A 144179-nucleotide genomic window follows, 5' to 3' on the forward strand; every position below is an offset into this window, starting at 1 on the left:
TCACATGTAACCTACAAACTTGCACCTCAGTTTATCATATTGTCATGGAATGGTGAATTGAAAGACGCCATACGTCTACCACGGGACACGACATTTCCCTAAGAAGATGCTGTTAATGTTTCATATATCAATTAGAGGATGAAACGATCATCATGGTAATTATTTAAACCGCAAGGGATGGTGATCACTCATCAAGACTATCGCTGTCTGGTCTTAATGACATCATAGCTACCGGCCTGCACGGTACAGTGGTTAGGGATCATCTAAACATTGAATGATTACCCACACCCTCCCACCTCGCTTGTCGAAGTGGGTGTGAGTGGGTGGGGCGCGGGTCCAAAAAGAGTGTGCAAACCCATCCATTGGAATATCGAAGTTCCCCGAAAACTCCAGTAGTTAGCAAACGAAGATGAGTAGCTCAGTTTTGGGAATTAACCAAAAGCCCAGCAGGTCCAAAGTAATGTCCAATATTGTTCACAGTCCGGAAACGAGGTACCAACAAGCTTATTCGTAACAGAGATGGACATTTCGGTATTGTATCAGTTCTACCAACAAGCTTATTCGTAACAGAGATGGACATTTCGGTATTGTATCAGTTCTACCAACAAGCTTATTCGTAACAGAGATGGACATTTCGGTAGTGTATCAGTTCTACCAACAAGCTTATTCGTAACAGAGATGGACATTTCGGTATTGTATCAGTTCTACCAACAAGCTTATTCGTAACAGAGATGGACATTTCGGTATTGTATCAGTTCTACCAACAAGCTTATTCGTAACAGAGATGGACATTTCGGTATTGTATCAGTTCTTCAATATCTTCCTTACTATTGTCGACCTCAACTTAAAGCAAATATTTCGGTGCATAGGAAAGTATTTACCACTCTTTTGGGTGAGCCTAACATCATTCTTTAGTAGCTCGTAGACTAGGACACTAACTAACATTTCGGGAACCTTATCTCCTTTACGAATGCATGTTTTTACAAATATTTGCAGACTTTCATTTGTTTTGTTTATATGTCTGTAAACAGACTGATGCCCGACTAAATTACTCCAAATAACCAAAAACATTTCGACTGAGCTGTCTAACATTTATTTTTAGCTCACATTGCGTTCTAGATGCACATGACATCAAGATGGGCGTGTCTGATCATCAAGTAGAATACATTGCACGGGCGTAGAAAGGTGCCAAAAAGAGAGGGGGGGGGGGGGCACACACACAATTGAAAGTCTGCAAATATTTGTAAATGCATGTATTCATAAAGGAGATAAGGTGGCCGAAATTTTGGTTACACACACACACACACACACGCATATATATAATGTATAAATTTATACATGTATAAATATATTAAAACCATCGCTGCTGCTACAAAGTTGGTTTTGTTTTAAAAACAACACTAGAGCACATTGAGTTATTAATCATAAATCTCAAAGAAAACCCACTACTTTTTTCCATTAGATAAAACAAATAATAAATCACAGGAACCTTATAGCTAATATGTATAGTCTTTGATTATATAATCATAGTCATAGTGTAACTATAATCTAGAAATGTAGATTCAGACAGGTACTTCTGAAAAATGCACTTCCATTGGCATTTTGTCCTTAAAGTGGCAACGCAATTGATGTTACATTTTTATTTGTAATTACCGAAACTCTGTTTTGTGGGAAGAAGATACTTTTACCTCGGTTTTATAAAAAAAACTCATGTTGGCCGCCAGATATAGGACATGCAGTATTTCATCTTCTACATGGGATTCGTTCATGATACTGGTGACTATTTCAGTCAGTGGCGGATCCAGCGTGAAATCGAGCATGGGTCATAACGAGGCTGTTAAGTTTGCGATGGAGAAGGGGGTGGTTGGGGGGGGGGGGGGTAATTTTGCAGGGTTTTTTAAAAATAATGTCATAACTGGCATGGAGGAATGCAAGATATTAAGGTAGTGGGTGCAATGCTTAAAAGGGGCATCTACAGTATTCAAAAGTAAACTAACATGTTATTATCTGTACTCATCCACAGAAATATTAAGCTGACCATTGTAAACATGTTCCCAGCCAATCACCGCTCTCCCCCCCCCCCCCCCCCCCATCGTTCATATGTACCCGTCGCCCCATAACACGACTGTCGGTCCCTCTCCCAATGTGGGTACCTCCCCCCCCCCCCCCCTATAAAATACTGGCTACGCCAATACATATGCACCCCACCTCCTACTGCATCGGTCTTGATAATTAAACAAAACATAATTCAACCACTTACCTCTATTGGTATATTCACTCAACATTTGCAGGAAATATTGGGACGGAACAGCACGGCAGTTAGATGTCATCATTAGGCATTAAGATAGCATTAGATCCATGCATAGATTTTTTATATTTATACACATTTAAAATAAATATGACTATAAATGTCAAACAGCGATCTTTTCGCACATTTCTGAAGTTAAACTATCTTCAGACGAATGTACGTAGTATCGTTTTGACATCAATAAGCATATTTAAACGCCAACGCATTGTTGATGTTACGTCAAAGGTCAGGTCAGGTCATAGGGTTTAGGGTGCACATTCAGAGCAAGCTGTTGTAGCGCACGCCTCTCATGGGCGCAGGTGTAGACTTACGCCGGCTCCTTCGTCCAGGACAGGAAAAGGGTTGGGGTGGGTTGGAGAATGGATCGTCTGCGCTGGCAAGTGCAAGAGAGCATCAGCAACCCGACCAGGGTCGGTAGCGAGCGAGGGTATTTGTGATGCTGTTGAATTTTTAATGTCCCGTAGGAATGAAAGAAAGAAAGAAAGAAATGTTTTATTTAACGACGCACTCAACACATTTTATTTACGGTTATATGGCGTCAGACATATGGTTAAGGACCACACAGATTTTGAGAGGAAACCCGCTGTCGCCACTACATGGGCTACTCTTTCCGATTAGACCGGCTCGGTGGCGTCGTGGCAGGCCATCGGTCTACAGGCTGGTAGGTACTGGGTTCGGATCCCAGTCGAGGCATGGAATTTTTAATCCAGATACCGACTCCAAACCCTGAGTGAGTGCTCCGCAAGCTCAATGGGTAGGTGTAAACCACTTGCACCGACCAGTGATCCATAACTGGTTCAACAAAGGCCATGGTTTGTGTTATCCTGCCTGTGGGAAGCGCAAATAAAAGATCCCTTGCTGCCTGTCGTAAAAATAGTAGCCTATGTGGCGACAGCGGGTTTCCTCTAAAAAAATCTGTGTGGTCCTTAACCATATGTCTGACGCCATATAACCGTAAATAAAATGTGTTGAGTGCGTCGTTAAATAAAACACTTCTTTCTTTTTCTTTCTTTCCGATTAGCAGCAAGGGATCTTTTATTTGCGCTTCCCACAGGCAGGATAGCACTAACCATGGCCTTTGTTGAACCAGTTATGGATCACTGGTCGGTGCAAGTGGTTTACACCTACCCATTGAGCCTTGCAGAGCCGTAGGAATGAGTTCAAAAAATAAAACATGAATTAATTTGGCGCATGATTTGGAACGGTTCATAAAAAGTAAACTAATTTAGTTATGTTAGTAAATTTGAACTTGGTCGAATTATTTCTTTCTTTCTTTAACTTACTTTCGTGCTAATATCCAATTAAGGTTCAAGCACTCTGTCTTGGGCACACACTTCAGCTATCTGGGCTGTCTGTCTAGGACAGTGGGTTAGTTGTAAGTGGTTAGTGAGAGAGAAGTAGTGTAGTCAGTCATTAAAACTCGCTTTGGGTGGGAGCCGGTAGCGGGCTGCGAACCCTGTACCTACTAGTATTATGTCCGATGGCTTAACCACAACACCACCGAGGCAGGTGTTGGTGATCAAATTATAGCCTATTGGAACCTGGCCGTCGTGGTTGGTCTCCGATAGTTGCCCTCTAGTTTTAGCCCTTCGGAAGGCTGGATCGATTGGGTGATCGGGGTTTTTTTTCCGGTTCTGCCATTAAAAGGGCATGGCTGGTTGGTGGGAGCAACTCATGGGAGTCTTGTTGGAATGTTGACGTTTTTTATGGTAACGTCTACGGCAATTTTCGCATCTTAACGAAGCATGTCAAAATACCATTGACATGCGCACTTCCAGCACTCTTCCGCTGGATCCGCTAAAAGTAGCGCAGAACCATGTACAGTAATAATCCAATATCCGTCACCGGCAGGAGTGATGATGCAAATATATATATTAAGTACATTGTGACGGTACATGCTCTTAATTCTTTTCGCCTGTGGCGATATTAATTGTTTTAGAGGGCCGTGTGCAGTCCAATATGCACTTAGCCCAGGTGGGCACCTTGTTACATAATACCTTCACGCGACCGTGCATTCCAATATGCACTTAAGCCCAGGTGGCCAGTAGTTACGTAATACCTCCGCGAGTGCGGTTTTTACAACCGTGATTTTGGCGACTTATATTACCAATATTATTTAGACGGTCATCTGACGCAGTATACTGTAGGCTCACCGTTCTGAGATATATATATATATATATATATATATATATATATATATATATATATATATATAAAACTTATCCAATCATCCTAGAGGACCTAGGTAAACTGTAGGTTATTGTCTTTATTGTGATAGGTACCAGTATTAATTCTGTGTTACAAGGTTACTGAATGAGTAGTTAAGGGTTAATTAAAAATTAACCAGTTAGGAATAGAATTGTAATTCCTTTATTAATTAAGATCCCCTGGAAGCGTTTCTCAATTATCACACGTTATTGAACGAGTAGTAAGGGTTAATTAAAAATTAACCAGTTAGGAATAGAGTTGTAATTCCTTTATTAATTAAGTTCTCCTGGAAGCGTTTCTCAATCATCACACGTGTGGGTGTTGTGTTACGGTGAAGTGATTAGCATATTGTGTAAACTAGACACCTAGAGATTAACTAATTAAGTGATCAGTTCTGGGTTGTTATTATTTGTGTTGTTAATTAACTACTGCGGCAGTACATTTGTCAGCGTAGGTTAATACAGATTCCAAAGTGTATTGTGTTTTTGTTGTGTTTTCTAGTGGACTAAACGTGCTATAATAATATATACTTTATATAAGATCTTATCTCTGATCATACCTAGACGAGCCACAAGCGGGTATAACTGCCTGTTACAGAGAGATCTAATAGATATACAGTTAGGAGAGATATTTAGACAATCGTGTTTCATTCAGTTACGGGTATTATAGGATCCCCGTGACAGGAGTAGAAAATTGGGGCGCTCGTCCCGGATCTGAAACGGGACATGCATATTTAAAAAAGTATTGTTTGTAAATGGGGGCTTTATAAATTATTTTTACAAATTAACTAGAAGTAGCAACGTTGTTCACTAGAAAATTAATTAATTATAAGTGCGTCATATCTAAACATGGATAAGAATTTGCTGGATAGGCATACGCTCAGTGTAGTCTTGATTAAGCGAGCACGTAAGGCCGAGTTAGTAAAATCGCAAATGAGCGGGAAATTGATTTAACATCAGCTAAAACCTTAGGTGATATAAAGACAATTATTATCCAGGAAGTTTTTGGTGATAGGCCTGTTATGGAAGACAGTGAGATTGTTCCAGAGATAGAGATAAATGAGTTAAGTGTGGAACAACAATTAGCTTTTAAAAAGCTTGAATACGAAAGAGAAGAACGTGCATTAGATAGAGAGAGAGAGAGAGAGAGAGAGAGAGAGAGAGAGAGAGAGAGAGAGAGAGAGAGAGAGAGAGGGAGGGAGGGATAGAGAGAGAGGGATAGAGAGAGAGGGATAGAGAGAAAGGGAAGAGAGGGATAGAGAGAGAAAGAGAAGATAGGGATAGAGAGAAAGAAGATAGGGATAGAGAAGATAGAGAGAGGGAGAGAGAGAAAGAGAAGAGAGACATAGAGAAGAGAGAGAAAGAGAAGAGAGGGATAGAGAGAGAGAAAGAGAAGAGAGGGATAGAGAATTCCAGTTAGAAAAATTAAAAGTGGAACATGAGTTAAAGTTGAATACTGAAGAAGTTAGACGAGAGGCAGGAAATGGTTTTAACATGTCGGAGGCTTATAGATCAGTGCCTGTATTTGACGACCAGGACCAGGGGTAGATATGTTCTTCCAACTTTTTGAACGGGCCTCTAAGCAGCTAAATTGGCCGCAGTCTAAGTGGACATTGTTAGCCGTGTCTAAGTTTAAGGGGAAGGCTAGTGTAGCTTATAATTCAATGAGTGATGAGCGAGCAAGTCAGTACGACCTAGTTACGGCTGCAGTGTTGAGGGCTTATGAATTACGACCTGAGGATTATCGTTTACGGTATAGCGAGTTGAGAAAAACGCAGGGTCAGTCTTATAGTGAGTTTGTGGCTAAGAAGGCAGGATGTTTGATAAATGGGTGATTTCTCATCAGGTAGAGTCATATACCGAGTTACGGGAGTTGTTTATCTTACAGGACATTAAAAATGGATTACCAGTTAGCTTACGTATTCATTTAGAGGATCGTGATGTCAAAAAGATAGAGGAGGCAGGCATAGTGGCAGATGATTACGTGTTAATACACAAAGCTCAGGCAGTACAGGGTAGCTCTATACAACAGGGTGATAAGAAGAAATTTCAGCCAGGTTTTTCCCGGGAAAGTAACTATCGGGGAGAGTCATCTAGTTGGTCAGCTAGTCAGGCAAGGAATGCACCTGGTGGGCAAAGTAAGGATAAGCCTGCATAATCAGCCAATGCACGAACTTTTCGTCCACATTGCAGTTACTGTAAAAAGGATAACCATCTTGTCGGGGACTGTTTTAAAAGGAAACGCGATAATGCGCAAGTGGTCGGTTTAGTGAGGTCAGCTCCGTTAGCGAGAGAGTTAATGGTTAGTCCCATGGCAGAGAAAGTAAACCCGTATGTGTCCACTGGTATGGTTTGTGATGTGAAACAAGAATTGAGTCCTTAAGCAATATCAATCTATCGAGATACCTGCTGTAGTCAGTCGCTGATAACGTCAGAGTGTTTAGCTGGTATTGAGAATTCAGATACAGGACGTAGTTTGGCCTTAACCTCAGTTACTGGAGAAAAAATGGTTGTCCGGTTACATAAGGTTTTCTTGTGTTCGAAGTTTGTGACGGGACCAGTCGTTATGGGTGTTGTGAAGGACTTGCCTGTTGAAAACATAGGAGTTTTGTTGGGTAATGATTTGACTAGTCAGTGTTGTCAGCCGACTTTTAATTTTGGGTGGGTTAGAGGTATTTAATTCAAGGTAAAATCGTTACAATGAATGAATGAACGTTTAACGACACCCCAGCACAAAAATAGAGATCAGCTATTATGTGTCAAACAAAAGTAAATACAAATTTCATAGATTCAAAGAGTAATAATTTTGAACGTACTCTGAGAGATCGTTAATTATCATCAAATTCTGCAGTGACTGTTTGTATGTTATATACCTTTCAGGAGTCGAAATTGGCTGAAAATCCTGACGGATATTCGGTCCGGCAAGCTACAAATTTTGCCGGCCCGAATCAAAACCTGCCAGACTAAAAATGATTAATTCCAACTGTAAATATAAACGTAAAATACGGCACTATTTCGACCCCTGCCTTTATAGCATAGGCTTTGCCACTCAACACTTTAAATGACAGTTACCGAATCATCCCACTCTCAGCCAATGCGTGTATTGGTTCTCAATCTATTGCTCGTGTTTTGCTTTTGGTTTAGAAACATTACTGAAATATATATCAATGTCTCCATATACAAAACAGAAGGAATAGCCACTAATATTATTAATGTATGTCTATTCCAATTAGAAGCCAAGATATTGGAAGTCCTATTTCAAAGGGTTCATGGTGGCCATCTTGAATTTTAGGTATTAAAACTATAGTCATCCCTTGAAACGTAGGATTAGGCATAAGTGTATAAAAAGTTTCGAAGATGAAACAATGTTTTGTTTTGTTTTAAATTAGTGTTTGCTAGCCATATTGAATTTATTTTAAATGTTACTAAATCATTTAAAAAGTAATTCCGTTCTTATGATTAGATGCATATGAAACAAATGAATAACTATCAATATTATGAATGCACCTCAATTAGAAGCCTGGACATAACTTTTCATATTTAGTATATAATGTGGCGACCATCTTGATTTCTCAAGAATAATTAAGTAATTTGGAAATATAACTTTTTTTATTCGTATACCAAATGTAGTCACATGTGATACATAGCTACATCATTGTACTGTCTAGAGAATGTTTGGTTAAAATTGGGTCAACTGGAGCACGTGCAAAGCTGCATGTTTATTTACCGATTTGTCAAGAAAACGTGCATCCGAGCCATTGCCATGTGGTATGGACTTGAACACCATGTACCAAATCGAAGTTTTGAACAATACACGTCGAGTGCACAACATTTCATTTCAACACGACTGAAATGCAAAATGCCGCGAATGTTACAAGTTATTAGGGGTAGGGCTATTGCTTTAATTATGCAAGGGCAATCGCAACGTCGCGTCGCGTCGCCTAGCAATTTGGGGTACATGAGTCAACGATAGCTCGTTCAGTTGGGCGTCTCAGAGCCACGGGAAGATTAACTGACCGTCCCAGGAGAGGACGTCCGCGCGTTACGTTGCCACGTTAATATAGAGGCATACGTCTCGCACACCTCAGTAACCGATTTCAGACGGCTACGGAGACGGCGAGTCAGGTTGTAGGCACTCATGTTCGACCACTGTGTCCACGAACGGTTAGGAATCGGTTGCGAGAATTCATCGTAATGCCATGACGTCCCTACGTTGGTCCGCAACTTACACCCAGGCGACGTCAACGTCGATTGCACCAAATCGGTTTACCTTGGCCCACTGGAGAGGTGTGTTATTCACTGACGAGTCTTGGTTCTGATGGACGACAACGTGTCTATCGACGTCGAGGTGAGCGCTATTCAGACGCGTGCGTTAAGGAAAACAACAGATTTGGGGGAGGGTCTGTTATGGTTGTGGGGGTGGGGTTTTTTTCTTTCTTTCTTTCTTTTTTTTTGTTTTTTTGTTTTTGGGGGGGGGGGGGATTTCTCATGGCGTGAAAACACCTCTTGTGGTCATCCAGGGCAATCTTACAGCTGTAAGATATCGGGATCAGGTCATCAGGCTTTTCACTTAATCAAGCGCGTAACTTAATTAGGCCCTACGTTGCAGCAGAATAATGTGAGGCCGCACGTTGCGAGGGTTTGTCTTAACTTCCTCGACAAAAACAATGTCCCAGTGCTCGATTGGCCACCCTACAGCCCAGATTTGAAACAGGCCGAGCATTTGTGGGACGAGTTCGACAGGAGGGTCGGGAAGTGCGTCAACGTCTTAAACAACGTCGCTCAGCTCACGCTGGCCCTTCTTGAGTGGAATAACATCCTACAAAAGACCATAAACAACTTGACTAGACCTCTTTCACATTCCCATTGCGCATGTGCGCGAAGAGTACCGTCCCTTGCCGAATTGGGCGGTATCGAAGCTATATACAAATTGGGGGGCATGATCGACAGTTGTCATGAGCGTCGTGAGTAGCTTCGTAGGAGCTGTGAATCTCTAGCGACTAACGTACATATTTCGTATAAGATGTTAAAATGGCTGCGAAAAACGGTCTAATAAGGTTTACATCAGAATGGTTTAAGACCAAAAGCAGTGAAGCATTAACTTAGACGAAGTCTCTGGAGCCGCCTGTCAAGGGTATTTTAACAACGCAAAATTAAAAGAGTCATACAATAAAATTAACTTTAGTGGAATGTGTTTTTCACTTTTAACAATTAGAATTATAATTAAATACTCAAGCGGATTTCCAGTGATGTTTAATTCTCCATATATATCAGTATTTAAAATTTAATAAAATATGCCTCCTCTTCCCCCTAAAAATAACAACAAAACCCCTAACTTACATAGACCTTTATCACAGCTCTATCCCCCCCCCCCCCCCCCCCCCCCCCCCCCCCCCCCCCCCCCCCCCCACCCCACCCCCCCCCCCCCCCCCCCCCCCCCCCCCCCCCCCCCCCCCCCCCCCCCCCCCCCCCCCCCCCAATCCCCCCCCCCCCCCCCCCCCCCCCCCCCCCCCCCCCACCCCCCCCCCCCCCCCCCCCCCCCCCCCCCCCCCCCCCCCCCATAGTTTGACACCCAATAGACGATGTATTTTTCGTGCTGGGGTGTCGTTAAACATTCATTCATTCATTCATTCATTTCTATTTTCCCTGTATCGTTTCATTAAAAAAAAATAGACAATCGTACTACTAATCAATGTTACATGTCTATCCACAAATTATTTATTTATGTATTTATTTTATTTTATCAGATACATACAACATCACTTGAAATAATATCTGATATTTACGAAGTTTTAAAACATAATTATATGAGTCGTCACAGGCGAAAACCTGAACTTAGCATGACGTCAGAAGTTTCCCCATATATATGGGTTCTATTGCCAAACAATGAGATGACGCCGGTTACACTCGAGAATAATACACGAACTTTTGTTGCGAAATATACGTTAACAAGTTGCATTAAGCTGTGGTATGCATGTAAAATGGCCTGGTCACAGAGCCACGACAAGAAACCGTTTGTTTTACGAATACCAATGTATTTATAATAAATGATACATGGCATACTTCTCACATCCCACAAACAGGATAGCATACAACACGTCCTTTGATGGATCATTGGTTGGGACGGGAAATAATCAAACGGACCCACTGAGGAGGATCGAACTTTCAGCAAATGGAACCTCAAACAGACGTTCTTGTTACGTTATCCCGGTCATTTAGAGACGAGGACTTTTATATGTAAAATCCGATTTTGTTTTTCATTTGAGCGGAACTCTCAATCCCCCCCCCCCCCCCCCCCCCCCCCCCCCCCCCCCGGCTACGGGCCTGACATGGTACTTAATAGGCCTATGTTTGCTTCAAACTGACTGCGCATAATAAAGAGACCATCCTGAGTTTGCAGCTATATTATCAAGCTGTCGGCTAGTCTAATCTGTTATAAATAAAATTTACATCTTTCTAGGTTAAATAATCTTGCTTCGATTAATTATTCTATCAGATTTTCACATTCCTATTGCGTGGCCTCCCATTGTCTTTGCCCCCAAACTTGTCCACAGATCTATTTTTGCGAGATCCCGCGTGAGTTCGCGGTTTGCGTCCTCGAGTTTCCCCGCAACGGGCACATGCGCAGTGGAATGTGAGAGAGGTCTATTGTAAGAAGAGTTAGAGCAGTGACTGCAGCCCGGTGTGGGCACACACGCTATTGATTTGGATCAGGAAATATCGTTGGGTACCCACATTTCAACGTTATCCATGCAAACTCCATCTTTAATAACACAACAAAATTTGTCAAAATGTATTCAGTAATAAAGACATAACCTAAATATCCAAACAATGAAATAGCCTAATCATCAATAAAAATTTGAAATATTTACCACCAAAAAAAACCCCTGCGGTTGTTGTTTTTTTCCGTCATTATCAGCCGGCAACTTTTTTTTAATTCAGCACCCTCGGATTATACATAATCAAATGAGTTGCCCAAGACTTGTTATAACGCATATTTTAAGAAATTTGGACTAGTTATATGTGACAAGTCCAAGGCGGACCCAAGAGCCGAAGAGGCCTACATTTGCCCCCTACGTTCAATTTGGACTATTGTGAGTCACTCAGTTTTTTTAGAGCCTTGGTTCTTTTGCTAATGTTACATTTATTTCTTATTTTCTTTACATACGCTTGAAAACAAACCCAAACCCATTACCCAAATAGATGTCATATATAAATCATCTAAACCTTTTATGAAGTTCCACATGAAATTTTTGTTCTTGCGTGATTATCTTCCCTTTTCCTTAAATTCATTTGTATTCAACAGAGGGCGCTTACAAATCGACCAATGAACTTCTCCCTTACACAGAGTCGACCATCCATTGGCTGTAGAGATGCGGCGAGTTCAAAACATCTTGTTCCCTTGAAGTAAGAAACAGAAGGGAAATATATTTCATTAGCACATTTTGACATCTTAATTAATAACAAAGGTAGGCTTTTGTTACCTTACCTGTCAAAAGTAAATATGTATACTGCTATTCATTATGCTCGTAGTCCTAGGGCCTATTATTTGGGGAGTTATTCACGTATTTGGCCTGGCGGTATGATGATAGTCACATAGTGTGGGGGGTGGGATGGGGGTCGACCATGGCATGGGCGAAGTATTCAGCTGATGTTTTAGGGTAGTTGGGGATTGATGTCATGGTAAACAACAATAGTGAAATCCGCATAACATGTATTTGGCTGGTATATTAACGACACACTACCACTGTATGTGTTGTCCTGTCTACGAAAGGAAATGAAACAGAAAACCAGAGGACTGAAAGCAAGAATATTTTGAAGAAAACAATTTAAAACCTACACAACTTCACAAGTGTACCCTGACCGAATAAAAGTATTAACAGTATTTTAAAATGGAAAGAGTTCGACCTGTACCCTTCTATATCAAAGGCTCTAAAGACTAACCCTAACCGGGTAACCCATAAAAATTAAAACTAACCCTGATCGTTATTACTGCATCTACAGTTGAATATCCCTGAACATCTATGGAAATTTATCGGCTACCAATAATTACTACACGGGTGCAGAAAGTACTCACCCAGTTGCCAAATGCGAGTAAAAATTCTGACATGAGATCATGAGTTAAAAAATGCAACTACCAATGTACCATAGTATGCCTGTCCATAGGTTGATGGACTAGTAGAAAGTCGCCAGGATATTACATTTTAATTGGTTCTGGTCCGGCGGGGTAGTGAAACAATTTCCATTTCTACACCCATGATACTAGGTTATTTAGGGTTATGCTAGACAATTTCAGATAAATCTTTTCTATTTTGATTAACTAGTCTTGATCATGTAAATTGTGTTTTAAAATTTAAATTTACTGCTCATAAATGGGTTATGCAAAATTTGAGTTGAGCTAGCGATGCTCAAATGAAACTATCAATCATATATTTAGCTTGCCTAAAGCATGAAGCAAACAAATCTGCATGTAATCAAAATGATCTTAGCCCTAAAAATTTGCAATGGCAATTAGCAGTGCCGTTGCAAAAAGCTGACCATTTTTATCATTATCAGATATAAATTTGACTTTATTATTGATACTACTATTACACGATTGCTGTGACAAAGTCATATGAATTTTCAGGGCAGTGATATCTTAAATAAATATTTGAGTAAGGGTGGGTTAGGATTTTAATTTTTAATTAAATTAATTTTATACAAATTTTAAACAATTATATACAACTAACACATGGGAAAGCAGTACCAATAGCTCATGGTTTGTGGTAATTTCTGAGTAATACCAACGGCAAGTATACAGTGTTTCTGCCAGAAAGAAATTTTTGGGTATGACACAATGAAATTGAATGCAGACACAGTCAATGGGGGGTATCTCCCAGAAAGAAAATGGGTTAAATTTAGTGTTAGGATTAAGAAAATTATACAGCAATGATAACAGTAAATAATTTTGTCAAAAAGTTTGCTAAAAAAAAATGTTTAATCTGCCAAAAACATTTGGGTATAGCGCCATACCCATTTTACCCTATGGCAGAAAACCTGGTATAGCATTATTTCCAGTTTTCTGTTAATCCTAATTTTTTCTGTAAATTCATTTTTAAAATGTCAGGTAAAGGTACTTGGTGCTGATATATTAATGACCACTGAAATGTGTATAATGCAGGTGTATTTTAATACATTACAAAAGAGTGGGGAAAAGTCATGTTCTTGTGTGTTTTCAGATTCTTAGTTGAATACTTAATGTTTCAGTGGTGCAGAGGTTTGATATCTTGCTGATGTCACTGACAGAGTTTAACTTGGTGCGACTAGAAGACATCACAGCCTTCGGCATATTCTATATCTTGACAGTTTAACTTTAAGTGCTGAAGACTCCGGTTCCAGTCTTCAGACGTAAACCTTCAAAGTACTGTTTCATTTTTGTTTTGTTTTCAGCATACTAAAAATTTCCTATGTAACATATTCATTGACTAACAATATTTGAATGCAAGTTATTCTTCAGTAATTCTTAAATCACACATAGTTATTTTGATGGAAACCTAGATAAACATCAAGTGCTGAATTTACGAAGGCAGTTTTTCTTGAACACAGGTGTTTAAGCATTGTAAATGTACATTTGTAAGACATACAGGTTTTGTAAATTTGGTCCCCCAAGTATTTACATCAGTGATGATAAATTATCTGAATTTATGTTTTGCTGTGATCTAATAGTGCCTTTCCTTTTTTTTCAATTGTTCTGAACTTCTGAAAATTCTTAATGTTTTTTTTAAATTATTATTTTTAATTTTTTTCCAGTTTTCCATGGAGAAAGTTATACCAGTTAGAGTGGCACTGCGATGTCGGCCGCTGATACCGAGGGAGGTGACTGAAGGGTGTCAGCTATGTGTCCGGTTCACACCAAACGAGCCGCAGATAGTGCTCGGAGTTGACAAAGCGTTTACTTACGACTTCGTCTACTCTCAAATACACTCTCAGGTTGCGGTATATGAGGCTGTGCAGCCATTGATTGGAAGCATTATGAAAGGTATGTCCTTGTTACAAACCTACCAGTACAATAGTATCTTCACATATGGGCAGGGATTGTTCTTTTTGACAGTTGTTCTGAGGTGGGCTCGGAGGATGTGGCCAAGATGGCCATGCTTGATTCTTTAGTAAAATGCAGTCTTGTATTAACTAGCTGACTGATTTTATGGAATATATTAGCCAAACAGTACATACTGGATTTGGAAAATGAAGAAGTCATATATACATGTCATAGCTTCTATCTGAGGTGTGATGTGTTCTGGGATCATACCCCTTAGTAGCATATATACAGAGTTTTTCTAATGGAGAAGACCACATAAAAATGCAGGGCTCACCCTGTTCATTGCCAAATTAGCCCAATGGCAAATGTTTATACAAAATGTTTACAACATGTAGTAGTATTTGCAGAATTTTGTTTAACCTTATTTTCTATTTCATACTAAGACTTGTAACATAGTAGTTTTTGTGTTTGTTGTAGGCTGCAATGCTACAGTCCTGGCATACGGTCAGACTGGCAGTGGGAAGACGTACACAATGGGTGGGTGTTTTTGCGCCTGCTCTGCACAAGAGGAAGATGAAAACGAGTTGGGTGTTATTCCTCGCGTGCTGCGTGATCTCTTCTCCAGCATCGACAAGCAAGCTGAGGAAAAACTGTTCACAGTGAAGGTTTCTTACCTTGAGGTGTGTTTAGATATATGTTTTCTTTTTGTTACTTACACTATGATTAGCTATTGTTTTTGTACTGTTTGTGTTTAGATGCAGGGTACTTCTTTGATGGTGTGATAGAATCAATCACCCTCTATGGGCCCATCATGTGTTTATTCCAATCCATCCAGTCTGATACTGGTATGCCAATTGTTTTTAGGAGTGGTCTATGTAGCATTATGTTTCCACTCTTACTATGTGGACCTATCGTTTAGCAGGGTTGCAGGGCTAGCTCTGTCACTCGCCAATTGTGAATTTTTGGAACAATTGACAAATTAATGTTATAATGTAGCGAAACAAATGTCATGTAGTAATTGGTATTTTGTTTGAAAATAATAGGAATTTTAGAATTTTTTGACATAATTTAGTGAAATGTTTTGCTCACCCAGAGCTAGCCTGCAGTTGTTGTTAAGTTGGTGTTACCTTGTTTTGACCTCAGTGTTTGTTTTGTTTGACAGATCCACAATGAGGACCTGCACGATCTCCTCTGTCCTCCTGCTAAGCGTGAATCTCTCTCCATTAGAGAGGAACTTCAGGGAGCGATCAAGGTACACACGTTTGTCTACTGCTTCTGGACCGCATAATGGAGAATTCACTGTGTTACGTTAGATCAACATGATAAATTAATACCCTTAAAAGCTTAATATATGGAATTTTGTATGTGTACAATATTGTTTTAATTGTTAATTCTGTCTAAAAGTGCAGGTAAGCGACCTACTATAGGAAATAAATTATTCTGTATTTGCAGTAGATTTCTTTGTTATCATCATTATTATATATATACATGTATTACTACAGTTTAAAATGTGTAGGGTGTTTTTGAATGAAAGGTTTTTTTTGGGAGTGAGTGAGTAAAAGTTTTACACGTGCGTATATACCAAGAAGGTTTCACGCACGCCTGTCACGGGCTTAATCTCTGACTTTTGCCAGTGACTAAGTCCGGGCCAGGAGGGGGGAGGGGTACGTTTGAGGTGGGCAGAATTTGGAATAAAAAAATTTAGTGGTCGGTCAAAGACCTAAGTCCAAAAATCCTAACGACATTCTACACTTTTACACATGTCCGGACTAAGAATTTAAAACCAAAAGTTTTTGACTGCTCGGCCTAAAAGGTTTTAAGGTGATTTGAGCAATTGATCGGGCACCAAAGTAAAGTGCGTTTGACTATTTATAAAAAAAAATAAACATAAGAATTTTGAGCTGCGGCCGAAATTTTTTAAAGTCCAACTAAGCCCAAAAAAAGAAAAAGGAGGTTGGCGTCTACTTTGGCGAGCCTGAAGATTCCCAGAGTAGAGGCAGGAGATGTTGGCGTCGTAGCAAAGTACGCACTACAGCACCGTAGTTGGGGCCGCAGACCGTCCGGATCATCTTGTGGATGTTCTTGTTGTCCAACTTGGCCGGAAGTATGCCTTGGCGGTAGGTCTTGTCCCTCTGGTGCGTCACGACTACGGTGTCATGAGTTCCAAACATCTTGTTGTGGAGTTCGTATTTGCTGCTGTCCTCCAGGGATCTCCAGTCTGTGTTGAGGTGGCTGCGTCGGGTCAGTCGTGTCCCCCTGCATGTACTGGTGAAGTTGTTTATTCAGTCCGTTCACAGCGACAGTCCATTCGGACTCTTCAGGGGGAGCTACTACCGGGGGCTGGTCTCTCGGCCTTGGCTGGCCGCTTGGTCGGTGATGTTGCCTTCCTTTTTTCTCCAACGGCGGTCGATCGGGCCGATGGCGAGGCGACTGGCTGTACCGGAGATACCGGCCAGTTCTTCCTGGGCCATGTGACGGTCGGTGATGGAGGGTCGTTGGGCGTCTCACACATTGCAGTGTTGAGCTCGTCCAGTTCGGTGGCCGACGGTTCCCTTGGGGCTGGTCGCGTCGTCTCAGGTTGGACTGGGGGCGGCGTCGCAGAAGTGACCGCCACTGGCGGTTGAGTCGCCAGCTTAGATTCTCCTCTCTCTCTCCCCTCTCTCTCTCTCTCTCTCTCCTCTCTTTCCCCCCCCCCCCCCCCATGCCGCTCCTGGCGCAGGTTTCCTCTTCCTCCACTTCCGATTCCTTGTCGGTGAGATCACGTCCCCGTACACCAAGGTCACGGAAGCCCGTGACGCGATACTCACTTAGCTTTCCAAAACTGGCGAGCAGTCCCCTCAGGTTGCGGGGTAAGTCAAGAGCGCAGCTAACCACGTCTACTCTCATCGCGAGTTGAGTTGAAAGCTTTTTGTTGTGTTTTTTCAGATTCAAGGCCTGAGAGAGGTTCTAGTTACCAGTTACGAGGAAACTCTTCGTTGTTTTGCTCACGGATCAATGGGAAGAACAACAGGTGCCACGGCCATGAACAACACGTCCAGTCGATCACATGCCATCTTCACTATTCACATAGAACAGACAAGCAAGACTGATGGAATGTGTGTTCACTTATTGATTTTAACAGTATAATACACGATACCGTACTCACATGAAACAGAATTTAGAAAGATAGACATAATACAGCATTATTTTCATTTTCAGATATAAAAATACAATGTGCGAGATTTTCCATACAAATACTGACTTGCAAGGCAAACAGAATGTATGTTTTTGAATTTTAACATTCAGAATGTAACTTTCATCAGAATTTGGCAAGACTGGCAATATGTATGTTTCTTTCTAGATTTAAAGGGCTTGCACGTTCCATAGCCAAATTAGTGTCTGCATATAGCAATTTGCTAATAAAATTATGTTTAAATTAATAATTCAATTTTGAAGAAAATATTTTTTATTTATTAAATGTGATGAAAATTATGCAAACATACTTCCTACAGTAAGGCGGCAGGACTTAGCCCAGTGGTAAATCGCTTGCCTGATGAGCCCATTGGGCTATTTCTTGTTCCAGCCAGTGCACTACTACTGATGTATCAACGGCTGTGGTATGTGCTATCCTGTCTGTGGGATGGTGCATATAAAGTTCCCTTGCTACTAATGACAAAAATGTGGGCTTCCTCTCTAAGACTCAAGAGTTAACAATTGTTTGATAGCCAATGATTAACAAATCAATATGCTCTAGTGATGTCGTTAAACAAAATAACCTATCTTTTTTTCCTAACAGTAATAATCTTGCCATGGATGTGGACTGATAGCATTTAGGCCGGTTTGTCTTATTGAACAGAATTCGTTGTCACTGTCATGAATTTGTCAAGGACTATGAAGAACTTAGGTTCACATATTAAATACATTTAAATACACATGATTCAATTTGAAGAATATTTTATTCCATTTCCAGTTTGTGTAGCAGATTTATACCACTTGTTAAATATTGATTTTAAAACATAGGGAGTTAACATACAATTGTTGAGGGTTTTTTGTTTTCTTAACGGGGCATGATTTAGCTAAGTTGGTTGAGTGCTTGCGTCGCAGGATTGAATCACCTCTGTTGATTCATTCAACTGATTGGGTTTTACTTGTTCCAACCAGTGCACCATAACTGCATAAAGGCTATGGTATGTGCTTTCCTGTCTGGGAAAGTGCATATAAAATATACTATGCTACATTAGGAAGAATGTAGCGGGTTTCCTCTGATGGCTATGTGTCCGAATTATCAAATGTTTCACATCCAGTAGCAGATGATTAATTAATCAATGTGCTCCATTGGTGTCATTAAACAAAACAAACTTTACCTTTTGTTATTTTAACAGGGACATTGTGCGATCCAAGTTTCACCTAGTTGATCTTGCTGGTTCGGAAAGAGCAAAACGCACACAAGCTGAAGGAGAAAGATTCAAAGAAGGTAGAATATAAATAGTCTTGACTAACTTAATGGTGATTTGTTTTATATAGCAACAAATTTTGAAAATGATGAATACATTGGACTTAGGTTATAAGAAATTTTGGTTTAATGCTTTCGCTGAAATAAACAATTAGTGCATTACACAGGTTTTGGACTTTTGCTCACATATTTTCACTAACAAAGTTTATAAATCAATAAAATGATGTTCATATGTGAAAGGATAATTATTTTTATGGCCAAATCAAATTTGTTTTAATTAAGAGCAGTAAATGTTAAACTCTGGTGTTTGGGGGTGGGGGGGAGAACATTTTTTTTATGCATGATTTTCAATAATTTTAATAAAATTCAGATAAATTTTAATGAAAATAAAATCTTCTCCTGATATTTAACTATAACCTGGCAAACATGTTTTTGTCAGGCTTTATATTTAACGTTAGTTTATTATGGTCTTAACCTTTAAATTCTTTTGGGCTAGGTGGACAGAACAAGCTCAGTCACTGGAAATAAGCTGACTAACAAAACATGTCAGCTTCATGTAGAAACAGTCAACACACTTTTATTATACAGATATGCCTGATCATTTATAGTAGAAAGTGATCTGCCTGTTTGGAAGAAATAACAGTAAACATTGGTACAACTTGTTTACTTTAAAGAAATATTTCAGTCTGAATCCTCTCACTCTTTTTCAGAGAAGGAACAGTTTTGAAACTTGTCCCTTAACTTCTAAGACATGTGACACTTATTTCAATAAAAAACAATTTTAATTTGGCAAAAAAAAAAAAATTCTGTAATGATTTTTTCTTGGGAAATAGCTATAGGTTTTGCACTTTATAATTTTGTGGCGAAATATCTCTATCATTTCAGGGCACAATATTTCACGCGAACCGCGTGTCGGTTACGCAAAGTTAAATTTACGCGAACCACAAACTGGTTACATCATGACCTGTAAACGTTCAGAAATTAAAACTTACAAACTTCATGATTACAGGACGTTTATTCACGCAGACATACTCTAGTATTTCGATAAACGATTTAGGCTGAATTTTACCCCCGGATATCCCCGCTCGGCTATGCCCCTGTATTTTGTTTCAATACTGGGGCCGATATTCAGTTCTTTTATAATAATTATTGTTAACTTTAAAGCCGCACACCCTAGTTCCATCCAGCGAAAATAAATTATAATTTGGTTAATCTACAAACCTGTAACACACTTAGATCACGTTTTTATTAAATGGAGTGAAAAAGCAGGTTTTATATCGATAAATACCATGGGAATCCCCATGTCCCAATTGCTTGAAATAATTTTGAAAGTTAGTATTCTGATGTCACCGGTAGATGTCGCTCGAAGCACAACAATGCCTACGTCACGACAAATTTCACAGACTTGGGGTGCGTTCGTTTCACCTCTCCTGGACATGTTCCAACTGTTCTGTCCTGGTTGTATCCCCTCTCCAGATATCGTAAGACTTAGCAAAATTATTGGTTTTAAGGGTTTGTAACGTTTTGTATTGAGACACTTACTTGTCTAAACTTTGTTACTGAAAATGTTCACGAACTGTGAAGAAAAATCTCACAAATGAACAACAACAAATCGGATGTTGATTGCGCGAAATGTGCACGAGAAAACAAACCGAACCAAAATGATAACGGTCACGTGATATACCAACGTCTGTGACATTGAAATGGAAATATCCCCTCTAAAAATAGATTGGACCTCGCTTGCTTAACGTTTTTTTCTCGACAACACGTCTTGTGAAAAAATGCAAAAAATGCATTTCGTGGTTTTACAAACATCAGGATTACCAAAAAGCACTTCAGGTGAATGGAAATGTGTATTCTAAATAATAAAATGTAAGTAAAGTGCAATTTTATTTGTGAAAAATGGGGTTTAATAGCAAAAAACAACGCCGTAATGGGTAACAAATAAACGTAACTAGGGTGTGTCCCTTTAAGCATTAAAGACATTTTTTTTTGTATTTGTTTTAACTTTATGTTTCAGCTAAAAACTATGTATTTAAAATATAATTTCAATGTAATTTTGAGGTAACCGATCAGGTAACCCACCGGTTACGCAAATATAATTCACGTAACTGAACAATTGGTTACCTAGGTAAAAACCACGTGAACCGACTTCAGGTTCCCTCAGATTTCGAAATATTGTCCTCTGCATTTGCACTTTATAATTTTGTGGTGAAATATCTCTTATCACCCAGAGCTAGCCCTGATAACTTATTATGTAGAACATGGCATTTGATGTTGACACCATAATATGTTGAAAGGAAGATCAAATTAATGTTTTAAAACAGCAGCTAATACTTGAATAATAGTTCTCTTTTTCGTTTTTTAATCGAAGGTATCAATATTAACAAAGGACTTCTCGCTCTCGGAAACGTCATCAGTGCTCTAGGGGATGAGACACAAAAGCGCAGTCACATTCCCTATCGTGATTCCAAACTGACCAGACTCCTGCAAGGTACAGATAGATTGTTTATGTTTACAGACAGATATCTTGTGATTTTAAACGAGCTACTGCAAAGAAGAAATGTTCATAATTAAGTTTTAGATGAACATTAATTATATATTATTCAGATTCTAGCAAGATTGGACTAAATTATTTTATACCTTTTATATTTTTATTTTATATGTTATGTATTGGTAACTTGTACTTTTTAAAAAGAAACAAAAAACGCAGATACAGATTAACAGGGCAGCTCAAAGTCATCAGGTTACGGTTATTATTATTATTATTATTTCTATATGATTAAGACATAAATAAATTTCTACTCGACAGACCCTTACTATAATAGATTGGTTTAAAACGATTTTAGAGGAGGGTTTTCTTTTAAAGTGTCAGTTAAAAGTATTGTTCTTAAATGTCCATGTGTTCTATACTAACACCAGTGGATCAGTTTGATGTTGTTTTTTTCATTGTGATTATCTTTCAGAAAGCAATGATCCATCATTTTTAAGTGTTTTAATTGACATGTTTGTTTTAGATTCTCTTGGTGGTAACAGTGACACACTAATGATTGCGTGTGTGAGTCCAGCGGATACAAATTTGGAAGAAACACTTAACACACTGCGTTACGCTGACAGAGCGAGGAAAATAAAAAATAAACCCATTATCAATCGAGATCCACAAACTGCAGAAATAATGAGGCTGAAATCACTCGTAAGTTTTTACATTATAGAAATTTTAGTTGTTTTAGAAAAATACAGTTTGGACCATGCTGTATGGATTACAGATTGAAACTGAATTTAGTTAATACATCTATTTCATTACAGATTTGCAAAAAAAGGTAAATTTAAACTTGTTTATTAAGCTGGAATTATGTTGCATTGTAAATAGGTACAGTTTAACAATAATAAGTATGTCAGTATTTTTTTTATTACTAGTGATAATATATTGTACATATTTTTTCGTATTTTAATTTTTCCGCAGGTTCAAGAGTTGCAGGTTCAGCTTATTCAAGGAGGTGGCACGGAAGGACTGGTGGGTGGTACTGTACTGCAGGATTTGGCCAACAGGTATTTGAAAATCATAAAATGTTTACTGTATTGTGTATCTTCTTTGTTGTTCCAGCACCATAACTGATATATTAAAGCCTGTGGAATGGTGCATATAAAAGACATCTTACTACTAAGATAAATAAATCAATGTGTTCCAGTGATGTTGTTAAACATAACATATTTTTTTAATGAAGATAAAGGCAAAATGAAATGTATTTGAAATCTAATCCTGATCACGCCAGTGTGTGGATCTGGGTCAGATTGTTTGCTCAGATGACATTTTGTTTGAGTTGTCTAACTACCACAGACATAAACGTGATGGTAACCTTAACACACTTCAAGTCATTGTTAACATTGGGAGGTCAGATGGACATGAAATGATGTTGACTTATGTCCTTATGTGCTAATGGAAATCAAAGCAGATGAAGATCTTTTTACAGTGCCAACTTGTTATTGTCTTTCCTCTTGGGAATAGTTGGCTTCCTTTTGGTGCCAGCAATCATTCTCTGTCTCAGTTTCTATAGCTTTGGTCATAATTATGTTTTTACCACAGTAAGTTGGCGTCTTCTAACGTCGTCTTCTTTTTTTCAGTAATTACAACTCATCAAATGAAAAAACATGGTTAAACAAACTGAAAGCTTTAGAGGTAATGTATCTTCTTTAAGCCTTCTTAAAAAGAAGTGGTAATATTATTACTTCGTCCTTTGTTCTAATGTTTTAAATGCAGTGTGGTCAAGTTAGTATGATCTACAGTCTGGTACTTCATGATGAAAGTACTGACTTTGAAACTAGGATTATTAATTTCTAACTTAACTAATGTCATTCTAATGTTTCTTAACTTGAGTGTTTTGTTACTCAATTTGTTCCATGTTATTATAACAGTTTACACATATGAGAGGATCCCCAGGACTCCTCCATTTGTCAATGACACATTGGACTGAAATGAAAATAGACACTACATAAATTGGAAATAGAATCAGTGTTGACAGAATGAATTGCTTTGAATTTCTTCAAACAGATGGATTAAAAAGTATGTTGTTGGTGGGTGGAAGTGTTGTGGGCAGATATTGTATCCGTTTTGCTGTATGTATTTTTCAATACAACCAAGTTCTATTGCATGTTAGGTTATACTTACTGTGCTATTTTACTACAAACATTTAAAAAGACAGAATTTGCTCAATTTATATTTTAAGCAAGAATTTAAACTGCCTAATGACTATGCTTAGTACTGTTAATCCTTATTGAATGATATTTAAGATTTGGAGACGTCATTATTATTTGTGTAGATGAGAGATTGTGTAACCTTCAAGTTGTGATCTGCTGTCTGGTATTTCAGGATGAAAATATGGAGTTATCTCAAGAACTTCAGCTATCTGTGGAACAGAACACCAAAAGTTTAGAACGGGCCATTCAGCTGGAGTTAGTGCGTGACAAACTGAAAGGAAAACTTCAAGAATTTAAAACACAAACAGGGTATTGGAATATTACATTATTGTTGTCCAAAAAAATTCCAGGTGATGCATGAATTTTTCTATTTCATGCTTCACAATATGGAGAAATGTCTAAAATTAAATATATTTTACTATATATTATATCATATATATTTTGTGACTTTCACACACATTAAATGGAGTGTTTTAAATCTAGTGTTTTTGTATTGGTGTCAGAATATTTGTTGACTTAATCTACCAGATGTGATTATAGAGTATGGGGATGTTATTTTTCAGCTTGTTATCCAATTGCAGCACACTTTTCTTTCTTTTTTTTCTTTTCTGTTTTTTTTCCTAAAATAATTTTCACAAAGTAGATCACGTGTGATCTAAAATGCTGAAAATTTTACTTTATTTGAATATGCTATAGTATTCATCTTTGTAAAAATCATTTCAGCGTCTTGCATTAATGACCAAACACATTGGTGTTTACCCCTATCTTAATTATACCATGCATGTTTTGCAAACTTAAAATGTGTTTTAAATTGCTGCTTTACTTTGTTTCCTCTCAGAGTGGACTTTGAGTTGTTAAGCACAAGCATTGATCCCGAGATAAACCCCAATGTGAAAGAAGAGTTGGAAAAACTCAGGAAGTTAGCTGAAACTCTAAGGTCTCAAGTAAGTTGAACAGTGACATGATCGGTACACAGTCTAAATCGGTCTTGCTGTTGATATCAGGATGCTCTACTGGGTCCATGCTTTAATGACACAACATGCATGCAATTCGTATGGCATTGCCATGATGTTAAAATGTACATTTATAAGCTTTGGGCCAGGGTTCAAATGTGTCACCGTAGTCCTAGAGAGTTATGATAAAAAGGAAAGAAGAAAGAAAACTTGTTAATATTATAAAAAGTTGGGTTTTTTTCCTCTTTCAAAAGCAGAGATTGACAATTCAAAAAATTAGATTACGTTGATCGCAGAAAAATCGTTCAAAATCTTAATAAAGTGGCCATACCTTCAAAAAGTCGTAGAATTGTCATTGTCATTTCGAGTACAAATAAGTAGCTGTCCCCATCATAAACCAATTTATTCTCCCAAATCATCTAATACAGAGTAAATTTTTGCATGCTCCTTTTTGCTTAATGTGGCGTTCTCATTATGCGATTAGTTTCACTGACTTGTCGCATGTGATTTATCGTGAGAAATGGGACATGTTCTAATTGATTTGTTGTATAAGACTAAAGTCCTTCCAATTTAGGTGTTCTCAGTATGATTCGATTGCATGCGATAAGCCGGTGCAACTAATTCCATAATGAAAATGCCCCGTAACACAGATTTTAACTGTTACTTATTGAGAAGGTATTTGTTATAATCATAATGATAATACAGTCTTTGTTTTATACCTGCAGTTTTTCTTTACCATATTTTAACATCACTTGACTGACTAATACAAAATGCAAACACAACTATAGTTTTAATATATGTGTGTGTTTATAAGTATCATTGATTGTAGTCAACATCCTTCACTATACTACCTACAAGTCTGTTTATTGCAGTATTTTTTAACTTACAGTCTGATGATGAGAAAGATGATAATCTGTTCTATGCTGCATCTGATGACATAGAAGAGGTAAGAGTTACTTTAGATACATCATTTCACTCTTTATGAGCTGTAAAGAAGTTAGATGATAATAGCATGGCATATAACAACATAAATAAAGTAACACTGCTTCATGATGTTATGAGGCTCGGTCCACAATGTTATTTCAGCACAGACACAAAAAGGTTAAATGTTTGGAGGACATTTGGAATAAGAAAGATAACTTATTCATGGTATGATTTGATTTTGTTATTAATTTTTCTACAAACTTGTTTTCTATACACGTTAAATTACAAAGTCATCATCTCGTGTTTGACTGGTAGAATTCTGTTCCATATCTTAAATTTTTTATATGTTTTATATACTTGATCTAACAGGAGGATCGAGAGAACATTGTTTACACCCCAGACACACGTGCGATATCCAACCAGTATGTGTTACGCCAGGCTCAAATGGGACGTGAGTTGGAGGAACTTAACAGGTTGCTGGCTCGTAAGGAGGAACTGGCCAATCAGATGACTCATAATGACAGCAAGATGGACTCCATGAGAGAACAGTATGAAGTAAGCAGTACTCAAATAGATCTTTTTCTAAAAATGTTTACCTAGAGTACTTCAATATTTTAATTTTATTAAAAGATGCATTTTTGTTTAGACGTTTTTGTAACTTAAAATATTATCAATGTGTTTATTTAATCTGATTGATTTTAATTAGTTTAATACCAATAAAAACAAATGTGAATGATTTTTTTTGTCATTATTGCTAAAAGATTTCAATAAATGTGCATTTTTGTTTTCTGTAATTAAATATTTTGCTTGGTAATTTGATTTTTCTAAATATAATTACGATGATTGACATTTGATTGTTGTACGGTTGTTATGAAAATATAGACATACACATGAATTTAATCAACTGACTTATATCAAAGTTACTTGCACAGCAAACGGTGAAGGACATGGAAAGTAAAGTGGCTGAGTTACAGCATGAAAAGGAGAAGATGAGTCAGGCCCTGATAGACGCACGGACAAATTCAGCCGCTTCCAAGTAAGATTATACATGGACTTTCCACCATTTTATTGTCTAGTTGCAGGGCTCGGACGTAAGAATTTGTCAATCACAGCAATTATTTTTCTAAATTGCAAGCCATAGGATTTTAAATTTCATGGGAAACACCTTTTTGATTCTGTGCCTTGTGATCATGAGAACCCATCGGAAACTGTTTTTAAAAATAGTCCAGGTGTATTCATTTTGCATCGTTGAGCAACTTTACAAATGGCAATTTATGTGTTGTTAAATTCGAACGCTGTAGCTGATACTGACTTTTATCATGCACTGTTAGAAATCAAGTGTAACTTTCATAGTGATTTACCTACTTTTAAAAGAGTTACAGCTGTTGAATTTAGGAGATACAAAATAAATTGTTGGGCCCTGTAGGAGACATGTATTGCTTTAGCAGTACTCTCAGGATGCTTGTTATTTCAGACTTAAGAGTAATTAATATCAAACTCATTAGGGTGTCGTTAATTTAAAAAAAATTTAATATTGGTAAATCAGTGTTGCTATAACCTGTGACATTCAACAACTAATAAAACCTAGATCCATTTGACAATCTTTATAAATGATAAAGCTCATTTTTAAAATCATGTGATTATTCAAACAGTTGATTGTGCCACTTCAATACAGGATTAAAGTAGCTAGCTATATTTCTTTTTTAGATAATTTAATCTGTTAAAAAGGCAGAATCAGTATGGTTTGAACTTATTTTTGTTAAAACATAATGGGCCTATTTTACCAAAAATAACGTAAACGTGTACTTAATAATGTATACACATTATTTGTTTCTGTGTTTAAGATTTATATGAGTCTAAAATAAGTGCAATGATCATGTATAAGAACTTCAGAAAATTTCTCTTCAGAACATGGTGACTTTAATTTTTATCTTGCAAGATTTCGCATTCCACTTTATGATAATTAATCATTGCTGTTTCAATAGAGTCAGTGAACAACGACGCAAACGACTTCAGGAACTAGAAAACCAGATATCTAGTTTTAGGAAGAAAATAAACGAGCAGAACAAGATGTTGAAGATGAAAGACCAGTCTGAGAAACAGGTCTACAAGCTCAATGCAGACATTCAGGTAAAAGATGCATTATTAGTGTTCGAAATAAGCACTTGCCCGTTTGTCCTGACTAGTGAAAAGTGCTTGGACAAACAAATTTTACCTCAAGTAAAAATGTTCAATGCAGTTTCATTTTGAGCTGTTAAAAAAAAAAAAATCATCCTTGCACTTGTATGAAATAAACTATTTATTTGGCCAAGTGAAAATATTGGCTGACAGGAATAATTCTAGATGTACTTGTCCGGTGGACTAGTGTATAGTTTTACTTATTTCTATCACTGATTATTTGCAGTCATCGTGAAAATGGAATAATCCAAATGTAGTGCCCTAGTTCTGCATTTTCAAGCAAACTGATATATGATAAAGAAATCAAATCTAACTGAATTGGCCTGTGAACCATTTGCCTCATTGTTTGTGAAACTTATATAAACAGTTGTAACAGCAGACCAGTGAAGTATGAAGTTGACATGTGTTACATGAAGTCATAACTGTTAAAAATTAAGCATACTTTTATAGTCCTTTATTTCCAGTGCTATGTAATTCTAATGAATTTGTCCAAAATTTAATTTTTATTTTTATGGCAGTTTAATTTAATTAGGCATAATCCATTCAATAGTTGTAGATTTCTTTTCTTTCTCTTATTAAAATATACTTTCAATTTCATAACTACTGTTTGTTATTTTCCTGCAGTCGATGAAACAGCAGCGTGTGAAGTTGATGAAGCAGATGAAGGAGGATGCGGAACAGTTCCGCAAGTGGAAGCAGCAGAAAGACAAAGAGGTCCTACAGCTACAGCAGAAGGTTGGTGTTTTATCACACACACACAGAGACAAATCAAACACTGGAACTTGACTAGAGTTTCGGGTCAGCTTGTTTGAACATAAGCCTACACTTTATAAAATGTATTTCTTTAACCTATTTGATTCTTGACAAATAGGGTTATTGTTGCCTTTTTTACTTATTACTTTCTTTTTCGTTTTCATTTGTGAGGTTGAATGTGGGGGTGTTTTTTGTTGTTTTGGGGGTTCTCTTTCTTTCTTTTTTGTTGTGGGGGTGAGTGGGGATTTTTTTTTTTTTTTTTTTTTTCAGTACTTTAACAATAAAATTTCTATCAGTCATTCCAGAATTATCTTAAAGTAATTTTTGCTGCACTTAGATGTCCATTGTATCAATAAATACAAATTTATAACTTTAATAATATTATTGAATAACTAATTTCCTAATATGGTGATATGTTTAATTAATATGTAAAGTCATGGAAGTCAATAGTCAACATGAAACTAACAAGAAGAAAATATTTTATTTAGTTAAAAGCTGATGATTTTTCTTGTGCTTTGGACCATTATTTGTTTTATTACTAATGGTAATGTTTGGTTTATTTTTTTATACTATATGGTTATTTTGCTGTGTCATTTAGGGCAGGAAGCAGCAGTTTGAGATTCAAAAGATGCAGAAAAGTCAAGAAAAGCAACAGCTTGTGCTGAGAAGAAAGACAGAGGAGGTATTATTTACAAACTTTCATTAAGTACAAAGTCCTGACAGGCCTCACCTTGTTTATTGCCAAATTAAGCCGTTTGCTAATTTTTTTACAACATTTGCCCAATAAAATATTCTTTGAATAAGTCACTTCTTGAAACGTTTTTTCATGAAATTGGCTAAAACAAAATTCTTTCCAGTGTAAACTACCCAACTAGCGTTCTGTTACTGGTATATAAAAAATTTCAGTATGTACTGTTTGTTGAAAAGTACTTACAAAAAATTAATAGCTTCTGTGACAAGTCCTTTTGTAAATGTGGGTTTTTTTCTGACATGAGTCTCAAGAAAATAAATCCTTGTTTATTTTTCTTGAGAGAGGATCAGGCAAGTTAGGAGCTAGAGTTGATTATTTTTCTAGGCGTCTGATAAGAAATCTGACCAGGCAGTCGATTATTACAACTCCAGGCTCCGTGCTTATAAACCTTAAAGTCTAGACCTTAACATCATGGCAACGCCATTAAAATAGCATTAAAATAGCGTTAAAGTCTGGACTTTAAGTTTTATAAACACGGGCTCAGATCAGAAATATTTTCTAGCAGGACTAGCTCTGCCACTCGCCATATTAGGAACAATTGGCAAATTTTATTTTAAATTTGCAAAACAAAATGTCATGTAATAATTGAAATTTTGTGGGAAAATAATTGGGTTTTGCTTCTTCTTTTTTCTCTTTTTTTGTTGTTGATAATTTACTGGAAATTTTTTGCTCACCCAGAGCTAGCCCTGCCCTGATAATTTTAGTATATTTATATAAATTCACTGCATTTTATTTTTATTCCATGACTGCTGTTTTCCTCAGCTGATATATATATATATTATGTCACAAGAATCATGTGACATAAGGAACAGGTAGCAACGATCATCTACCAGCTGGATGACGAGACCAATTAACCAATAAAGAGGGTACTTTACATCTAGTTGCAGTGTGACTAGCCAGATTTTTTAAAAGCATTTTCTTATTGGTTGATTTCATTGAAATGCTTCCTTTTAAATACAGAAGAACCGGCCACGGTGGCATTGTGGTTAGGCCATCGGTCTACAGGCTGGTAGGTACTGGGTTCGGATCCCAGTCGAGGCATGGGATTTTTAATCCAGATACCGACTCCAAACCCTGAGTGAGTGCTCCGCAAGGCTCAATGGGTAGGTGTAAACCACTTGCACCGACCAGTGATCCATAACTGGTTCAACAAAGGCCATTGTTTGTGCGATCCTGCCTGTTGGAAGTGCAAATAAAAGATCCCTTGCTGCCTGTCATAAAAGAGTAGCCTATGTGGCGACAGCGGGTTTCCTCTCAAAAACAGTGTCAGTATGAGCATATGTTTGATGTCCAATAACTGATGATAAGATAAAAAATCAATGTGCTCTAGTGGCGTCGTTAAATAAAACAAACTTTACTTTTTAAAAACAGAAGACTTGTTTTTCTCATTGGAGATGGTAGGCCACCTACACCTAGTTACATCAAGCATGCCACTACTCATATGAATTAGCAATAACAGAAGGCATTCTTAATTTGCTTATAGGCTGCAGCAGCCAACAAACGACTAAAAGACGCACTTGCAAGACAAAGGGCTGTCATGGAAGAAAGAAGTCAGAAACTTGACAAATATGACAGCACATCTATTGGAAAAAGAGTTAGGGTAAGTACCAATATTGGTTGTACTGGGTGTTTGTTTTTTGGAGGTGGGTGTTTAAGGTAAGGAGCTGTTTATAAAATGTAGGAGGCGATGATCTGAGGTTTATCACTTATGGGTTTGTTTATGAAAAATATGGGACTATGGGTTTGTTTATGAAAAATATGGGACTATGGGTTTGTTTATGAAAAATATGGGACTATGATCTGGACTATCAGTTATGCATTACTTTGACACGGTTAGTAGTTTACTGCTTTTTATTTTTTAATTAAAAAAAAAAAAAAAGGTATATTAATAACACCGCAAACTCCTCCAATAAGCCATTATTCACCTTAAATATCCACCCACCACCTTTTTAATAGTAAACCCCTTCATGCCATTAATTCTGCTTATATTTCTGTACTAATCTGAAAATATTACACTATCATGTACAGGGGTTTCCCCAGGACTGTTAGGCGTAGCGGCCCGACACGCCTTGGTCCGTAAAGTAAGCACTTTGACGGCATGGAAGCGCCTTAAATCAATTGCCGCTACGCCTTGATTTGAAGTGCTTTAGAAAAACTATTTTCACAAATACGAGCGTGGCAGTCGACTACCTCTTGCAAACAACTTGTGTACCAGTATACCAAGCACACCTAATCACTATGACAGGTAAAACACTTCCTAACTACTTAACAATGGACCAGTCGTCTGCTCACAACTGGTGTTTAGTAATTTTACCACATCTACTGGGACCGCTAATCTGTCAGGAAGGCGCTTACGGGATTCCCGTGCTGAGCAAAGAAGATGCCCATTGACAGAATCAACTGTACCATTTAACTGAATAAACGATAGGTGAAGCACTTTTAAAAGTACAGTTAAGTTGGCAATCAATCATTTCTATCCAAACTCCCACACACTGAAAACATCCAAGGCTCGCACTGTCGGTAGCCAGATTAGCCATTGGCTAATTAAAATTTTTTTTTTTTAAATGGCTAATAAAATTTGCAAGTGGCTAAAATTTTGGCTAAACCATTTTCTATCTTCTGATGTGAACAAACGGTTACATAATCTATCCGACAGCTCAAACATAATAATACCAAATATTCAATTAGCTTAATAGCGATCTCGCAACCGGTAACGAGAAAATCCAGAATACAGCGTAGGCCTTATGATGTTTATTTTAATAATCACTGTTATTAATTTTAACCGCATGCTTTTGACATGTATGACAGCAATGTGATGGTAATTCAATGTCTGGAAGATCTGTAACTTGTTATTTTAACTTTGTAAAGTCTTTGAACCAAAGTAATAAAAACAAAGCAAAATTGCGTGTCAATTTGAATACACATGCCAGTTCAGGGCCGAAAGACATGTAGGCTATCCCCAAGAGCTGAGTTCAGCCAGATCGAGCGAAAACAAAACGTTCGCTACACTGGTTTGTGCACTTCACATTAAACCAAATGGACACGACGGACACCAATCAAATAGTTCGCGAACGTTAGGAAGAACGTTCGTTGGCTGAACCGAGGAAAGCTCTTGACGCGAATATACGTCACGCTTCAGAGTCATCTGACACCCACGTGTCAAGAGGCTTCGTTGCGGACACTGAACAATACGATTACACAGAAGTAAATCTTGGCTAAACCATTTTCTATCTTCTGATGTGAACAAACGGTTACATAATCTATCCGACAGCTCAAACATAATAATACCAAATATTCAATTAGCTTAATAGCGATCTCGCAACCGGTAACGAGAAAATCCAGAATACAGCGTAGGCCTTATGATGTTTATTTTAATAATCACTGTTATTAATTTTAACCGCATGCTTTTGACATGTATGACAGCAATATGACGGTAATTCAATGTCTGGAAGATCTGTAACTTGTTATTTTAACTTTGTAAAGTCTTTGAACCAAAGTAATAAAAACAAAGCGAAATTGCGTGTCAATTTGAATACACATGCCAGTTCAGGGCCGAAAGACATGTAGGCTATCCCCAAGAGCTGAGTTCAGCCAGATCGAGCGAAAACAAAACGTTCGCTACACTGGTTTGTGCACTTCACATTAAACCAAATGGACACGACGGACACCAATCAAATAGTTCGCGAACGTTAGGAAGAACGTTCGTTGGCTGAACCGAGGAAAGCTCTTGACGCGAATATACGTCACGCTTCAGAGTCATCTGACACCCACGTGTCAAGAGGCTTCGTTGCGGACACTGAACAATACGATTACACAGAAGTAAATCTTGATGTAAATTTGTAGAAAAACAATAGTTGTTTGCATCAATGAGTACCTAATGGCAGTTTAATTTATTTCCTTTGTCTTTGTTAATTTTGTACCTATGGTCGAGAGATCGCGATCCCGGGAAATGAACATGCATTATTTATACAAATTGCAGTTAAACGTACACTGAATTAGCTTACAATAATCATATTTGTTAGATAATGTTAGATATATATTTGTACGACATTTAATAAGTTAGCTGGATTTTAAAAAGACCGTAAATTTTAATTTTATTAACGGGTTGTTGGGGTTTTTGTGTTTTTAATAAATGGTATATACTGTGAAGTCGGCATTCTTAGCCTAGGTATTTTACAAGCAGAAATCACAACAAGCATTTAACACGACGCTGAAATCAACAGCAACAACATGGCACTAATTATGAAATTGTTGGGTGTTGGGGAATTGATGGGTTACTTTAAAAAAAGAGCAGGATTGAAGTCAAACACTTGACTGTTTTCAATCCACTACCCCACTTATTTTGGCTTGATTTGTGTTATACTGATGCTAAAAATGTAAGCACCTTAAAAAAATCCTGGGGAAAGGCCTGATGTATAACAAAACAAAATGCAAGGTTTATGATAAAATTACTAAAAATCAATGACAATAATACAGAGACTTTGTAAGAAAAAATTTTGGGGGGAGGTTATGGTGTTTTATCAGTGGTAGGGCTCACTGGATTGGTACACGGCTCTCTATAGCAGCAAACAGACTGTCGTTATAGCTCTTCAGTTTTTCACACAAAATTATGCGCTGTCGTCAGTTTGTCCACTGAAATTCTGTTGTGTGTATTAATTGAAGTATACCGGTGGTTTATGAGGGGTTTTTTCTGTTTTAAATATACTGATAGAAGGAGAAATAATAATATTACTTGTGAGTGAAGTATTAAATTGTAGAGCTGATATTAAAATGTCTTTACAGTCCTGGCTAAGTCACGAACTGGACGTGCGTGTCGGGATCAGTGAAGCAAAATATCATCTGAGCAGTCTGTTGAGTGATAGGAAACTTCTCACCAGTCAGGTGACGGCACTCAAAAGTGCTCAGAAGGTGAGTGAAATGTGGTGTTAAAAAGTGAAGTGTAGTGTTAAAAAGTGAAGTGTAGTGTTAGAAAATTAACACCAAGTGTTGTCGTAGTTTTTTTTTAGTGCACTACATGTCTAACTGGAGGGAACTATAGATTTCATCTCTGACTGTTCATCTGTCAGTCCCACATAATTTTACGGATGTTTTTTTGGGGGGTTTTACAGTGCCTTGAGATATCAAACTTAAATTTTGTGTATAGCTTTTATCATGTACTGTTGCAGATCAAGTTTAACTTCCATGACAATTTGCTAATTTTTCACAGAGTTATGGCCCTTGAAGTTAGGAAATAGAAAAAAAACATTGGCCCGGTAGGGGACATGTATTGCTTTACACTAATCTCAGAATGATTGTTTAACATTGATTTAACTCCCTAAACCAGGCCTGGTACTTATAAAACATCTAGAGGCTAGACTGAAGACTAATAGAGACTTTAATGCCATGTCAATGCCATACAAATTATAAGTATGTGATGTCATCAGAGATTTGAGTCAAGAATAAAGTTTTATAAGCACATACCCTGGCTAGCTTTAGACTTATTGGGCTTGCATCCTGGTAATGGCTCCTTCTCAAAGTTAGTTTTATAGTCTCAGTGGGAATGTGTACAGGCACTACATATTTATCTCTCACAAACAACAAAATCCTGGATAGACACACCAAGTAGCTGAGATCAGTGCCAAGGACAGCATGCTTAAAACGTAATTGGATGGGCATATGCAACGGTATATTCTGAAAAAAGGAAGATTTTACAATGGTAGCACGTATATTCTCTCGTTTTGTCTTTGCATTAGTCACCTGACATATTGTAACCAAGGAATAACAAACAATAAGGATGTCAGTAAACTGGCATCTTTTTACTTCCCCCATTCCCTGTGTGAATTTGGTCTTAATGTCTGATAATACAAGAGTTAGTTTTATGCTATTGTGTTGTACATGTCTGCAAAAAGTAATATTGTAATGCAATGTTTTTGTCACTACAGTAGCTTTATTTTATTTCGAAATTTATAATTAAAATGTTTTAAATGTCCTTTATTTCCAAAGCACTTATGTTTAACACCTGTTAATGTCAAATTTCCTTGCACTTGAGTGTGTTTTGTTTAATTACAGTAAATAGAAATAGCAATGTGTTTTTGTCCTTTCAGAATTCAATGGAAGACAAATCATTTGATGAAAAGCAACAACAGAAAGAAATTAAGACATTAGAAAATGAAATTGAACTTAGGTTGGTGTTCATGCCAGTTAAAAACCACTAGATGGTATTGTGTTTTTTATTATTTCGACAGCATTCCATATAAGTAATGTACAAAAAAGCATAATCTTTGTTATGGCTGTGTGTTTTTCTCTTTCATTCTCTATACCAGGGGTTTTGAAACCTCTGGAACTTGTATCTCCATATGAATAGATTTATTTTCTGCATACATTGTTCTCTAGCATTATTATTATTTTACGTTTTAAGTGGCATCAGTTGACAGCCATTAGTATAAATGTTACATCAAAATAATAAAAAAAAATTTGGTGTGTCATTAGTTGTATATATTTAGAAATGGTATAAACCCTATGGTAAGGTTTCTGCACAAGCTAGCTGATTCAGTTCAGTGCACACAAATGAAGTCGTCTCAATTATTAAGCACTTGTTTCAATGCTTAAGCTCTTGTTATAACATGATTGGTTAGATGAATTTTGTTTTTTGTTTAGAAATGTCCAGATTGCTGATATCCAACAGAAGATTGTTGATGCAGATCAAGGTAGATTTTGTCTTGTTTTTTAACTTTATTTTCATCCATTTCAGTCTTTTTTTTAGGGAAAACAGCTGTTTTTAGTTTAATGCTGCCTTTCCATTGGTGCTGTTTTACCCGCGCGGCTATTTCTGCTGCCAAGCGGTAAAAATCAAATGTGTTGATTTGCATTGACGTCTTTCTATTGACACGGGTGCTAACAGTGCAGCAAAAAAAGTCGATCATGTATTGATATTTTGCCAGCCGTGCAGCTCGAACCGCATGGGGAATCCATAAAATGACGTCATTTTGGGGTATTGCCCATGATTATCCATTTCCCGCACTTGTGTGTTTTATAGCGTTATTTAATTTTCAAGTTTTAGGAGTAGGCATTTTTACACATGAGCAAATTGAAATTTTAACTGACTTGGTAATCGAAAACCCGGTATTTATTACCAATCCTTAAGTGAATATAAGTACCAGATCTGAACTAACAATTGCTTTTATTTCTTTTTTAACATTATTTATTTACAGCTCATCTTCGCTTAGGCTGAAGCACATTGATTAATTAATCAATTATCGGCTATTGGATGTCAAACATTTGGTAATTTTGATCGTAGTCATCAGATGAAACCCACTACATTTTTCCTAATGCAGCAAGGGATCTTTTATATGCACTTTCCCACAGACAGGAAGGCACATACCACAGCCTTTGTCTGGTTATTGTGCACTGGTTGGAACGAGAAAAAACCCAATCAGCTGAATGGATCCACAGACGTGGTTCGATCTCGCTTGGGCTGTCATAGTCATAATACTTTGATGAACTCGGGGCTCACCCAGGATTAAAAATACCTGTAGCCTAAACAATTGCCAAATGGGATTTTTATTAGCCATAATGAAAGTGTTTTAGCCAAAATTGTTTTGTGTAGTACTGTATAGAGTTTATATATGAATATGAAAATGCATCTTTTTCAGCTAATTATGTACAAACTGGAATACATCTGAATAACAAAATTATCCCCTGATCAAAATCAAAGACAGCAATGGGGGTAGGGGCAGTTAATATATTACTTTGATTTTTCAGTGGGTGAGGGGAGATATGCAGAGTTGGAAGCCAATGCCCTCTGCAAACACACCCCAAATTCTAAGGCCTATGGCATTAATAAAAATCTGAGAGCTAATACTCTTTTTTTTTTTAACAGAGCTCATTATTTCTGTAAAATAACAATCTTTATTTTGGTTTGAACTGCTTTTAATTCTATTTTAAAGTAACCCATCTATTCCACGCCCCAACAATTTCGTAATTTGCACCATTTTGTTGAGTTCCGCGTCATGTTGTTGATTTCAGCTTGTAAAATATGTAGCCTAAGAATACTGACTTCATGTTATGACAACTATCCATTTACGTCAAAAGGTTTTGATTAAAAAGATAATGAATTCAAATTTACGGTCTTTTTAAAATCTAGCAACTTTTGAGATGTCACCTCACAGTCAACAAATTTATATAATATTTTATCTAACAAATATCATGATTATTGTAAACTAATTGTATTCAGTGTACGTTTAACAGCAATTTGTATAAATACTGCATGTTCCTTTCCCACGATCGCGAAATGCATGAGTGCGAAATTAACAAAGACAACGGAAATAAACAAACGAAACAGCAATTAAGTATTCACTGATGCGAACAACTATTTGGTGGAGGGTTTTTTTTCTCACAAATTTACATCAAGGTTTACTTGCGTGTAATCGTATTGTTTAATGGCCGCAACGATGTCTTTTGACACGTGCAACAGTCTCGGCTGACTGTCAAGCGTGACCTATATGCACACTGAAAACAGCCAACGAATGTCTTCCTAACGTTCACAAACTATGTGATTGGTTCCCGACGTGGACATTGGGTTTAACATGAACCGCGTAAAGCAGTTTAGAAGACGTTTTTGTTTTGCTTGGTCTAGCTGAACTCAGCCCGAGCCTACTTGTCTTTGGCCCTGAACTAGCATGTGTATTGAAACTGACATGCAATTTTGGTCCCTTTTTATTACTTTGGTTCAAAGACTTTACAGAGTTAAAATAACACGCTACAGATTTTGCAGATTTTCTTTCATACATGTTGCTGTTAAAATTAATAACTGATTATTAAAATAATTAATATTTGGTATTGTTATTATTATATGTTAGGTGTCGGATAGATTATGTAACTGATTGTTCACATCGGAAGATAGAAAATGGCTTAGCCAAATTTTTAGCTCAGAACTGGATGGTTGTTGGTGTAGTTTGTGGCCTTTCACATGTCTTGTGTCCTTTGCCAATAGCCACCATTCTGAAACGTATCTGTCTGCATTGATCTCGCTGAGTGGATGGCAGCGTTAGGGTGGATAATTATATCGCCTGTCAGTCAAGTTATCAGTTTCGATACTTTGGAATTGCCCGTGATTGTCCGAGTGTCATGAAGTTTTTCATTTTACTTGTTTTATGATTTTCTTGGTTGCCCATCGGGCAACTGTTTGACAAAGAATGCTTGTCCGCAACATATCTTGGGCGTGTGGACAACCAATTTGTGCACCCCTGCAATGATACGGTGGGTTGTTCCGTCCCTCTTACCCATCCCTGCCTACGGACCTGTGGTGGCAGTAAAACAAAATCGGTTCCTCGTTATTTTATGTTCCCAAAATATGTGTCGTTTTACATGTGTTAGCTCTCGAATCTAATAGTCTGTCTCATCCTCCTGTCTCTTGGTTGGATGTAGAAGAAAAGCAGGCCTAAGTGTTTTGGAATAGGCCTATAATTAAAAAAAACACTTCTTTTTGTGTCCAGTTTAGAAAACGATCGGCTCAGAAATAAATAATATATAGTAAATTACATAGTATGGGGTGGGAGCGTTCCCCGTGGGAAGGACTTGAGTAATAGTTCAAATCTCGATTTGATCAAATGTTTTTTACCTGTAGAAATTTCATTAGTAATAGATCTTCCTCATTTAACAATGACATCTTTCAATTTGTATATGGCCGCTTAATTAATGACGTCACATGGAAGAAACCATGTTATTAGAACGCCTCAATGGAAATGTGCTAGCCGCGCAGGTAGAACTGCTAGCCGTGCGGCAATAACCACACTGATGGAAAGGCAGCCTCAGGCAATTTGTTATTTTTCTTTTATTTGGGGAGAGGAACTGCGAGTGCAATGCAACTACCAGCCCGACAGTCTATCTGTCTTTTTTATTTTGTTTGACACGTGATGTTGATCACTTACTAAGTGTGATTAACAATGTTTTGTCAATATATTTATATACACCGTATACTAGTATTATAATATTGTTAATAATATATTGTTCTATAGACTGGCGGGCTACTAAATTTTAGCTGGTTTTGGCCTCGTAGGCTAGTTTAATATTTTCCATTTTTGCACCCTTGATTCTTTCATAGTAGCAGTGGTTCCTTGCAATATTCTTGACCAGTGGTTTTTAAATTGGGGTTTGGGTTAAAATGTTAAAATGAATGCAAAGATTGGCTTATTTGCAAAGCTATTTAATCATCACTGCTCTAGACAATGTGATTGATATCTGATTATTGATATGATGCTGGAATGTGGTTAAATATTCAATTCTCTTCTCTCTCTTTTTTTTTTCTCTCTTTACTGATAAAATTTATTCTCTCTTATTAAATCTTACCATTTTACTTTTCAGACAGTAAAGGCAAATCTACATGGGAAAGTTTACATACAATGACTGAGGCAAAGATTGCACTGAAGTGGCTTTTAGATCAGGTACGCAGATTGTACAATTGCAACACGTATTGACATGCCAGAAACACAGAATCTGTTCTAAATCAGTTACTGAGGTTTTTCTTTCTTTTCTTTCTTTTTTACTTCTTTTTTTTGGGGGGAGTGGGGAGGGGAGTGGCAAGGTTTTCAGTTTGTACACCACAATTGATGGTTTGTAAGGTAACAAAGGTGTGAAACTATGGAATTTTGAAATAAGCTGTAAAATGCAGAGAGATATCTGGATACAGTAATATAGTTACAGATCCAGGTAAATAAGAAATAATGTTATGTAATATAAATATTCCAAATTTGTCTTCTTTTACATCGTACATGGATGAAAATTACTTTGAACCACAAAAAAAATCTGGAAATGTTTTAAGGGTTTTTAAAAGTTGGTATTTATGATCTTTTGATCAAAGAACTAGGCCAGGAATTGTTTTTGGTTGTGCAGAAATCAGGAATTTTGAAATCATTGCTGAACATATGAAGTTATATTCTTTTTCTAGGTTAAATCTTTGTGGGTTGTTTTTTCAATGTAGGCTGTGACTGCTAAAGCAGATGTTTCAGTCACCCGATCTGAACTGAAGGAAGCCCATGAGGTAAATACAGACACCAGCCACTCGGCAGAACTACTCGAGGAAGATATAAAGACTCTTAAACAGCAGCATGAGACGGAAATAACAACCATGCAGAAAGAGCACGAAGAGAAGGTGATTCATTTTATTGTTAATATTGTTTATTGATGCCATCTTGTTCTCGAAGACATTGCCATAGATTGTGTTTTATAAAAAGGGACATTCCCATCATTCTTTTGTACCTCTTTCTGTGTGTGTCTCTCTCTCTCTCTCTCTCTCTCTCTCTCTCTCTCTCTCTCTCTCTCTCTCTCTCTCTCTCTCTCTCTCTCTCTCTCTCTCTCTCTCTCTCTCTCTCTCTCTCACACACACACACACGTAGCCCAGTGGTAAAGCACTTGCTTGATCTGTGGTTGGTCTTGGATCGATCCCCATTGGTGCACCCATTGAGCTATCTCTCATCCCAGCCAGTGCATTATGAGTGGTATATCAAAGACCGTTGTTTGTGTTGTTATGTCTGTGGGATGGTGCATATAAAAGATCCCTTGCTATTAATGGAAAAATTTAGCGGGTTTCCTCTCTAAGACTATATGTGAAAATGATTAATAAATCAATGTGCTCTAGTCTTATCATTAAACAAAACAAACTTTATCTTTCTCTCTCTCTCTCTCTCTCTCTCTCTCTCTGTCTGTCTGTCTGTCTGTCTGTCTCTCTATCTCTCTCTCTCTCATATTTTTATTTTGCTTTCGCTATCTCTCTTCCCCATCCCCTTTACATTATTCATTAATTGCTATTTATAATGTATGATTGGAAAATACTGATGTAGGTTTCTGTTTCTGTGTTTAGATTTTGTACCTGTTGTGTCAGTTAAATGCAGACAGTGAGAAGATTAACACTTCACTTGATGAAGAAGTTAAAAAGAAGCTCAAGTTCCAGGTAAGATTTATTTGCTAATTTTATAAAAAGCTGACACAACAGTATTTCATTTACCATAAACAACTAGTATATGTACTGGCATTTTTTATGCTAAAAGTTTCATGTTTAAATAAGTTTCTCGCAAACTATAAATCTTAGGTCAGTAAAAGTTGTTTTATAATTGAAACTATGGACGTTCATCACACTGCAAAGTTTTATGGTAGGCGAGACATTTAACTCTGTGGAATTTTTGGGGTGTTTTTTTATTATGATGTTGTCATCTTCATAAAATCTTTCCTTTTTACTGAAGTATATTTATACAGTTCTATTACTCTTTTTCTTTTCTTTTTCCTTTTTATTATTATATTGTTAAATCTGTTCTGTATTTATCATGTATAGGAAATGGAGATTGAAAAATTCAGCAATCTTCATGAGCAGCTGACAAAGAAAACTGAAGAAAATGAAACCCTGAAAAAGGTAGCAAAGTTTCACTGTATTTAAGTTTAATGTCTCATTTGTCAAAAGAAAATGTTTAATAAATAATATCATTGTTCATTTACCACTTTAAATTAAATAGCAACTAGTTCATTTTATGCAAGAGAAGTTTCTGATAATTTTTGTTATTAGTAAATATGACAAGAAATTTGTTTAGTGGAGGTGGGCTGAGGTAGTTTTACAGATATCAAACAGAAGTCAGTGCTACCATGACCAGCTAATATTTACACATGTACATGGCCCCGTCGGTGGGCCCATTGGGCTATTTCTCCTTCCAGCCAGTGCACCACTACTGGTATATCAAAGGCCATGGTATGTACTACCCTGTCTGTGGGATGGTGCATATAAAAAATCCCTTGCTGCTAATCGAAAAGAGTAGCCCATGAAGTGGCGACAGCGGGTTTCCTCTCATTATCTGTGTGGTCCGACACCATATAACCGTATATAAAATGTGTTGAGTGCGTCGTTAAATAAAACATTTCTACCTTTTACGTGTACATGGTGGTATTCAACAGAGTTTTTCTTTTTCATGCAGCAACTGACACGAGCAATGTATCAAGGAAAGAAGATGGCCTTGATGCCAAGTATAATGGAACCTGGCACGTCACCGTTTCTCTCCCCGGTCCCCAAGGTCAGTGGTAAACAACGTGAAACACAATTTGTAATACTACACTGTGTGTCACTGATGGAATAACTGGCCTCAGTGGCGTAGTGGTTAGGCCATCGGTCTACAGGCTGGTAGGTACTGGGTTCAGAACCCAGTCGAGGCATGGGATTTTTAATCCAGATACCGACTTCCAACCCTGAGAGTGCTCCGCAAGGCTCAGTGGGTAGGTGTAAACCACTTGCACCGACCAGTGATCCCAAGACTGGTTCAACAAAAGCCATGGTTTGTGCTATCCTGCCTGTGGGAAGCGCAAATAAAAGATCCCTTGCTGCTAATCGAAAAGAGTAGCCCATGTAGTGGCGACAGTGGGTTTCCTCTCAAAATCTGTGTGGTCCTTAACCATATGTCTGATGCCATATAACCATAAAATAAAATGTGTTGAGTGCATCGTTAAATAAAACATTTCTTTCTCTCTTTAACTGATGGAATAGAACCGTCTTGTGAAAAACTATATACTGAACAAAGAAAGAAACATGAATGTTTTAATATTTGTAATATTTTCATGATTATTGCAGGAAATGGATTGTCATAATGGGCCTAAAATATCACAAGACATTGACAAATTTAATATACCAAACTAATGTGATTCAAACTGAATGATTTTATATAACATTGAAGAAAACTTAATTCGTATTTTTTTGTTTGTTGTTGTTCAGTATATTAGGAAATAACCATGTAGAATTGGGAGGGATTTTGTGGCAGGTGTTTTTAAAGGTTTTTTTTTTTGTTTTGTTATTATAATATTATGATGAGTTGTAAAATATTAATCTGTTAAATATTTTGATAAAAAAACCTATGCTTATGCAACTGTATGGATCTTTTGGTTTTTCAGCCTACTAGAAAACCGAAGACGAAACCAAAGGAAAAGGAGGAAGTGATAACACTGGAAGAGCTGTTTGAGGACTGGGATGACGAACCGAGTGCTGGGGACAGCGACTCTGACTGGCAGCCTACTCCGAAATTTAAACGACACAAACCAAAAATAGCAAAGAGGGTAAGATATAAAGACTCTACTCCATATGTCTGTTGAAAAATAGAAGTGTTTTTAACATTTAAGTTAGACCAAATTTTTTATTTTAAATAGTTAATTTTTATTTCAGTTTTTGAGAGGTGGTAAATGTGCAGCCATATAAGAAAGAAAAAAACAATCTTTGTCAAACTAAATACATAAAATCAAAGGCTTAGAAAAATAGGAACATTCTTAGGTTGGCTTTTCTGGGAGTATATTTTAAACTATAATTGCCATTTCAGCTTCATAATTGACATTGTATGAAATATTTTAAAATGATTATGCTATTAGATTGGCTTTTAACAAATTTTATGTTTATTGTGACATGATAATGAAAACAAGATGGGAATGTATCTCAGTGGTTGAGCACCCTGCTTGGGGTGTGATGGGTCTCAAAATTTATCACCCTCTATTAGCTCATATTTCTTTCTATCTCAACCTGTGTCCAATGACTGATGTATCAAAGGTCCTGGTTTGTGCTGTTCTGCCTATAAAAGATATGTAGCATGTTTCCTCATTCTCTAGATCGAAAGTTAAAAAACCCATATGTTAGACACCAAATAGCTGTCATTTAAAATGTGCTGAAGTGAGGTTAAATATTTCTTTCTTCTTTTTTTCCTGATAGAAACATGCAGCTTGTGTTGCTCATCTTGTTACCGAATAATCTTTCAAACCTCATATCATGGTTATAAATACTTTTCTTTCTCTGCTACATAAAACTGAATTGAACATAGATGTATCTTTGGTAATACAGTTGAATCATGTTGGCTCAAACCCTGTCAGTACTCTAAAGTGTTCGATCCATCGGATAGTTCAACCTAACCATTCAGTCCATAACATGTAAGCGTAACTTGGGACATTGTTCTTGGTTCGAGCGTTGCAGTGTATTCAACTCTTCTGAGTTTGACCCGATGAGATTCTACTGTATTTGTAATAAGTATTTATTTTTGTTTTTCTTTTCAGATTTCTTCAGTGCCCAGTAGTGAAAACAGTAGCATGAACAGTACATTCTCAGTGGATGATGAAAAAGCAAATGCAGCTGCATTAAAAACTAAACAACGAAGAAGAACAAAGGTAGTGTTAAAAGAACTTGGAAATGACGTCGTTAGGAGCTCAGATGAGTTTCAGAAGCCGTTAGTGAATGAAAGAAGAAAACGCAGCAGCCAGGGAAGACCGAAGAGTGAAAGTGGCGAGTTGGAAAAGTCATCGGACAATGATTCTCAGAAAGTGAACAGCCAGGAAAAAGTTACGGAAATTGATCATAAGTCTGTGTTGAAAGGTGGCATTAAGAAACGGAGGCTTCACGACTCCAACAGATCCAGTCTTTTCTCACCACTGACTTAATTATGTATCCCAGATTGAAGGGATGTTATTACCAGCATCAATAATGAGGTGCATTCAGAATGTTGCGAGCTCAAGTTACATCTACTGGAGCAATGTAAAATATTTGCATAAACATTTTTCAATGTGGTCATTTTGTACCTCGGTACATTTGATCCAGTGCTGCTTTAAGTTTGCTATCCAGTCATGATCGAAGAGGACTCTAAAAACATCTTCAACAAAAGCAATGGAGCAAATTAGTTTTTCTCCATAATTCACCTTAAAGTTGAGATAGGTGGTGAAATAACTACGTCAACAAGAGGAATATGAGTTGTGAGTTCGGCCTCACTGTCAACCATGAGCATGATTCCCTCTTGATCATTTCATAACATTGACAAACATTTTGTCCGATCTGCTTTGTAAGCCCCATTAATCATAGTGCCTGTATGAATGTAACTGCATCTTTTTGAACTCTGTATGTCCAAAATTGAAAACCGTGATATGGTACATTCCTGTAATATCACCATTGGTTTTATTACATGAAAACTCGTTTTATATGGAACATGGATATGCTAAGGGTATTTTTAATGCCCCCAGTCCAGTTTATACAATTTTTATCCAATATATACAATTTTGATGTTAAATTAAGTCATTAGGTGTCCACACACACACACACACCCCCCCCCCCCCCCCAGCCCCCACCCTGTTTATTCTCTTGGTTTAAAACATTTAAAAAAGAAATTAAATACACAGTAGTGATACTCCTACAATGCTTACACTAAGTTGCTTGGAGTTTGCATCATAAGCTTATGAACAGTCACAAATATAAGTAATAACAGCCAAAAATATTGGATGATAACAGACATTTGATTTTAAGAGTTGGCATTTCTGCTTTTATGATACCAGTGCATCATCATTCATGTGTACACATTAATTTATTATGCCATCATCACTCTGGTCTGCATTTATCATTTTGGATTTGGACTGCAGTATCAATATAGGTGCAGCTATTGCAATAATACACAGTGTTATATTATTTGTATCCAGAGTATATGGTAGGATTGATTCCTCTCCATGGTCCCTATCAAGCTGTATCAGTCCGATCAGTACTCCACGTCTGATACACCACAGACTGGCATTGATTGGGCCAAATCTAGCCTGTCTGAAGGGACCAATTTCAATACTCCCTTACATGTCAGTTTGACTGTTCATATGTTATGCCAGGACTATAAACACCATGTCAATATCTGGTTTACTTTGGAATACTTGGGTTTCATGAAATTAAACACGTTTTTATAATTCAAGCATCTAGTGTAAATAAACTTCATCATTGGTGCACATATTTGTATTTGATTTTGAAGGCCATGGTCAATTCCAGGAATATATTTATAGTGGTCATCAGATGGGTTTTTTTAAAGCATACAGTCTTAATACTCACGCAGACAAGTTGACACATCTCGCAACATCACACTTGCACCACATATTTAAATTTAATGCACCACCAAATTTAATGCAAGTCGTACCAGCTCTGATGATTCCACATACAATTTCCAAAGTAGCTTTTTTTATGTAGTGGTTGGTCCATCAGGCTATTTCTCATTCCAGCTAGTGCACCACAACTGATATATCGAAAGTCATGGTATGTGCTATCCTGTCTGTGGGATGGTGCATGTAAAAGATCCCTTGCTACTAATGGAAAAATGTGGGTTTCCTTTCTAAGACAAGACATCAATACGTATTACCAAATGTTTGACATCCAATAGCCTTGATTTATAAATCAATGTGCTTTAGTGATGTTGTTAAACAAAATAAACTAACTTTTAATTTTATGTAGAAAATGTATATTTCTGCAACCTATATGTATATATGTGTGTATAAAAAAATTATGAATAAAAATTAATTCTGCTTTATTGTTTGTAGATTGCAGGATAAAAAGAATAGGTTAAAGCTGTAGATCATTGGTGAATGGGAAATTTAGCTCGTCAAGCCAAGCAGAGTTCCCCATTCTTGTCAGTTAAAAGTAATGAATATTGATATCTCGGTAAATTTTACTGAATAAACGTAAGAAGTGGTCGTTTTATTTATTCAATGCTTGAGAAATCCAGTAGCTATATGGAAGTCATAAATGTAAGTAAACACTACACTTCCTACAATACATATTTGTGAAAATCCTTCAAAATCTGGATTGTTATTTCACTGAATGTTTTAAGTTTTGTTACTACACATTTTGTGATCCAAAAATGGGCATTTTCTATGCTTTAAAAAATTGGTATGGACATTTTGTGACAAATCCTTTACACTTGCCAAGAATAATAATAAACTATGGTTCATGCATGTTGCCTGGTTACACAAGACCATTTGTTAGCAGATCTTTTATATACATTTTTTGGTTGATGGGATAGCACATACCACCTTTAATATGGAACTTAAAGAATAACGTGTTGGTATATGTAACTACTACTCCATAATGAGCCTAGTGGTACACTAATGGGTTGGAGCTGGTATTTGCATTTTAGGGCACGTTAAAAAGCTTTTAATTTGGATGGGTAAGACTTTTTAGTAGGATTGGGGTTAAAGGTAGAGATTTGTTTGGAGGGATTGATATCACGTTCATTGAAAGAAATGTCGTTTGACATCTATTGTGTTGGCTAATGTACATTATTTCTTTTATTGGTGAATCTGGTTTCACTTTTGAGCTTAACAATCTGCTTTAGTAATTTGACTGCTTACAAGTTTATGAAAAGCCATAGGACATAACAATTCCTTTGTAATTTCCAGTGCTTTAATTTTATTTAAAATTTCCAAACATTTCTCTTAATACTGTGGCACTGAATAAAAAAAACTGAAACTCTACATCCAAGCACTAATGTATAGTTCAATTTATTCCATTTTATGAAGATTAGGACAAGTTCTCAACAAGTAAGATAAGATGGTGCTATATATTTTGACGGTTTCAAGTTTAATCCTCCCCTCCCCCCCCCCCTTCCATACACCAAATGTCCCATTTAATACCTGTAGTTTGATCAATGGAACACAATTTTCAAATTGTATTTACATGCCTTACCATGCTTGAAATATTGAAAGATACAATTAATTTTTTTAATTTCATACTTATTAGTCAAGATGTGTGATGGTCTTATGACCATTTTTATGAAATTATTTGTGTATATATTGTAAATATAAAATGTGAACAGTCATGTTGTTGTTGTTTTTAATATAATGTATCCACTATTCACGGTTCCGGATACCTCTGCAATATTAAATATTTGTCGTTTGTTAATGGTTTTTTTTTTTTAGTCATTTATCATTAATGTGAAAGATCTGCACCACATTACAGGATCTACACCACTATGAACCAACCCACTGTCCACAACCTGTTTGAAAGTGCAAATAAAAGACCCCATAGTGCTCATCAATAAAGGGTAGTCTATGACTGCAATATAATTCATTAAAAGCAATCATTCCTTTCCTTTTTTCATAGTAGTTCTCTAATCATTAATGGCCTTGAAATCATCAATAAAAGAAAGACTGAAGTTTTATTTAGTTTATATTTTTATCAATAAAAAAACTAAGAAGATAGTATTTTTATTACTTTACAAATATACAGTTTCAACTGCACAGTCCACATAAGTAAAGTGCACTTGACTAAGACTTTCAAACACCAGTCTGTATCGGTGATTTTGCTGGTCTAGCCGAATGTAATAAACAGATGGAAACCAATTTGTGGCCAATGAAACATATTTTTTTATTAATACAGCTTTTTTAAAACAACCAGCACCAACATTAAATACATTCATCTAAGAATATCTGTATATATACAAAACGTCATGTAGTTTTTTGTTGTCAACCCAAACTGATTTTACTTTCACAATATTTTCATACTTATGAAAGAAAAAATAAATCTGTACTATAAACATTAGAACAACGAAAAACACACCAGCATGTTTGAAACAAGAAAATATATTTAATGTTTTATTTTATTTTTAAAAAGGATCCACTAGTCGGAAACATGTTACAATAGCAGAAAACGGGATAGCTCATTTCAGGTACATTAAAATCTCAAAATGTGTGTGATATAATGGTTAACTTTCGAAAAGTACTTTGACACGGTTTATAAATTTACCCATACCATAGCCGTATGTTGAATTTTGTTGAATATAAATGCTTACACTTGTATTGTAAAATGTCTAGGACTTTGTTATTACTGTAATACAATAGACACCACAAAAACGGACTAAAAACCAATGTATACTTCTGTCAATAGGTTTAGACAGCCTGTTCATATCCCACAATGTTTCAATGCATGCTAAAACCATCAGACTGCAACCATTATCTTGGCTCTTTTCCACCATGTTCAAAGCCAGTCACTTTTCTGTTTTTAATCATGTTTATTCTCAAACCATTGGACTACATTTTTCAGTATCTCGGCTGTTTTCCACCGTGTTCAAATCCAGTCACTTTTCTCTTTTTAATAATGTTGTTTATCTGCTGAAGTTCACGATCTAGTTTAGATTTCTCATCTTTAGGTCCAGTGCGCCTCGTTCGCCGCCCATCCGACATCTTAACACCATACTGGAAAGCAGCTCTGTAAATAAAAAGAAGAATAGTTATGACATTACTCCACTTGATATGTCTTAAAGTATTTAACTTTCTAGATACAAATTTTATATAAATAAAATTTAATCAATTTTTTTTGTAAATTAAAACAAATATGCAATGAATTGATCTTCTGTGCAATATAGATGAAGATTAAGAACAATTATACAGCCACATTATTGATGGCATGGTTGAAATATCAAGGTGTTGTATGCAAGGAATCAACCTCATCTGAAGATTTGTACTAAGAATAAGACTCTTAGTCCACTGTCATTTTCTGTTAACATAGTATATAAATTCAGTCCATGGTACATGGAATACCAAACTGACTAACCAGTCCAACTGTAACTAAATGTGACTTACTTGGGTAATGCTTCCTTATTGGACATGTAGTCACTGTATTCTTCTTGCGTGTCAAAATCCCAGCGTCCAATGGGACCCTTCTTGTTTCCTTGATCCATCTTGGTGTAATCGACTTCATCATCAGAATCACCAAATGCATCAAAGGACTCCATCATTCTACATGTAATAAACACATTCATTGATTATCAAAAGTGAAAAAATTAATTTGGAAAGGTATTTTAAAAAAACTTGTTTTATAAGACATACAAATCGGGATAAAATACCTGTCATATACTGTAACACTTAAAAGAGTACAAACTTTACCAGTAAAAATAAAAATTCATTCACTCTTGGGTTTTCTTTTTTAAAGATTTATAAGCAGAAAAAATTAAACTGATGCAACTGCTGCAATAAATAAAATGAAATGCACCATATTTTAATTCTCTCAAACTCTTGAAAAGCATATTCAATGTTACATCACATGATTCAGCAAAAATGATTGATTAATTTGTTCTACTATGGCACTAAGAAGTGTGGTTTTGGTTCACGTTTAAGTGTACTCGCCCAGGATAGCATTCTGCATAGCTGTCAATCTCACTCTTTGCCTTGAGCTTCTTCATTCTGTCCTCCTCCGTTTTAGCTGCTTTTCTGTCGATTAAAATAAGTTAAAAATATATAAATTATTACATGCTGGCTATTGCAAACAAATTTATATTTGTTTATTTAACTAATGTGTACCATTTTATTAATTATTTTTTCTTTAAAAATTAACTCTTTACATGAACAGTTATCTTCTGAGAACTAAATAATGGCAGTGTGATTTTGCTACATGATTTAAACATGATCTAATGATACAACCACCCAAACTACTTCAATAATCCTAAATTTGTCAACTAATAAAAAAGATGGCATATGGCCATGCAAATTATTTTTAAAAGCAATTCTGTGAAATTTTGTACAGCTTATGACTTTATAAATATTCTTATGGTTATTTTAAACATTTAAGTGTCGACAGATAAAACATACTTGATTTTCTCTTCTTCCAACTCGGCAAAATCCTGAAATAGTGGAAATACCAACAATAGTAACAATTTATTTTATTGGTTATTAAATAAAAAGACACTGAAACAAGACTTTAATAAACTAACAAAAAGTAGTCCCCATTTAAAAAACATATGTAAGGAGAGACATTAAGGACATTTCAACAACATTAATTTTTTGAAGGAAAAATGTTAAAATACAAATCCATTTGAATACAAATTGTAAATTGAAACCAGCTATACACTGGAACAGTACGATATTTAAAAAACAGAACTATGTTTAGTACTCATGTTTTGAGATTTTCTGAAATAAAAGTAGGTTTTTTTGAATGACACCACTAGAGCACATTGATTTATTAATCATCAGCTACTGGATGTCAAACATTTGGTCATGTTGACACAGTCATAGGAAACCCACTACATTTTTCCATTAATAGCAAGGGATCTTTTATATGCACCATCCCACAGACAAGATAGCACATACCACTGGCTTTGATATACCAGTCGTGTTGCACTGGCTAGAGCAAGAAATAGCCCAATAGGCCCACCGACGGGGATTGATCCTAGACCGACCGTGCATCAAGGGAGCATTTGACCACTTGGCTACGTACCACCCTGCTTCTCTGAAATGACAACCAAACACATTTAAATGTTTTCAACTTACTTTAAACTTGTCATTGATGTTCTTGACAATGTCTTTAGCTGAACCTGCTGGTTTGCTGACATCATCCTATAAAGAAAGGTCACACAACACAAATGAGTAAAATGATACCAAACAATAAGTCTTTTTACCTGTGAACATTATTATAATGAAATATAGGTCTCTACATGATACATTAATACTGCAGAGTATGCAAAATAAATTGTCCTCCTATTTTATAGGTAAAGTCATTTCTAGCTGATGTTTGTTATGTTAATATTTATTTTACATTCTAAACAGTACAAAGGTGTGTAATGCCCACTTAAAAATAAAAACTGAAATGATTTTTAAAAGCTGAAAACTCAAATAAAGGTAATATTAAAAGATGAAACTAGAGAAAAAAAAATTAAATCATGTCCCTGGGTATAATATACTGTTCAATCCCTGGGTATAATATACTGTTCAAGATGAATTAAATTCAGAAACATATTAGCCAAAATATTTTTTTTATCATAAGATTTCCCGAGTTAAGAAACTGAGAAGATTCAAGACTTACATGTCTAACTTCTTTCATTTCATGTTAAGACTATTGCTAAAACATACCTTACTTTACATATTTTCCATCACGTACACATCACATAAAACCTTTCTTCATTTCTAATCTGCCTTGATGAATCTAGCAGTTTGAAATGTGTTTAAAACGAACATAAACAAAACTCGAAAACACTTGCCTCTTCCATTGGTTTTTCAAAATACGACTTCCTCTTCTCTCTATCCCTGTCTGATCGGTCTCGATCTCTGTCCCTCTGTCTGTCTTTGTCCCTATCATCACGATGTCTATCACGACGGTCTGCTTCTCTGTCTCTAAAGTCACGTTCTCTGTAAAAATAAAAAACATTAATGAACTTCAAATAGTTAAATTAAGGTACAAAATGTTTAATGACATAATAGCATCAATTAATCAGCTATTCACCTTCAAACAAACAGTCTATATGAGAGAGGAAACCTTTTTCATTCAAGAGTTTACATTTATAATATCAGTCTATTATATGCATTCTACATGCACTAAAACGAGACAAAGTTTCATCTATGTTTGGTCCATATCTGACTTGAATACGAGAGGATACATACATGGCAGATGGCAGATAGCAAATGAGTTGGCTATATAAACACCAAAATGTGTATTAGCAGAAAAATACTGTAGACTGGGGATTACTTGACAATAGACAATATACAAACTAACATGAACACTGCAAAAAAACAAAACATAAATGCCTTCGAACACAATTTGACTGTCATACATTCAATGAATCAACAATGTACAGTATTCATGTAGAAATAACATAATTTGTATAATATGAAAGCTATTAATCCTAATTGTTTAGTAGAGCTAAGAGTACTATAACGAACATAACTAAATTTGCAAATGTTACTGCTATCAACTTTATTGGTGGTGCCCTATCATAATCATGGTACATTATGTCCAGTTAAAATTTTGTCCATTCAACTAATGTGTTATAATTGTAAATGTAATTCATCCTTTGCATCACACTATTGGAAAATGCTGATGGATGAATATTAATAAAAACGAAAAGCTTAAAGGCACAATGTTCTTAGCTACCAAAAATATGTTTCGATATCAATGTAACTGTTCCATGTCCTGAATCTCACATTTTATACCAATGGACATGTCCCTGTCTTAATTCTCACATTTTTAATAAAAATGTACCTGTCCCTTTCTCTGTCCCGATCTCTGTGGGAGTCTCTATCACGATCGCGATCTCGGTAACCGTCTCTTTCCTTCTCTCTGTCCTTTTTTTCCTTTTTGTCTTTCTGCTTGGAGAAAGATGGAATGTACTCCCCAATACCTCCATAGATGCTGAAAACACATTAATTCATATTCATTTAAAAGTACAATACTTTATTGATGAAATAAAAAAAATCACCATGTAATTGCAATGTCTCAACATGTTAAACATTTACTTGTTTGTCCTGCTAGTAATAAATACAAAAATAAAGCCAACCGAAGAATTTATATTGATTAAATAAATTTCTCAATCTGTTTTAATTTAAAAAGGACTACCAAAGGCCATAAATTTAATTGTCTTTTATAGGTAGGAGTCCTTTGTAGTTCAATTAAATTATAATATTAGACATGTAGATTTCATTACAATTATGAAACTGCTCAGACCCCAGTTTCAGAACTGCTGATGTTCGAGGCTTTCATCAATGACAGATTAATTAGAAAGCCCTTGACTGATATCATTTGATGTACCAATGCCCAAGACAGTTGAAAGTTGAAGGAAAATGTGTAAATCTTACTTGTCATCAGCTCCAGCCAGCTTTTCTTTTGCTTTATCATCATCCTTAATTTTACCTACAAATACAACACACATAATCTTGAGTGAACTGAACCTTTACTATAAAAAAAGAGATGTATTTCTAAAGAAAGTTGGCAATATTCTTAATACAGTTTTGTGTGGAATGCTATAATATGACTGTGAAATTCAAAACTATATCTGGTACCTAAAGGTTTGAAACTTGTCACAGTTCACTATGATGCTTAGATTCTCAAATCTAGTTTGTTAATTTCTGTTTTATTTTATTTGGTTTAATTTGTTTCTGTTTTTAAAATGTACACACCACAAGGTGAAATGTATTAATATTTTAATGTTTTAGCTGTATAAATTTCTTTGTTTGTAAGAAATCATAATAACTTACTGAAAGGTGAAATAGGCTTACTGTCTACTACAATATAAACTATTTAGTGTAGCACACTTCAGATTCCTATTACTCATGTCTGTGTGTCCATGTGTCACAATGTGTGTGTGTGTGTGTGTGTGTGTGTGCATGTGTGTGTTAAGCAAACTAAAAGAAGTATAAATAATATAATAACCTTTATCCTTTTTCTTCATTTTCTTTACTTCTCGCTTTCCTTGTCGGAGATATGAGAGAATCTGGGTGAGCTTGTTAATCACTATGTCATTAGTTGTCAGAGTAGTTGTAGCCTGAAACATAAATTCCATTTATTACCAGTACATTTACAAGGTTGTAAAAAAAAATTAAAATTAAAACATTCACAAAATATTAATTAGGGATGTTCTAAAATTTATTACAAGGGGTAAGGTGGAGGTAATGTAATTATTATGTTATATCTTGTGGGTTTACCACATCTTTTTCCAAGTCTCTCAAACTTGAACCTTTATGTCACCTATTTATGGATTATGCAAAAATAAATGTAGGTAACCCATTTCCTTTTACCTAACCCACTATGTCCATATAAATGATGTTCTAAATGTATAACGCTAAAAACAAATAGGTTACAAAATCAGATTTGTGTTAGCAACACGCAAATGAAATAGTCATTTTCACTATTATCAGAGCCTGTTTTCCCATATGCATCGTATAAATAAAACTTGAGTTTATCGGAACCAATGGGACTTCTTGCTTTCAACCCACAAATTATATGTATATGCATAGGCACCAAAACCTTAAAAAATTGACTTTAAACATTATGTACATCACACACGTTGAGACAATATTAATTAGTAACTTTTCTAGCATGGTTAAAAAAAACTAAACAAAAACTAGCAAATCCAAATGTGAAAATGTACAAACACTTAAATGCAATTTCTGGTCAAAAAAAAAAAAAAAAGTAAATAAAAGCATTACCTTTCAATTATAAACATGCTTAATATTTTTACTTACATTCCTAATTTTTGCTATTTTTCATGTACTGTAATAATACGTCATGAACACCGTACCTCTAAACTTGGACAGTCAGCTTTACTCCTGATAAGAGTGGTCGGAATATCTGACTCGACAAAGTCATCCTCCAAGTCAACGACATATGCCATTCTTTTTGGTAGGAATAGTTCATTTCTCTCCAGAGGTTTCACTTTCAATAAAGTGCGATATACATTTTTTGCTGAAAAACAAACCGAAAAACAAAAAATAATGCAAAGGATTTTCACAAAATTCTAGACCATTACTTTATCAGAGGTTATCTCATGTTTAATAAGGCAAATATTGGAAATGCCTAGTGAACATTTTCATTTTTAATGTCAAAAAATATGTTACTTACCCATTTTTGTCTTGAACTGGATTTTATCTTCTGGATTTTCTTCTTCTTCCCTTAAATTAAAACACTAGTTACTATTTTTTTTTTTAAACACAAGAGAAATAACTGATTTAAGACGACAGTACTACTGGTACTATATACAAAACAACTTTGCTATACAAATAATTTCTATCCTGGAATTTTGGTTTACTGGATGATCCAGCTGTGTTTGTGAAACAATTTCTAGAAAACCCATTATAGACTGTAACCTATCTGTCATTATTCTTTTTGATGTAGAAATAAAATACAATCAGATTTTTAAAATAAATCACTTGTCAGCTGAACAAATATTATGGGATGACAAAATGCATTTTGTACGATGGTGCATGAAAGTGTAATCTAATAATAAGACTGAAATAATTGTTTGAAATGTACTATAGATTCTTACTTCTTTTGAGTGACAGCTTTTTCCATAGCATCCTCATCTTCTATTTCTTTTGATGAAATTTCAGCTCGGACCTTAAAATTAAGTTCTCAGTTAATTATGAAGGTTTTTTCTGGCAACACAATGTTAATTATTTTTGATGTTCAATGATTCTCAAAACAAATTGTTTTAAAAAGCTAGCTGCCAGAAGTGTAATTTCAGATTTTAATAAATTGCAGTCTGTTAAACAATACTTTTAGAAAAATATAAATTTTCAAATAATTTTCTTTAAAAACTAGCAAATTTATACTACAATCAATTTTTTTTTTTTAATTAATTTTTTTACTCATGTTTGCAAACAGAACTATTCTCATTATTTTTAGAGATTTGGTAGCCTATGATACAGAAACCAGGAATTAAAATAACAAAGCTCTTTCAGGTATTTACCTTTTCAAGTAATGCATAATCAAGACCTTTCACCAAGTGAGTATGTTCCATATCTCCTCCCAGATACTTGGACTCTTGAATAACTTGCTTTCGACGCTCAGCATAGTTCTCTCCCCTGATGAAAAAAGAAACCTGCTTGTTTACAATCCAGTTGAATGCATGTATAATTTACTTTATCAGTGGCAAAATGTAGTTCTTATATATATATTTAAAAAAAATAAAGAATTATATTGGAATATGTAATATTCATTACATTATAAAATATTTTTCAAAATGCAAACTGAAGAAAATATCTAAAATAAATTGTTTAACTTACCGGTAAGTACATTTTATAACTATGCAACATTACAATTATTATCAATTTAAAGTAACTGTAACTGTGTAATTCAAAAGGAAAGGAATTTTTTTTCAACATAAGCACATTTGAAATACTATTTTTTGGTGAAGTACATGGCTATTTTGACATCTGGCCTCAAGAGAATATACATTCATATGCAGTCTGGATAACCTTAGCATAGCCTTTGATGTACCAGTCATGGAAAACTGCTTGGAATAGGAAAAATAAATTGACCACAAAGGGTTAACAATCCCATGAATCATTAGTCCAGACTTTCTGCCAGAAATAATTTGAGGGTATGTATTAAAAAAAAAACAGACAATAAATACTCTTACTAGTTGGTTATGTGTTTGAAATGTTTTGAAAGTGAACAATGCATTTCATGCACTTGACAAATTTTAAATTGCAGTCACTATCATCTATTTAAAAATTAAGAAAATATATATCCATTACTTTTGAAGATTTTGGGATAAGTAATTTTACCCTTGGTAACCTCTGGCAGAAACCCTAATTAAACTTCAGGCAGGCACTACACCCCACCCCCTCTGTAACTAAAGCATGGTTGCTTACGCTTTGGCATCTGGTGCAACAGCCCTATAGTCTGCCGTTGTGCTGATGATTTCCGTCTCCTCATAATCTTTGTTATGTCCTTCCCTTCGCTCTTGTGCCTGGAACATCAACAATTATGTCAGCTATAAGATCTAAACATTCTTAATAAAGATGTTGTTTCAAAAAACAACAAACGTTAACACTTTTCACATGAAAAAATATTTGACTAATTTTTTAAAAGAAGCTTTGTAATCTACTTTGACACTCTTCACTTGGAAAATTATTCATCTCAAAACCTTAATACTACTTGTGCCTACTTGTGTATTACAGTATGATTTTCATCAACAGTAGCAATAAAATTTACAACCAGGAAATTAAGTCACAAAGACACAATGGAAGAAACCATGTCTCATTTTGTCACCAAGCCATGACAAATATATACTGAACAACAAAAACATGTATATTAATTAAGGTTGTTATTTTTTTATGAAACATTATTTAGTAGTTTTTTGTGTTTATTTAAATTATCAATGTCTTGTGAACATTTTAGTCCAGTTTTGACAGTCTGTTTACTAACCTAACAGTTACTGTATCATGAAAAAGTACTTATATTAAAATACTAACATCACTTTTGTTGTTCAGTATATTAAGACTCAATTTCTCATTAAGGATAAACCATGACCACTTAAATTTTCTTGTCAATACAGGTGTGAACTGAAATAGTACTGTGCACACTTTCTTACGATTCATCTACACGGGCATTCAGTGGTTTTTCAGTTAATAATTGTATTAGCTGTAAAAATCTAGGTGATCAATTTTCACTCGAATCGCAGATGATGGATGGACTGTCAATGAGAAATTGTGTCTTAGATCCACCAAACTCGCACTTAACAATGACGGTCAACATTATCACTTATTATTTCATCAGAATTATCATACATGCTGATTTACTAATTAATCCAGAATGCTGTGTTAATATTAATCTATAAAGTGTTTACCCTGTCTCTGTATTTATCTCTAAGTTCTTTTTGCCTTTCTTCCTCAATCCGTTTAAGTTTAGCATAGTAACTGAAATAGAAATAAACATTTATTTATTTGGTTCAGAAACATTAGCGACATGGTTCAATGATACAAATTAACTGGAAACTATTACCTCAAGTATTTATCGACTTTGGAATAATATTGTGGCATTACAAATTATTAGGATGTTTTAGTAACCTTGACATCTCAAAGCACATATATAAAACTAAAAAATACTACATAATACTTCAATTAATTAATTAATCAAGCAATAGTAATAAGGACCAATGGGATCAGAGGCACAAAATATTTCTTCTCCATCATTTCTATCTTATTTTCATTTTGTTTTCACTAAGGTGTTCCCAAGGATGGGGCATTTCATCTCAGTACACAGAATTCTATAATTTAGATTACTAACCACAAAACAGCTTTACCATTAATAATAGTGAACTTTATGCCAAAATTATTACAAACGTTTTTCTCTTTATATAAAATTTTAGCAAAATTATGGCTGTTTTGATTAAAAGTGAAATCAAATTGTGTATAAAAAACTATATGGAAAAAAGTAAAAGAAATACTTATTTAATAAAGCTCATTTTAAACTATGGTTATTTGGTGTCTAAACTTATTATTTCACAGGTTACTCCTACCGAAAAACCAGTATGGAATTTCTTATATGCAGTTTGCCACAGACTGAACAATAAATATTATAGCCTTTGACGTACCAGTCATGGAGCATTTGTTGGACATGAAAAAAACTAAAAGTCCATAAAGAGAAGCTGATCGTGCAAACCATTACTCTACAACTGAGTTATATCCCGCCCCCACCCCTACAATGGAAGAAAATGGGATGAAGACTTTGTAAGTGCAAACCTGTTCTTTCAGAATTCTGCAAAACTATAATACTGAAAATATATACAACAAAGATAAGGTAACTACTGTATTACGTTTGCTGAATTACTAAGCACAAAAATAGAAATCGAACACTGTAAAATGTTTGGGTAACAAACTTCTCCCAGAGATGTTAAACACGAAAATACCTTTTCTTTTTTTGTCTTCTTGTTGCTGGATCATCATCTTCCTCCTCTGCCTTAGACTGATCGTTTCTAAAAAATACAAACAAATACAGCATGAAAGCATGGAGCTGTGCTTACTTAATCAGCAATACTGATGTAAAAACTAGAGTAAAACCAATTAACATACACTTTTTTTCTTTGGTGCTTATGCACATTATTGTGACAAGATACTGGTATAAGTAAAGAAATGCTAAAGCAAGTGTGTTCTAGCTGAAGTAAACTCAGCATTGGTTTCAGCATTTGTTCTTATAAAGGCAGTTCTCTAGTAGAATAATACATTATAGCAGTCTTTGATATACCAGTAGTGGATCACTAATAATGTGTACAGTGCCCAGTGGTTGAAATATATATGTTATTCTGCTATTCCAAAATGAATGATTTTCTAAATGAAGTAGTAAAACACATATTCAAGTGTTGTCATTAATAGTTGCAATATAATATGGAACAGCAAAACCACATGCAACTATTCTGTCTTCATGTTTGCTAGGTTTAGAGACACATTCCATCACCATATTTCTTAAACATTCAAAGTAGAAAGAATATTTATATATTTCTATCCTTATATAGATCATCTTCCCAAGTTCATCATGTCAGTAATTAGGAGCAAATTCAAATTCAGCATAATGTATGGGGGCACGTTTAATTATAGTTACCAATATTACATAGACTAGTAGATACTGTAAATACACCTTTCAATTACAAATACTGCGGTACTCTTAAAGGGAAATTATGTTCTCAGATGGAATAGTTATTTAAAATGCAATATTCCTTTTGATTACTGATTTTAAAAAGTTATTTATTTCAACCCCATATACTCTGCATTCCCATACTTAGCACTCTCACTCTTGCTTGAAATTAAAATATGGCGAATCATTGTAGAGTGACATACACAAGCTCTCTGCCAGAAAATAATTTGAGGGTACAGAATAAAAACAAAATAGATCGCAATTGCCCCTACTAGATCGTTAAGGGTTTGAAAGTGGACACTGTATTTCATGTGCTTTGACAAAATTTAAACACTAATCATCCTGCCAGAGCTTCTAGATTGTGGTAGCCCCACTCCCATCGCTAGTGATATTCAATGTTGGGCTAGTAAATAACATGCCCGATGGCTAGTGAAAAACAAAATTGTCAAATGTTGCAAGTCTATTTTGTAAATATGAATATCCTGACCCCACCCCAACCCCCAATGTTAGTGTTTTTAAGCTCTATTTCCCTCTTTAGGTGACATATCTGATTATTACTATTATTTAGTAAAATTGTATTAACTTAAAGTAAAGTAGGACTAGAAGCATCAGATGATGCCAGCAGTTATATCATTAGAAATCCCTTTAAACTGGGGGAGGGATGCATATCTTCATAGTTGTAAGTGCCACTAGCCCTCAATTTTCGATGTCTATGTAGCAGTTAAAAAAGAAAGAGAAAAAGAGGCTTGATTTAGATATTAAATTAACAGTCAAACATTCATAAAAATGTTTGTGAAGAACAAAATACAAAATTACAAATATTAATACTAAATACTTTGTTTTCAATGCTTACAATGCTGCATGAATCGTGGACTGGTATCCTCCCGATGATGATGACTTTGGTGTCATCAACATCCGTCGAAAATCTTCATTGGTGAGAGGATGGCTAAACAAAAATAATCATAATACTATTAGCAACACAAGCCAATCATCTGATTATCATTTAAAAACATAAGTGATACACAGAGAGCTCGAAAGAGGAAGTAAAGTATGGCCTGCTGTTAATTTTGTAAGATAGCGGCCAAAAAGAAATATGTCCTGCTAGTGCTAATAAAAACATATGGCCTGTTGGAAATAACACAGCACGGGGGTGATAAGAGAGTTTGAAATAATGTGCGAAACAAAACAATCTAATTAAAATTAGCTCCACAATTACATGTGGATCTAACACCAGTTGGAGCTCATGTCCACCAATCAAAACCTTACTTGCAGAATCATGCCAGTGATTTAAAAATAATTTGAAAACATTCCGAATTCTCCTGAGGGTATACGACATGTTTCGTGTGAATTACGAATGCCTTAAAACATGTTTTATTTTATAAAATAAATAATTTGTAATGTAAAACTGAAGACTAATTTAGTTAGGTTTTTTTATAAATAAATAAATAATTTTTAATGTAAAATTGAAGACTGATAACCCACTGGTTGCTGTTAGATCCACATGTAATAGTGGAGCTAATTTTAATTAGATTGGAAACAAAAGTATTTCTGAGATTATGGAATTCAAATATAACAGAATCACAAGATAAATAGCAGGTGAGTAAGGAAGCAAAAGTTTTATTTAACGACGCACTCAACACGTTATTTTTGTTTATATGGCGTCGGACATATGGTTAAGGACCACACAGATATTGCGAGGTAACCTGCTGTCGCCACTTCATGGGCTACTCTTTTCGATTAGCAGCAAGGGATTTTTTATATGCACCATCCCACAGACATGATAGTACATACAATGGCCTTTGATACACCAGTTGTGAAGCACTGGCTGGAACGAAAATAGCTGATGAGATAACCATACATACATCCATCTCTTGAAAAATAACCTGCGATATTTTGGTGGTAACAGCGGGTGAATTTCTATTTCACATGCTAGGTCTAAAAATGGACTGATTTTCACAGGCCGCTATTTCGAAAACCGATACTGCATACATACATACTTACAGTACTTTATCCTAAATACATTTTGCCATTTCAACATGTTAAAACAATATATACTTACAAAAAATATGCATGAATGCAATATATATTTATGTACATAATCTGCAATATATATATAAAAATTCAAAATGATGTAAACCAGTTGACCACTGCTCTAGTTATTAAAACAAATTACACAGGTTTATTGTTTAGAACAAAATGTACAAAATTACTGGAAGAAAAAAAATCTAGTTTGGGCTACTTACATTATGACAACCACTGACACCATTATTTTAAACATGAAAATACATTTTAAATGATTTTTGGCAAATAAAATATTGATACATATTAAAATTATACTCTACTTATATTTTCTTGCTTAGAATATGAACATCTATGTAACCAATGCATTTCTGGACATCATAATATGTTGTAGTAGTAATTGTAGTGATTCCAAATGTATTTATCCATAAAATGCTTTGCAATTAAAACATGTTAAGGTATGATAATTTTTTATAAAAAACAGGAAAAAGCAGGATGTGTTTATTTTGTTGTTGTACATGAACAGACAGAAATCTGCTTTATATTCCTAGTAACCTATTATAATTTGCACCCAGTGTACAACTGGTTGACATCTGCTTGTTATTGTATCTATTTGAAATAAGTCAATCAAAACCTGTCATCATCCTCATCGTCTGGTTTCTTGAAATGATCACTTGGTGGAAGAGGGTTAGAAAACACCTCTGGTTCACCTTCTGCAAAATAAAACACAATAGCTGAAATAAGTCATACATATAAATCACGTTTATAGATGTAGTGCGGAGCGGGGCATAACTCAGTGGTAAAGCGCTCGATTGCTGTATGGTCAGTTTAGGATCGTTCACTGTCGGTGGGTCTATTGGGTTATTTCTCGTTCCAGTCAGTGCACAAATGATATATCAAAGGCTGTGGTATGTGCTATCCTGTCTGTGGGATGGTGCACATAAAAGATCCCTTGCTACTAATGGAAAAATGTAGCAAGTTTCCTCTCTTATGACCATGTCAAAATTACCAAATGTTTGACATCCAATAGCCAATGATTAATAAATCAATGTGCTATAGTGGTGTTGTTAAACAAAATAAAATTTACCTATATAGTGAAGTGTTCTTGCTGGATGAAAATACAGGAGACACAATCTCCCATCTTTACAAAAAACATTTTAAAGTCAACTTTGTGGATAGACCGACCATTTTGACCATCAATATCTAGAACAAAAAGGTTGGTATGATGTATAAATCTACTCAACTTGAGGCGAGTTGACCAAACACTAGAGCGGGTTTACCAAATACTGGGTCAAGTTGAGCAAACATTGGGGCGAGTTAACCAAACACTGGAGCGAGTTGGTCCTTTTTGGAGGCAAGTTGACTAAACAGTTTGAGGAGAGTTGGTAGTGGTGAGTTGACCTTCTCACTCTCCATAAAGAAATAATTGGGATTTTTTTTTAATCGATTCTATTTTTAAATGCAATTTCTTTGGATAGGCATCTTTCCAACAAAGAATGCTTAGTTTTGGTTACTAGTCATTTCATACCATGGTCATTTCATACTGGTCAGTCATTTCATACCTATTTTGGTCATTTCGTACCATTGCAAAAAGACATTTTGTACCACAGTCATAGATGATTCTTATTAATTAATCTACCTTAATAGTAATTCACCTAGGTGTGGCCATTACAAAATAGTATTATATACATATATGGCGTTATTCAACAATTATGTAAGGCTTAAAAGTCTGAACCATGTTGTTAAAATTACGATAAATTACTCTCCTACTTTTTATTACCAATATATTTTTCTCACATTTTGCCAAGACAAAAATCGTGGAAAAATCATTACAATAACTCAGATTTCATACACCAAATTGTAACCATATCATCTATACTGACTTCATGGAGATCTCCTAGGACAAAAAACATGTCATTTTTTCTTGCCGTCTGACATATTACTTTTTTATGGAATACTCTTCATGAGAGGAAGCCACTGAAGTCTGTGATGTAATTAATATGATGTCATTGCATTATACCATAACCACCGCATGTGTTACAGGGGACAATATTTCGAAATCTGAGGTAACCGAAAGTCAGTTCACGTGGTTTGTACCTAGGTAACCAAATGTTCGGTTACATGAATTATATTTGGGTAACCCATTGGTTACCTGATCGGTTCCCTAAAAGTTACATTGGAATTATATTTTAAATACATAATTTTTACCTCAAACATGAAGTTAAAACTAAATACAAAAGAAAACGCTTTATAAATCAGTTTCTTTAATGTTTGCTAAAGTTAACAATATTCTAAAAGGACTAAATATCAGCCCCATTAGATACATTTGGAGGAAGATGCCCATTCCCGGTCTCGCTGAAGAATAACACGCAAGACACACAAGACTAATAATAAAAAAACACACAAAAAAAACACCAAAAAAACAAATAAAGACTACCATTTGGCACAGATAATATGTAACACTTGGTATACAGCAAATAAAAAACATATAAAAACCAACGCAAAACAACTGTCCAGTTCCTGTGAACACTTCCAGAGTCTTGATTTCGTTTGGCGGTGACCTTGCTACTTTCACTTTCTCTACACTACAGTGACGTTCCAAATGTTTGTTTTTTAAAGCCCATTATGTGATGTTAGTATTTTTCAACTTTTGTGACACTTTTGGATTCCTGTTTACATTAAAAGTGTTTTCAACATTTGTAAAATTATTGGAAATCCAATATTATGTCTATATATTCCTTTAGAGATAAAATAGCAGTCGATATTTTAGCCATCCCCAGCGGTACGTGCACATTTCTTTAAAACGTTTGGCTCAACTCTATACTGAGCATTTTAGTTTAGACTGGTCGCACCTTACAACTGTTGTTTACTGGTTTGTAGCATGCTGTGCATTTAGTATCTAAAAATCAGTCTAAAACATTTATTGGAATACTATTTGGTCTATTGGAATACTAGTAGTAAGTCTGCGTGAATAAAACTTACTGTAATCGTAAAGTTTGCAATTTTTAATTTCTGAACGTCTACAGGTCACGACATAACCAATCTGCTGTTCGCGTGAATTTAATTTTGCGTAACCAACATGCGAACAGAACGGCGGTTCACGTGAAATATTGTGCCCTGTGTTAATTATGTCATGTATCCAGTGTTCTCGCTGGGTGAAATTAAAGGAGGGTGGCCGCGTGGCATAGTTCAAAAAAAAAAAAATAATAATAAAAAAATGGGGTGGGGTGGGAGCTTGGTTACCATATTGTTGTGTTTTGGTAGACTTTGTGGAAAGACATACTCTTATTTTGCCTTCAAAAAAAGTGCAAAAACGTTTATACAAAATACAAGCAGACTCGTCTTTTAATTGAAACGAAGATGTTACCAGTCTGACAACAACGAGCAGTTCCGGTTTTGATGAACTGATCAAAGTTTTAATATTATTATTTTAATAAAGATTTCAAGATATACGAAAAACAATAAAGATGTTTGTAAAGTGATCCCCTAATGTCGGATAATTTTTTTGTTATTTTCATCTTCATCGAATGAATTGATCGCTGTGATAAAATATTATCACCAGCTAATAAAGTTTCATTTTTGAAAAAGCGGTGTATATATTATTTGGCACCCAAGATAAATGATTTTAATGACAAACACTACCACTTCCGTTGTTTTCATAAGTGGTGATATCCTACAAAATGAAAATTAACAATATTTTATAAAGAATTGCTGAATAAACAGAATGACAGAAATGACAGAAAGTAAAAATCATCAGTTACAACCAATTATATCTGCAAATATCAGATGATAGTTAGTAAAAACAAAAGACAGAAAGACCATTCTGATCACGTGACAAATTTGGCACCAAATAAGTGGATTTTTTTTCAATCGGAGATTGCCAAATCCGTAAAAAATAAAATGTCTTTATTGCTCAGATAAAATATAACTTATATTGTGTGTATTAAACATACAAATGGATACAGGTAAGGGACAAAATAGAGGGTGTTAAAAATACTGTTAAATTATGTTACGGTAACTGTTGTAAATGTTTCGTCAATTGCTTTTTTAAATGGAACAAAATGGCTGTGCCCATTATATTTAATAGCAGTCACATTTAACAATTTTATTAATTAAATATAATAATATACTTGTTAATATTAAGCTATAATGTGCATTATATATCGTTGAATATGCATACCAGTCCAAAAGACTTGCTTAAAGGGACATTCCTGAGTTTGCTGCAATTTTTAAGATGTTATCGACTAACGATTGTAATTACATATCAAATACATTTTTCTGCATACAATATTAGTGGCTGTATATTAAACGTGTTTCTCATCGTTCTAATATTTGTACTAGGTTAAATGTCATTTTATTTCCTAAAAAACATTTTTTCATACATATGAAATTATTTCAAGACAGAATCCAGTCTGGGCTTCTTACAAATATTAAGACGACCAGAAACACACTGAGTATACAGACACTGATATTACAAACAAGAAAATATATTTAAAAAGTAAGTTTAATCGTAGAAATATTTTATTAGTCGGAAACATCTTACAATGGAGCAAACTCAGGAATGTCCCGTTAAGCATTCCTTTAATTGTGTTAATTCAATACTCCAAAGACGGTAAAATATGTAAAACAATTCTCCTATTTGGTATTTAATGACTTGAAAATTCTGCAGCTTGATAGCCATAGATGATAGAGAATTAGGTGAGTTATGACAAGAGGTGGCTTGTTATCTTTGATGTCATTGTAAATTGATGTGTGCAAATCAATCTCTTCAGGAATATAGTTCACTAGGTTGTGGAAAAATTAAAGAGGGTGGCAGAAATGTATTCATGTAACGCAGATTCAATTAAAAATTGTTGGAACAGCCTTAGTTTAGGAGATGCTCAGATGGGGGGGGGGGGGGGGAATGGGGATGATCACCGATTCGCCGAGCGATTGCAGGCTAGAAGATAGAACTTTAGCCATTGAATGTGATCTCCAATGGTTAATGTGATGTCTATTGATGACATGCTCTTAACAAAAATCTTGGGAATCATATCTGCTCGTGCCACTAAAATACTCTTAACTTACTTTCTGGCATGATTGGCTTTTTATAATATTTTGCAAAAACAAATACAACAAAACAAAACTTCCGGTTTTATCAATACTACTTGTCCAACGAAGATTGCTGTTAATAAATAACGAATACAAAAATGCTTATTTGGATTCTCAATAATTTTACAGCGTGTTCCACACATAAATACATTATAATGCATACAAATAAATACACACCTAATTAATTAACATTAATGTTAAAAGTCAATGCAAGATTAATTTATACAAAATAAATGTGTGCATATATATATATATATAAAGGATTTAAACACAATTTAAGTTCAACGTGGATGGTTATTGTTAATGATGAAGTATTTTAAATACGGTACCGGTATGTGTTTCTTAATTTATAAAATTGTTACGATGTAGTGAAAAATTCATTTCATTCCCAATCATATTTGGACTAACTTTTTGTGGATAGCACTTGCAAAAGTGTTAAATATAGGTTGATTGCCGACTTTGTATTTGGTGCCATTTTAATGTAAAATGTTTTGTTTTCAAATTATTTTTGAAAGGATTATTTAATATTGTCATCAAATATATATATTCGTTACAGTTAAGATTAATGTTGATGTATTTTTGTAGTTTCAAAAGACCGCCATACCACAATATACAACCATCGCAACCGCATACCTGTGTGTGTATATAGATATATATATATATATATATATATATATATATATATATATATATATATATATATATATATATATATGTATGTATATATATATACATCAACATTAATCTATATAGTGTTACGTAACGTACTTTTTCATTACAATTTTTTTTTAAATTCTTATTACATGTATTACTAAAACAAAAATCATAAACGTTTTGTCACGGCGACAATGTACAACGTAGATATAATTATAGCTAAATGTAAATACACAATAATTATTAACAATTGAGATGAAATGCGTATCTGTGCTTTCCCAAATCGCAAAACAGCATGTTAAAATTATTTTACAGCCATAGTATGACTTGTTTGAGAATAGGATGGGCTGGTGTCTCCAAGCGTTATGTAATATTTGGGGGGTGTATGATCTAGCGTTACAGGGGGGGGGGGTGTCTATGTAACAGAATAAAAATCAACCTTCACTGAGGGGATTCGAACCATGGACTCTCAGTACAAGAATCCAACGCTCCACCAACTGAGCTAATAGGGAATTTCCCACTAGCTACTGCCAGTAGGAGCACTTTATATCTACACTACTACATCTATTTTTCACAAAAATAGCGTCACGTAATATTTGAACGGCCGCTACTAAGCACTACTCATCCGCTTAAACTTTGACCACCAAAAACTCAAATCATCACTTGTAGTGTAGATATCAGTGCGCTAAAGCGAGGTTCATTGAATCACCGATAAACACTGAAATGGACCGAATGTATAAAACGTTTAAAAAGTTAACATTTGTTTTATTTGACACCTCTAGAGCACGTTGGTTAATTAATCATCCACTTTCCCACATACAGGAAAGCACATACCACGGCCTTTGGCCAGTTGTGTGCACTGGTTCGAACGAAAAAAAAATCATTTGAATGGTTCGATCCTGCGACGCAAGCACCTCAAGCGAGCACTCAACCGACTGAGCTAAATCTCGCCCCTTGGACCGAATGTATAATACTATCAAACTTTATCTGATTATAATTACCGTGTGTTCATTGGGTTGTTTTAATAGTATATATTATTTAACAAATTAATATTTGTATCTTTCCTAAGTTTTAATGGTACCCACAATACGTGGCACAACTCATTTATAATTATTATTAAATACTGTTTATTTATAAAAAGAACTGATTTCATTTGAGTTTGAAACTTTTAGAAAACATTGCAACACAAAAATAAATTGAAAGAATGGGAATTTTTATTTGTTTAAATTGGTTTGTTCTTGGTTGTTTGGGGTTTTATTAATTTTATTATGATGATGATGATGATGATGATCATATCATATCATATATCATATCATATCATATCATATCATATCATATCATATCATATCATATCATATCATATCATATCATATCATATCATATCATATCATATCATATCATATCATATCATCATATGAGATGAGATGAGATGAGATGAGATATATGATATATGATTTGATTTGATTTGATTTGATTTCATTTTAATCCTACTAATTTCTTTTACTAATTGGTATTTTAAAAATTCTGTCCATTTTCATCCCCCACCCAACCCCACCCCACCCCCATCCCAAATCAGGCGTGTTATCTATCTATCTATCTAATTTCTTTTTGACCGCCCGATCTAATCTAGCGACCAAATTTAATAAGTAAAATTTTCTTTATTAATTATATTAAATTTAATTTTTGGATGTAAATTTCAAAATTATCCCTTTAATTTTGTTCTGTCCCGGAGCAAGTCACTGGCTATCCTCGAAACTCTAGTGGTATATGAGCATGTTAAAATTATTCGCACTCGCACTCATTTCATTTCATTATTATTATTTGTTGCTGTTGTTGGTTGCTTTCGTTGATTCATGGGGCCTGTGCTAAGCCAGCCAGCGCATGCGCATAACATTTGATTCGAAAGCGATGATTGGTGTTGTGTGGTGAAGCAGAAATGCGGCTGTTTTGAAAGCAATGGCATTTTCAAAATCAAAACGTTTTAATGATCTCAAAGGTTTGGTGCAAGGTTTTATTTGTAGCATGAATCTCGTGACACAAACTATAGTCTTTCCCACAGGGGTCGCCTTTTTTCACACTATGGAATTTACTGCAAGTTGGAACTTCTTTATTTCATTTTCTGACTGAGCAAATTGTTTTGCAAATGAAATTGTACACAAAATATGGAAAGAGTTCGTACCCCTCTATATCAAAGGCTCTAAAGACTAAACCAAACCCTATCCCTAAAACTACCTTAACCTTCACCAAGATAAACCTCATCATGCTCATGTGCAAGCACAAAACAGCGAGGTTTATCTTGGAATCCGGGTCGTTTCGCCCTTATTCCTATTCGTCCCCGAGTCGGTTCGCCCGAGTCATTTCGCCCTTAGAATGAGTCGTTTCGCCCCTATGTATTATTGGGGTTGTTTTAGTATGCAAAATTTGGGCATAAGTTCCTTATTTTCACCATAACGATTTAAAAAAAAAAAAAGGAACTCTTTCCGACACGCATGGCGACGTTCTAAACACCAACTCATACGCCTTTCGAAGACCTTTTAAGACAAAAATGAGTCTTGGTTGTTATTTTGATTTTGTGGTTTTTTATATAAAAATACTCTTTTAAACTCTTAAGTTATAGTGAATACTAATAATTAGCATATCGGTGTGTTTGAAAGGTGTATGAGTCCGGTGTTCAGAACGTCGCCATGCGTGTCAGCTGAAATTGTCTGCCAGCGTAATTGCCTGCTAGAAAGTGGCTGCTAGAATCCCCTCGGTAAAGTCGGACTTTTTTCCTTTAATTCAAAGTGAAGATTGTTTCAAAGTAAGTATTTCTTGGTCTCAGTGAGCTCGAAATAGATCACAATATACGATTAGGGTGTGAAAATGTGATGGTAATCGTTATTTTGACCGCAGTTTCGTTATACCTAATGGCGGAATACCTAGACAAGATAAACCTCGCTGTTTGTGCTTGCACGCGAGGTTTATCTTGGTGAACTACCTTAACCATTGAAAGGTGGGTACAGGTTGAACTCATGCCCCCCTCCCCCTCCCCACACACACAAACACTGTGGCACTGGTGTCACATTAGTCTGCACATGTCAATTATGATACCCTGAAAAACAAAACTACTTTTATCAGCCAGCGATCGTTTCATTTGAAGATAATAGAAATGCCCCAAAGGATGCGATATAATTAATCATGATGATTTGCCTATAACATAATCATCATGACGTTGGATAGTTCACCAAGGTAAACATCTATGATCCATTTTTTAACCTTTTGACATTTATTGGATTTAACAGTGTTAGAGATTAACGGTATCCCGGGGATACCAGAATTTAATTTTGGATACCAGACTTCAAGAACCCAGTATCCCACCGGGATGCCATAAAATACTAAATTCTCAGGTGGGATACCAGATTTTCAAATGTTAGTATCCAACTGGGATACTGGCCAAAAATTTTAATCTCGAACACTGTCCAATGTTTACAAGTCTAATGGACAAAACAACACAGTTCATTTTAAATCGGTTAAGTAGGAATCAAAGTAGTCATCGGTGTAGCCAATATGCAGACAGGTACAAGGCAGTTATACCAATCAATTCGTACCATAGTCATTTCGTACCCTGATCATTTCGTACCATAATTATTTGGTCATTTCGTACCATGGTTATTTCGTACCTCAATCATTTATTTTGCTGCTTAGTTGACTATATATAGTATGTCGAATTACTCGAAATGATCATCAGTAGCAACATACATATGCTCATTTAAACCTTTACTCTCTTTACAAGGTATGTTTACAACATTTATTCGTCAACAATAAAAATAAGAAGTGGCATACCTTTTGAAAAAAATAAGATACTGAGTACAAAACCACTATGGTACGAAATGACCAAAGCACTATGGTACAAAACGACTATGGTACGAAATGACCATAAACTGGTACAAAATGACTAGTAACCCAATCAGCAGTTGTCACCAAGTCAGTTGTGCATTAATTACAATAAGTGTTCATATGGTTGCAAGACCATCCTTAACAACACAGTTATTATGATAAAGATTTTTCAGATTGTGGGGTTGTGCAAGTTAATTAAAAAATATTTATAATAATTTTTTTTTTTTAATAAAACCTTAAAATAACTAATGACCAGTAATTACAACTAAAAAAATATAATAAAAAAGAGTAAAAATTAATCTTTAAATAAATAAAACCCTTAAAATATTAATGACCTGCAATAATAATTAAAGCAATTAATTTTTTTAAGGAAAAAAAAAGAAAAACCTTTGAAAAAAAAAAAAAATTTCATGTAACTAATGGCCTGAGACAATATTTAATAAAAATAATAATGGAAACAATAATTTTTAAAAAGTCCATAAATGAAAGCCTTAAAATAAATAATAACCTATACTGACAAATAACAAAAAATAATCAGGGCTTCTAGATTATAAAAAAGAAAGAAATGTTTTATTTAACGACGCACTCAACACATTTTATTTACAGTTACATGGCGTCAGACATATGGTTAAGAACCACACATATTTTGAGAGGAAACCCGCTGTCGCCACTATATGAACTACTCTTCCAATTAGCAGCAAGGGATCTTTTATTTGCGCTTCCCACAGGCAGGATAGCACAAACCATGGCTTTTGTTGAACCATTTATGGATCACTGGTCGGTGCAAGTGGTTTACACCTACCCATTGAGCCTTGCGGAGCACTCACTCAGGGTTTGGAGTTGGTATCTGGATTAAAAATCCCATGCCTCAACTGGGATCCGAACCCAGTACCTACCAGCCTGTAGACCGATGGCCTACCATGACGCCACCAAGGCCGGTCTCTAGATTATAGTATCCCCACTCCCATGGCTAGAGATATTCAAGGTTGGGCTAGTAAATAACTAATATTACTATGTCTGACGGCTGGTGAATTTTTTAGGGGTCAAATGCTGCCTTTAAGTATTTTGTAAGTATGAATATCCTGCCTCCACCTTCACCAAATCTTAGTGGTTTAATCTCTATCTTCTTCTTTAGGTAGAATATCCAATTATTACTATTAGTAAGACTGTATTAAGTAAAGTAGGGCTAGTGAATTTTTAATTGTGGCTAGTAAATTGTTAAAATCGCTGATCCCATGGCTAGTGGATTTTGTAAAAATTCTAGAAGCCCTGAATAATAACCCCCCCCCCCCCCCCCCCCAACTTTAATGACATAAATATTACTAATTCATATAATGCACAAAGCATAAATAAATAACATACATAACAAAATAAATATCAATTCCATTTAGTTCTGATATAAAAAAAATTATTGGATGGATGTAAATGCTTGATACAAATTTTTCTGTCATATTTTCATTCTCCATTTTCGATTGTGCCAGGATAAAAATAACTTTCAAATGTGTCATCTTCAAACATCTAATCCTGGAAAGGTTACCAAAGGTATTGTAGTTAATATTTTAGTCTAAAATGTATTAAAATATGTTGTATGTGTTGAGGCTCTTAAATAAATCACATATGCCCGATTTTATTAAATCCTGATTGCAAATGGAAATTTTGATCCAATGGATAAACGTTACGACCACAGTAAACATGACAATAATAAATATCTTGCTGGAGACGTTTATCTTGATGAACTAGATGTTAGATATTTACTGGCAGTTCCGGTTTTGCTGGACCGATCAAAGTTTTAATATTATTATTTTAATAAAGATTTCAAGATATACGAAAAACAAAAAAGACATTTGTGTGATCCCCTAATGTCGAAAACATTTGTGAATGTGTACAAGTCTTTACCAGCTATTGTTAACATTACTACTCAAAAAAGACCTTTGTATGCGCCCAAATTAGTGTCATCTAAAGCCCTGCTAGTCATTCATTTGGAGGAGATAACATGTACATAACAGTTGTTATGCATTTGCAGAATTGGCTCCACCTGTAGGCACATATAACCCGAAAGATGTAAAGAAAGAAGCTGCAGCACTGGGCTTTGACAAATCTGGTCGTTTTATAGATCACAAAGGTCAGTATGTAACACAGGTTTTAATAATTGATCACTTTTCTTTATTTATTTTTGCAATAAAAGTAGTGAATTGCATCTTGTATTGAAATTATTGAAAAAAGCATTGGACACTATATCTTGATTCTTGTGTCCCTCCATTAACAGCAAAATATTACACACAGTTTGGTCATTTGGTAATCTGAAACTGTTTTGTTTATACTTTATATTCAAAGATGAAAATCTTCTAGATTCAGGACTGGGAAATAATTTGTTTGGTGGTGCCTGTCAAAATGACCAATGTCAATCAATTTTGAATCTGTCATAAATGAAAATGTGCCTGTCACCAAATGTTGAAATAATGCTACTATTATCCTTTTAATCATGTACTATTACATACACCTGTAGAATTACTTTACATGATACAGTGAAACCTATCTAAACAGTATACCCACGGGTCAAATTGAGCTTGTGATAAATTTTTAAAAGTATGATTTCGATGGATATTCAGCTTGGATTGAGGGAAAACTTTGTGTTGTATTCTGTTCACTATTAAACATAGAAAAAGTAATAAAACTGGCAAATAAAAACTACAATCAAATGTGGATAAAATGATGCAGATTATAAGCACATGGATTGGGTGTGGGGCATTTTGTTCATAATCAAAAGCGTTTTATTTGGAAATGAAATACAGTTGATATATTCTAGTGTTTTCCCTAGAAATTTGGCAAGAAACAACACTTTGGGGGCATTTTAAACCATTTTCAGGGCACTTTTTTGCATTAAAAGACAAAAACAATTGAAATAAACAAATGTAATAATGTTCTTGCTTTTATAAATGAATTGCAAAATATATAACAGATATTTTTATTTATTAATAATACATTTTTTTGGTGTTTTATCAAGGCAATGTTAGAATTAATTATTGAAAAGGGCTTTTTTAATCTCAGTGCAGCATGGCACTGATTAAGGCAAGATGGTGCTAGACTAGTGAGGCATGGTGCTGCACCATGCTAAAACAAGCTAGGGAAAACACTATATTTCCATGAAGCCGAGTTGAAAAATTCATTTGGTTAAATATACATTTTAAAAAATTGCAATTCAAAAATAAAATTCATGACTGCCCGGTCACTGCCCAGGTTACATTAAAAACAGTGGCACTAGATTATTTGTTCGCTGTTCAGTTCAGAAGGGTACTAGTAAATTTTCTGTTAAAAGATGTGTTGGTTGTTTGAGCCATTCGGAACACATCGGCTCATCAGGCTTGCTCTGGTCTATTAATTGTGATGATGTCATGATACCAATGGTGGGGACTTTAGTATTGTGATTTACTAAAAATTGAATTAAAATGTTAATTTAGAAGTGTTATAAGATTATTAGAATTCGCTACTCGTGTTTTTTAAATATGTGAAATATCAACCTTGTCTAATTAATCGGTATCGGTACTGATTACCATAGACTCGGTTGATATTTTCCATATTAAAAAATACTTACAAGTGACAAATCCTCTCTTTATCATATAGGTCTTGTTAAATATGTTGGCATTTTATGACATTATATACTTACCGACTGAAGAGGAAAATAATTGTCAAACATTATCGGTTTGAGTTTTGAAGAAATTCTATTCATACCAATTCAAAATATAACTGCAAGCAGTAATGCATCTTCATAAATCAAGGCTAATATTCGTTCCTCGTATTCAGCCTTGATACATGTAGTCAAGATTACTGATATCCACTACTATCGCCCTCTATTGGAAGAAAATTTGTAACACCGATTATGTCCCTTACACGATGACATCGCTGACCAATCACAGCATCGGTAACATGTGACAATCTTGAAAGCAATATCAGTGTTCGCCTGCCAACATGGAGTTTACATAACAAGGGAATCTATAAGGAGGGTTGCGATTCGTTGCAATCAGATCTCATCACATCCAATGAAATTTAAGCATTTTGTGGCACGATTTCTTGACGACATGTATCAAGGCTGAATACGAGGAACGAATATTAGCCTTGATTTATGAAGATGGCAGTAATGATGCATTCCCAAGCTATAACGGCTGTACATTACTCAAACATATTTTTACGTTATTTAATTATAGCAATAATTACCCCCTGCCCATAAACACACACCAGCCCACAACACACACACTCTGTCACTCAACAGATGAGTGCAGAAGCCACACATGCAGAGTGTATTTTGGTAGTACTGGTTTATTTTGTCTTGTCATGTTAACAAATAACATTGCACTTGTTTTATATTTTACAAAACTTCAAAAATGTAAATTCACAGTTTATTTTGCTCTAACAGGTAGATTATAACAGTGAAAACAATATTTGTGCAAGTTGAAAACTTTTTTAGTTACACTGATTTTCGGGTTTTAGAAAACAAAAATTGCCTGAAACAGGCCGGCGTCATCATTAGATATCTCTATTCCTCCAAAAGTAGGCATCAGATTAATTCAATATTTTTATACTTTTTTGTAGATAGGCAGTATAATTTCAAGATATTTCATCTGTCAGATTCATAGAAACTGCTGTACAAACAAATTATACATAATTCGCGATAGAAGCCTGTATACATACAAGTTTCTAATGCAATCAGGAATACACAAAGGAGCTATAAAGGGATATGGTGCATTATTGTTCTATACTGCATTAGGGGAAACACCATTGTCATGCATATTATTATATACTTTTAAGCTGTAGGATGGTATGTCTGATCTAAAAAATATATATATATCAGGTGTATCACAAATTCGCTTTTCTTTATGCCCAATAATGTTTTAATCTCCAAAAATTCATATTAATTTTTGTAATTTGGGAACATAAACTTGTTCTTCAAGCTGTTGAAAATTTGCTTGTTTGCTCATTAGATGATTATCCAGGCCCAGGAGATTTCAACATTAGCAGTGTCAGTGCATTTGGCAACAGTAGTGTCTTGTTCAGCAGCACTCCAGTTAAACGACGTCTGAATCCTTCCGGCAAACATGGGGATGAGGTAATGCCTGTCTTAATTAGAGCTATGGGGCAGGATGTAGCCCAGTGGTAAAGCACTCACTTGATTCGTGGTCAGTTGAGATCGATCCCTGTCGGTAGGCCCATTGAGCTATTTCTCATTCCAGCCAGTGCACCACAACCAATATATCAAAGGACGTGGTATGTGCTATCCTGTCTGGAATGGTGCATATAAAAGATCCCTTGCTACTAATGAAAAAATGTGGTGGGTTTCCTCTGAGACTATGTCAAAATTAACAAAAGTTTGACATCCAGTAGCCAGTGCTTAATAAATCATTGTGCTCTTGTGGTGTCATTAAACAAAACAAAACAAACTTTAATTAGAGCTGTAATTTTCTAAAGTGTTGTTCATTTCTTCTTCATTCCTTCATTTCTTATTTGCGTCTTTTCTAAAGTTTTTAATTAGTAATCACATACAAATACAAATTTTAGAACACGCTCAGAGTTAACAAATGTAAATTACATTGTTAAATCAGTTAGTCTTATGAATGATCAGAATCTATAGTTTAAAACATTAAAATGGGTTGAACTTGACCCACAAAACACCAGGCTATCTTAGCACTACTATCGCCATAAATACCTACCATCACAACCTTAAATTTTTTTCTACGATCACCAGCCCGTTCCACCATGAGGCGTAGCTTACTATCGTCATAAATTACTGGGGAAATTTACAATAGGTACGAGGTAGTTGTAAGCCACTAACGTAGATGTCAAATGGTAGTTAGATGATGATTTGATCATTTTCTAAGAAGGATAATAACTTATTGTGTAAAATAGATCTAATACTTATAAAAAAAACTTGGCGTTCCATTTACAACATTCTAAGCCATATGACCTTTACACTAAAATATGGGAGATAACTCTCATGTCTTATGCATTCGGCAATTTCCGCTTAGCACATTAACTGACATAAGTTACTTCATGGATGTCCGATACCAATGAATACATCCAAGATGTTCCGAAAAATCAGTAACCAATTTATTATTGAACTAATTCGCACTTCTTTGCAAATAATATATTAATAATTAAAGGGGCACTTAGGACTACAAGGTTGCTTTGTGGAACGGCTGTAAAGTTTACTGTGCCAGTTATAAAACTTACCTTAAATCCCTACAATTAACCTTAGCCACAATTCTTTCGTGGAACGGGGCTCAGTATAATATTTTATATTAAATACTAAAAATACATTGTACAAAGTATCAGTTACAGAAAAATACCAAGGTGTAAACGATATGAAACCTGACCAATCATTCTCGACTTATTTTGAGTGCCGATTTTTAGAATATTGAGATCAAATATCATAAAACCTGAGAAGCTTTTCACTTTGGGTGACTATATAGCATCATTTGTGTTACTGTATTACTATAACTGTTTTTATCCTTGCCTAATTAATCAAATGTTAGTTGTTAACTACCGATCTTTAAATGCTGGCATGTTATTTATAATATTGCTTAATAAACATTGCAGAGAGACAAAACTGGAAGACAGGAAAGTGCCACGGAAATAAAAGAATTGGAGAGAGAGGTATTACAGTTACAATAATGTAATTTCTGATTTAATGGAAATGGATGGTTTCAAGGTTGTCATATGTGGTAATATAAGACTCCATCATATGTGGTCATGTGGGATAGAAAGAACGCCTGAGTTGGTGGAAATTTCAACCTGTGACGAGGCTTGTCGAGTCTCGAGGTCAAAATTTTCACCACCAAGGGTGTACTTTTATCCCACGTGACCGCATATGATTGAGTCTTTTTCTGTCATTCATTCAGTAAATAAACCATTATTGTACATGAACAGACAAATATGGCTGAAAAAATAACTTTTGATTTAACCATTTTATCATAAACTACACTATCATATTTGCAGGGTTTGTTTCATGTGTTAAATAAAATTTAACACTACAAATTAACAAGATGGCTTTTATAATGAAGGTTTTAATAACAAAATATTAATTTAAAACTATCTAATATCCTCGTGTCATTGTCCCACATTAATATGATGTCATATATTACCTACGACGTCATGTTAAACGCAAGCGTGTGATATCCCATGTAGGATAGAGCTTTCTTTCATAACTGAGGATGAGTAAAATCAGTCTTTAATGATAAAGTTAAACTGTATCATAATGAATTTGACCGACAATTGTGTTGCTGGTTTTTGGAAATTATAATAAATAGACTAAGTATACCCGACGGCTGCAAAGAAGTGTCACTAATAGGTGAAACAGATTTTTTCTTTTATGTGTCTACATACACTTGAAATGTGGTACACCATGTCATGTAAAGGTAGATGTTTAACACTACCTATTGCTAAAAATTATTCTGAAAAAAAATTTGTGGTGGCATTTGCAGTAGAAGACTCAGATTTAACTGACTAAAAATGTAACAGCTACATTAGTCCTTATTAAACCAAAAAATTAGGTAATGCTTTATAATATTGGTTTAAATACTGAAATTTAAGTACATACAGCATACAGCAAAAAGAATGACTGTTGATTTTTGTTCAGTTGTTGTGTTTGTACAGTTTAACATGATAATTTTAGGTTAAAAGACTCTTCCAAGACAGAATAGAGCAGGCACGACTGTTGGCACACAAAGATGAAGATATTAAAAAGTTGGAAAGCCGCCTTCAGAATGCCTTATCTGATCGTTCTTCTCTATTGGCAAAAGTGGCATCACTTGAGAAAGATATCAAAGATTTGCACAAAAGCAATGATGTTCTCAAAAATACGGTATAGCAATTAATATCACTGCTGTAATTTTGTTCATTAGGTATTATTGTACATACACTTCTCTCAAAATATTGTAACCTGCAATGTTAGTACTGGTGAATTTCTGTATCACCTGCTAGGTGAAATAAAAATGGACTGCTTTTCACGGGTTGCTATTTTGAGCCCTGACACTAATAGACTGCTTATTTCATTTAATACTGGGACTAGCTCTAGGTGAGTAGAATATTTTCCCAAATTATCTATGAACCCCGTTGTTTTACAACAAATATCAATCATGAAATATTTCACCAAATTAAAATAAAATTGTCAATTGTTTTTATATGCGAATTTGGCAAGTGGCACAACTAGTTCTGAATATGTCTGGTAATTCCTATATAATTTTAAAAAACTCCACACCACTTGGGCAAAAATCATGTCACCCTAAAAGGGTTAAGATAACAGTTCTTATTTTCAACATTTACTTTCCAGTGTATTTGTTTCCTGAACAAGTTTCAAACCATACAAGTCAAATATTTTTTCATACTCTTAATACATCAGCATAATGTTTTAAAGACTTTTAAACTACATTTTGCGTTACTGTTTGTTAGCTGTCTTCGGTGGAAAGTAGTGTAAAGAAGAAAGACGACAAACTCCACGCCGAGTTGACTGATGTGGGGAAGAAACTAGAAGTAAAAGACAAAGAAGTGTTGGAGATTAAAGACAAGATAAACAAAGCTGTGTCGATGTTAATCAAAGATCTTGTGGCGTGCGAAGCGTTACCATCTGATGACACTAAAACAGCAGAAAGCCAGCTAGACTTTAGTGACAGCTTGACAGAAAAAATTGAAAAAGCTAAAAAAGGAATTGAGGTACAGAATGGGTTTTTTGATGAACATAAATATTAATATGGAAATCAAAGTCATGCTTAATCAATCATGAGGCTTTTAAAAAAATTGTGGGTACTTTTTAGATGTTTTTTAGTTCAAATAATTACTACTCATCAGCTTTAGTTAGATAAATAATCTCATGAAAAAACTAATACAGATTCCTTAATACTCATTGAAAGAAAACAGTTAACCAGTAAAAAAAATGGCTAGCACTAATTTTTATTCAGTTTTAATTTCTTTTATTAATTTTTCCTGTGTTCTCTGTGTAAAATTTTATAATTGGTAATAAAAAGTTTAATGGCAAATATTAGTAGAAATTACATATTGTCTTTCATTACTAAAGCAGTGCTTCTAGAATACTGATGTCCGTGGCAAGTGTTTTTCCAACCATGTTTTTTTTATATATATATATATGTTTCAGACAATGAAATTAAGAGAAAAGATGTTGACCTCTGATCTCAAAAAAGAGATTGCAGCACTGAACTCTGAAATTGAGGAACTAAAGATGAAAGAAGAGGAAGCTAAACTGAAACTTGAACATGACAAGTATGTTGTAAGACTTTTATTAGAGATTAACAGGTCTGTAGTCTGCATTATTAGCTGTGTATTTATTTAAAAAAAAAAAAAGACATCCGATTTGTTGTTGTTCATTTGTGAGATTTTTCTTCAAATGGAGTGTAACACAGGTTTGTAGATTAACCAAATTATAATTTATTTTCGCTGGATGGAACTAGGATGTGCGGCTTTAATAATCACATTTTTTTTGTGGGTGGTTTACTTATTTGCAGACTGGGAACACCAAGTTTAGCAGCCAATCATTTCTTTGCACAACAATGATTTGTATATTTTAATATCCAAAATTATTTAACTGGGGTGTCATTTTTTTTTTTTATCTAACCTAGGGTATTGAATATATATTCTTTTATATTATAAATAATTTTCTTTTATACCTGAACTTGATTTCTCTTAAATTTGCATTTCCATAATCATTTATTGAGGACTGAACATTTACTAACATTTATTTGTCCTCAACATTCATGGAGTTGGAACTGTTTTAACATGCCCCTATACCACTGAGGTTTCAGGCATGTCTATCGCGGGCCCAGCCTCTTGATAGCCAGGGACTTGACCCGGGACAAACATTCACGATTAATATCTAAATCTAATTGTCTTTCAGCCAACTGTTGATGTCCAAGTGCAAAACGGTGAAACATTCATCATCTGTTCTAATGTTCAAAAACTGGGAATTTGAAGATCAAATTAGGTGACTTAGTGTTTATTACAAAGCTTTGAAAAAACAGACTATAAACATGACCATTCAAAATCATAATTTTAATTGTATATTTTGCAATATGTTGGTGGATGGATCTGCTTAAATAGTTGACAATAAGTTCCTCTAATTTTTTACTGAAAATAAGGGGGTACTGTACACCACTAATATACAAGTGGAGAAATACCAAGATTTAATGATGCACAGGAATCATATATTATGATATATTATCATATAACTTGTATTGTAAACCTGGGCACAGCATTGAATTAGGAAAGCAATTTATTAGATTGGCATTGTTTATAATCAGTCTCATTTATGTACATGTACACTGTAATATCTTATTTGGTTTTCATTTACTTTAACCTTTAGACTACTGGATTAATTTTTAACAAAAACCACGTTGAGTGGGTACAAGTTTATAATTTTTACTCGCATATATTCACTTAAATGTTTCATAAATACATGAAATAAAATTCATATATGAATCGGTAAGTATTATTTTCGTGTCTTTTTTTGTAATTTTTATTATTTTAGATCAGCTAATGGTGATTAAAATTAGGCAAAAAATCGAAAAAGTTGCGTTTACTTACGGGCATTTGTGGCCAGCTGTCCAGTATTTATGTCCATTATTCCCGATAACAGTGGTTTTCTGACCAGAATTGTTTTTTTAAACCCGAACTACGATTCATATTACAATATTTTGTCATTTTCGTTGTTGGTAAAATGATCAAATTTATTATCAAACTAGCTGTCACAATCAGCTATCGATCCCTGAAAATGACCGCGACGTGCCGCCATTGGTGTCAAGCGAAAATACTTGCCGAAAACCACGTCAAGGTATTTTCAATTGAAAAAATCAAAACAAAAACCACCATTTTGAAAAAAAAAAATCTTTTTTCTTTAATTATATTTCCATTTCCGGTGAGTGTCGTGTGCAAAACGGTGGGGAATGCACTGTATACAGTGTACAGTATATCGACTGACGTAACGTCGGGCGAGATATCTCGCCTGCGGTACTCAGAAGGTTAAGTAGGTGTTGAGTTGGTTGTTTGTGTATGTTTGAGAAATTTATTCTAGGACATAGTAGAAAAGATTTAAAGAGATCATCTAGATTTGTGCAAGTTTTCTTGTTTTTTCTATATTCAGTGTGCTTTGTTTAATTGCTAGGTATTTGAAAGGTGAAATATTTGCTGTTAGTGACGAAAAGGAAAACACTGAGCAACAGACATTCGAAGCAAAGGCTGAGACAGCAGGTTTATTGGAAAGAATTGAAGTGCTGGAGGAGTAAGTCAATTGTTTTCAATTAGATATGTTCAAGCTTTGATCAAACGAGTGTGCTGCTGCCCATTTGTTTAGTCATAAGTCATGTCTTTAAAACATTGTTTTTACTTCTCGTCAAAAAAAAAAAATGAATACTGGTAGTTACCAGTAATTAAAACACACTAAGTTTTGCAATTCATGCAATATTTTAAGTTTCACAAAAATAAATGGTGACATGCAACCTTGAAAGACTGGTTACCATTTTGCATATTATGCTTGCACTGTATTAATGCTGATGTAACAACTCTTTGCTAGTGCTAGTATTAAGGAAAAAATGTGCTAAATGACAAGGTTGTTTTGTTGTAAAATATGTTTACACTTAATAACTTAATTGAATAAAAGGGGTGGCATTTAGCTCAGTCGGTTGAGGTGCTTGCGTTGCAGGATTGAACCACCTCTGAGGATCCATTCAACTGATTTATTTTTTTCGTTCCAACCAGTGCACAACAACTGGTCAAAGACCATGGTATGTGCTATCCTGTCTGTGGGGAAAGTGCATATAAAAGATCCCTTGCTGCATTATGAAAAATGTAGCGAGTTTCCTCTGATGACTACAAGTCAGAATTACCAAATGTTTGATATCCAGTAGTCGATGATTAATTAATCAATGTGCTCTAGTGGTGTTGTTAAACAAAATAAACCTTTTTAATTGAATAAAATTACATCAAAAGGTATATCAATGTCATAAATGGGTCACATTACTAGTGGTCAACTATTTGTAAATGAAATATCGAAAGAATTGACGTGTATAATGTTTTATTATGTGTTTCTACAATCATAGAGATGTTTGGGTTTTTTTTTACTTTTCATTGGGCGCGCTCAAAGTAATTATTTGGTGACCTGAATCTGATAAAATTCTGGTCTCGGGCATGAGGCCACAATATTCTATAAACTATGTAGAAACAATAATGTTCTAAACAAGAAAATGTCTTCAGTGTGTAGTTTTAGTCATTAGAAAGACTGAAAATAGGTTTCCTTGGCAGCCACTCAGAACAGTCTTTTTAATTAGTGATAAATTGCGTGTCATTGGGTCTCAGTTTGCTAAGAGCTTGGTATTAACACGTATGCTACTTTTTAAATATTAATTCTACTTAGTATTATTTTACTTGTTTTGATATACAGTGAAACCCCTATGAACCTGACGATTCGTGAACCAGAACTCCCTCAAAACCAGACATTTTTCACGGTACCTGTTTAAATAATTATACAGAACATAATCCCTCTAAACTAAATAATCTTAAACCCAGACGTTGCTCTTGGTCCAGTGGGTGTCCTGTTTAGAGGAGTTTCACTTTAGATTTATTTAGCAATTTACAGTAAATGGTGCTAATATTAATAATGATCATTTATTTTCAGATCAGAAGAAAGACTGAATGAAAACCTCAAGAAAATGATGGAAAAGTGTAACAATTTAAATGTCTCATTAGGTATATATAACTTCATATATACTAAACTAAAATTAATACTTTCCAGGACCCCCTTCAATTTTTCTTTCTTTCTTTCTTTTAAAAAAAACAAACTTTCTTAGTAGCAGTAACATTTGTGCAGGCACTAAATTTAAAAGGAAAAACATTCTTTTTGGTCATTCCTTAAAAAGTGTCTTTGTGCTGTAACTAACTGACTTTTATTGTCATTTTAATTTATTTATTTTTATTTTATTTATTTTTCAATTGGATTTAACAGACAGGGCTCATATTTTTTAGAGCCATGACATAAAACCTTCGTAGACTGTGACGTCACCACAGTACACAGATTTGGTAAGCACACCTGTATTTAAAGAAAAAATTGTTTGAAAATCTGTCCATTTGTAAAACTATTGGGTTATTAAAAACCAAAACTAATTCAAAAGTGATTGTGAACTTTAGCTATCTTTAGATAAAACTTATACACTCTTGACAGTTTCTACGTTTTATTACTGTTTTCTAACAGTTGAAGAGAGGCTGTCCCTATCAGAACTCCGAGATACACTTAAAGCAGAGATACAAACCAGCAAGACTCTCCAGGAAAATCTTACGGCAGAACAGGTCTGTTTTACATTAAAATTAAAATGCTTTGTGTACAGTCTAATTACAAAAAACAATCATTTGGATTTCAGAATTGGTGGAAGTGGGCAGATATTAGAAGTGGTTGGTGAAATCATGCTTTCTTAGTGCATTTGCATTACATTTTCAGAAATTTGGTCATGCATTTTGGTTGGCAGGGAGCAGTCATTCTGGGATCAATCTCTGCCAGTGGGCCCATTGGGCTATTTCTCATTCTAGCCATCGCACCACAATTGGCATATCAAAGGCCACTATACACTATCCTGTCTGGGAATAAGCATATAAAAGATGCCAAAGACTGGTGTGTGCTATCCTGTCTGTGGGATGATGCATATAAAAGATCCCTTGCTACTAATGGAAAATAAAAGGGGGGGTTTCAGCTCTAAAACTATGTTAAAATTACCAAATGTCTGACATCCAGTAGCTGATTATTAATAAATCAATGTGCTCTAGTGGTGTCAAATAAAACTTGAACTGTTTTTCTAGTTTTTTCTTTGTGTGGAATAAATAAAGCCACCTCACATTTCAAACTACATTTATCCTTTAACTTACCCTTGATACCCATGTTTATAAACCCATGTGATAATTTAGTGTATTGACCCGGTTAATAATGGTATGCAAATTTGCAAGGTCTCTGGGTAGTGTCTTGCTGTGAATGGATCATTTGTTTACAAGCCAACAAGACCTGTACACCTGAGCATAACGTTTTCAAACATTTAGTTAAAATGTGTGTCGTCAAACTAATTTGTGCTAATCGTGCTGACATCATATTACCAATGACGGCGACTTTAGTACTGTAATATACTAAAAATTTTTAATTAAAATGTTATTTTAGAAGTGTTGTAGGATAAAAATTATTTCCTACTCGTGTTTTTTAATACTCAACAAATATCAATTAACATAGACTCGGTTGATATTTTCTATATTAAAAAATACGAATCCTCTATTTATTAGACATCTAACTTATGGTTATTGCAACAGTTGGACTATTACTATGGATCCTTTATATACTCTTTACCAAAGACAGGACCACACATACTGCAATTCTGATGTACATATCAGTTGTGAAGGCACTGTGACAACAAAAATTAATGGGTTTAACAGTAGTTGTTGGGGGCAGGGGATTTCACATCTTGGGTAAGAAGTATCTGAATCCTGTCATTCCTATGATGGAGTAGAAAAATATGTATATTTAGAACATAATGCAAATTCTATTCTTTTTCCATTTTTCATTTGGTTTTTTTTTTTTTTTTTTTTTTTTTTTTTTTAAATTTAGATTGAAAGAAGAAAACTAGAAGAGGAATTGCAGTTAGCCAATGCATCTGTTGTTGAATTGAACAGAATGGTAAACAGTCTCACGAAGGAAAACAATACTGTCATGAATACAGTTAATGATATTCAAAACCATCACTTGATGCTGAAGGATACTTGCCATTGTCTAACAAGTCAGAACGAAAGTCTTAAAATTCAAGTAGATTCTTTGAATGCTTGCAAAAATTCTTTGAATTCTAAGCTGTCTGAAGTGATGACCTCTCACAAAAAGACCATTGATTTGTATCTGCAACAAATTAAAGACCTGGAGACAGAATCTCAAACACTTGTGGTTAAGAATAACCAGCTCATGGAGAGTGTGGAAGAACTTTCTCTGCTGAAAAACAGTCTCTGTGAGCAGCTTGTGGAATCTGATAATTCCAGAGTTGATCTTGTATTGCAGCATAAATTGGAAACTGAAGAAAAACAAAAAGAAATTGAAGAACTTTCTACAAAAGAAAAGCAGCATGAAATGCTAATCAAAGAAAAACAGAACACAATTGAAGAACTTTCTACAAAAGAAAAGCAGCATGAAATACTAATCAAAGAAAAACAAATCCAAATTGAAGAACTTTCTACAAAAGAAAATAAGCATGAAATGATAATAAAAGAGAAACAAATCCAAATTGAAGAACTTTCTACAAAAGAAAAGCAGCATGAAATACTAATCAAAGAAAAACAGAACACAGTTGAAGAACTTTCTACAAAAGAAAATGAGCATGAAATACTAATCAAAGAAAAACAGAAAGAAATTGAAAAGCAAAGCAAGCAGCTGGTTCAGCTAACGGATGAATTATGCCACATTAAAAAAGAACTCAGTCAAGTTGTAAATGAAAAGGCCACGGTTGAAACTGAGAATGTGTCTTTGCAGTCCTCAAATGTATTAATATCTGATGAACTGAAGATACTAAAAGAAGAGAAACAAAAGTATGTGATCTTAAGCTATTTAACAAAAAAGCTTATTGCTTTGTGGGTTAACATATATATTAAATATTTTGACAGTTTTATGTCTGATTTTGGAATCACTTGAACAGTTACTTATTGCCCAAAATAAATTTAAACAAAATCCTTTTTGACCAAATGCATTGTTATAGTCTTATGTGTATTTGAGTCACAAATTGTGTGGCATGTTCTATTACCCTATTACTGTGTCTACAGTGTCTTTTTGCTTTTAAAACACATCTATTGCTTCTTGTGTTTACAATTCTATTTTACTCGTTAAGATGCATTAATATTATCTTTTCCTGTTGTTTAATATCATTGTACAGATAAGATTTCCACGCCATCCCTCAAATGCTTTTGACGCATAATTATAACCTAACTGATGATTATAGGGCAATGTGGTAACCACTAGGCCTAATATGTTTAAAAAATAAAAGAATAAATGCAGATCAGTATAATAAAGTACTGAACTCGCTGAGCAGTTCCTTTTCCTAGTCACTCAAATTTCTTGGCTGTTTATGTAACAGATTTGGGAAGGTGTTCCAATTTGAACTAGTTTTATCAGTATGGTTCCAAAATTATGAATAAAACTAATCTATATTTAAATGCTTATGGTTACAATGTACCCTTTTAAATTGGCTATCTGTGCTTGATGTACATATCTTGCATGAGACAGGTTACAGGATCAATTGCTCTCAACAGACTTGGCTTTTTTCTTGTCCCAACCAGTGTCCCATAACTGCTTGGAAATGTGCATTTAAAAGATCCCTTGCTGATTTATGGTTAGGAGTAGCCTATGTGGTGTCAGCATGTTTCCTATCTTTCTTTCAACAAAATGTCAAAATAACCAAATAGCTGTAGCTTAAATGTGCTGAGATGTCATTAGTATTCCTTTCCTAGTGTTTTCCCTAGCTTGTTTTAGCATGGTGCAGTACCATGCCTCAATAGTCTAGCACCATCTTGCCTTAATCAGCACCATGCTTCCCTGAGATTAAACAAGCCTTTTTCACTAATTAATTCTAAAATTGCCTTTATAATATAAAACACCCAAAAAGCTATTATTATTAATTAATAAAATATGGCTTTTATATCTTTTGCCATTCATTTATTAAAGCAAGCACATAAATTACATTAATGTTTATTTCAATTAATTTTTGTGTATTTTTAAGGAAAAACAAGTTCCCCAAAAATTGTGAAAATTCCCCCAAAGTGTTGGGTCTACCATGCCTTGCCAAATTTCATGGGAAGTCACTACTTTCCTATAAAAAAGAAAAACTAAATTAATAAAAGGCCGATAGCCATTGTTTACGATACTGTGTTGTGTCTATATTAATGATATATATTTCTAAACTGGCATATGTAATGAATGTGTAATTCAAATTACAAAATACTGTGAGATAAACCCATGTTACATTTTCAGTAACAATAAAGTTCAGACAAGTAAGTGTCTCAATACAAAACGTTACAAACCCTTAAAACCAATAATTTTGCTAAGTCTTACGATATCTGGAGAGGGGATACAACCAGGACAGAACAGTTGGAACATGTCCAGGAGAGGTGAAAGGAACGCACCCTAAGTCTGTGAAATGTGTCGTGACGTAGGCATTGTTGTGCATCGAGCCATTGTTGTGCTTCGAGCGACAACTACCGGTGACATCAGAATACTAACTTTCAAAATTATTTCAAGCAATTGGGACATGGGGATTCCCATGGTATTTATCGATATAAAACCTGCTTTTTCACTCCATTTGATAAAAACGTGATCTAAGTGTGTTACAGGTTTGTAAATTTAAATTATAATTTATTTTCGCTGGATGGAACTAGGGTGTGCGGCTTTAATTATTTTATTTTATTTTGTTGTTGTAATAATTAGAACTTAGAACAGACTCAAAATGGTCTTTACGTATAATACTCAGTGATAATTGCCACATTATGTCAGTACCACACAGATCATGTCTTGACAGTCAGCTGTGTAATATTGTTTTTTGGGGGTGGGTGACTTTGTGTGTTATTGTTATAATAATAAATTCTTATTTGTTTTCAGAACTGAAGTTGCTCAAGACTGCAAAATAAAATCACTTGCTGATAGATGCTCAGAGCTGCAGAAAACTCTAGGTAGGTTTGTGTATGTACAGTAAAACCCCACAAATCTGGATCCACTGTAAACCAGAATTCCCTCAACCAGATTTTTATCACAGTCACTTTTTAAATATCAAAACAGAACCTCTTTAAACTGAATACCCATTAAAACTGGACCTTTTAACATGGTCCCATGTATATGACATTAATTGTTTTTGGTGATACCACATAAGAAAAACCTTTGCATTTCTGATTAATTAAGTGTGTACTTACAATGTTTCAGGTATGATGTTTTATTTTTATTAAAGGATTTCACCCCATGACAAATTAAAGGATCCTATTACACTGAAATGTGGTACACATGTATATGTCTACTTTGGTATTTAGTAGTTTCTTTTGTTTATCTCTTTTTTTTCATAATGTGATGGTTTTTGTGTGGATTTTGTCAGAGAATGACATTTAGTTTGTAGTTCAGTAGTTCAAGTAGATCATATAACAGCTGAAAGTTAAGAATAAAGATGAAAATGTTAGTGTATCAATTAATGTTTCACAAGTAATGTTGATCAGTCTGCTGCTAACATTATAGTCGAGTAAAAAAATTTATTGTAAAATATTAGCTTTGTTAACTTACTGTTTCACAATGTGTGTATAGTAGTAAACATTTACCTACACACCCTCCCCCCCCCCCCCCAAAAAAAACAACCCACACAAACAAATAAACAAAAAAAAACCTCAAACCATAAAACCAACAAACACAACACCCCCCCCCCCCCCCCACACACACACACACACACACGCACACAAACATGCACTGAAATTATATGTTCTCCAGGGTGAAGAAAGTATTGCAGTCCAATATCACTGCAGTGTTTGCAATACTTGGTAGTTCACAAAATGTTACAGGTATAGGTTGTACTTTAAGACATACGAACATCGTGCCTACTTGTTGAGTCATTAATTCCAATTATGCAACCTACTAATAGGTTATCATGCTACCTAATGTATCTTTTGTGTGGACTGCCAGCATCAGTTAATATATGAGTACCTGTACATCAAGGTGAGGTTTTGATGTAGTAATGCAAAATTAGCTGTGGCTTGCAAAAATGATAGAATACTAAATATTTATGTTTATAGCAAGAAAACTGAATATTTTTTTATAGCAAGGTTTATAGTTTATTTTATTTTTTTAGATGATATTGAAATAGCAAATAATCAAACCACGGCAGATCTAAAAGCTCAGCTTGAACATTCCATTGAAAATATCAAAATTCTAGAACAGCAGCATGCAGAGAAGTTGAAAATAATAGACAGAGAGAATGTGAGTATTGAGCAACTAGTATACATCATCTTATAATTACAAACTTTCCACCGTTATACAATAATAAATAATTATAAGTTGTTTCTTTTAAAATATGTATTGAGATGAACATCTATGGATTCAACTGTCTGTGACATTGAAAACATTATGGTAGGTTATGTTATGTTAATCACACATAAGGCCGTGTCTGTCCGTTGCAAGCTTCGTCACCTGGCCCCAACTCCACCCAAGAGCCTTCATCTCCCGCTCCACCGATCTCCAGGTCTCAATGGGTCCCCCCCCCCCCCCCCCATTCTCTTGCCACCAGGGGTCCAGCGCATGGCCACCCTTGTGATGGATGTCAGTGGCATTCTGCAGACATGTCCAATCCATGTCTATCTGCGTCGTTTAACCTCAAGAGAGAGAGAGAGAGAGATGGGCTGCATGCCTGTCCTTTCATGGAGTTCCTTGTTGGTGATTTTCTTTCGCCAGTAGATGTGCAGAATCTTCCTGAGGCACTTGTTCTGGAAAACTTCCAGCATCTGACAGATGCCTTTGGTGACCTTTCATGATTCTGCTGCATACAGCAGCACATTTATGGTAGGCAAGACATTTAATTCTGCAGAATTCTTGTTATATCCGTTATGTTATGTTATATCTGTTACTGAATCATGCATGGTACCTGAGACATTCATCTGTATATATACTAGCCGTCATTAATAACGCAATTTCCTTATGTCAAAATAATATACGTTCCGGTTGGACTTCGTTGACGCTATTCGTCAATGTACATGGTACAGTGGTACACATTATTTCAGCAGCATGTAAAGGTCGACTTCCGGCCTGTTCCCAACATAAGGGGAACAACGCTAAAAACGCATTATCCGGTAAATCGCGCACACGCAACCACTTGGTGAAATAACACTTTGCACGTGCATTTCCTGATACCCGGGCACACTCGGAACACGCGGGTGGCAATGAGTATCTCACTCCTACACGATGCCTCGGTTGAAAAACGCCGATCGGAATCAAGCCATTGGCTTGTTGAATGCCGGAAACTCGCAATTGCGGGTAGCACACCGGTTCCACGTGCACCCGTCGACCATTAATTGGCTCCTCAACCGATATCAGACGACAGGGACCGTCAATGACCGCCGTCGTTCGGGCACACCACGCATAACGACCAATAGACAGGACCGGAACATACGGTTGCGGCACCTGCGCAATCGGTTTTTGACAGCCGCAAGCACTGCCAGGACTGAAGTGGGAACCAGGGGACGACTCATCAGCGCCCGAACTGTCCGGAGACGTCTTGCCGCAGCACGACTGCATTGCCACCGACCCTACCGTGGCCTTATCCTCCTGCACAGACATCGTCAAGCAAGACTCTTATGGGCCAGGAATGGTGGGCATTTGCGATCCAGGAGATGGCGAGATGTCATCTTCTCGGATGAATCGAGATTTAACGTGAGTGTCACGGACAGACGTCGTTGCATTTACCGCCGTCGTGGAGAACGTGTCGCGCAGGCCTGTGTTCTGGAGAGGGACCGCTACGGGGGTGGCGGAGTCATGGTTTGGGGCGCCATCAATGCTGACTTCCGGTTCGAACTCGTGGTGGTACAGGGAAACCTTAATGCGCAACACTACGTCGACAACATCTTGCGGCCGGTCCTCCTCCCATTGATGAGACGGCATGGCGGAAACAGGCTCGTCTTCCAGCAAGACAACGCTCGGCCGCACACTGCCAGGCGTACACAGGCATTTCTTCGTGCCCACCATGTCACTGTGTTGGACTGGCCAGCCGTTTCCCCGGACATGAACCCAATAGAGCACATGTGGGACGAGCTGGGATGTCGTGTTCAAAACCAACCGAATCCACCACAGAACCTCGCTGAGCTGCAGCAGGCATTGCAGCATCACTGGGCAGCCATCCCACGACGTGTGGTGAGGCGCCTGTGCATGTCCATGCCTAGGAGGCTGCAGGCGTGCATCGCATCACATGGAGGTCACACGAAATACTGACCCCCATGACGTTGACATCGCCAGAGACGTTATGCGCGATTCACTGTTGGCGGCTGACAGTGCCAGTCAGATGGGCCAGTGGTTGGTCTCACTGGTGGTATCAGTTTCATTTTTGTGGGATCTCGCATAATAAAATAAACCATGATCATTTCCGAGATTGCGTTTTTATTGCCGCATAGTATAAGTATTGTATGTATCTTAGTAAATAAAACTAACTGCATTAGCTGCCGCTGACATATTTCTTGCAAAATGGCATACTTATTATTAATTAATTTGGGTAGTAAACCAACATAAGTATATCATAAAATGTGCTTCGTTGCTTAAATTTTAAATTATTTTTTGTTTGCTATTTTCATTTATTTATTTTCATTGGGTTTTTCTTTATAGGGGTATAGTTTTGACCTTTGAGAAAATAAAAATTAGTTGCATTTGTTTGTGTTTTCAGGAACATGTGGATGTGTTGACATGTGAACTGGATGCTATGAAACTGCATAACAAGGATCTGAAACTCCTGTCTGAAAGCAAGGACAAACAGATAACTGATTTGAATCAGAAGCTCTCTGATGCCAGGAGCACTATTGATGCACTGACAGAGGATCTCGATAACAAGACACTACAAACACATATTGAAATGTTAAGCTCTCAGCTCTCGCAGGAAGTTGAGTCGCGGCAGATGCTTTCAAAAATGCACCAGATGCAGATTGCACGTCTTGAAGAGGAAAACAATAAACTGTCCACCGATGTTACAAAGCAAGAGCAAAGCATTGCCATTTTACAGCAGTTGAAACAGGATCTCCTTAATGAAAATGCGGTTAACAAAGAAATGTCTAGTGCTAAAATAATTGAACTGGAAGGCAGACTCAAGTCAGTTGAAAATGAGTGGATAGATTCCAGGCAGGAAATGATCGAGTTCCATAATTCGGAGTTACAAGACAGGGGTGATGTTATTACTCATCTGGAGGAAACATGTGCCGAGTTACGACAGGAATTGGGCAGCATCCATGCTCAAATGGAATCGGAAGACCTTTATGCTGCAAAGTTAGAAATTACTCAGTGAGTCAAATATCATAAAAATAATTTGCTAGTTATTCAAATTCATCATTTAATTTCATACCACTGTTACCACACTTCATTTAATGGCAGGGGATTTTTTTTTTTGGAGGGGAGGGGGGTAGGTTTTTGTCTTACTTTTATTTCAATCACCAACAATTTTTAGGCAAGGTTTAAAAACTCACAAAATTTAAGTGCAAGTGGTATTTTTATTTATCAACTAAATAACACTAAGCATGTAACAGAGTTTGACAAATCCACTAGCCCGACGCCCGTGGCTAGTGGTTTTTAAGTTTGGGCTAGTGAGAAACGCAAAAGTGAAAACGGGACAATGACGATGGCTCACACTTGACAAAAGACCAAACGTACAACACGACAAAACTGAAAGTTACAACATAATTTAAGTGTTTGTTTTATTTTACTGTTATAGTCGTAAATTTGTAATCTTACAAAAATTAGATAAAAAGCCAGTTATAATTGATCAAGAATTTGGGCTAGTGCTTTATCTTTGTGGGCTAGTGGTTTTCATAAACCCACTAGCCCTGTGGCTAGTGACTTTTCAAAAAAAAATTCATACTCTGCATGTAATATGACAGCTAGGCAAAAAACCATGAATTATATTTATAATCAGGCTGGTTAGAAAGATGGCAGATTCCATACTTAGGTAATATCACTGTATGGAGTCTTTGTTTTAGTGTGAAGTGAGTAGTACGGTTGTTGTTGGGGTTTTTTTGTGGGGTTTTTGTCTTGCCTTTATGAAGTAAAAAGATGATATATAGGTACCTTTTATCCAAAAGACTTTATTTATTAATATATTGTTTAAGATGTATAATAGCATTATTAACTATTTTTAATAACAAACAACACTGCTGTGTACCATTTGGGGTATCCTTTAATCAGTGCCATGCTGCCCCAAGATTAAACAAGCCTTTTTCAATAATTAATTATAAAATTGCCTTTATAAAAGACTCACAAAAAGTACTATTAATTGATAAATTATTCCTGTTATGTTTTGGCATTAATTTTTTTAAAGCAAGCACATTACATTTATTTGTATTTCTTTTTTCTTTTTTTGTCTTTAATGTGAAAACAAACATTTCTCTCCTCCCCCAAATGGAGAAAATGCCCCAGAAATATTTAGTCTCTCATGCCTTGCCAAACGTCTGGGGAAAACACCAGATAACTGTGTTACTTTTCTGATGGTGGAGGCGGCGGCAATCGAATTAACTTTTGCATTAAAGTTTTACATTTACATCAGTCTTTCACAAACTACAAGTCCTAGGTCAATGAAACCTGACTTATAGTTGCACCATGGATGTTCATCATGGTGCACTGAAAACGTTTATGGAAGGCGAGACATTTAATTCCACAGAATTCTTATTTTATTTTATTTTATTTTGTAGGTGGAAGTGTCTATATGAGGAATTGTTAGAAAAAGTATCACCATTCATGACTCAGATTGATGCATTTGAATTGGAAAGACAGATTTTGTTAGGTAAGCTAACCTCGACGAGGTCAGAAGGGGAAATGTAGGTGGCAGTGGCAACAACTCTGTCTTTTTCAAATTTGTAAACAGCAGTTCTTATTAACATCTGTTTAAAAAAATTAAAAAATATAACCATTAATTTCCAAGAATTTAGGGTGCATTATTTTACCCTCCATGCTCTCGGGCAAAAACCTGGTACACAGTTAATTAGTGTATCAGTATACATTATATTAAGTTGCAGGTACACATCAAGTGTGCAGTGGGAACAGGGGAATGCAAGGAAGACCAAGGTATTTACAAAATGTTTATTGGAAGGGTGATTTCATTTATACTATGGATGAATTGTCATTTGAATGTTTAACCCTATGGACTGTAGATTCAAATCTTGATAATGTGTATGTGTGCATGTACCATTTGAATATCTTTCTTTCTCTTTAATGTGTTTTGGTGTTGTTGTTTTTTATATGTTTTAGGTGAGAGCAAAAATGCTCAGGCCGAAATTGACAAGCTTGGTCAGGAATATGCTCGTCTTCTAGGACATCAGAATCAGAAGCAGAGAATAAAACACGTAGAAAAAATGAGAGCAGAAAAACATGCTTTGACAAAAGTGGGTATTAAAAATGTATAAATAAAAAAAAATGAATGAATAAACCTAGCAATTCTTAATATGTGAATATTTATTTTCCTTATTAAAGGGACACACCCTAGTTACGGCTATTTGTTAACCATTACGGCGTTGTTTTTCACTATTAAACCCCATTTTTCACAAATAAAATTGCACTTTACTTACATTTTATTATTTAGAATACACATTTCCATTCACCTGAAGTGCTTTTTGGTAATCCTGATGTTTGTAAAACCACGAAATGCATTTTTTGCATTTTTTCACAAGACGTGCTGTCGAGAAAAAACCGTTAAGCAAGCGAGGTCCAATCTATTTTTAGAGGGGATATTTCCATTTCAATGTCACATTTCCATTTCAATGTCACAGACGTTGGTATATCACGTGACCGTTATCATTTTGGTTCGGTTTGTTTTCTCGTGCACGGTTCACGCAATCAACATCCGATTTGTTGTTGTTCATTTGTGAGATTTTTCTTCACAGTTCGTGAACATTTTCAGTAACAATAAAGTTCAGACAAGTAAGTGTCTCAATACAAAACGTTGCAAACCCTTAAAACCAATAATTTTGCTAAGTCTTACGATATCTGGAGAGGGGATACAACCAGGACAGAACAGTTGGAACATGTCCAGGAGAGGTGAAAGGAACGCACCCCAAGTCTGTGAAATTTGTCATGACGTAGGCATTGTTGTGCTTCAAGCGACATCTACCGGTGACATCAGAATACTAACTTTCAAAATTATTTCAAGCAATTGAGACGTGGGGATTTCCATGGTATTTATCGATATAAAACCTGCTTTTTCACTCCATTTGATAAAAACTTGATCTAAGTGTGTTACAGGTTTGTAGATTAACCAAATTATAATTTATTTTCGCTGGATGGAACTAGGGTGTGCGGCTTTAATGAACGAGTAGTTTCAATTCCCAAAAATGACAGGGTCAGTACGAGATCATAAAGTTTTGTTCAACCATTGTTAATACAAATGCTTGCTTCAGTATGTTGTGATTCCTGTTCCATTCAATACATCACAACTTGTGTATTAAAGGCACTGGTATGTTGTGTCCTGTCCAAAAAGTATGCACTTGGTATGGAGAGTTGGCGAAGAAACCCTTTTAGTGTTTATCTAAACTATTTTAAAGATTAGCAGCAAGGGATCTTTAATATACAGAATAACACATAAAAACAATGTATACTGACTATTGATATTCCACGCAAACATACATTCAGACCTCAAAATTCAGATCATCAGCAATTTAGTACAAATAATAACAGTAAATACTCAATTAATGTGATAGGGAGATAGTTCAACTGATGGCGTGGAGCATGGCCCTGTCAAGTAGTGCCATACTGGTTTGGAAATACTGTGGGTTCACCATTCATCTCATCAACATCCATTTTTGTAACATCTAAAAAAACCCACATGGATTAGTGAAATGTTTGTTGTGCTTTAAAAACATTTAAAATTTAATGAGTAAAATGTCATTGCAGATCAGTTTTATAGTGACACAGCTAATTGACGTTGAGATTTACTAGGTAAACATTAGTCACTCTTTGCACCCTTGTTTTGGCATCGTACACAATAAATATAACATCCAACAGTAATTTTTTTATGATATATGTAACGAAAGGGACTCTCTTTTTTCTTCTTCTTCTTCTTCTTCTTTTTCTTCTTTCATCTTTTAAAACTTAAATTTAATATTTTCTGCAGAATTATGAAAAATAAAAACACATTCTTTAAACAGAATATTGACAGGGGTCACGGTTAATAGACCAGATTTTATTTTAATGTGGTGAAACTTTGTAATAATATAGTAAATTTTCAGTATTCCAGTGACATCACTTTACATTTTACAATAACAATAAATGGTACATAACATTTCTGTTTTCAGAATGCTGGAAGAATTCCAATGGAAATTTGATAATGAAATTTGTTTAGTTTGAACATTACTGATGCACAGAATGTGTTTGAAGAAAATCTTGTAATAAAAAAAATTGTACACTTTACAAAATATGGATTTCAAGTCAAATTACAGTTAGATATGCTATATTTATTGTGTACGAAGCAAACACAAGGGTGCGAAAAGTGACTGTTGTCATCCTCAGTTGCACATTACCAGGGAACATTTTGTTTTCTAAATTTTAATTAGCAACAATTGCTATTCATTTTTTAAAATTGATTAGCAACTATTGATTTATACCCTCTTGTGTTTAAATATCTCATGTAATATCTTGTAGGAAGTTGTTAGTTTGCGTGAAACAACAAAGAAACAGAACTGGACCATTGACAAGTTGCAGACCAAACTAAAAGCTCTGGAAAACAAGAAGACATTTGATCCCAGTAAAGCATTTAAACATGGGGCAGCTGGGAAGGAAAATGCATATTTACTGGCTTCAAGTTCACTCAAGCAGGATCAGTGCAGTCCTTTAAAACCTGGTAAATATATTATTGTCGTTAATGTCAAGATCAAAATAGAAGTAACAAGGAATAATGTTTCAGTGATTTACAGGATTCTAAATTTGATTAAGAAGGCTTTCTGCCAGAATATATTTTGAGGGTACATAATAAAAACAAAACTGACCATAAATGCCCTTATTAGGTAGTTATGGGTTTGAAATGTTTTGAAACTGGACACTACACTTCATGCACTTTGCAAAATATTACACAGCAATTCTCTTACTATAATCTTATCGAAATTTTAAAAATATATATACTTTTTTTCTCTCCATTTTACCTTATTACAGGTGTATGTATATATGTGTGTGTGTGTATATATATATATATATATATATATATATATATATATATATATATATATATATATATATATATATATATATATACTTTATAAATGACTACTCTTTACATTTACTTTGGTACTACTTACAGTACTATGTACATTACATACAAGTGAAAACCCCACATTTATGAATACACACTGGCCTCAGCAATTATATATGAGTCAGGACCCTCAGAAACATACTAATTGCCCTCTTAAAAAAGTATCTGGTTTGTCAGTGCTAACCCTGTATATGTGGCTGACCACTTATATCCCTTCTGGCTTTGCTTTCAGATTGTGTGTAAGACCCAAATCTGTAACTGCTCTATTTTAACATGATGACATTAACACACCCTCTTGACTTTTCCTGTCCAAGTACACTAGTAGCCATAACCTGAGAGTCATTCAAGTAGTAATACCGTTGACACAACAAAAAGCCCAAGTGTTTCAGTGCCAATCTATGTGCATTTGAGATGGTTACACACCAGCTTCTGTTTCGAAGCAATTCTATTTCCTTTGAACCAAATCCAAATCCATATATGGAAGTTAGTATTCAATTCTAGCTCTTTTCATTTCAATTCAGTTCCAGTAATGTGAACATTGTGATGTTTTATAAAGACAACCACAATTGTGTCATAACTGCATATATTTAAAGAGCTGGTGTGAATGGTTGCCTCTTGGAATCCAGTTCTGGTTTAATGTAGGTGTCTCAGAATCAAAAATAGGTTATGCAAAAATAAATTCACGTGGCCCATTTTTTAAATTATGTTTGTGCAACCCATTATGTCAATGTAATTGATGTCCTAAATTTAATGCACAAACAAAAAATAAGTTTGAAAATGATGAAATTCAGACAATTTTGCAGTTTTCAGAGGTCTGCTAAAGTGTTAAAGTTTGCATTGATGTGCATTAGAGAAACTGAATTTGGTGTTTAGACTTTCTTTTGAGTCATTTTAACTGATAGGGCCATTGTCCTCAAGACCTGAAAATAAATCTTAAGACACATACCATTGCTGTCCTGTTTAAATTATTTCCTCATGTTGCAGCTGTTATTGCCCCTATCCATAAGAATGCAAACGTGGCTAGCTTGAAGGCTGCAGCAAAGAGGCTTGTCTTAAAGGGACATACCCTAGTTTCAACCCGTGAAAATTAACACTAAGTTTAGTTAATCTACAAACCTGAAACACATTTGGATAAAGTTACAATTGAGTGAAACATGAGTCTGTGACTTTAAAATGGTGAAATACCTTCTGAAAACGGACTAAAACTCGACTCCATAACTGTTACTTCTCAGACGCATGTGCGTTATTAACAATATGAGAAATGCATTTTGTGATATTAAAAACACCAGGATGACCAAAGACACTTCGAATGTACGGAAATTGATAATCTAAACCATAAAATGTAAGTAAAGTATGATTTCAGTTATCAAAAACAGCTATAATAGTCAAAAATATATCTTAGTGTTTAGAAACTAGGGTATGTCCCTTTAAACGAACTTCCTGGTCTTTCCTAATGAACATGGTAATAGGTGCATAGTCCTAATGGTTAAAATTGTTACCATCTTTGTATGTATTCTAACCAATTGTGTAATCGAAAGCTGGTCAGCAGGTGAAAGCTGATGATTGCTTTTATTCTAACCACTTCCTAACACTACAGAATATTTGTCACTGAAGTATTTAAATGTTGAAGGGAATACAACCTAAAAGTAAATGAGCATTGTGCTACGCTCTCAGACTACCAACTCCCAGCAGAAAGTTGCTAGTCTCTCCATATAACCAGTTGTTAATCTGAGCACCCGTAGTAAGTCGGGAGTTGGGGAAATTACAGTGCAACCGTCGATTTTTGCCAAATTTCTGCTGGCAGTTGACAATCTGAAACTAACAACTTTTATTTAAATTTTTCAGGTAATAGGTTTTGAAAACATCTCTGAAGATTAAGGAAGAGTTCTGAGCCATAAGAAAAATGGAAAGCTGAATCTGTATATATGTATATTATATATGAGAGTGTACATGATGTACTACGGATAATGACATCAACAAATGTGCATGTTTTATATATATATATATATATATATAATATATATATATATATATATATATATATATATATAGAATACTAAACGAGCTTGCCTGTCATACCATTTTTATGAAACAAGTGAATAGTTTTGGTATTGGATGAGCGAGTTTCATAAAAATGGTATGACAGGTAAGCTAGTTTAGTATTTTATTTATTACAAACCAACTGCAAACATGCCATAAAGCTGAAGTAAGCAGAATCTGATGTCGAGACCTACTACACGTTATTTTTCTACGAATTGGGTCAGCAATTGATGTACGTCGCACGTAAATTTAAATGACGTTACAATGAGCTACGAGACATCCGCAATGTACAGTTTAAATTTTGGCGCGAAACTTGCATTAATTGTCACTTAGTTACGAAGGCTGATTTCTGCCCAAACAAATAAATCACTACTTTTAGTATGGCATTTTAATGCTGTAATAGGGCATTATAACGCCGTATTACAGCGTTATAATGCCCTATTTTACGGCACATTAACGCCATAATTTACGGCGTTAATTTGCTATAATGTGGTTAATTTGACCAAATGATATAACATTTAGTAGTTATATTTCACACCCACCCCCCTTTAATAAAACAAATATTTACTGATGTTCTAATGTAGTGTACATGGTTTCCTTTCTTTTAACATACTACATGCCAGTATTTTAAAGACAGTATACAGTGACACATTATTTCAATTAGTGCCTTGAACAGGTTTATAGTGATGACCTTTAGTGACCTCAGAATGACCTAAACTATGATACCATTACACTTCCAATTCCGAATTTGTCTGTCAACTTCACTGACACAAAACTGTGCATGACGTTCACCACGTCGTCTCCAAACCCTCTGCCTGCTATTGGCAAATCAGTGTGAATCTTGATTCATCGCTAAACACGACTCTATTCCATTCCCTCTGAGTCCATCGCAAGTGGCATTGTGCCCACAGTTGATGTTGACGTCGATGAAATTGGGTCAAAATGGGTCCAACATATGGGTGCCGTGCTGTGCATGGAGGTGAGCAGTTCACAATCGATTTCAGATCATTTGCGCAGACACTACATCTGAAAAGATTATTACTGGTTGCTGCAGCTGTCATGAAATGGTTGCGGAGGTGACGTAACACAATATGACGGTCATCTGCCTGTGACGTCACACGTGGTCTACCCGGTCGGGGCGATCAGCTGTGGTGCCCGTTTGTTGTACTCGTGTCCGCAGATCATAAATTGCCCGTTGACTGCAACCCAACGCCCTTGCAACGTCAGCTACTGACGTTCCTATGGGCAACATGCCGACGGCACATTCACGTTGCATATTTGTGAGGCATGGCATCAAAACATGTCATAACAAATATTTTTTGAATTTGTTTTTTTCGTTGTCCGACTACTGTGAGCAAGTAATTATGAAAACGTGTGCTATTGTAGTCACGTGACTAGTAGCATGTGTAAAACCACTTTTGCCTCAATGGTGCTGTGCATGTGCTATGGATCGGATCACGTGGGCTGTGATGGGCTTCAGTTGATTTTTACAATATTTATTCCTGAAAAATGCCCGCTTTCAACACTCATTGACTTTATTCAAATTTTAGATTGTGAAGTTTTTTATTTTGACTCCGTATACTAATATGTTAATGAAATCAACATGAATAGATTCATAAAATTATACAATTTGTAATGATGAGTTATGAATATGAGCAAGGGTACACATTGTTTCAGTGCTATCCCTATTCATGCCATGCACACTGGATAATGTAGACATTGTGTTTTTATGTATGTAAGTTACATTTTTATATATATCACAACAAATAAAACAACTCAGTATGCATATATTAGTAGTTGGTTGTTGATAACTGCTGAGCATTAATTGTGAATTGTAAACTGATGGCGAGTGTGTTCTGTATTGTGATTGGTTAATGACATTCTTTTTCCGGGATCAAATGAATATAACACCCGGAAAGCTAATGACGTCATTAGGAGTTGGAACAGGCCATGTTGATAGTTCAAGGGCCTACAGTTACTGTAGCCAGATATTTTTTTCAAGAAATACCAAATATACAGTTCGTTCCGTAGATGATTCAGTATACAATGGACCTATCTTTGATAATTCTTAGGAGATAACCATATTGAGTTTTTAGATTTGCAGGTGGTGTTATCTATTTGATCCTGCAAATGTCATTTTTGAAAATGTAACATTTTTGGGTATCAAATAGACAATAACAGCCGCAAATCTAAAAGCTCCATATGGCTATCTCCAAAGATAGGTGATCTGTAGTGCACCAGTTTATTCAGGGTATCTAAGAATATTTTATTTAGACCCAATAAATAATTCATTGTTGTGACCTGACGGTGCAATTTATTCCGGTTTAATGTATACTGACCAATTTAATGAAGAATTGATGATTAAAACATTTTAACTGGTTTTGGCAGTCTTTAATACCAAAATACCAATCTACTGTTGATCAACTGTTTATCCCACCCCATTTCTAGTCCTAGCTCTTTACTGCCATTTTTTGTTACCAAAATCATCTTTCTTTTGTCTTACAACCTTTAATTACCTTTCATCCTGGGACAGTCATCTGGCTAGAGTATTTTGGTTTCCAGTGCATGACATAGATAGCAGGACCATACATGGAACAGGATATGCTTCAAATGTCAGGTCTTGTGTTTTAAGGTGTGCTATTGCCTGCACCCACCATAGCCCACGTAAAATGCCTGCCAGGTGGGCTACAAACTGCCCACCTGACTCAATATAATATAGAAAAAATGCCCACATGCAGAAGTACCCTTCAGTTTTAAGATGAACATCATTTTGAGGTGTAATGTTTAAGACAAGTTTGGTTTTTTAAGTTTACAAGAACAATGGACACTTAATAAGCTGTCATGGCTTCACCAGTTTTGTATTTGAAATTTTGTAAATATAATATGAGCAATTCCGTGGTCAGGTAAACCAACATGTCATTTTTAAAAACGTTCTAATGAAGCGAGTTTGGAATCGTTTGAAAGGTTATTATCTCTAGTGTCAAATATTACATTAATCCTTTTTAAGTAGATGTGTTTTAGTCACTAAATATGCAACTAATGCATCAACCATGAATGCAGCAATATTTTTTATACATAAGAGTAGAAATATAAATCTTTATACATAAATAATCGCAGACATTTCCTTTGTTATTTGACATACATCATGGATATAAAAAATATGAAAATATATTTCATGCAGTTTTTACATGTGTGTTACTTGTGTTTGTTCAACCCCAAAATATTAAAATTTTTAATCTCCACTTTTGCTAACTTGTTGTGAAATATAACTGTTACTGATATGCAATGTTAATTTTATATGGTTTATTAATAAATGTAAAAACAATTACTGAATATGTAACAATTACCATGCTATGGTGGTGCTGTTATAGTGTACATCCGATACCATAAAGCTTGTTTATTCTTTCCCATTTTCAGGCAAAAATATTGATATTTATGCAATGGCAGTGTAATATTGGCACACATTTTTATAACTAGAGCCAATTATGATCATCAGTATTAATTGTTATCCATATAATTGGATTAAAGGAGTGTTTATCAAAGTGTGCAATGGGTAGCTTCCTACCAAAAGTATTAATTGTTTTAAAATGTAAAAATTAAACATGCAACTAACTGTTCATGTCCATAAAAAGAACATAACAAACCCAGTAATTGTATTTACTGCCAGATTTTACAAAATGGAAAATTTGTAGATGATCATGACCAACTTGTTCAATGTGACGGCACATTTGAGGAAACCACTATTTACATTCAGTGGCAGCACTTTACTGTTTTAATATTCCTGAGTTAATTACATGTATGCAATGATTATGTGTAGAATTAATAAATATAAAGTTACTTATCACAAATAAAAGTAAAGTTTGTTTTATTTAACGATGCCATTAGAGCACATTGATTTTTTATCTTATCGGCTATTGGACGTCAAACATGTGGTCATTCTGACACTGTTTTTTAGAGGAAACCTGTCACCACATATGCTACTCTTTTATGACAGGCAGCAAGGGATCTTTTATTTGCGCTTCCCACAGGCAGGATAGCACAAACCATGGCCTTTGTTGAACTAGATATGGATTATTGGTCGGTGCAAGTGGTTTACACCTACCCATTGAGCCTTGCGGAGCACTCACTCAGGGTTTGGAGTCGGTATCTGGATTAAAAATCCCATGCCTTGACCGGGATCCGAACCCAGTACCTACCAGCCTGTAGACCGATGGTCTGCCACGACGCTGGTCTTATCACAAATAAATGCAGAAATAGTACAATGTCACGTGCACCTTGTTAAGTCCCTAGTTATGGGCGGGGGGGGGGGGGGGGGGGGAGCTGCTACAGTCGCCCCTATTTTATATGTATTTAGCTTTAGAATAATGAATATTGTCTGGTTCTCTCATGATAGTCATACATACAGGTACTGGCAAATATACATCCAACACCAAAAAAATTATACGTCCAACACCAAGCATGTTTGTCTCTTTTTTTTAGTTTGTGATAAAAACACAATGCTTTTATATCTAATAGTCTTATTCAACTTACTGTACTAGCACAACAACGTTATATGACCCCGAGTTATAACCTCCACTGCAGAATTATCTCCCCTTGCCGGATGTATAACCTACACCCACGCATGGGTAGACCGTATATCCTCGTTTTTTTATTCTGCAGTCGTGTTCGAGTTCTGTAGTAAAAAAAATTGGCAAATTGGCAATTTGTTTATTAATTTGTAATTTTGTTTTACTCTGTCATATGAGGTCTTTTGGGTGATTTACACAGGGGGTTAATGTCTGACACGGCTTCCTCGGGCTCCAACCGGTTGGTTGTGTGTGCCGAGGGGGGTTGTCTTAAACGACTGCCCCAGTTTGATCAGCATTTGTTATGTCGTTCTTGTTGTTTTGAATGCCAGTGACATATCTGTGTAAATTGGTCCCCCTCCACATGGGGGAAGGCTAAGAAGCTGTCAAAAGACGCCGAGCGTAAGAGGATGATTAGACGTTACGGTTGTAATGGGGGCGTTAGTCGGAGGGAGTGCAGTCGTGGCAGGAACGACTGTCTCTCAGTTCCGACTGCCATCTTGCTGATGAGGGCAGGGTTATCGGTCCTTCTGTGGAGGGGTCGATTAGCTCTAGAATGAAGTCCGCTTCGCGGTGCCGTTCGTCTCACCAGACTTCTGGTGGAGGGTTGGTCGTGGTGTCCGAGGGCGCTGTTTCGGCCAACGCGTCTTTCGGTGATCGAGCCATTTGGCGAAATCGCGAAGTCTCACAACGTTGTCTCGGTCACGGAGCCGGGTGGCGTTGGTTCGGGTGCGACGCCAGTGGGCGTCCCTTCTGTTGTTGGGGCGCCTGTACAGCGTCAGCAACTTTTAGATCGTTCGCATGTGGCTACGTTAACTGGGTTGACTAATCCACACGTGGTACGTTGGGTTCAGAATTCGGCGCAGGATTCGTACGTGTACGAATTTCCTGACGGTCCGGTTCAACCGACACCACCAGTCCCGTTGTCTGCTTCGGCTGGGATCAGGGAAACTGCAGCTTTCTTGGGTGTGCCTGTGTCTACACCGATGGTCAATCCAGACCTGTCAGATCGGGGTAGAGGTTCCAGGCGTTATCCCTCGACGGCGTGGGCGGAACCTTTCGTTCAGGGTCCGATGGTTTCGGGTCGCCCTCAGTGGCGAACTCGGGGGAGGGGGGGGGGGGGGGGGGGACTATGTTTCTCTTTTTGAGAATTTCATGGCCTGGCTAGGGGAATCGCCTATACCAGTCCCTCCACCGCCGGGGTTTCCAGCGAGACCGGGGTTGGACCAGTTTGCTGATTCGGCCTGTCCGCATCATCCTGCCCATGCAGTTTCGTTTCCGTTACGGTCAGCGCATGGCGCGTCGTTTGAGAAAATTTCTTCTTCGGAAGAGGATTTTCCCCCCGAATCAGTGTGTGGTTCGGGGGAAGGGTCGGCACCAGGTTCAGTGCTCGATGAGATTCCCATTTTTACCAGGCGGTTCTTGGTTTTGTACGGGAACAGGTCAGACTGGTGTGCGCGGATGCAATTCCGTCGGAGGAGGCTGTTCAGTCTTACAAGGGTGTTTCATTTGGAAACCGGCCTTTAGCGACGGACGCTCCGTGGCAGGATTTCGGCTTGCCGTTAGCGTACGAGGCGCATGAATCTCTTGCGGAGATTGATGCTTTGATTGCGGGTAGCGATGGTATTTTGGGGGCGGTGGTGGAAACTCTTGTCTGCGGCGAAGGTTTTGTCCACGTCGTATAAGACATTGGGAGCTTCCTTCCTTTCACATCCAGCGGTCGTTTCCGCTAGGGTGAAGGCAGACTGCCACCCATCTCCTAATGTCAGTATGCCACTCACGGATTTAGATACTTTGGAGAGGTTATCTAAACTTCTTTTTCAAGTCAATAACCATTTAGGTATGTTCCTATTTGGGTTAGATAAAGCAGTCACGGGTCTTCCGCCGATGGCTAAGGGTTGTTTGTTGGCGGCTTCTAAAGCCTCTCGTCACATCGCTCAGCTTGCTGGGCGTGTTTTTGCCAACAGTCTACTTTTGCGTCGGGATCACTACCTGGCGGGACTGAGAACGACGGGTGTGGTTAAAACCTACTTTCGTAGTCGCTCAGTAAGGGAAACCTTACTTTTTGGGACCAATTTTAACTTGGTCATGGACCAAGAAGCGGCGAAATTCGTCCCTGCTGCTCAGTCCCGAACTGCTCGTAAGTGCCAGGCGGCGTCTACTTTTAAGCTTTCACCTGTTAAGAAATCCCTGTGGTGTCTGATTCGGACGTGCAGTCGGGTAATGCCCGTGGTTCATCGAAACAGGGACGTTTTTGGGGGAAGCCGGCACGTTTTCGTGGTTCCGCTCGGGGCAAGTAGCCCAGGGGTGGGCAGCAGCCGGGATTAGGGTGCGTGGACAATCGACATCTGCTTACGGAGCAGGTTGCACCATTTTGTTCAAAGTTGGCGCGAACTGCCAGATCTGGACCCATGGGTTTTGTCAGTTGTCCGCAATGGATACAAAATTCCGTTTTCATCACCCCCTCCACTGACGTCCTCCCCCCGGTTACCTGCGGTACCGTTTGTCGACAAACGAGTACTGGTGGAGAAGATGGTTGTCGAGTTTCTCGACAAGAAAGCCATCCAGGAGGTGGATTTCGGCACTCCGGGATTTTATACCCATCTGTTCTTCGCCCAGAAGAAGAATGGCGAGTGGCGACTAATTCTAAACATGAAGCCGCTGAATTCTTACTTCGTTATTCCATCTATGAAGATGGAGACGGTTCAGTCGGTTCGCGGTTTGCTTCAGGTGGGGGAATGGGCGGCGTCCATCGATTTGAAGGACGCTTACCTGCATGTTCCAATCCATCGGGATTTTTGGAAGTACTTGCGGTTCCTCTACGATGGCAGAGCTTACGAGTTTCAAGTTCTGCCGTTCGGATTGGCCACAAGCCCTCACGTCTTTACTCGGGTAGTAAAGGCAGTGGTGGGGCGTGTACATATGTTGGGTATACGGATGCACAATTACCTGGACGATTGGTTAATTCCGGCGGCGTCACAGACAGCATGTCTCGTGGGCGTGGAGTTCGTGATCGACATGATTCTCCCATTGGGGTTTATTCCCAATTGGGTCAAGTCGGAATTCGTGCCAACGCAGGTTTTCACTTATATCGGGGTGGTTTTCAACCTTGTGGAGGCGTCCGTTCTTCCGACGGATTCGCGACTTCACAATTTTATGACGTTGGCGCAACGTCTTCTGGTGGAGCAAAGTGCGTCGGTGCGCACGCTGCATGTATTGATAGGCCATCTCGAATCGCTGACGGCGCTGAATGTGCGGTTCAGACGGTTCAAGAGACCGCTTCAATGGCATTTGTCCCGAGTGTGGGATGGTCTCAACTGGGATTTGGTGATACCATTGGGGCTTTGGTTCATTCTTCCGATCCAAGAGTGTCTAGTGGACAAGTGTGTGTCCCAGGCCGTTCCTTTACACCCACTTTCTCCAGAGTTGGTCCTGTTTACCTCGAGGGTTCGGTGCACACCTTTTGGATCAACATCTGTCAGAGGTGTGGACTCCTTCAGAGAGGAGTCGTCACATCAACCTGTTGGGGATGGAAGCGGTGTGTCGCACTTGTCTCCATTTCAACACGTCGGTTGTTGCGTACCTCAATCGGTGGGGAGGCACCAAATCCCTGTCATTGAGTCTTGCGGCTTTGGAGATTCTGGAATGGTGCGACGATTGGGGAGTGGTGTTATCGGCCAACACATTCCTTCGTCCGTGAACGTCTTGGCGGACGCTTTGAGTCGTCGTTCCCCGGTTCAGACGGAGTGGATGTTGCACCGGACGGTGGCTTATCGAGTTCTTCAGTTGTGGGGGAGTCCTCAACTCGATATGTTTGCCACTCGCCTGAACAGTCAGTTGCCAGTGTTTGTATCGCCGGTACCAGACCCACTGGCACTGGAGTGCGATGCGTTGAGCATGGACTGGACGGGACTGGATTTTTACGCCTTTCCCCCCTCCGGTTCTCCTTGGCAAGGTTCTGGCAAAGATTAGACAGCAACCTTGTCGTGTCACGCTCGTAGCCCCGAGTTGGGCAGCTCAAGCCTGGTTTCCTCCGCTCCTGTCACTTTTAATGCAGAAGCCGGTGCGATCTGCTCATTCAGAGACTGCGTCGGACAGAGTGTCATCCGAAGCCGGAGGTTTTCCGACTTCACGCGTGGCGGTTGTCGGGGTTTCCCTCTGAAACCGAGGCTTTTCTAAACGGGTTGCTGAGCTCGTCTCCTCTTCAAAGCGCCAGTCTACGGAGAGGATCTACCAGTGTCACTGGCACGCCTGGGTTCGTTGGGCGACTGAAAGGGATGTGGATCCCTTGTCGCCTACTGTTAATGACTTAGCTGAGTACTTTCTGGCTCTTGTCCAAGAAAGACAGCTGAAGGTTCAAACAGTGAGAAGTCACCGGTCGTCCATTTTCACTACTCTGAGGCAGTGTGGACGTCAAGATTTCTCAACGAATCTTGTGTTGCACGACTTGCTTAAGTCGTTGCAAAACACGGTTGAGAAGCCTTCCATTTTGCCTAAATGGAATGTTATTCTGGTTCTGCATGCACCCTACGAGCCTTTGAAATTCGCCAGTCTTCATCATTTGACGTGGAAAACTTTGTTTCTGGTCTCACTAGCGGCTTGCCGTCGTATTAGTGAGATCCATGCTTTTTTACATGATTTGGTGGATTACAATACGGACGGGTCAGTTATGTTACGTACTGATCCTGTTTTCGTGGCTAAGAACCAGATGCCAGGGGAAGAGTTTCCTCCGGCCATCATTCAGTGTTTATCTCGTACGCTTTCTGCGGATAATTCTGATAGACTTCTTTTCCGGTGCGGGCTTTGAAATTCTATTTGGAGCGTACTAGAAATCTCCGGCAACCGGCAATCACGCGCCAACCGGGAGACATTATGAAGAATGCTTTGTCGAGATGGATTGCTGCAACCATCAAACTGGCATATATGAGAAGGCGGGTGATCATGTTCTGCGGAAATTCTCCGTTCGACCTCATGAGATTCGGGCGATTTCTGCTTTCCTTAATTTCCATGATTCTTTGGACATTTTCAAGGTCATGAGTGCGGGGTTTTGGAAAGGTCGACACACGTTTGACCGGTTTTATTTCCGTGATATGGCTGTTGGTCCGGACGGAACTCGGCGGATTCAATCTGTCATTGCAGGGCAGCAAGTCGTTTCGGTGCGCAGGGCCACGAGTAGGGGGCGACCCTTATTTCGTCCGGTCGCTAGCGGCAGTCTTTCTGGGAGATAGTTCTCCACCTCCTGTTTGGAGAGTGGGGGGTGGATGGTTGACTATCTGGGGCAGTCGAGTGTCTTTTACCATTACTTGGTGTGCGGGTTTCCTCACCTTGTTAACTTGGTTTACTTTTAATTGGGGTTGTAGTTCTTCAATTTAAAAGTCACTTTGACATTTTATACCTCGTATGATGTGGGTTGCTTTTTCACTGTATCATTACTTGAGACGAACACTACTGGTTGAATGGGTAAGTCGTCCTTGTTTTTTTACCTCCTCCCTTTAATGTTCAATTATCGTGCTTTAATGGTGTTATATCACGTCTGTTATAGCATTGTTGTTGTGCTAGTACGGTAAGTTGAATAAGACTATTAGAAAATTTGTTTCTAATTTTCATTATTATTCATACTTACCTAGTACTAGCACAACAACCGTTACCTCCCACCCGCCCCGAGGGAGGTCTTTTTTGATTCAGTCATTCCGGACTTTGAATCGATAACGAGGATATACGGTCTACCCATGCGCGGGTGTAGGTTAGGGTAAGGGGAGATAATTCTGTAGTGGAGGTTATAACTCAGGGTCGTATAGCATTGTTGTGCTAGTACTAGGTAAGTATGAATAATAATGAAAATTAAAAACAGATTTTCTAATATACAGATAAACATCTACCCTGTTAGAATAGGACACAATATTTCCAATATGCCTTTACACATCACAGGGCCGTAGCTAGGATTTTTTGTGTTGTTTTTTTGTTTGTTTTTTTTTTGGGGGGGGGGGGGGGGGACTGAGTAGTTAATAGTCTAAAACTCCTTAAACAGTTAAGAAGAGAATTTTCTTTAAAGTTTCTATAATGCTTTCCGGATTTTTTTCCGGCTGCTACAGCCCTGCATCACAGACTGGTATATCAAAGGCTGTGGTATGTACTATCCTGTCTGTGGGATGGTGCATATAAAAGATCCCTTGCTGCTAACCAGAAAGAGTAGCCCATGAAGTGGCGATAGCGGGTTTCCTCTCTCAATATCTGTGTTGTCCTTAACTATATGTCTGACGCCATATAACCGTAAATAAAATGTGTTGAGTGCGTCGTTAAATAAAACACGTCTTTCTTTACGTCCTATACCACTGTACACCTAAAGTAAAGTTTTTGTGACAGTGATGTTCTGGTTGCTTCTTACAATGTATAATAATAAAAAGTTGTGGAACTTTCTGTACATTTATTTAATGCATGGCTGAAGTGTCTGGAATGTGTGTCCGACGCCACGGAATTGTCCATATACATGTTCTCTGAAACTCCTTATTTAAACTCTTAGAAAGTTTAACGTAACTTTTGTCACATGGACCAACGCGTAAAAGTACAAACCGCTATTTTTTTTTCTTTTTGAAAGCCCCCCAAAACGTTACATGAATATAATTAGGGGGAACGGGTCGCCTAGGGGGGTATCCTATCCTTGACCTTCAAACTCCATGTAATGAATTAATTTCGTTCTAGTGGGAGCAAATACATGTATTTTGTCGGCTGGGCGTTTATGAGGGAGAACAGGAGCGGGATGTGGGTAGGAGGTGCCCATTTTTTTTTTTTAAGTAATTAATTTTGTATTTTATATAAGATGAGAAGACGTCTTTAACGCCACCAAACTTAACTACATTATATTAGTGTTACCATACACTCGTTAACAAAATGAGATCCGTGCGTGGTTGATGTACTTGGAATACTATAGGTGTCCTTTTTTAGTTGTGCCCTCAAATCTATATATGTTGAAGTCTTATTATTAATCAACTGAATTTGCAGCCAAGATTATATGTTTGATGGGTCCAAACATACAAATATTTGACAATATATATCCTTTGACATGTTGGCATTCATATTCTTAAGCTTTGTGCTGTCTACAATCTGCAGAAACTATGTCGATGGTAAATACTTTTATTAAGTAAACACTCTTATCGAGATCGAATGTTTATATTAGGTATATCAGCAAGCTGTTAAACAATTTTGCAATAAGAGCATACATTATTTCCAACACTCCAGCAAAATCCCTGCTGCATCCAGTTCTCTCGTAATTGGCGTTAGTACTGTAACTTCAATTTTCTGACACCATTGCGTGCAGGGTCCAGGCCATTGTTTGAGTTTACCGTAGGTAAGTGAACCAGCAAACGTTCTGTAGGTGGAAGAGTCGGGGGCTCAGACTATTCTTTGCTTGGTGATACCGTCTCCATGAATTTAGCATATCATAAACTGGTCAAGATAATATCGGTCTTAATTCGGGCAAAAATCAGCCTGGCCCTCCTATAAAAATAGGAGCCGTACGCCTGTTTCCAAATGCTGGGAATGTTAACCTACACATATGAGCCCATTTTCATTTTCACAACAGCCCATCACTGTTCAAAAACAAAAACAAATAATATCCACAATTAACATTCTTTTTTACTATAACCCCAACATTAATGAGGTTGAGAGAACAGTTGAAATGTTTCAAGCAGGTATATCAGTACTGGCGATGTTCCCAGATGTTTTGGTGTGGCAAGAACATGTGTACAGTACAGTCTTGTCAATGGACTGAACGCCACTGGACCCACCAATGACGGTCTCACAGGGTTCTTTCTTACACTCGAAAAGATATTTCCAGGACATTAAAAAAAATCTCCAGGACATGAAATGTTCAATCAATGAATGTTTTTATAACAAATGGTTCTCTGAATTTAGACAGGTTATGAGTACAACAAAAGTAAAGATGCGAAAAAAATAAACCGCCAAATGTTTGGCCTAAATTTCCAGGACAATTTTAATGTTTGTTTTTTTCCCCAGGACATTTATGGCCTAGATTTTAAAATAACAAAATTTAAGGACATTCCAGGATTTCCTGTCCCCGTAGATCTAGTGGTAGGCCACGAGTTACATCTGCTTCATAGAATGGGTATATCCTCTCCCGAAAATTTCAACTAGCCCTGTCAGTTGCACATGTATGTATCACTACTCAAACTACTAAACCTACACAGGTCTACAGAGCATACACCATCGGGACACGACGGCCATTGAGGTGACCCATTCTATCACAACTGAGGACTAATTTAGTTTTAGGGGTTTTTTCAGGGAGTGTGTGTGTGTGGTGTGTGTGGGGGGGGGGGGGGGGGCTGGTTAATAGTGATGGTTATTATAGTTAATTAAACAAACCTCCGATTATATTATTTTTATCCATGGAGGTTGTTAGGTTGATAAAACAAACAGAGTATTATTAGATGTATACTCTTCAAAAAAAGAAACGCAGAAATGTACAAATGGGTTATAACTCCGATTTTATATTTCCTACCGGTTCATGCTTTGTGAATATAAGGTCATTGCATGTCCCAAACACATTCCCACGGTTACATTCGATAAAACGCAGCTACTGTAAAATAAAGTTTCAAAATGTGAATATTCGCAAAAACGTAGCTAAGTGCAAACCATGTCACCACTGCACGTGCGTTGTCTGCACGTGCAACATGAACACCGACAGTATAAAAGTGCAGGGTGTTCGCTTGCCTGGCCTCTGTATCTGGCCGACAGTTGACAATCCAGGACATGCCACGTCTCAGTGAACCGCAGAGAAACAATGCCATCGGCCGACTAGACGCAGGCGAATCCAGAACGGCCGTTACCAGGGCATTCCGTGTGTCCCCAAGCACCATCTCCAGACTGTGGGACCGTTACCAGCAACATGAATCAACACGTGACCTCCCTAGATCCGGTCGACCACGGGTCACTACCCCCGGGCAGGACCGCTACATCCGGGTACGCCACCTTCGGGAACGATTGACTACTGCCACCTCCACAGCCGCAGCAATACCAGGTTTGCGCAGGATATCCGACCAGACCGTACGGAACCGCCTACGTGAGGTAGGAATTCGTGCCAGACGTCCAGTTCGAGGTGTCATCTTAACACCACAACACCGTCGACTCCGACTGCAGTGGTGCCAGATTCATCGACAATGGCCTCAACTGCGATGGAGACAGGTGTGGTTCAGTGACGAGTCCCGATTTCTGCTCCGACGTCATGATGGAAGATGTCGCGTGTATAGGCGTCGTGGTGAACGTTATGCGGCAAACTGCGTGCAGGAAGTGGACAGATTCGGCGGGGGTAGTGTCATGGTGTGGGCAGCCATCTCACACACTGGCAGAACTGACCTGGTCCACGTGCAGGGCAACCTGAATGCACAGGGCTACATTGACCAGATCCTCCGGCCACACATCGTTCCAGTTATGGCCAACGCCAACGCAGTGTTCCAACATGACAACGCCAGGCCTCACACAGCACGTCTCACAACGGCTTTCCTACAGAACAACAACATTAATGTCCTTCCTTGGCCATCGATATCACTGGATTTGAACCCAATTGAGCATCTATGGGACGAGTTGGACCGACGCCTCCGACAGCGACAACCACAGCCCCAGACCCTGCCCGAGCTGGCAGCAGCCTTGCAGGCCGAGTGGGCCACCATCCCCCGGGACGTCATCCGTACTCTGGTTGCTTCAATGGGCAGGCGGTGCCAGGCAGTTGTCAACACACGCGGAGGCCACCCGGTATTGACTCCAGATGACCTTGACCTTGGTGGTGTGTCCTATCACTTACTCACAATGGACTAGAGTGAATTGTGAACAATCCTGCAACATTTGGTAATTATCGGACTCACCATTCAATAATTAAATCAATTCTCCAAATGTTACGACAATGTGGTTTTGCGTTTCTTCTTTTGAAGAGTATATATTTAATTTTCTTTCTTTCTTTCTCTTTCTTTTTCTTGCTCCCCCCCCCCCCCCAATTTCTTTTGTTGTCGAGTATATATAGACTATTGTTAAACTAAGGTGCATAACTCTAAATTCTGGCATTGACGCTAAGCTTAGTTTTTTTAGTTGTTACATTGATAATGATACGTGACGTGTCTTTATAAACTCTTTAACACTCAGTTATATGATCTGTTTGGTCTCACATTTATAAAACATGCCTAACATTGTAACACAATTCTATGTATGGTAAAGGATATAATGGGAGTAAAGTTATTGCAAGCGATTACTAGTATGTTAACAAGAAATATTTTATATCCATTCACCTTGCAAGTTCAGTCTTCAGGTAGTTCATCCAGATAAACGTCTCCGGCACGATATTTATTATTGTGATGTTTATTGCTGTGCCGTAATCGGAGGTCCATTAAATGTCAAAACGTTAAAAAAAACCGGACCGTAGATGTTTACCTTGGTGAACTAAAGTACTAATCAAAATTATACCCAGGTGGTTTTCCAGTTTTGTATAGTAATGAAAATCCCTGAAATAAAAACCATAAAAATGTGTCAGTATTATGACCACCCCTCTGCTAAACTTAGTACTTGTGATTTCACCTGTCAGGTGTAATCAATATCAACCTGGGTGTTACAGTCTGTTTCAAATTACATATGTTTAGCAGTAAAATTGTAAATACATCTCATATTTCTATCTACAACAGGTCATTTATTGTCATTTTTTGTAGCGGTTGTTTGAATACCGTAACCGGTCATGATAATACTGACACATTTTTATGGTTTTTATTTCAGGGATTTTCATAACTAAAATATAAGACTGGAAAATCACCTGGGTATAATTTTGATTAGTACTTTAGTCTTCAGGTTGCTAATTCATGTTGAATTTGCAATGTAATTTCATTCCTTTTCTAACCTGGTAGGCCTATAATGGGTTTCATAATTTCAATAATCGAAATTTGATGATTGAAATGACTGGGTCCCTATGATTTGTCAGGAGTCGCTCAACGGGTGAGGGTGGGATTGCAAAGCCATTCCCCCCACTTTTTCCTGTATATATGTTTTAATCTCCATTCCCATCCCACTTTAAAAGAAAGTTGAGAACCAAGATGTGTCCTTTTTTTCCTTTAAAAAAAAAGTGGCTGTATTGCTTTACATATATGTAATAGTATAGTTACATAGTTATGGTGTGTATTTGTAGCAGAAAATGAAATGAACCAACTCGAGAATGGAATGAGGAAGAATACATTGACCAGAGATGAATACTTTATGGCTGTTGCCATAGTTACCTCACAAAGAAGCCATGACCCTGTTTTACAGGTAACAATATAATCATTTCTAATAAACATAAAATTTTATTCATTTTGTCTTCATCCTCTGTGTCAGTTTCAAAGTTGATAGTATGTGCTGTCCTGTTTGTGGAAAAAAGCAGAGTATCTTCAGGCAAGTCAGGTCAGGTCATAGGATTTAACTTTGTAGCAGGTGATGGGGTTTGTTTTGTCGCTATTGAATTTGCAAATATCCCGTAGTATTAAAGCCAAATATAAATTGTGGCATAATTTCTTGAAGGTAATTTTAATGCATGCTTTAGAATGGTTCACCGCAATTGAAAGTAGAGCTATTTTGGTTGTTTTGACTTAGTTGATTAAAAGGTAGTTCATTGTTGGAACCTTGCCTCCATGGAGGCTGTGGTGGTTTGACTCCCATAGGTGCCCAATGTTTAGTCCTTCGGAGGACTCGGCCGTTGGGGGACCGTATTTTTAGAGTGCCCCGAAAAGGGTACAGCAGATTGGTTGAAGGCACTCTATGGGAGTCTTGTTGAGAGTCCTGATAAGGACTTGTTTGTAGTATCTGTTAAAAGGTCCATCATTTCCCTGTCTGTGGGATGGTGCATATAAAAGATCCCTTGCTGCTAATCGAAAAGAGTAGCCCATGAAGTGGCGACAGCGGATATCCTCTCTCAATATCTGTGTGGTCCTTAACCATATGTCTGACGCCATATAACTGTAAATAAAATGTGTTGAGAGCGTCGTCAACTAAAACATTTCCTTCCTTTCTCTCTGGGTATAATTGCAGGTGCGATTGAGAGAGCCAGTTTTCTTTTGCCCGACTCCGACTCCCTATGTAACAATAATATTTCCATATACTTACCATTTGTGACACCCAATAGCCGATACGTATTTTTGTGCTGGGGTGTCGTTAAACAAACATTCATTCATTCATTCCCTATGTAACATAGTGCATTTGTGATGGGTCATTAAAGTGGTTCGGATGCATTGTTATCATAAGTCAGTGCATCCTGTGTAATAGTGGTGTATTTATTGTGCGTGCTGTATTGTTGTTGTTACTTAGTTATGTGTTTAGGTTGTTCTTGTTGTCTTATGTCCCTAATCATGAAAGACACTTCACACCCCAAGAAGAAAGCTTTCCTTTCCCTTGGATTTAAAGAAATATAAGGAGAGGGGAAGAATTATGCCAACCTAGGTAACTACACTTGAAGGGCTTTTATCTCTTATAGTGACTTGACTTGACTAGGAGTTTAACGTGTCCATATACCTCTATGGTTTCGAACACGCCTATCCGGAGTTCGGCCTCTGATAACATCGGGGGTCTGATTCGGGACATCTCTTATAGTGTGGTTTGGTTAAAAAAAGCGCTAGGTTTCTCGGGGGAAAAAAGTGTTTGAATGATTATGTTCCATGTCCATTACCTAGGCACATTGGTGTGTGTGTGTGTGTGTGTCTTCGGGAATTAATTTCCTTTTATCTATTGTAGGTTGGAGCCTGCCTAGTTAGTGACAAAGACTGTGTTATCAGTACAGGTTACAACTGTATGCCAAAAGGATTTGAAGATAGGTTTCCATGGGTGAAGGAGAACTATGAAACTCTGAATCATAAAAGTTTGTTTGGTAAGTATTTTCACAACACATTTTGTTTTGTATACCGGTAACCATGAAAGCTGCGTGTAGAGTTGATCTCCGACCACACACATTGAAAATATATGTACTGAGAGAAACAAATAAAGGAATTCTTGTAATTGTAGACACAATGTAATTCACTATTAGCATCATAATGTTTGTATAACATACAGAGATGTAATTTAATACTGATATGTCAGTAGTGTGGGATTGACCTCCAGTGGTAAAGCGCTCACTTGGTGCGCCGTCTGTTTGGGATCGATCCCCGTCGGTGGGCCCATTGGGCTAATTCTCGTTCCAGCTAGTAACCACAACTGGTATATAAAAGGCTGTGGTATGTGTTATCCTGGTGCATATAAAAATTCCTTTGTCCCACCCCTCCCCTTCTTGATACAATGCATGGATCAGAGTTTAGTTTGCAGCCACTGTTTGCTATTAGTTTTGTTGTGATCCCTTATTGTTTCCCCATCAGTATAGGATATCTGTGTGAACCTTTTGATCATAAGCATACGAGATATGGGAACAGAGGGGCAATTGCCCCTCTAGTGCTGGAGCAAAACCTCAAATTTGGGTAAAAAAAACAACAGAGATATTCCGGGAAAATCAGCTGGCCTAAAACCTTTTCACCATGTATTTGCATAATTCTACCCACTATTAGTTGTAATCCATGTAAAAATGCATAGTGATTCATTTGCAACCCTATATAGCTGTTTGGCTTATGAATAAATGTTGTTATTATACATATGGTTCAACACAACCAAGTTAATAATAATCATACGAAGCGCACATGTAATAACAGGGGTGCACAAATCATAAAAAAATCATAAAACAAGTAAAATGAAAAACAAAACTTCACGACACTCGGACAGTCACGGGCAATTCAAAAGTATCGAACTGATAACTTGACTGACAGGCGATATAAATATCCACCCTAACGCTGCCATCCACTTGGCGTCCACCTAGCCCGAGTACTCTGACTGTAAGAGAGCTAGACGGACATTTGGACATAAACACGCTCTCAGAGAGCGTGTTTATGTCCAAATGTCCGTCTAGCTCTCTTACAGTCAGAGTACTCGGGCTAGCGTCCACCGTGCATGATTTTGACGAGTTCAATGCAGACAGATACGTTTCAGAATGGTGGCTATTAATTAGCAAAGGCTACAAGATATGTGAAAGGCCACAAACTACACCAACAACCATCCAGTTCTGAGCTAAAAATTTGGCTACGCCATTTTCTATCTTCCGATGTGAACAATCGGTTACATAATCTATCCGACACCTAACATAAAATAATAATAATACCAAATATTAACAGGGATCTCGCGACTGGTAACGAGAAGCGGTGTGATCGAGAATTCAGCATAACAATGTTTTCTTATTTTAATAATCACAGTTATTAATTTTAAGGGCAACATGTATGCAAGAAAAGTCTGAAAAATCTGTAGCGTGTTATTTTAACTCTGTAAAGTCTTTGAGCCAAAATAATAAAAATGGACCGAAATTGCGTGTCAGTTTCAATACACATGCTAGTTCAGGGCCAAAGACAAGTAGGCTAGGGCCGAGTTCAGCTAGACCAAGCAAAACAAAAACGTCCGCTAAACTGGTTTATGTGCTTCACGTTAAACCCAATGTCCACGTTGGGAACCAATCACATAGGGGCCTAGTTTGCGAATGTTTGGAAAACGTTCGTTGGCTGTTCTCAGTGTGCATATAGGTCACGCTTGACAGCCGAGACTGTTGCACGTATCAAAAGACATTGTTGCAGACATTAAACAATACGATTACACGCAAGTAAATCTTGATGTAAATTTGTGAGAAAAAAACACACCACCAAATAGTTGTCGCATCAATGATTACTTAATTGCTGTTTCATTTGTTTATTTCCGTTGTCTTTGTTAATTTCGCACTCATGCATTTCGCGATCGCGGGAAAGGAGCATGCAATATTTATACAAATTGCGGTTAAAAGTACACTGAATAATAATGTGAATTCAATTAGTTAAAAATAATCATGATATTTGTTAGATAAACTATTATATGAATTTGTTGACTGTGAGGTGACATCTCAAAAGTTAGCTAGATTTTGCCCTGAACAAGCATTTAACACGACGCGGAAATCAACAAAATGGCACAAATTAAGAAATTGTTGGGGTGTGGAATAGATGGGTTACTTTAAAATACAACTAAAAGCAGTTCAAACCAAAATAAAGATTGCTATTTTACAGAAATAATGAGCACTGTTTAAAAAAAGAAGAGTATTGGCTCTCAGATTTTTATTAATGCCATAGGCCTTAGAATTTGGGGTGTGTTTGCAAAGGACATTGGCTTCCAACTCTGCACATCTCCCCTCACCCACTGAAAAATCAAAGTAATATATTAACTGCCCCTACCCCCATTGCTGTCTTTGATTTTGATCAGGGGGTAATTTTGTTATTCAGATGTATTCCAGTTTGTACATAATTAGCTGAAAAAGATGCATTTTCATATTCATATCATGGGCGGATCCAGGAAATATTTTTAGGGGGGGACCAAAAAAGAAGGGCACATTGACTCGTCAAAAGGGCACCTTACTACAAGTTTTGATATTTACAATTAATATGAATTCCTTTGTGTATATAATTATCAGTGTAGGAACGGAAGTGTACACTAAACAATATTTTTTATAGCTGCCGTTTTCTATACCGCTAGCTACACCATTCACCTTAGAACCTATGCAGTAGTTAATAATGCAACTACAGAAAAACACGTCAACGTCACCTAACCTTACGATTTCTACCGTGGTCTGACTCGGTAATAAAAGCTCCAGTTTCGGGAGCAAGCATGCACATATTTTTAGTGCAATTAACTCTGGTAACAAATCATACATCATGATGTATATTAAATTTAATACTGATAATTAATCGATCGATGCAAATATATACATTTTTGGTGAAAATACGCAAACAAATCGGAGGTAACATTTTCATAAACATCCGTTCAAACACGCAATAGTTAGGAGTATAATATTGTTTTAATAACAATAGCTTAATTTGTTAACTGAATAATTTTAATTATCAATGCAACAAATACAGAAGCACACTATAAATCAGTATTAAAAAAGTAATACTGTACGTCGATGGTATTTAGCGAGATCGTATCAATATATGTATACAATACTTGAACAATTCCATAGCAACCAAATGTTCTCAGTTGCTATCAACGCAACATTCAGCACAATAAAATAACTTAACAGGGAGCCCAGTCTGTCATTGTCAGGCAATGTGTAACGGAGACAATTTCATATGTAGTTTAATACTAATAGTTACGATGAACTATCCACAGTGCAGTTATCAATATTATGCACAACCATTAAGCATTCCATAGTAACAACTTGTTTTGATAATGATATATACCAATATTAGAGAACAATCAACATAATTACACATCACACAGTCCAGTGCCATTGTCAGGCAACGTGTAATGGACACAATTTGAGATATTCCTCAGTTATCTACCCTCAGCATAAAGCATGTAGGTGGCGTTCAATTTGTAGTTAGGCCTATCGACAGGGAAGTGAATAAGAAATATGTTTAAAAAATAACGATGCCATCCTGTTGTTGGGTCCCTGGCTGTATAATCGAGGATGGGGCATAAAGTTCTTAAAAGATGACATTGTAAACAAAATAGCTGGTTAATCGCGATTACAAGGTGTAGTCACTATAAAACATTCGCTACTAGACCTTCAACGCCTGTTTGGCCCCTCTATCGATCCTAAAGGGAAGCCAACTCTATTGCCATTATAGGGAAATCAATAATATCTCCCATTTCACACGTATATACGATGCACTAATCACTAGCAAATAATCATATCTATCTAGTGGGAAAGCGACATGACAACCAACGTTTTGCTCACACAATTGCCATGATGGATTCTTGAAACATTCTGCGACGATGCTTTCGTAAGAACATGCTAATGATTTCAGAAATGTCAATTTTCATAGAATGATGAATATGCATCAAGGCAAGTCCTGCTAGTCTGTCTTCTCCCATGGTATTTCGTAAGAAGGTTTTGACACGCCGTAGTGCAGAAAACGAACGTTCTGCCGATGCACTGCCAACAGGCATTACACAGGCAATGGCAAGCAATACTTTCACGTTGGGAAAGACTGCCTCGTTACATGCTCGGTATGACTGCAACAACGAATCTGGAACAGGATCTGTTGAACATTTCCTGTTTCTTGACCACTGCATCACTGATTCCTGGAAACTCATATTCGTAGAATCTGTTGAGGAGGATTCATTGCCAATAGATGTCCACATCTTTTTCCAGCTACCTAGTTCTGATTTGAGGTTAAGTGGTGTTGGTAGGTCAGTTTTCCAGAACTGCAGATCTGTATGTAACAATTCTATGTCACTGGTTTTGACAATCAATTTGGGAATAAGGCCAAACAAATGACGACACTTACAGGCATCCTCTGAAAACCTACTTTCCATCTCTGTGATAAGGTGGTCTAAAAAGGGAATAGCTATCGAGTTCCTGAAGTATTGCTCTGTAGTGGAACTTGGAATGTTGTCACGATGTTGCTGAAATCTACCACCTACACGTGACATTGTGACATATCCACCTATGTCTTCGGAGAGTGACACAGCCTCACCGTACCAATCTTTGAATATGCCATCGATGTTGCTTCTATTCGATTTCAAGTCAGTAACCGACTGACCAATGAGATTGTAGGCTTCATAGCAATCTAGATCACTGCACTGCAGAAGCTTCGCTTTAGGCATGACAGACAGAAGACAACTTTTGATGGTCAAGAATGCCATTATAAATGGGAATGACTTGATGGTTGTTAACAATCCCTGAGCTGTGGTTCTCGTGTTGGCATCCCACAACCAATTTTCTTCACCATATATGTCAGGATATAGTGCAGGATTAACAATAGCATCCAGGCATGTCGTCAGTTCTGAGTACAGCTCATGGAATGTGTCGTAGCAACTGTGGCGTTCCACCCATCTGGTTTTACATAAACCAAGAAGTTTCTTTTTGGTACTTTCACATTTTAGTTTAGCAAGTACCTGTTCAAAAAAACGTTGTCGTTTCGGAGAATTGTGAAATAATAAGTATATTTCATTTAATGAACCTATCATGTTTCTAACAGGCGTCATCTTGCACGAAGCTGCGATCGAAAGGTTTAGAACGTGACTGTTACAATGTGTGTATAGAGCTTTCGGAGCAACATTTCGAATTCTCCCATTTACACCATTGACCTCACTAGACATGGCTGATGCACCATCATAAGCTTGCCCACGTAAGTTATCAATGTTTAGTTCGTTTGCCCGCAAAATATCAAGGATGCTTTCAGATATTGCTTTACCTGTGGTGCGTTTCAAAAACGAGTAATTGAAGAATGCTTCGATAATTTCAACATTATTTACGTCATTTGTTTGCAAAAATCTCAAACAAAGAGATAGGATTTCCTGATTGCCAAATGTGTCAGTAACCTCATCTGCCATTATGGAAAAGAATGGACTAGGTGATCCAGCTTTAATGCCTAATGTTAGGTGGTGTCGAATAAAATCTCCGATAAGGACTACAATTTCATTTTGTATAGTTTTGCTGGTGTATTTCGATGTTTGTTTTCCTCTTTCTAGATGAGTGTGCAGAATTTTATCACTTTTCGCCATGAGATCAAGAGTTGCTAAGAAATTGCCACGATTAGAAGCTGTACTACTACTGTCATCTCGATGTCCTCTAAGCGCAATATTCTGTTTTCCACAAAAAACAACTGCATCAACAATGCATTTCAAAATATGCAAGTTATCTTCAAACAGTTGTTTTCTTTTCCGGTCTAAGATACAATCCACCTGTTGTGAGGGTTTACTCGAATTCTGTTTGGCTATTTCTGCAGCAATCAGGGCATCTTTGTGGTAGTCAAGGCGCATATGGTTATCTAGAATACCATCTTTTGAGCCCTTGGCTTTTCTGAGGTTTGTAAATGCTTTATTTACTAAGACACCAACACTTTTATTGCGGGGCAGAAACATAACACAGTACTCGCAGAGTCCGCCTTCTAATAAAGGACTGTACACTAACCATGTATACTCGTCCAGCCACTGAGACCTAAAAACTAGTGTTTTTTCATCACCCCTTTGTCTTACAACTTGTGAACAAAATGTTTTATATCCCACCGGAGGCACAAAATGTTGTTCCATGTATTTGCACTTTTCATTATCACTAAAGTGACGGACATCAATTTTGTTTTTAACGATTTTTCCAAGGTCAAAGTAAGAATGATCATTGAAATCAGTAACAACGGATCCATCATGCGTTGAAGCTGTGTCTCCTGATACAACGACTCCATCCTGAATTGAAACTGTGTTACACATAGCAACGACTCCATCCTGAGTTGAAACTGTGTTACCAGTAGCAAGGACTCCACCCTGAGTTGAAGCTGTGTCTCCTGATACAACGACTCCATCCTGAGTTGAAACTGTGTTACACATAGCAACGACTCCATCCTGAGTTGAAACTGTGTTACCAGTAGCAAGGACTCCACCCTGAGTTGAAGCTGTGTCTCCTGATACGACTCCATCCTGAGTTGAAACTGTGTTACACATAGCAACGACTCCATCCTGAGTTGAAACTGTGTTACCAGTAGCAAGGACTCCACCCTGAGTTGAAACTGTGTTACACATAGCAACGACTCCATCCTGAGTTGAAACTGTGTTACCAGTAGCAACGACTCCATCCTGAGTTGAAACTGTGTTACCAGTAGCAATGACTCCATCCTGAGTTGAAACTGTGTTACCAGTGCAGGCCAAACTAAAACGTAATTAAAACAGAGTTTTATTATGGATGTAACCTTTACAGCTAATAAACACTGGGTGTAGGACATCCGCTGCTGCCGATTAGTCACGTGACCACTAACAATCAAAGTGTGCATGTATTATAACACTTTTATTTGTATATAACCAGTGGTTATTATATAAAGAGGCACTTGTAAAATATAACTGTAAAGGGCACTATAGCAATGACTGTCTAGGCTAATAAAATAATTTTATTCCTGCATATTTATTGGTTTTATCCATAAATGTTTGCCGCATTCCGTTAAACACCAACGCAACGGTCCGAAACGGAACCGCGCCAAAACGGAATCTTCATTTCCCGCAAAAACGGTTCAGTTTAAACGGCCCTTCATCCTCGCAAAGCAAAACAAGCACGCGACAAAATAGAACCATTGTTGCCCGCAAAAACGGTTCAGTTTTAACGGCCCTTCAATCTCGCGGAAACGAAACCATTCCAAAATAGACTGAGGCGAAAACGAACGTTCGTCGCCGAAAAAATAGTTCAGTTTTATCACTATTCGATCGGAACACCAACGTTTTCAGCTGGGATATTTTCGTAAACGATTTATATGCAAAGGAGCATTGTTATCGGTCGTACGATGCATTTCTCATTAGTATTTCAAGTCGTATACATTTATTAATTATAAGTCGTCCAAAGAATTTCTCGGTCCGAATGCGTCGTTGTCAAAAGCCGGTTCGATCATGTGCTGAAAGGAAATCTACCCAAATATTACTCTTGTATAAGATATCATTTCATTGGCTGGTAGTGTTATAGTCTAAAAATAGCCTTGGGATTGCTAGTGCCACAGATTGTGAATCGTGGGTATTTTAGTAAATCTGGTAATGGCGGTAATACTTTTTGCCGTGGACGTAAATTTGCGTTTTCATCTGCATTCGTTATCACTCATTCCAGTTTCGATCATAGACTAATAATTTTAAATATGGATGTTATTCACGTATGGATTTTTTTTAATACTTTTTTTAATTATAAAAAAAATAATTTTTTTTTTTTTTTTTTTCAATTTTATCAATGAAATAGGTAGAGTCGGCTGAAAATGTTAGGGTCGGTCGGGTTACCCTAAACACAACTATTTTTTTTTTTTTTAGGCCCTAGGTAGGGCAGATATATATAAAAACGATACAAAGGGGCACTTGTAAAATATAACTCTAATGGGCACTATAGCAACGACTGTCTAGGTAAGGTAGATATATATAATATATATATAAACGATACAAAGGGCACTTGTAAAATATAACTGTAATTTAAGGGCACTACTCTAGGAACGACTCTCTATAGTTACACATAAAAATGACAGAGCCTATTTTTTATTACTAATTTTGATGATCAGTAGTACAATTTGAAAGCAAACATTATTAGGCTATCGTTATGCAATGTTGGAACAGACAACTTTCAAGCGCTCATAACTAATGGAAGGGCGCCACGGGAAATTTCAGAATGCTACATGGCTGATGCCATCAAAGTTAATTGTTAAATTTCCTAGTAGATAAGAATATATAGCCTAGGGAAGAAACCAATGGACAACAATTCAAGATAAACTTACTTTAAGAAACCATCTAGCTTTTTACATCGCTTAGCTTCATGAAATAAAGTATTTTTAAGCAATTTTCTTCGCGGCATGGTTGTCTGTATAATTCGTGTGACGTCACATCAGCGATCTACAGTTCTACGTCATAATATACTAGCAATAATGAAGTAAATTGGCGTCACTCGCGTTAGAACCTCAATGGGGCCCCATTGAGACTCAATAACACAGACACATATCTGCAAGCTTGCGCATGTACACGAAAATCTTGATTTCATTTATCTACAATATAATTATTGTTTACTTAAAAAAAAAAAAAAATTCTACAAACAAAAAGGGCACTTGGACATTTTGAGGGCACTTGAACAATTTTTGGGGGGGACGCGTCCCCCTGGTCCCCCCCCTTGGATCCGCCCATGCATATATAAATACTCTATACAGTACTACACAAAACAATTTTGGCTAAAACATTTTCATTATGGCAAATCAAAATCCCATTTGGCAATTGTTTTTGGCTACAGGTATTTTTAATCCTGGATGAGCCCTGAGTTCATCAAAGTATTATGACTGTGACAGCCCAAGCAAGATCGAACCACCTCTGTGGATCTATTCAGCTGATTGGGTTTTTTCTTGTTCCAACCAGTGCACAACAACCAGACAACGGCTGTGGTATGTGCCTTCCTGTCTGTGGGAAAGTGCATATAAAAGATCCCTTTCTGCATTAGGAAAAATGTAGCGGGTTACCAAATGTTTGACATCCAATAGTCGATGATTAATCAATGTGCTACAGTGGTGTCGTTAAACAAAACAAACTTTTTTTCAGCCTAAGCGAAGATGAGCTGTAGATAAATAATGTTAAAAAAGAAATAAAACTAAACAGATAAGTAATGATAATAATACAAACATTTTAAATTTCAGTTTCATTTTAAAGACAGTTAAAAATTATATTCATAAAACATTTTATGAAATACTAGTATGTGGGCAACCAAGAGATGATGTTGGGCAACCAAACTTCAGCTACTGGTTGCCCACCGGGCAACTATCACAATTTCACATTTGTGCACCCCTGAATAACAAGTGTAATGACATTTTGGGAAGCGACATCATAACATGACGTTGCTTCTCCAGTCCTAGCTCAGACTGCATTTGAAATATGACGTCATTTCATCATCTTCTAGTTGTGGCTGAAACATTTTGAGTTGGGTCTTGTTATTCATAAAAAAAACAATAATAATAATATGGATATTAAAGAAATTATTACACTGGCGTTTGAGTTGTACTGATTTTACAAAACTCGTGTCAGGTTTCAATATAAAAAAAATACTGACACTCATTTCATAAAATCAGTACGACACACAAGCTCATATAATAAGCTATATTTATCCACATTCAGTCATTTTTGTTTAATTCAGGCATAAACCAGCCTGTCCCCCTGTAAAAATTGGAGCCAGTATGCCTATGTGCAAACACATTTAATGTGTTCCTAATGTACAGTGGATCAAAGGAATAATCTCCCTTGTTGGACATATTTGAGTTTTTCCAATTCCAACCACTGTTCCACAATAGGTGCATAACAAAGCTTATGGCATATGCTGTCCTGTTTGAAAAGGCACATATAAACTATCCTTTGATGCTAAACAGTGCATGATTTTTATCACGGTCACTGATTGTTTGGTTACATGATATATATTATTGTAACCTAATCAATAATCTCAAACTTACATTGAAATTAGTTACCTTCTGAAGTTTGTAAATTTTAATTAAAATTTTTAAGATGGTTCACCACATGAACGATTGGTGGTTTGTGTAGATGTAAAGTTATATTACCAACATGCAGGGCTTCAAGAATTTTTTTTATAAAATCCATTAGCCATGGGATCGGTGAATTAAAAAATTTACTAGCCACTATTAAAAATTCACTAGCCCTACTTTACTTTCAGTTAATGCAATTTTACTAAATAAATAGTAATAATCAGATATGTCATGTATAAGAGGGAAATAGAGCTTAAAACACAACCATTGGGGGGGGGGGGGGGGGGGGTGAAGGCAGAATATTCATATATGCAAAATAGATTTAACTGCAACATTTGACAACTTTTTTCACTAGCCATTGGGCATGGCAATAATAGTTATTTACTAGCCCAACATTGAATATCACTAGCTATGGGAGTGGGGCTACCATAATCTAGAAGCCCTGCCAACATGTGAACACAATGATCGCCATTGTTTAGGTCTGCTAAGGTGTTGTTTAACATGCCTTTAGTGACTGATTAACATGTTTAACAGTTTTGCAATACATGTACATATTTGTTTAGTTTTTTAACATTTTCAGTTTGTCATGCAGAAGTTAATGCAATAACAAGTGCTGTGGGTGCCACTCATGGGTCCACACTCTATGTCACGTTACATCCATGTAAAGAATGTGCAAAAATTATTGTCCAAGCTGGAGTCAAGGAAGTTGTATATCTGAGTGATCGTAATGCTTTCAAGGCCAAGTACAGAGCATCAAAGCTAATGTTTGATACTGTTGGAGTCAAACACAGGTACGTTTACAGCAGTGACTTAAGCGTTCGCCTCGGTGAATACATTCAACTGATTGGGGTTTTTCTATTCCAACCAGTGCAATACAACTGGTTAAAAGCCGTGGTATGTGCTTTCCTGTCTGTGGGAAAGTGCATATAAAATATTCCTAGCTGCTAATGGAAAAATGTAGCAGGTTTCCTTTGACTACGAGTTATAATTACCAAATGTTTAACATCCAATAGCTGATGATTAATTAATCAATGTGCTCCAATGGTTTCATTAAACAAAACAAACAAACTTTTTAAAGGTACAATATCATGGTTATAAGTGCCATATTTAGCTATTTTTACATTTATTAACTACAAATTAATCTACACATAATCTTCACATAATTAACTTCCTTAAGAATTCTCAGTAAAATGATACAGTTCTTGTCTTGACTAGTTTTGTGTTAATTTTCAGGAAGTACTGTTTGACAGGAAAAAAATTCAAGTGCAATCTGTAGCTGAAAAGTGCCGTCTACAAATAAGCAGACAGGAATTGTTGTTACACTGTAGGGGAGACCGGTGCTAAGTGGGACAAAATTAATGTTTTTCACCATAAAATGGTGATTAATAGGAGTACCAGCGGCACAAAACTGCCGTCGAAGGTAAACAACACACTTAACATAATCCATAAACTACCTTTCCATCTAGAGAAATGCAGCACATGTGCACAAATTTTGTGTATGTGGTAAACTAGAACACTGTAAGGGACAAACTGGGACATCTGTCACTGAAGAATACATAAAGGCCTTTATCCTATAACTTACCCATGATATCCATGTCATAAACCCATGTGATAATTTCAGTGTATTAACCCGGTTAATAATGGTATGCAAATTTGAATGAATGAATGAATGAATGTTTAACGACACCCCAGCACGAAAAATACATCGGCTATTGGATGTCAGACTATGGTAATGCAAACAAATAAAGTGATGATCAATATCAATATAAAAATTCAAGATTTATATAAAAACAGTGTAAAGAACTGTGCAAATATCACAGATAGATACCGACTTTTACTCAAAATTTCAATTTGTGCTGCATTGGCCATTCTCAAAGAGAATGTTACATCCCTGCACCACGGTGAGGTTACAGCACACGCAGGGGTGCAAATTTGCATGATGGGCATGATGGGTCAAATACTTACAAGTCGACAAGACCTGTATACCCGAGCGTAACGTTTTCAAAGCTTTAGTTAAAATGTGTGACGTCAAACCAATTTGTGCTAATCATGATGATGTCAATATTACCGATGGCGGCGACTTTATTACTGTGATTTACTAACGATTGAATTAAAATGTTATGGGATAAATAGAATTCGCTACCATCACAAATGTCCAAGGTAGCCCCATCACAAATGTCCCAGAAATTTTGTATACAATATTATTGCTTTAACATGTACTGTTTAACATCCATGGCGATTTATCCATTTTTCACAGGATTAATGACCTTGAACTTAGGATAAGAGTCAGTATTAGCTAATGTGTACTTAAACATAACACGGCAGCAATAGAAATAAGTAGAATTTTTCATTTGTCCACCAGACAAGTACATCGAGAAATCTACTTATCCAGTAATATTTTCACTTTTCCAAATAAATGTTTTGTTTTATTAAAGTACAAGGAATGTATTTTTGATTGCTCAAAATTAAACTGCATTGAATATTTTTACTTGTCCACTTGACAACCACTGAGGTACATTTTGCTAGTCCGAGCAGATTTTCACTTGTCAGTACAAACGGACAAGTGCTTATTTCGAACACTGCACAGATGTCAAATTATGAAACTCTTTATTTCTGTACTAAACAAAGATATTATAGAAGTTTACCTTCATGAAAAAGAAGATTAAGACTAAAAAAAACTTAGTTAGACTGCCACTTTGTCGCACAGTAGAGCCGAGCAGTACAGAAATTTCAGGTTCGGTATTGATATCGGTATTTGGGGGGTGATTTACCTCGGTATCGGTATGGTATTTGGTATTGATACAATACTGATACCAATACTCATATCGAGCAGTATTTTCAATATACCTTGCTTTATATGCATGGCCGAGTTAAGTCTCACCTGCTAATTGCATCTAAATAAAATTAAATTCCAATCACAAGGCCCTCATCTCTCACTTCTTTTCAGCTATTTAGATAAGTTCTCAACTTCCTCCCCATTAAAAGTTCTGAAGACAACTTGCCAGTCATAACTCGATATCTGAACAAAAAGTGAGACACTTTTGATTCTACAGATCACCCTTTGATTTTTCTAATTGCTTCTTTGAAGGTTTGGACAACGTTCTGCTAGTTGGTTGGATCCTTGGTGGTAGGGAGCAGATTTATGTGTTCGATATTGTTTCGAGCCATGAATGTTTCAAATTCACTGCTTGTGAAAGAAGTTCCATTATTGGATACAACAGTAGTAGGCAAGCCAGGCATGGCAAATGTCATTTTGAGAAAGCATCTAACTATAATCAACAACATTTTGTCAATGTGGATGCTTTTCCACGGACCTTGTGGATACTCCCAGGGGTGCATTTCCACAGCTGAAATGCTTTTCACATTTACTTGGCACAAATTACATTTGTAAACTGTCATTTTGGTGTCCGAGTCAATGTTTGGCCACCGAAAATAAACTATGCACAAGGGTCTTCATTTTCACGATTCCATGTTGAGAATCATGTAACATTATGAGAACACCTGAACGTCCTTGTTGGCGTACGACTACTCTTAATCCCCATAGTACAATTCCACCATGAGAGCTCAGCTCATTTCTTCAAGCATGATTTGGCTTCAAGTCAGGTTCATCTGTCGTTGTCCAACTATTTGTAATGGATCCTTTCACTCTCAAAAGAACAGGATCAGCACAAGTCAGTTTCTTGATTTCCTCAGGTGTAACTGGAGAAGAATCAAGAAAGTTAATCAAAAACACATTATCTGCATGGATAGGCACACAGATTCAGGTTTCATAGCTTGCAGGAAGTCTGCTCATGGCGTCAACATGCCCAATGTCCATACCCAGAATATACCTGAAAGAATTAATGCCCATATCCAAAATATTGGACTAGAGTATCCAAGGGTCAAACTCAACCCAGACCCCAGCACTGAACACTTAAATTAGATGAGACAAAGAAATAAAGTAAAATAACATTATGCATCTTAATTCCAGTGCTGAACATGGATGCCAAATCATGCCATTGTAATGTATTCCACAGATATTCGACTTTTGTTTTCCCTCCATGTCTCATACCCCTATAATGTAACTGGTGGCAAGCATATGGCAAAATGACGTAACAAAAATAAAAATTAAATAAGAGTGCTCTTCTATGCACGGGTACTCAAGTCTTGTGAATGGACTGTAGTCTTGCCAGACTCTGCCCATGGCTGAGTAGTCAAGTATTCATGGAGACCCTAGTCTTGTGTTGCAGAAGGACATATGATGGTTGGAGCTTTGCAAATACAGCAAAGGAAGCAACATTATTATTTGGATTCTCCGTTTGCCACGTTGTATGCCTGCTGCCTTGAGACTTCTATTACAAATCTCTGCTGTTGCTGCTTCTTTACTACTGTGCGCATGTATGAAAGCTCCCAGGAAAGTTTCAGATCTTAAAACACCTTTCTATGTCAATCACCACATCCATGCATGTAGCATCAGCTCTGCACTTTCTTTTGCTGGAAAGTGGCTAATTGGTTGAATTGGAAACTTTTATTAGGTATCCTGGCCAGAGATCTAAAAATGTTTCGATACTAATAAACTACTAACTAACAGTGGTGTCTGTGCAGCAAAGATACAGAATCACACTTCATTTTCAGATGGTATATGTTTTAATTATTTTTTTTATCCCACTGCTCCTTTCATTTTACTCCTTTGATTTCCATGTCATTTCCTCCCAGTCTGACAACTCCTATCTTTCAACTCTCTTTTGCTGTTCACCTCCACATCCCAGTCCCTGTCTCTCCAACTACGACATGTGCTTGTTTCTTATGGCTATCCGTGCCACACACCTGTCATTCCCCATCAGCTTTTAGCTGTGGGTTTAGTCTCACCACTTCGGAGTGTTCAGTAGTTACTTTTTGGCATTGTTAAGAGGCACTTGTAACCACCTACTATTCTTCCCTACTACCGGTGGTCCTTTGTGGATGGCATATTTTGTATCGCAGCTATTTCACCATTGTACCCCCAAAATAATAGTAATAATAATCTTTATTTTTAAAAAGATTACACAAATAGTAGTGCACTAATCACCCTTGTGGCCTTCTGTCTAATAAACATTTAGTAATGTAATAATAAAACTCAACATAACAAGTTATTTGCAAACATTACACACATTAGTTTCTCGATGGACAAGTTAGGTATTTTTTTAAAATGGCTGCATTTCATTTTTAAAAACTTCCTTGAGTGTATTAAAGATTAAATTCTCAAAGAAAACTGGTTTCTAGCAAAATCCATATTTGTACTTTTCACTGCCAACAGATAAGTTGGAAAAAAAGATAAAGTCCTTGCCCACTAAAACCAATGGACATATAACATGTGTGGAACATTTTTCAATATCGATTTTCAACTGTATAGAATTGTGTTGAACTATCTTTATTGATAATAATAAGTAGCTTTTGATCCATAGTCCAAGTTAGTTATAAAAATAGTTTTAGTGACTATCAAGGAAAGTGTCCATAGGCTGTTATATAGTAGATGTTTCAAGCATGTTTCAAAATACTATGCCAAAAACTACCTCTAAAAACAAATTTTTGTTGTTTTATGATATAAATATTACATTCTGTTACATCCGTACTATATCTTCATTCATTTAGTTTGAATATACCATTAATTTTTTTTGACTTTTTAGCTCAAATAAATTTGAAGGACCATTACCAGACAGACTATACATATTTCACCATAGCTAATACTGACTCATATACAACAATATGTTGGGCCCTTTAGAAGTACTCTCTGAATGCTGGTTAACGTATCATTGTATATTACATGATGTATTTACACGTTATGTATTGATTTTAGTTTTTACTTGTTCATATCTGTTATCACACTGTTTTGTAATAAAATTACAGCTGAATATTATTATTATTATTTATACATGTATTATATTTACAAAACAATAAGGAGTTTGTTTAAGACTTTCTTAAGAGTTATTTATTAATATCATTTAGAGTATTTTGTTTTTATATTGGGGTCATTCCGTGTCAAATCACTCCCAAAAAAAGGAAATTTAAACCCTACCCTCTCCAATTTCAATGAAATTTGGTATATAGAGTTATTGTGGTCAAAAAACCTGAAATTCCAAGTTTCAGCTCAATCGGAGCAACGGTTTCCGAGTTATGGCCTTTTTTCTTCTCGGTTTTTTTGTCAAAAAAGGGCGTAGCCACCCTTTTTTAAATTGCCATAACTCAGCAACCAATGGTCCAATTTTGACAAATGAGGTATCATTGGAAAGGGGGAATTACAAGGAATCAAAATCTGGCATTATTCCTGACACTTGGGTTACTTTTGGGCTGATGACCTTTTGACCTATATTTTGACCTTGAAATTGACCTTGTGGGACACGTGACTTTGAGATGACCTTTGATTAAAATTATAGCCCAACATGTTACCTACAACATATAAAAAAATTGGAGGTGAAAAATGTTTCATTAGTCAGCAATTTCAGATTGAAATACGTTTACCTGCTGTTCTATGCTCTCTGTATAGACTGCATGCATTTCACTATTAAATGTATATGCGTCAACACTGTAAATGTCATGAATGTTAATGATACAATATAGTGTGGCAACCAGGCAACCAGGCAACCAATTGATTAAGGAAAATAGAATCTATAAATCACTACTGGTTATCTACAACATATAAAAACACTGGAGGTGGAAAATGTTTCATTAGTCAGCAATTTCAAATTGAAATATGTTTACCTGCTGCTGTTCTATGCTCTGTGTATAGACTGCACATGTATTTAAGCACTATTAAATGTACATGCATCAACACTGTAAATGTCATGAATGTTCTAACAATATAGTCCAGCATCCAACAGATTTCAGATAATTTTTTTGAAATATTGCCTAATTATCAAAAACATCTTGTGCCAACATCTCATATTGTTTAGAACAGGTTAAACTATATTACCATGGGGACTACATTGAAAGGAAGTTATGGCCCCTTGAATGGACTTTGGACCCCATGTGGAGGAAACTGCAGCCCCCCAACCCCAATTCAGAGCATGCTGCATGAATATCTAAAATCGAAGAAATTTATGTTTATCCATTAGATCTCGGATTTCCCTCCATTTCCAAGATCCATTAAGATGTAAGTATCAGAAAATCTCCAGTAGGTAACTGACAAACAAAAGAACTAATTGATCCTTATTACTTATATATGTAATTAGTATTGATAATTATTTTTAAGATTAATTACTATCTGTGGTCTGTAGGCCTACTGGCACACTTATGTGTGTATATTTACATCCTTATTGATGAAGTGAAGAATGTTTGTACTTCAAAATTTTGTGTCTACATCATGTCATTGAGCAAGTCATTATGGTAAGATTGCTAAATAATAATTTGTTTATTCACCATAGGTACTGCATCACAATTTGACACTTATTTTCTAAGGTTTCAAGCATAGGCCTGTACCGTAAGCAGCAGAGAATCCAACTGAAAAAGTTACTTATAGCACTTAGTGATAGGCCTACAATGTAGTACATGTATACATAATGAAGGGTAAAACAAAAAATTTTAATGGATAAAGAATTTTTAAAAATGGAATTGTCACAATTCAGCAATAAATGGCAGAAAAATAGTCATATATATGGAACTTTTTAAAAATGCCAAACAAATGCTATTTTGTGATGGTACATGCTCTTAAATTTGTTTCGCCTGTGGTGATTTTAATTGTGTTAGAGGGCCGTGTGCAGTTTCATTGCCCGTAGCCCAGGTGGGCAACTTGTTACGTAATACTTCGCGCGATCGGACATTCCAATATGCACTTAGTCCAGCTGTGGAGGCCATGTGGCGAGTAGTTACGTAATACCTTTGCGAGTGCGGTTTTTACAACTGTGATTTGGCGACGATGGCGTCAGTAAGTCTGACGATCAGAGAAAAATAATACCGCTTGGTCGCGTTGGAAATATCAGATGATAGGGGGAGGTACCGCCTTGTACCCCCAGGCGTTTTCTGATTTTTGAATAAATAGCTAGGATTTAGAGATATCTAGGAGAACCAGAATAGGAAGGCTCCCAGTGAACGTAGTCCGTTGGACTTTGGTAAATATTTTTATTTCTGCTCTGTGTATAACCTTGATGTGATTGATGTGACTTTAAATATTTTAATACTGTATTATACCAATATTCTTTAGACAGTGTCTTCGGTCATCTGACGAAGTAAATCGTAGACTTTTTGTTCTAACATTATATGAGTATTTGGTAATATAAAGTTTAGCCAGTCATCCTAGAGGACCTAGGTAAACTGTAGGTTATTGTCTTTATTGTGATAGGTACCAGTATTAATTCTGTGTTACAAGGTTACAGAATGAGTAGTTAGGGTTAATTAAAAATTAACCCGTTAGGAATAGAGCTGTAATTCCTTTATTAATTAAGTTCCCCTGGAAACGTTCCTAAATTATCACACGTTACTGAACGAGTAGTAAGGGTTAATTAAAAATTAACCAGTTAGGAATGGTGTTGTAATTCCTTTATTAATTAACTTCTCCTGGAAGCGTTTCTCAATTATAACGGTGAAGTGATTCGCATATTGTGTAACTAGACCCCTAGAGATTAAGTGATCAGTTCTGGGTTGTAATTATTGCTGTTATTAATTAACTACTACGGCTGTACATTTGTCAGCGTAGATTAATACAGATTCCAAAGTGTATTGTGTTTTTGTTGTGTTTCTAGAGAACTAACGTGCTATAATAATATATACTTTATATAAGATCGTATCTCTGATCATACCTAGAGACGAGCCATACTAGGGTTTAACCACCTGTTACAGAGAGATCTAATAGATATACAGTTAGGAGAGATATTTTAATAATCATGTTTTATTCAGTTACGGGAATTATAGAATCCCCGTGACATATTTCATTGTACATAGTTAAATAGATGGCAGGGGTGGTACATAGCCCTGTGGTAAAGCACTCGCTTGGTGCGCTGACAAGTCTGGGAATGATCCCTGTCAGTGGGCTATTTTTTACTCCATCTAGTGCACTACAACTGGTATATCAAAGGCCATGGTATGTGCTATCCTGTCTCTGGGATGGTGCATATAAAAGATCAATTGCTACTAATTGAAAAACGTAACGGGTTTCCTTTCTAAGACTATTTGTCAAAATTACAAAATGTTTGACGTCCAATAGTCAATGATCAATAAATCAATCTCTAGTGGTGTCGTTAAACAAAACCCTGCAGTACCATCGTTTTGTCCCATTATCAGTCTACAATGCAGGTTTTCAAACTGAGTTTACAATCCAATCCACCCGAATTTGTACAAATTCAAGATACTAGCAATTTCGATGATAGTAATGACAATTCACAAATTCCACTAGAAATAAAGGCGCAGAACTTTGTCTGCAGCCTCTATGATGGTCTTCCTTGGATTGGTTTGGTGGATGAAGTTTCAGAGGAATTTGGAGACTATAACGTCAAGTTCATGCACCCTCATGGACCTTCAAGGCAGTTCCACTGGCCGTCAAAAGCAGACAGGTGTTGGATTCCAGAAAGGGATATACTTTGTGTTATAAACACCCCATCCTTGACATCATCTTCATCCAGGAATTACAGTATCTGCCAAAATGATCTCGTCAGAATTTCCAAAGTCTGTTCAACATGGATAGTTAAAGACTAGAAAGCTTGTGACTTCAATCAAGTAGTCAGACTCATCAAATAAACAGAAATACAATAATATATAAAATTAACAATAGATGAAGGAAACTACCAGTAGCGATTTATAGATTCTATTTTCCTTAATCAATTGTTTGCCTGGTTGCCACACTATATTGTATCATTAACATTCATGACATTTACAGTGTTGATGCATATACATTTAATAGTGAAATGCATGCAGTCTATACAGTAAAGTAAAGTTTGTTTTATTTAACGACGCCTCTAGAGCACATTGATTTTTTTTATCTTATCATCGGCTATTGGACGTCAAACATATGGTCATTCTGACACTGTTTTTAGAGGAAACCCGCTGTCGCCACATGGGCTACTCTTTTTATGACAGGCAGCAAGGGATCTTTTATTTGCGCTTCCCACAGGCAGGATAGCACAAACCATGGCCTTTGTTGAACCAGTTATGGATCACTGGTCGGTGCAAGTGGTTTACACCTACCTATTGAGCCTTGCGGAGCACTCACTCAGGGTTTGGAGTCGGTATCTGGATTAAAAATCTCATGTCTCGACTGGGATCCGAACCCAGTACCTACCAGCCTGTAGACTGATGGTCTGCCACGACGCCGGTTTGCAGTCTATACAGAGAGCATAGAACAACAGCAGGTAAACATATTTCAATCTGAAATTGCTGACTAATGAAACATTTTCCACCTCCAATTTTTTTATATGTTGTAGATAACATGTTGGGCTATAATTTTAATCAAAGGTCATCTCAAAGTCATGTGTCCCACAAGGTCAAAAGGTCATCAACCCAAAAATAACCCAAGTGTCAGGAATAATGCCAGATTTGGATTCCTTGTAATTCCCCCTTTCCAATGATACCTCATTTGTCAAAATTGGACCATTGATTGCCGAGTTAAAAAAAAAAAAAGGCCATAACTCGTAAACTATTGGTCCGATTAAGCTGAAACTTGGAATTTCAGGTTTTTTTGGCCAAAATAACCGTATATACCAAATTTCATAGAAATTGGAGAGGGTAGGGTTTAACCCATTGGGTGATCTGACATGGAATGACCCATTGAAGCAATTTTAAATGGACTTGATGTAAATGTTTACTGAAATCCTATTGGACATATTTTGTTGAATATTATTGTTTGGTGTGCACTTTTAACAGATTATCCGATTTAAGAAACTGGTCAGAGTGTGCTGCAATTGTAACCAATTGTCAACTAACAGCTTTTTTAAAGCCTAAAATTTCATACTAAACACGTTCTTTTTTTAGAATATCAACATTTATATAATACAAGATGTTTCTTGGGTGTCTTAAAGTATGAACAGTGAACAGTGGAGTACTTAGTCCAATGTAGATTTTAACTCTTAATAATTTTGTGCAAGCAAAAAAATACATGTATATATTTCAAATGAAAATTAATGTTTTGGGCTACTATAAATATTAGGATGACCAGAAAATATATTTAATATGTAAAATATTTTATCATTTAATTTTTTTGTACAGTGTATCTGGGTTTTGTCCAAAATGTTCCATATTCTCATTATGAAACATAAGATATGGCTTCAGTCGATTCTTTGCTTACATTCTGAATGTGGGCCGGTATTTTGGACCATTGTGCAACCTGTAACCCGTGGGCCAATTTCAATACCTAAGCACCATTATTAAAAATGTCTGGATTTTTTTTCATAACACACTTTCATCTCAGGATCTATTAGTTACATGTTACAAATGGCAGCTAATTTATGACAGGCAGTGCTTTGAAGCAAGATAGCTGTGTTATAAAAAGTCCAATGATTTTTGCTAATTCTTTTTATAATTTTTGTTTAACTCTTGGTATTTTGTTATTACCGGGTACTTGGATGACCACTGTCCTTCATTTTTGCATGCATTTCTGAGCAATTGCTATTTTAGCGTAAATTCTGTACCAAATATTTACCTACTGCAAGCAGTAATGATATTGATACCAGGAGTGATGGTGTGGTGTAATAAATAACATTTTAATCATGGATGTTTCATCTTGGTTGATATATGTGTATTAGCAATTATTTAACGAAGAAACTGAAATCTGATTGGTTGATTTTGTTGGGCACTACACATTATCTTGTATTCCATGTTCTTGTGATATTTCATTGTATATTTATTGCTATGTTTCATTATTGAATATCTGTTGATGTTTTATATTCATGGTCGTAGTAAAGTAATTTCCAGGAATATAAATCAACTGATCAAGGATATGATTTTTACTAGTACTTTAAACAGATCGAATACCAATATGGAGTATTTATCTCATTTACAACAGACTGGAAATAGATCTGTTCTTGGTGGTGTAGTGATTAAAGTCACAAAGCTTCCATTTCATATCATGTTTATGTCCCGAGTGAAATAAGTTTCAGTTATCAAGAGCTTTAGTGAGTGACAATGAAAATTATTTCATGAGGGATATAAACATGATACAAAATGGTTGCGAGTTTAATATCCTATTTAATACCCATACTTGATTTTAATTTAACTGAACTCGTTTGACGTTGCATAAGCTCGTAGTGCACCAGTCATATGGCTTCATCAATACCATCGATTTTGGTATATATAAATGATATTGTTAATGGGATTACTTCAAATATTAGATTGTTCGCTGATGATACCTCATTATTTATTACTGTTGAAAATCCTGAACTATGTTGTAATATTTTAAACTCTGACTTAGAGCATATTAACAAGTGGGCTAAACGGTGGCTTGTTAAGTTCAGTCCCGAAAAAACCGAACCTTGTTGTTTAGCCAAAAAAATTAAAAACCCAGCAATCCTAAGTTATTTTTAGACAACGTACAAGTATCAGAGGTTGATGTCCATAAACACTTGGGCCTTACATTCCAGAAATCTGCGGAATGGGATTTCCATATACAAAATATTGTAAGTAAGGCCAGTAAAATGGTAAATTGTCTTTGATCCTTTAAATATAGATTATCTAGAAAATCATTAGTAAAAAGCTATAGATCATTTATTCTTCCCATTTTTGATTATGCCGATATTCTTTGGGATAATTGTAGTCTCCAACAGGCATACAATCTTGAAAATATACACTTGGACGCTTTGCGTACAATTTGTGGTTCTGTTCGGGGAACATCTCACGAGTTACTATATAGCGAAACTGGTTTTATATCTTTATCAGAAAGGAGAAGTCGCCATAAACTATGTATGATGTATAAACTTTCTAATAACTTGCTCCCCACATTCTTGACATTACAATTACCACGCCCCATTTCTGCAAAAAAACCCATATTACACTCGTAATGTAGATCGCCTCCTTACATACTTTTGTCGAACTAAACTTTTCGCGAATTCCTTTTTTCCTTCCGCAGTTAAATTATGGAATAATATAACGTCCGATATTAGGAATTCTTCATCGTTAAAAAGATTTAAATCAGAATTAAATAAATCAGACCCAATTGTACCGTGCTACTTTTACGATGGTGATAGAAGGCAACAGATATCACATAGTCGACTCCGCTTGGGAACCAGCGATCTAAATGGTCATAAATTTGCAAGACACGTAAGTGACAGTCCATTTTGTACTTGTGGACATCTTATTGAAGATGCAGAACATTTTTTATGTTATTGTCCACTATATAATGTAATTCGTAATACTCACCTGTCAAAATATCACAATCTTAATTGCAAGACTTTATTATTTGGTGACCCAAATTTTTTACCCACGAAAATAGTGTTATATTTAAATCTGTTCAAGACTTTATAATTAATAGCAAACGTTTCGATAACTAGCCATTCATTATTCCTCCTTCTCCCTTCCCAACTGTGACTAAATAATATCATATCAACTATCTATTTTTATTTTTCCTTTCTTCTCTCTCTTCCATTCTTCTCATCTTAGCTAATTTGAATTTATTTAAATTATTATACTATTTCTGTCATCTTGATGTATCAAACTTGTATTTATAAATGTAGGGAGAGGCCTTAATATAGGCTCTTGCCTGTTGGCCAATCCCAAACCGCATTTTGACGGCAATAAATATTGTTTAAACTAATACCATCGATTATCCTCCAGAAAGAAATAGAAACTATGTTAATAACATTTAATATACATGTACTTTAGTTTCCTGCACTCTGTTGGTTACCAGTTTTCCCCTAACATGCCATACCATAAAATGCATGCTTATTTGAGTAGTTGTTTTTGTTTTAAAGTATCATACAGACTGAATTTATTATTTTATCATATTTTATGTTATGAACATATGGTTTGGGGTTATATATGAACTAGTTTTAGCAAAATATTATGTTATTTGCATTGAATTGTTATTTACTTAATTTATATATATACATGTTCTTGTAAGATCAAATTGTATTGATTTTTTTTGTGCATTTAAACCCCAGCATAATAAACCAAGTTTACACTGTACAATATGTTTTGTCTTTTGTTTTTAATTTAAAGGGACATTCCTTAGTTTGCTGCAATTTTAAAGAAGTTATCGACCAACAGAGACTTTTTGATGACTGTAATTACATATCAAATATATGTTTCTGCATAAAATATTAAACGTGTTTCTGATCGTTGTAATATTTGTACTAGATTAAATTTCATTTTATTTCCTAAAAAAGATTTTTTCGTAGGTACGAAATTATTTCAAGACAAAATCCAGTTTGAACTTCTTACAAATATTAAGACGACCAGAAACACATTGAATATACAGACACTGATATTCTAAACAAGAAAATATACTTAATATGTAAGTTAAATCGTAGAAATATTTTATTAGTCGGAAACGTCTTACAATGCAGCAAACTCGGGAATGTCCCTTTAATATGCATGACTCATTTTTCAACAAGAATTCAGGAATCTGATGCCTTTAACACTAGTATATTCCAGTAATACCAGTATCATGGCTGTTAACAAAAGTAAAATGTTGTGACTGAAATTTCAAGGTACAGGGCATTCAAAATGGTAATGTTTTATATGACAATTGTAGTCCACTTTAAACATGTATTTCTCCCATTCCACACCGTTATTTTTTTATTGGACAAAAACATTAATTTGATGGGACCTGCAGTGAACCTATATTAATGGAAATTGCAATGGCGTAGGCAGGATTTTGTATTGGGGGGGGGGGGGGGGGGGGCACTTGTGTAGTGGGATATGACACAGAAACCTTTTTAAAGTTATTATTAAGCGAAAAGGTAAAGATTTCCCGGGATTGGGGGGGGGGGGGGGCGGGCGGCGGGCGGTGGCATAGCCCCCTGCCCCCAACACACCCCGGACTACGCCACTGGGAAATAGTCCTATTAGGCTGACATTTGCTAGGGTGTTCTTTCATAAGCTACGGCCCTAGTACGGGCATTTTTTTAAAGTTTGCATTATTACCTGATATTATTTATTTAGGCTTGACCGCTAGCTGATGGACGGCAAATCAAATATTCAAATACTTTTACATCAGGTGGCCCTTGTGTTACTGCAAATTCATTATGGGAGGGGGAGGGGGAGGGAGTCGTTAAAAATTGAGGTAAAAGCCAATGTCTGATACTGCATTACGCTAATGTTGAATAGTCCTTTGTTGATCTTTGTGTCATTTAACAATACGTAACGCAACATCTTGCAGTTTCAATACCCCTCTCCCCTTGTAACGTTTTGTGACCGTGTCATATTTTACTTTGGGGTCTTTAGTAATACATATATGTTAAAACAAAATAGCAATGACTGGTTGCATTTTACTTTATGAATTAACATTACGTTGCACAATAACCACCATCACAACCCCAACCCGCAATTATGTTTTGTCACATCCCACAATTCCCACTCTCCTTGGTGCACGTTGCGTAGTTCTCGAATGACCCCATTATTCAATCGTAAATAATAAAGTAACATACCGCTGGTCGGTAAATGTTATATTTGACCGGATCAACTTTAATTAAGTTTCAATATCTATAATACACAATCTAATATCTCCCAGCAGAACTATTACATTGTAACTGTTCAAACTCGCACGTGCTGTTCGTCACATTACTTCAAAGGTAGCACATTTAAATTAAAGGTGGGATTTTTTCCACTTAATTTACAACTATTGTAGTAACGTTTTTTGTTCGTTTTTAATTACAAAAACCATACCAAAAATGATTTTAAATAATAATAATAATAATAATAATAATAAAATATTTGGAGAAAAAAAGTACGAAACATATGTACACACCTTTTTACAAAATAAGATCGTCTGCTTAAAATAGCACAGCAAATGATAGTGCAGGGTGCACAATAAGTCAATACTTTACTTTCTACGTCCTTTCGGACTATGTAAATAGCGGATTGGACGTGTTGCGATAGATCCCAAATATGTGTTAACGCAAATGGATAAATTAAAACAAAAAGTTGTATTCTTCTACCAAAACTGTATTATATTAGACAATGTAGGCATTATTACTAAAAACTACGACACAACA

The 144179-nt window shown here is 36.3% G+C and overlaps 4 protein-coding genes across 6 annotated transcripts; 2 read left to right on the plus strand and 2 right to left on the minus strand.

Moving 5' to 3' along the window:
• The first annotated feature begins 11825 nt into the window (after window positions 1–11825).
• On the plus strand, window positions 11826–46323 carry LOC121375740 (chromosome-associated kinesin KIF4A-like). 3 transcript variants are annotated; one of them, XM_041503351.1, is made up of 30 exons: window positions 11826–11922; window positions 13762–13915; window positions 14305–14533; window positions 15011–15213; window positions 15696–15785; window positions 17459–17628; window positions 18895–18986; window positions 21340–21459; window positions 21983–22158; window positions 22429–22514; window positions 23088–23142; window positions 23833–23969; window positions 24499–24604; window positions 25503–25559; window positions 25907–26092; window positions 26458–26573; window positions 27523–27667; window positions 28340–28450; window positions 29067–29150; window positions 30703–30819; window positions 34002–34127; window positions 35303–35382; window positions 35856–35905; window positions 39561–39640; window positions 40177–40347; window positions 41056–41145; window positions 41524–41601; window positions 42155–42250; window positions 43119–43280; window positions 44259–46323. In XM_041503351.1, exons 3-30 carry the CDS (start codon window positions 14311–14313, stop codon window positions 44637–44639), a joined length of 3588 nt encoding a protein of 1195 aa, XP_041359285.1. In that variant the 5' UTR covers window positions 11826–11922; window positions 13762–13915; window positions 14305–14310; the 3' UTR covers window positions 44640–46323. The 3 variants fall into 3 exon arrangements, with proteins under 3 accessions (XP_041359285.1, XP_041359283.1, XP_041359286.1); XM_041503349.1 differs by having other exon boundaries at window positions 11865–11984; XM_041503352.1 differs by having other exon boundaries at window positions 11865–11984; window positions 26470–26573.
• A 2012-nt stretch (window positions 46324–48335) lies between these two features.
• Window positions 48336–66982, minus strand: LOC121375110 (protein Red-like). The gene is made up of 19 exons (XM_041502353.1): window positions 66919–66982; window positions 62486–62564; window positions 60686–60778; window positions 59111–59176; window positions 58049–58118; window positions 57072–57169; window positions 56165–56279; window positions 55742–55812; window positions 55318–55367; window positions 54998–55161; window positions 54130–54241; window positions 53556–53610; window positions 52963–53112; window positions 51965–52112; window positions 51258–51323; window positions 50580–50611; window positions 50118–50201; window positions 49575–49730; window positions 48336–49200 (listed from the first exon to the last, which is right to left on the minus strand). Exons 1-19 carry the CDS (start codon window positions 66926–66928, stop codon window positions 49032–49034), a joined length of 1788 nt encoding a protein of 595 aa, XP_041358287.1. The 5' UTR covers window positions 66929–66982; the 3' UTR covers window positions 48336–49031.
• A 2501-nt stretch (window positions 66983–69483) lies between these two features.
• On the plus strand, window positions 69484–104367 carry LOC121374860 (hyaluronan mediated motility receptor-like). Its single transcript, XM_041501967.1, has 19 exons — window positions 69484–69592; window positions 73496–73594; window positions 76449–76573; window positions 78061–78117; window positions 79136–79324; window positions 79912–80172; window positions 80612–80736; window positions 81368–81454; window positions 82631–82747; window positions 84140–84210; window positions 84713–84807; window positions 86102–87063; window positions 89123–89193; window positions 90348–90475; window positions 92922–93529; window positions 94930–95021; window positions 95486–95619; window positions 97871–98069; window positions 100320–104367. The coding sequence occupies exons 1-19, from the start codon at window positions 69553–69555 to the stop codon at window positions 100331–100333; spliced, it is 3474 nt and encodes a 1157-aa protein (XP_041357901.1). The 5' UTR covers window positions 69484–69552; the 3' UTR covers window positions 100334–104367.
• Window positions 104368–121858: 17491 nt separating this feature from the next.
• Window positions 121859–124645, minus strand: LOC121374474 (52 kDa repressor of the inhibitor of the protein kinase-like). Its single transcript, XM_041501572.1, has one exon. The coding sequence runs from the start codon at window positions 124643–124645 to the stop codon at window positions 121859–121861; it is 2787 nt and encodes a 928-aa protein (XP_041357506.1).
• Window positions 124646–144179: the final 19534 nt, after the last annotated feature.

Source organism: Gigantopelta aegis, chromosome 6 (genome assembly GCF_016097555.1).
Source record: "Gigantopelta aegis isolate Gae_Host chromosome 6, Gae_host_genome, whole genome shotgun sequence".
NCBI classification, from domain to species: domain Eukaryota; kingdom Metazoa; phylum Mollusca; class Gastropoda; order Neomphalida; family Peltospiridae; genus Gigantopelta; species Gigantopelta aegis.

Coding starts and splice junctions, on each gene's coding strand:
- LOC121375740 (XM_041503351.1), top strand. CDS start 14,311: ATGGAGAAAGTTATACCAGTTAGAGTGGCACTGCGATGTCGGCCGCTG. Junction 14,534..15,010: donor GATTGGAAGCATTATGAAAG/GTATGTCCTTGT, acceptor TGTTTGTTGTAG/GCTGCAATGCTACAGTCCTG. Junction 23,143..23,832: donor ACAAACTGAAAGCTTTAGAG/GTAATGTATCTT, acceptor CTGGTATTTCAG/GATGAAAATATGGAGTTATC.
- LOC121375110 (XM_041502353.1), bottom strand. Junction 52,113..52,962: donor CGGGACAGAGAAAGGGACAG/GTACATTTTTAT, acceptor TTATTTTTACAG/AGAACGTGACTTTAGAGACA. Junction 50,202..50,579: donor TTGGAAGAAGAGAAAATCAA/GTATGTTTTATC, acceptor TTTAATCGACAG/AAAAGCAGCTAAAACGGAGG.
- LOC121374860 (XM_041501967.1), top strand. CDS start 69,553: ATGGCATTTTCAAAATCAAAACGTTTTAATGATCTCAAAG. Junction 84,808..86,101: donor AAAATCTTACGGCAGAACAG/GTCTGTTTTACA, acceptor TTTTAAATTTAG/ATTGAAAGAAGAAAACTAGA. Junction 93,530..94,929: donor GCAAAGTTAGAAATTACTCA/GTGAGTCAAATA, acceptor TTTATTTTGTAG/GTGGAAGTGTCTATATGAGG.
- LOC121374474 (XM_041501572.1), bottom strand. CDS start 124,645: ATGTGTAACACAGTTTCAACTCAGGGTGGAGTCCTTGCTACTGGTAAC.